Here is a 144,179-nt window from a genome sequence, read left to right as displayed (position 1 = left end):
TTGCTAGCTGTATAGAACTTCTCCATCTTTGGCTGCAAAGAATATAATCAATCTGATTTCGGTGTTGACCATCTGGTGATGTCCATGTGTAGAGTCTTCTCTTGTGTTGTTGAAAGAGGGTGTTTGCTATGACCAGTGCGTTCTCTTGGCAAAACCGTATTAGCCTTTGCCCTGCTTCGTTTCGTGCTCCAAGGCCAAATTTGCCTGTTACTCCAGGTGTTTCCTGACTTCCTACTTTTGCCTTCCAGTCCCCTATAATGAAAAGGGCATCTTTTTGGGTGCTACTTCTAAAAGGCCTTGTAGGTCTTCATAGAACCATTCAACTTTTTCTTCTCAGTGTTACTGGTTGGGGCATAGCCTTGGATTACTGGAATATTGTATGGTTTGCCTTGCAAAGGAACAGAGATCATTCTGTCGTTTTTGAGATTGCATCCAAGTACTGCATTTCAGACTCTTTTGTTGACCATGATGGCTACTCCATTTCTTCTAAGGGATTCCTGCCCACAGTAGTAGATATAATGGTCATCTGAGTTAAATTCACCCATTCCAGTCCATTTTAGTTCACTGAATCCTAGAATGTCTACGTTCACTCTTGCCATCTGCTGTTTGACCACTTCCAATTTGCCTCAATTCATGGACCTAACATTCGAGGTTCCTATGCAATATTTCTCTTTACAGCATTGGACCTTGTTTCTATCACCAGTCACATCCACAACTGGGTATTTTTTTTTTTTTTTTGCTTTGTCTCCATCCCTTCATTCTTTCTGGAGTTATTTCTCCACTGATCTCCAGTAGCATACTGGGCACCTACCAACCTGGGGAGTTCCTCATTCAGTATCCTGTTATTTTGTCTTTTCATAGAGGAATACACAAAACAACTATAGAAAAAAAAAGATCTTAATGACCCAGATAACCATGAGGGTGTGGTTACTTACCTAGAGCCTGACATCTTGGAGTGTGAAGTCATGTGGCCCTTTGGAAGCGTTACTATGAACAGTGCTATTGCAGGTGATGGCATTCCAGTTATTTGAGCTATTTCAAATCCTAAAAGATCGATGCTGTTGAAGTGCTGCACTCCTTATACCAGCAATTTTGGAAGACTCAGCAATGGCCACAGGACTGGAAAAGGTCAGTTTTCATTCCAATTCCAAAGAAAGGTAATTCCATACAATGTTCCAACTACCACACAATTGCACTCATTTCACATGAAGCAAGATAATGCTCAAATTCCTTCAAGCTAGGCTTCAGCAGTATGTGAACCAAAAACTTACATAGGTACAAGCTGAATTTAGAAAAGGCAGAGGAACCAGAGATCAAATTACCACCATCTAGTAGATCATAGAAAAATCAAGGGAATTTCATATATATATATGAAATTCACTTTACAGGTAAAGTATATATATATACACTTACGCTTTATTGACTACACTGAAGCCTTTGACTGTGTGGGTCACAAGAAACTGTGGAAAATTCTTAAAGACTTTGGGAATGCCAGACCACCTTATCTGTCCCCTGAGACGCCTGTTTGTAGGGAAAGAAGCAATAGTTAGAGCCAGACAAGGAACAAAAGGCTGGTTCAAAATTGTGAAAGAAGTACATCAAGGCTGTATATTGTGACCCTGTTTACTTAATCTATATGCAGAGTACATCATGAGATATGCCAGGCTGGATGAATAACAATCTAGAATCATGATTGCTTGGAGAAATATCAACAGACTCATATATGCAGATGATACCATTCTAATGGTAGAAAGCAAAGATGAACTAAAGAGCCTCTTGATGAGGGTGAAAGAGAAGAGTGAAAAAGCTGGCTTAAAACTCAACATTCAAAAAACTAAAATCATGGCATCCAGTCCCATCACCTCATGGCAAATAGATGGAGATAAAATAGAAACAGTGACAGATTTTATTAACTTGGACTCCAAAATCACTCTGCAGTTGCTAGCCACAAAATTAAAAGATGCTTGCTCCTTGGAAGAAAAGCTATGAGAAATCTTGACACACTTTAAAAGGCAGCAATATCACTTTGCAGATAAAGAACCACATAGTCAAAGCTATGATTTTTCCAGTAGTCATGTATGAATATGAGAGTTGGGCCAGAAAGAAGGCTGAGCACCAAAGAATTGATGCTTTGGATCTATGGTCCTGGAGAGACTCTTGAGAGTCCGTCGGACTGCAAGGAGATCAAACCAGTAAATCCTAATGGAAATAACCCTGCATACTCATTGGAAGGACTGATGCTGAAGCTGAAACTTTAATATTTTGCCACCTGATATGAAGAGCAGACTCACTGGAAAAGATCCTAATGCTGGTAGAGACTGAGGGCTAGAGGAGAAGGGGGCAAGAGAGGATGAGATGGCTGTATGGCCTCACTGGCTCCATGGATATGAGTTTGAGCAAATTCAGGGAGATAATGAAGGACAGGGAAGCCTGGCGTGCTGCAGTCCTTGGGGTCACAAAGAGTCGGACATGACTTCACAGCTGAACCCCAGCAAATCTAATCACCACCTTTGTCTCTTATGGTTTGAGAGGGACTGGAGCAAAGTTGCTCCTGTTGTAGAGACCAATAAAAATGCAGAAAGTTACAGGATGCAATATGAGATATAATAATAAATTGTATATACAAAATGCATTAAGGGTAAAATAATGAAGTAGTGATTAAATCTCATGATGGATAGGAATATAGAGAATCAAAGAAATTTTCACAGAAAAAAAGGTGATATTTGAATTAAACTTTAGAGAATGAATTGAATTCCAACAGGTAAAGAGGAAAGCGTGCTTTACAGGTAAAGTGAATAGAAATATCAAAGACTTCAGTTCAGTTCAGTTCATTTGTTCAGTCTGTCTGACTCCTTGTGACCCTATGGACTGCAGAATGCCAGGCCTCCCTGTCCATCGTCAACTCCTGGAGTTTACTCAAACTTATGTCCATTGAGTTGGTGATGCCATCCAACCATCTCATCCTCTGTCATCCCCTTCTCAACAGGGTCTTTTCAAATGAGTCAGTTCTTCACATCAGGTGGCCAAAGTATTGGAGTTTCAGCTTCAGCATCAGTTCTTTCAATGAAAATGCAGGACTGATTTCCTTTAGGATTGACTAGTTGGATCTCCTTGCAGTCCAAGGGATTCTCAAGAGTCTTCTCCAACACCACAGTTCAAAAGCATCACTTCTTCAGCGCTCAGCTTTCTTTATAGTCCAACTCTCACATCCATACATGACTATTGGAAAAACTTAAAGATGGAAAAATCCATAGTATGTGGAGGTAAGGAGACCAATTAGCAGACTATTTCAGGTATCCAAATGGGAGATAATGAAAGCCTGAGTTATCAGTGTGTTAGTGAAATATTCAGAGATGCCAGAACAGTGAAACAAGTAGTAAACCATGATAGACTTATTGAGGAAAATGAAAGAGGATTCTAGGGTGACTTGTAGTTTTCTTGTTTTGTGACTGGTCATATTTAGTTCTATTCAGTAATTAATAAATGTCAACTAAGAAGTTAGAATAGTTGTGCTATATTTTGTGGGAGGAAAGTTAGATTTGCATAGCTTTGAAAGTTAGTATCCTGACCACGAGAAATAACACTGGTTCCCCCTCTGAGTCACCAGGGGACGAACCACCAAGGAATCCCTTGTTCCTCTCATTTTGCCTCAAATAGTATCTTAAGTGGCAATTGCTTCTCCTCTGTGACTTTAGTTCTCTTTGTCCCTTTAGTTTTAGTAAAGTTACTTCATCTCCTGACCTTTGGTAATCCTACCTCTTCCCTTTGTCCTCCAGCCAATGGCTATCATCATTTCTGGCATTGCTAATTTTGGGTAACCTCTGTGGACATGAGTTTGAGTGTACTCCGGGAGTTGGTGATGGACAGGGAGGCCTGGCGTGCTGTGATTCATGGGGTCACGGAGAGTCGGACATGACTGAGCGACTGAACAAGAACAAGAACAAGAACTGTCCACTCTGACTTCTGAGTTCTTCCATTGCCTATGTAAGCAATTCCTTACATTCAAACATTTGCTTTAAATATGCATGTGTGTTTTGTTTTTCTGGGTTAGAAATGTACCCAGAACCATGGTACTGGTACCCAGTACCATTTGTACTGATACAAATGGCCTATAGTATCGAATGCTTCAGGGTGATTACAGAGGAAAATAATTGGGAAGAAACCAATGAGTTTTACAATTCCATCTTGGGTGACCTTTAGGAAGGCAGTTTGAAAGGAAAGCCAGATTACTTTGAGATGAATAATTGATGGGTTAGGAACTGAAAGTAGCAAATACAGCAGCTTTTCCAAGAAGATTAACAGTAACAAAGAGAGTCATTGTAGTAGCCTGGATGGGTAGGAAGACTCACAGGAATGTTTTATATCATATTGGGTTATGTTTCGACTTATGTTATTTAAAAAGTCAGGTGTTTAGGACATTAAATTACTCATTCAGGATTGTTCAGTCTCTGATAATCACAGATAAAGTAAGATCAAAACAGTCTCATGTGATCATTAGCTCTAGTGCATTATCTTCATACAGAACAAGATTTAGAACATCTCCAAAAAAAAAAACCTAGGTTCTAAAACTTCTACAGAATATTTGTCAAAAATTGAATATGCCTGTAAGGAAAGCAATACAATTTCAGGACGTACTAGTAGAATGGTATTTTCTATCATAGGAGGTCATAATAAAGACATACTTATACTCTGTACAGATGTGATAATATTTATGATTGTATTTTCCATTCTGAGCAGCCCATTTCTCAAGGAGGATAGTCATACTTTCGAGAGTATCTTGCTTAATGAGAGCAACTCAGATGCCTTAGCATATGAACAAGAATTAAGGAAACTAAAAGGAGGGGTTTAGATAGAAGAAAAGATTTCAGGTGGTCAGCAGAGAAAGGACATGAAATGATGTCGTTCCATAATTTATGGTTCGTTACATGGAAAATGTATAGGAAATTAACTTATGACAAGTACCTGTTAGGTAATACACTTTGCTAAACATTTTAGTTTTCACAGAAACTCCTTGAGGTAATAACTGTCTCTGCTTTACAGATGAGGAAATTTAAAGCTCAGGGTGATAAATAAACATTAAATGCCTCACAGCTGTTAAGGACACCAGATATAAACTAAGATATTTCTTCTACTATAGAATAATAGAGATTATCAGATGAGTTAAAGGGGATGAGTTGAGATGAGATGAGTATCAAACAGAACTCAGGACCTTTGGTTTCTCAGCCCAACTGCAATAATAAATTGTCTAAGAAAATGATAGGGCCAAACCTCATCTCCCTCTCCAAGTGGAAGAAAATTATAGTGGAATGGGAGAAGCAAAGATTGCGGTTAGAACTTAAACTGGACTAGGATAAAAGGTTTACTATATACCTCTCTTTTTTAAAATTTATTTTTAATTGAAGGGTAATTGCTTTATAATGTTGTGTTGGTTTCTGCTATACATCAACAAGAACCAGTCATAGGTATACATATGTCCCCTCCCTCTGGAACTCCCTCCCACTTCCCACCCCCATCCCACCTCTCTGGGTTGTCACAGAGTCCTGATATGGAATCTAGAAAGATGATACTGATGAACATACTCTTGTCTTTTTTGTTTGTTTTAAATTCCTCTCATCTGTAGGACTAGCTGGTGCAGGACAAGCCCAGCCCGCCACTGAGCCTCCCTACTCCAGAGAGCAAGAAGAGTCATATAGCCTTTGCCCTTGAGCAGAATAAGTCCTCATGACTCAATTCTGTTCAGCCACCTCCCAAAGCCTACTTGCACCCCTTCTTTCAGGCCCACACTTCCTCTCTAGACTTTCTTTTTCCTTCTATCATCTTATACCAATACCCGCATATCGAAGTTAACTGGTCTTATGTTATGCCACCTTAAGTAGCTGCTTTCTGTTTTCTAAATTTATAAATCACTAGTTATATAATCCAAATTATACTATGTTTTCTTCTAAGTCAATAGGTGAAATGCAACAATGACCTTCCCCAGAAAATAACCTATAGTACCTTGCACACAGTAAGCTCTCATATATTTTGAATTTCCATTAATAGATTGAATACATGGAATTGCAGGAAGACTGCTACGATGAGGAGTCAGATGAGCTATGAACTAGTAACCTGTCTCAGTGTTTAACAATTTGTATTAGAAAAACCCTTCCTAGTATTTTGCCTAAATCCCTCATGGTGCAATTTACACCCCATTCTCCTTGTCTTGTCCGAAGAGAAGACTGAGACCAGCTGGTGATCATTCTCTGTGTAATAGCTCTTTATACACTTAAAGACGTTTATTAAATCCTCTCTTCATCTTCTAGTTTCCAAGCTGAACAATCCCAGTCCCATTAACCTTTCTTCAGAACCCTTATTTTCCAATGATTTAATTTTCTTGGTGGAAGCCTTCTGAACCTTCCCCATGTTCCCCAAATCTTTGCATCTGTGGAACTCCAACGCAGACAAATTTTTACAAATGATCAAGAAAATTTTAAATGTCAGAACAGAATTATTTCAAAATCTTGGGTCATACAGAGAGTTGTCATTGAGGGATTTTCCAATATTTAGCTATTCATCAGCAACCCTGAGCATTTTGCTACTTTAAAGAGTCAATAGTTTATAATCACTTGCCCTGTACAGCTTCTGTTGCATAGGCTCGTAAGCAATGACCCTACAGTAGCTGCAGCTCAGCCAAGCTAGATTGTTCTTGCTTACTGTATGTAGAACAACTCTTGTGCAGCATCAAAAAAATAGAAAATTTCCATTAAATTTTTATGCTATAATAATACTAATAAAATTCAGGATTTGAAATATTATAACTTTGACTTAGATATTCAGTATTCATTTGATAGTATAAGCATATAGCAGATTCATGGCATATTTTATGATTTACTATTAGTTCTACACCATGATATTATTAATTTATTCAATCCCTCAATAAATGCATCCAGAGTCTGTTCTCTTTTCATCACCTTCACTGTCACCATTTTGGTCTAAGCCATATCCCTTATAACATGGATTATCGCAGTTGTCTTCCACTTATCCTCATCTCCTTGTTTCCACTGCTGCTCTTGTGAAGTATCTTCCCAACAGAGCAGCCAAATCTGTTCAAACCTCCCCAATGGTGCCCCATTTCTCTCTTAGTCTATCCAACAACAGGCTTCCCAGGTGGGGCAGTGGTAAATAATCTGCCTACCAATCTTGGGCTTACCCTTGTGACTCAGCTGGTAAAGAATTCGCCTACAATGTGGGAGACCTGGATTTGATCCCTGGGTTGGGATGATCCCTTGGAGAAGGGAAAGTTTACCCACTCCAGTATTCTGACCTGGAGAATTCCATGGACTATACAGAGTCAGACAAGCAATTGAGCACAGCACAGTACATGTCCAACAAGAACAATAATACTCTATTGATCTGTCCTTCTATTATGTCTTTATCTTGTATTTCACTTAAATTTACTCTTCCCTTGCTCCACTACAGCCACACTGACCTCCTTAGTTATTCAAACCTTCTAGACAAATCTCGGCCTCAAAACTTTCGTCCTTTATCCCTCTACCTGGAACTCTCTTCTCCCAGTTGTCCACATAATTCACCCCTTCATCTCATTTAAGCCTTTATTCAAATGACACCTTTCCAGTGATGAATGTTCTGATCACCTTATTTGAGATTGCAAACTACCACCAGAAAATTGAATCTCTCTTATTCTGTTTTGTGTTTTGCATGCATCTCTTATGACCTGGTAACAATATTACATATGCCGCTTTTCAAACAAAATAGAAATGTTTATTGTCCATTTTCCTTTCACTAGAATTGAAACTCTGCCATTGTATGGGGCACTTATCACATTTTCTTTTGAACGAATGAATAAGTGAACAATTATTTATTATTTCTCAGCTGTTGACAAATGACTTAAAACACACACACATACACTTTCTTGACACTAAGAGGTGATATGAATTGAGACTATAAATTTAATTATAAAATATGCATTTCATGTTTGCTCCCTTAAACCAGATGCTAGCTGTTATGCAGGTATAGGAAAGTCTGAGACCTGTCTTCTGGGAATCTAGGTCTACAAAATGTCATGAGGAAACAAATCCATAATGGCAGGTGACAGGTTTAAGGATTGCTTAAGGGACACTAATAATTTTCTGAAGTAGATACCACAAAGGATAAAATTATCTATTAAACATATGGCCTTTAATATACTTGAAAGAGAAGGCAATGGCACCCCACTCCAGTACTCTTGCCTGGAAAGTCTCATGGACAGAGGAGCCTGGAAGGCTGCAGTCCATGGGGTCACTGAGGGTCAGACATGACTGATCTACTTCACTTTCACTTTTTACTTTCATGCATTGGAGAAGGAAATAGCAACCCACTCCAGTGTTCTTGCCTGGAGAATCCCAGGGACGGGGGAGCGTGGTGGGCTGCCGTCTATGGGGTCACACAGATTTGGACACGACTGAAGTGACTTAGCAACAGCAGCATAGTTGAAAGAAAATACTCAACTTGATAACCCATCCAGGGGATTCCACAATGTATTATTATACTATTTTCCCTATAAACGAAATTAATTTCTACCTCTAACAGTCGATCAGTGTATGATTTTTCAATGAAACTTCACCTTTCATGAATCTTAGCTTTCTTTTTATTTGTTGTCTCTAATTTGACTAGTGAAAATGGTCCTCCATGCCGGGAGCCAGCGAGGGAAATCCTACCCGTGGCAAAGGTCAATTGGGGAAGAGGCCTGACGGGCAAAGGCTAATCAGGGCTCGAGGAGCCCCCTGGACTTACCTGAGCATCTACCCCAAAGAAAACCGGAATCTGACTGATTTACTATCTTACGCCTCTTACCAAGTCCTCTAATACTTACGGGGGTTTCCCCCCAACCACCTTTCTCTGAAAACATTAATTCAGAGCTGTAGTTTAAAAGTTCTCCTCGGCTTAATAGGAGTATTCCAATCCAAGCCCCTCTGATAGCTTTCTAACTTGCATGACAAGTTTGTCCGGGCTCCTAAAATGCAGGAATCTGTTGAAGAAGTTAAAATCACTAGAATAGTACTAGAAAAGATTTCATTGTTGAATCAATGCTTGCTGCAGTTTCCTCTATCTATTGTATCCTTGGAAATATATTAATCCTTTGACTTAACCACATCAGATCTTAAGTTAATAAGTTCCTTTCTTGCAGCTCACTACACCGGTGCCTTATAGGAATGTAACTTTGTTATGTGTCTACCACCTAACTTTAGGAAAGTCACCTTAAAAGAAAAGTCTTTTACTTGCTAACTAACCTATTGTCAGGAGAGAGGGCCATAAAACTGTTAGCAGGCCCCCTGGCCAGAAGATGATGTAAATCACCTAAAACTTTTATCACACAAAAATAAGCCCTGATCCTGATAAGGGTCAAGACTGCTGACCCCACGTGATTTTGGTGTGAATCTATACCTCCCTTTCTCTGTTTCTTATGCGCATAACTTAGGGTATAAAAGCAGCACTGGAAAATAAAGTTTTGGGCCTTGCTCACTGAAGCTTGGTCTCCCCGTGTCGTTCTTTCTCTTTTTCCATCCTTTTCTCTATTCTCCTTTTTCGGGTTGAGATCCTTGGAGCGCTGGGCCCTCTGAGTTTACTTATCTGCCTGGGCTTCTAAGACCCACTCGAGGGGGTGCCCTGGTGGGGTGCCTCAAGTGATTCGAGAGGGCGCCTGCGGCCTATGTAAACAGAGCAAGCCCCGTGCTGGGGTTTTATTGGTTTCCAGCGTAAACCAAGGAATCATCAGCCCCTGTCTCTCTCTCTCTTTCTCTCTCTCTCTCTCTAACGCCGACGCCGTTCATCCCGAGGATACCCTGAGTCATATCGGGGCTGGACCCCGATACCTCCGTGGTTGTTCGCATCTTTTTTTCTTTTTTATTGCAAAGATGGAATTTCGCTATATGTTTGTTCATTCTTTCTATTTTTTCCTATTTGCAGTTCTAAAAGACAAACCACCACACTGTGGAATCTCTGTCTCTTGCCTAACATAATAAACAAGGCCTGAAGGCAATTCTTCTAAGTTCCTAGAAACTTGGTATAAAAAAATCAGTCAGAGGTCCGTAACACAGACAGGCCAACTTCAACATCAACAAGTTAGGGCTATTTTTCTTTTTAATCATTTGACTTACACTAGTTCTTCTATCACATTTATGGTGCATATTACAAATCAAACTTCCTTCTCGTAGGACATGTCCAGTAGAAACCCAACCAGCCACTATCCTTTAGGACACTGCAAATGTTACTTCTGCAGCACTTTTACATGATGCTGGCATGGAAAGCAACAATCCTATCAGGATTCTGGAGCTGTATGCTTCTGGCCGTGAAGGTCAACAGTCATCAGATAATTAAGGCTGAACAGTATATCAACAGTATATCTTCCAAAGATGTGAACAGTAATGAAATCATCCTAGGAGGAACCAGTTTGCTGGCAGTTGAAAAGTGGAAGTGTTAGTTGCTCAGCCGTGTCCAACTCTTTGCGATCCCATGGACTGTAGCCACCAGGCTCCTCTGTCCATGGAATTATCCAGGCAAGAACACTGGAGTGTGTTGCCACTTTTTTCTGCGGGGATCTTCCCTACCCAGGGATCAAACTCGGGTCTCCTGCTTGGCAGGCAGATTCTTTACACCCTGAGCCACCAGGGAAGCCCCTTGCTGGCAGTTAATGACTAACTATTTTTAAATGTACAAGGAAATATTTGCCATATTACCATGTTCCTAAAATAATTCAAACAATTAATAAAATGATTGATTTGAAACCAAATGATTTAGATGGCTTTGTTTTTTTAAAGATTTATTTATTTATGCCTGAACACGAGTCTTCCTTGGTTTGCATGGGCTACTCTCTAGTTGCAGCACATAGGCTTCTCAGTGTAGTGATATCTCTTACTGTGAACACAGGCTCTAGGCATGCATGGACTTCAGTAGTTGCAGTTCATGGGCTCTAGAGTGCTGGCTCCGTAGTTGTGGAGCAGGGGCTCAGTTGTTCTGTGGCATGTGAGATCTTCCTGGACCAGGGATTGACCCCATGTCCCCTACATATTCAGGCAGATTCTTTACCACTGAGCCACCAGGGAAGTGTCTAGATGGTTTTCAAAGGGGCAAATTTTCAAGTATAATTTTTGATGAAATACATCCGCATCTTGAAGACACATTTTTTTTCATCATGATGTAATAAACATTCAAATGATCCCTTTCCAGCAACTTTATCTATGGCTACACTTAAATAAAAATCTAGCTAAAGAGAATAAATTTAAGAGAAGAAATCCCTTTCCAGCCACCACAACTGACAGAGTACTAGAAACTCAATCTGATGATGCTAAGGCCACTGTGTTAGCCAATACCTTCTAATGCCAGTGATAACGTAGTCAGGGACACAAGAGTGGTGTATCACTCTGTCTAACTCATCAACTTGCCTTAGCTAGCTTGGCTTAGTTCCTTGAGGGCTACATTTTGCCTCCTCCCATGGAGCCACTGCTCATCAAATATATATAGGAATGAATAATCACATGCCCAGGAAGTGAAATTCCATCTCAGCAACTTAGAGTGTGCCTCTGTTTTCCGCTTTGAACAAAAGTTGTATTCACTCTTATTCCTACTTCCACCTTTGAAAGTCATCCAGTAACATACAACACATTTGCCACCAACAATTCAATGTCTGACTCATTTTTCTGTCTTTGTGACACAATCCTATATATTATTAGGAAGTTCAATCTCACCCCCTCATCTCTTTCCTCGTGTACAGGCTCCAGGTGTTTCACGAACTGGGCTTTGTGCTCTGGTGTTAGATCATGACAAGGTTATTACCCACACTTGCTTATACCATGCTTCTCTCTTCCCCTAAAATAACTTCTGATAAAATATTTCCATTCTGAATCTCTGTGCCTTCCATGGTAGCAATACATACTTATAGTTATTAACTGTGCCAATAAAAGATACCCCGAAAAATTCATATTTTGGCAAAAGGTAACAAGTATGACAATGTCTCTCATACCCCACCCCCTTCTGTTTCATTCAAAGACTGAGTCTACTGCTGGTACTCCTAGGTTATTCAGGCCAGCCAGGAGCAAGGACAGCAGCAGTGAGGGATGCCTCAAGTTGTGAAGTTAGGTAAGAAGGTCTTTGCATTTCCTTAGAAAAATAACTGGGTGAAGCACAGGTATTACCTCTGCTGTAGAAAATTCCTTCATTTTATTTTACTTAGGATCAAACTAAGCACCAAATGCCTTGATAAGTGTGTTTGTTTTCTAATCATGAAATGTGATAGTCTTATATTCTCCTTCTGGTGCCCAGGCTTAAGCCTGTACTTGTGAGTCAGTAGAGTCTGCCACATTAACTTGCAATCTCCTTCACGGCTTCCTTCTGCAGAAGTCAGGATCTCTGTCCAGTCGACCTGGGAAAAGGCCTGGGTAGCTCTCCAGGCAATTTGACATTCAAAACAGGTGCTCGGTGCTCCGCTGTGCTCAAGATGGAGGATTAGAATGCTAGAAGAGGCTTTCCCTGAGAATTCATCTTTCAGTTTTGCTTAGGTGCAGGAGCCCCATGAGGGATAACATAGCCTGAAGAAGAAGGTGGATCCACCCGCAGGAACACACAGGAATTTTATCAATATCCCCAAACTCTCAAAGCAAATGAAGCTATTTCAGGCTTGATGAGAATGGGACCAAGTAAGACAAAGAAATTCATGGCATGAGGGACTGGGGCTGAGAAACAATGGGATGTCAACAAAAACCAAAATTTCCATCCCAGACTTTACCTTTTTTGTTGTTGTTGGGGGAGAGATTTAGCAAATGATGTTTTTTGCATTATATGCTTTAGTGGGACTTGGGAACAGAGTATGGGCTAGGTAATGGAAATATACTGTTCTCATTTCCATGGCTAACATTTTGCCTTGTGAATGATGCCCTGTAGTGTAATTATTAGGGTCTGGATTCCAAATATACAACATAACACCACTTCTTAAAAGTTGTTCAGTGTTGGGCAGGTAAAATTTGTTTCTTCTTTTTCTGTGCTGTGTGTGTGTGTGTGTGAGACAGACAGAGACTGATTGAGCTGACCTTTTAAAACATTTTTCTGAATTCTCAGGAAGTTTTTCAAGAGTGGGACTAAGTACTTTTATTCTGTATTGAATACTTAATCATTCTAGAGAATGAGAAATTAGATGACATTATCAAACACATAGAATGTTTCCTCAGAGCAGAGAAAACAGGGAGACTTAAAACCTGGGCCAAACATGTCACCAAGCCTCACTTCCATTAAAGTCTGACAGTGAAAGATGGACCAGAGGAAAATTTTAGACGTTTTGAATAGTTGAATCTTGGTGAGTAGGGGTAGTTATGCTTGTACACACATGTTAAATAGAAAGAACAGGATGTAAATGTATATAGTTATAATTTGAGATACATTACAAAATGGATATGACAAAAGGCTGCAGAAGGAAGGGGACTAGAGAAACACTAGAAGTGTTTGAGATAAAATCCTAAGGTATATATAAATATATTTCCTTTTTCAAATATCCAAATTCTCTAATATACACTGGAAATATAGAAATACAAAGCATAAAAGGAGAGTAAAAGAGAGCTTAGTGAGCAGTGAGGAAAGTGGCATGAGAAAGATTTTTTTAAAAAATACACAGAGATTAGGTCAACTGGAAGCTTTTTAGTGTTCATGTCCCCAGAAAACATATCACAGAAATGCTCAAGAGGTTTTATCCCTCTAAAGTTCTCCTTACTTTGTAGAGACATGGCTACTGAAGCCTGGATCTGATCCTGTATGTTGAGAGGAAGAAAGAATGTAGGTACTGGAAGACGGGGTGCTCCAAGCACAGTTGAACTTCTTTCCCAAGAGCTAGCTTATGGTAAAATAAATTATCTATATCATCTGAGAAAAACTGGGTAACTTGGCTTTACAATAAATGGCTACTAACTTAGCACTGCATTTCAGCAGTATAACAATGGATTTTTTTGGTGTACCACAATGTACACAGCAAATAGATGCACCTCTGTCTTTGTTTAGAAGAAAGATTAAGAGCTGTCCTTTTAAAAGTGATGTTTACTCCAGGTCAATTAACCTTTTTATGAGTCTCAATATTCTTTTTTTGTTTTGCCTTTGGACTCTGGTGTGCATTAGGTGAATAGCCCTACATAATTTTTCCCTTAAACTGAGGAAGAGAACTTTCTATTTATTGAAATTTCCCTAATCCTTAAACCCTACATTCTTCTATCTGAAGGAGAAAGATTATTCCAGTTTCTGGAGTCATGGACATGATTTAACTCTAAGGAGGGCAATGAACTGAACTTGATTTTTCCTTCTCTCATGCTAAAGCTGAAACTCCAATACTTTGGCCACCTCATGCGACAAGTTGACTCACTGGAAAAGAGTCTGATGCTAGGAGGGATTGGGGGTGGGAGGAGACGGGGACGACGGAGAATGAGATGGCTGGATGGCATCACCGACTCGATAAAGGTGAGTTTGAGTGAACTCCGGGAGTTGGTGATGGACAGGGAGGCCTGCTGTGCTGTGATTCATGGGGTCTCAAAGAGTCGGACACGACTGAGCAACTGAACTGAAATGAACTGAAGGTATATCCCACAGTGCAAGCAGAGACACAGCTGCAGCTGATTCAATGGATTAAACAGATCTAGCTGGTTTTAAAAAATAATAAAATTAGAGCTGCAAATTAAGTTTGAGAACTAAATCAATCTTTTGATGTCTGGATTCAAGTTAAAGGGCATGAGGAAAAGCTTTATAATCTTCTCGGCATGGTTGGCTGTTTCTAGTCAGGCATGCTGACTGCAGCATAATGTCACACTTCCTTTTATTAAAATGTCAAATTCTATTCAGCTGGAAATTTTCTTAAACACAAGAGAAGGTTTAAACTGAACACGTCTGACTGACTCTTGGGTTTATATCAATTAAATGAAAATTTTGCAGGTTGGATCACACATCCTCTGAAAGAGAAACAGAGTTCCTATTTATATTTTCCTATATTGCATCTACATGACATTAAAAATAAAAACAGCATTAATTCTGACTAGAGTGCTACTTTATCTTAAGATATTTGATTAAAATAAGGTGAGTATTTTTGATTTGATTAATTATTTAATATTTGATTTAAATAAGGAAAAAAGAAAACAGTAAACCCTAAGTAAATGAGTGGAAACCAGTAGACTTGTGTTGCTTGTTTAATTTTATGATACAAAAAAATATTCCAAAGAAGAACCAGCAATGACCTGTCTGAGAAACTTAAAGTTTATGACATGGAAGCCTTTGCTACTTTCAAATCTGCATCTTTATCAAGCACCAGAATACTAAATAAGAAGAAATAATGCATCCTGTCAACAAGAAGAAGCAAGGACATGAAGAGCTGGTTCCCACTAGTTTTATTCATGAGCTTTTCAAAAAAGAAGTTAAGAATAAGAATTTTGTCTTTTAGAAGTTAATCTAAAGATGGTGGAGTATAAAGAATCTGAATTCACATCTTCTCCTAAGCACACCAAAATTACAACTATTTACAGAACAACTCTCAATGAAAAAGACCAGAACTTACCATAAAAGATTTTCAACAACAAAAGATATAATGAAGAAACCATCAGAACACAGGTAGGAGTGGTGGAGGCATAGTATAGTCAAGATCCACATGGGAGGATAATTACAATTGCAGACACTCTTCCTAAGGAGTGTGGGGTCTAAGCCCCACATTGGGCTCCCCAGTCCAGGAGGGAGGAGGGTCTTGCACTGGAAAGATGACCCCCATAACATCTGGCTTTGAAGGCCAATAGTACTTAATTTCCAGAGAGTCAGAGGGCTGGGGAAAAGAGAGAGTCCACTCTAATAAAGTGCACACAAAATCTCATAGGCTCCGGGACCCAGGGCAGAAACAATAATTTGAAAGAGGCCTGGACTTACCTGTTGATCTTGAAAAATCTACCAGACAGGTAAGAGGCAACTGGAGCTAACTCTGGAGACACAGACATTGAGGAGTTCATTCTAACATGGAGACAGTACTGCTGTCAAGTGCCATTTTGGAATTCTACTTCTAGCTTATTTGCCTCACAACCCAGCCCTGTCCTTACCAGTCAGCTTTTAGGCACTGGAATACCTCAGATCCAACAATTAACTAGACAGGGATTTAACCCCACCCACCAGCAGGCAGGCTGCCTTAAGACACCCTGAGTCCACAGCCACCCCTGGATATGGTCCTGTCCACCAGAGGGCCAAGGACACTGCCTTGTACATCAGTACAGTAGGCGCTAGACCTGGGACCCCCAGGGCCCTGCAGCCACAGAAGTTAGTTGGTAGTAAATCATCTGCCCCCACTCCCGACATGCCTACAGATGAGACTGCATCTGGTATAAAACTTGACTGCAACTTCATGAGAGACCTTGAACAAGAGGCACTGAAATAATCCATTCCCAGATTCCTTATTCAGAGAAAGCAAGCAATAATAGCTTATTTCAACCACTAAATTTTGAAGTAATTTATTTCACAATAATAGATAATACACAATAACTGTTGCAGATCAGTCTTTTTCTGATTTTCCATGACAAGAGATTTTTCAAGAAAGTATTGAATCAAAAGCTAACCAACAAACAATTTAAAAAAAATATTTCTATATTAATTAAAGAAAGAAAAAGAAGTCATAATTTCTATATTTCTTGTCTTACCTACTACCACATTTTAATTAGGACATAACTTCAGTTTAATACATGAAATAAAATCAAGAAAATAGAGAAATCAAGCTTGAGTCCTTGGTGAATGAAGAACATTGCATACTACAAAACTGGACTGATTCTCCTGGCCAGCAGATAGCTTACTTAGGAATTGCTATTGGAGTAATTTGTGCCTTTTGAAAATTCATACTTGAAGCTTTATCCTCCAATGTGATATTATTTGGAGATGGGGCCTTTGGGATATTATTAGGCTTAGATGAGGTCATAAGAGTGAAATCAATACCTTATAAGAAGAGGGAAAAACACAAATGCCCTCTTTCTCTGCAATGTGAGACTACAGCAAAATGATGTGGTCATATGAAAGCCAAGAAACTCGAGTATTGTGAGAAATAAATGTCTTGTTAGTAAAGCCACTCCATCTATGGTACTTTGTTATAGCAGCCAGAGCAAACTAAGACAGGAAACTTCAGTAAATGAGAATGGAGTAATAAATTTCAGTTAATTTTAGACTTGCCTCTATTGCAGTCATGTATGGAGTAATCACTGGCTTTTTACTAGGAGAACCCAAGCTTTGCTATATGAGCAAATCCAGAGAAAGGCTTGTGACTCAATACTTTTCTTCAGAAATGGGGATATGAAAGCCATCTTATCGAATGAAAACCCATTTGCCCAATGCACAGTGAGGCCAAATAATACCAAAACATCGGAGTTTGGAGCAGAGAAAGGTTTATTGCATGACCATGCAAGGAAACTGATGGCTCATGACCCCCAAAACCTGAACTCCCTGAAAGCTTACAGCAAAACCCTGTTATAGGAAAGGTGGGGGAGGGCCGTGGTTATTTTTGGCAAGTCCTTGGTGTCAGATCCTTTGTTCTTGAGGTCAGCTGACTATATTCCTATAAATCTCCAGCAAACAAATATGGTTCTCTGTTCTGACAAAAATGGGCAAAGTCACAAAACTCAACTCTCCCCCTCTGAGGTCCAGTCCTGGCTAAGACGAAGTGGGAGAGTGGTCCCTGCACAGGCCAGTTACCCAACCCAAGGGTATTTGTCCAGCAGCCAGTCTGGATCCTCCCACCTGTGCCAGCCGGGCTGAGGGGGCAGAGATTACCTGGCAGCACCTTCAGGTCCCCAGACCATGCCCAGCTATCATCACTGAGGGAACCAGGCACCCAGGACCTAGCCAACCCTCAGGCTTGTCATTTAACCTGGAGAAAACCACTTGTACAGGATCAATAGAAACACCTGATGTGAAGAGCTGACTCACTGGAAAAGACCCTGATGCTGGGAAAGATTGAAGATGGGAGGAGAAGGGACGACAGAGGATGAGATGGTTGGATGGCATCAGCGACTCAATGGGCATGAGTTTGAGCAAGCTCCAGGAGTTGGTGATGGACAGGGAGGCCTGGCATGCTGCAGTCTATGGAGTCACAAACAGTTGGACACCCCTGAGTGACTGAACTGAACTGAATAGAAACACATGTTGTAGCAAATACCAATCAGATTAATCCCCAGACTTTCTTTGAGAACAGCCCCGCACACTAACCCTGACCTCTGGTCTCCTCCTAGGGGTGGACAATTGATCTAAGCTTGACCAAGTTTGGAAACTCGAAGGGAGAGGCTGAAGCTGGTTGAAGCTGTTACCTGAAGGGCAGTGGCCATATTCTCCAGTTCACCTACTCCTCCATGGACTGCCACCTGACTGGAGACTGGAAGATCCCCTGGAGGAGGGCACAGAAGCCTACTCCAGTATTCTTGCCTGGAGAATCCCATGGACAGAGAAGCCTGGCATGCTACAGTCCAGGGGGTCACAAAGAGTCTGACAGGACTGAAGCAACTTAGCACGGCATGACATCACTAATCCTCAAGGAAATGAAAATCCAAACTACAATAAGATATTCTCTCACACCTGACAAGTCTTGGTGAGGACAGGACAAAAAGGGAACCCTTGTGCACTGTTGGCAGGCTTGCAAAATGGCACAACTGCTATGGAAAATAATACAGAGATTCCTCAAATAAAAATAGAACTAAAATATGATCCAGCAATCTCACACCTCGGTACACATACAAAAGAATTTTAAATAATTATCTTGAAGAGACATTTGCATTTCTATGTTCACTGCAGCATTATTCACATTAGCCAAGATATCAAAACAAGCTAAACATCCATCAACAGATGAATGCATTTTAAGTTGCTTCAGTTGTGTCTGACTCTTTGCGACACTGTGGACGGTAGCCCCAAGGGTTCCTTTGTCCATGAGATTCCCCAGGCAAGAATACTGTAGTTGGTTGCTATGTCCTCGTCCAGGTGATCTTCTTGACCCAGGGATTGAACTGTGTCTCTTATGCGTCTCCTGCATTGACAGGCGGGTTCTTTACCACTTGCTCCACATCAACAGATGAATAGACACAAACAAATACACACACACACACACACACACACACACAAAGGAACAGGATTCAGCCTTCAAAAGAAGGCTGACATATGCAATAACGTGGGTGAAACTGAAAGATGTTAAACTGAAATAAGCAAGAGACTGAAGGAAATTGAGTAAAGAGAAATCTGCTCATGATTAAACACTGGAGGAAAATGTAGTTGTATCAGTACCCTTTCCAATAAACCTAAATAAATGAATTAGATATTTAAACCTAAAAAGGTCATAAGGAATATCTTTCTTATATTTCTATTTCTGTAGCAAGAAGGACTGAAAATTGGAAGTCATTAATCTTCACTGAAAAATATATCCATTATTATTTTGTCTAAAGTAAGATATTAAATGATTTCTCTATTTAATTTACTGTCCAACATTACTGAACGATGGTAAAAGCAATACACCATGTTGAAGAAAATTTACTGTAGTCTGTAGACAATATCCATCATAGGCTCATATGCTAATCATTATTGCCTTTTCCATTTAGTCAAAAAGAAAACAGCAAAAATCACAGTGTAATAAACTTTCTAAAAAACAAAATGCCATTATTTAATCATCCTGACTTTCACTAGAACAAGTGACTCTGGCACACATATGTGCCGATAAGTTCCTCTGGAAAGATTCTGGTGAGAATCTTCCAGGTGTTTCTGACTTCCTTCATTAGTATGCGGCTTTAGAACTGATGGCAGGGAGAGATCCAGGGAGAAAAGAAGATCACCAATCATGTGGTCCAGACCCTGCTTCCTGACCACTTCTCTTCACTCCCATTGGCCTAAGAATATTTCCCTACCCCCAGTTCAACTACCCACATTTCTGTTTAAAGATCTCATGAAATGGTTACTATAAAAATACCCAGTACACTCTAATGTCTATAATGTCTGTATACAGGCAAGAAGATGGCACTTCAATATTTCTTTGATTCTAGGTATACATATATCTTTTTTACACTTTAATATTCTGAATTGAACTATTCTATAAACTTTATGTGTATACATATTGTGTCATTGTTTTCATTTTTGCCCCCAAATCTTTGACTAAATTAGTGTTACTCGTTACAACTCATAATATTTCACAATCAAAGAAATAAATATAATCTCTTATTCTGCCCTTCAGAGAGATATGACAAAGGTCAGAAAAATGCTAACAAACTCTAAGATTATAGTTTCCAATATCCAGGGAAAGATTAGTGTTAGATGCTCTTTAAGAGAATGTATTCTTGCTGCACTTGGCCTAGTCTTAAATGATGAGAAGGGAAATTTATTAGACTACCTGAGCAATTTATATCTTACTCCCAAATTCCAGTGTGTAGAGAAAGCATAAATCAGATAGGAACGGATCTCAGAGGTGCACAGATCCAATTTTGTTTTATAGATCAGTTTTTGTTTTTCATAGGCAGTGAAAGAAGGGGCAATATGTGTTCTCTGTTAGAGACAAAGAGGTCTTACAATATTTTTACCAGCTTGCAAGTTCTTATCTATATCTAAGACATCCCCATGCTCTGGTGGTTTCAGCTGCTTCATCAGTACCACCAAACCTACTTTCAGTAGGAGTCATGAAGAGACATGATACAATCTTCAGTTTGCAACCTTTCTGGGAAATAGGGGACAAATCTCTTGCAACCATGAGCTGCTGCTGCTGCTGCTAAGTCACTTCAGTCGTGTCCGACTCTGTGTGACCCCATAGACGGAAGCCCACCAGGCTCCCCCGTCCCTGGGATTCTTCAGACAAGAACACTGGAGTGGGTTGCCATTTCCTTCTCCAATGTGTGAAAGTGGAAAGTGAAAAGTGAAAGTGAAGTCGCTCAGTCGTGTCCGACCCTTAGCGACCCCACGGACTGCAGCCTACCAGGCTCCTCCATCCATGGGATTTTCTAGGCAATAGTACTGGAGTGGCTTGCCATTGCCTTAACACTAATTTGCAAGAGCTATTCGATATTTCAACACAGATCCTTCAGTAAGCCCTGTTCCAGGTCGCTGATTAATGTATCAGTTTCCATTTGCTGGATGGTGAAAAGGCTTCTGAAAAAAGAGACATCTGGAGAAACATTTAAAGTATGCACACACATGTATCCATTTACTGCCCCAACCCAGGAATTTGGCACTATGCCTAGTTGACCCCAGTACCACTGTAACCTTTCCTGCTGAACCCTCTTGAATTCTAAGGAGTTTCACAACTCAACTCTCCAAGCAGCTGCTGATTTGAAACTTACTTCACCTGGATTAGATTCTATTTACTGTACAATGCCCAACCAGACAGATCATTAGAAACCATTGTGTATGATCAGTCCATCCAAGATGGTTGTCCTCCTGCTCTCTGTACATCCCCTGTTTGACTAGTACCTCCTTCACTCATACCTTATTTACATGACTGGCCTTCCTACATACTTGCTCCTGCTCCATCAGGTGACTGTTCTAATTTTTATATCAGAACATCTCTACCATGATAGCTTATCAAAACAGTGGTTGTGGGGTGTGATCCTCTGCTTGTTTTTCTGGTAACCGATAAGCCAACTTCATGTCAATTTCCCCTATAACTGGTAAACTACTTTTCTCCCTGCAGCAAAGACTGCCACCATGTCCTTCCCTCTAACCCTCATCTGCCACACATGGTAGGGTGTCACTCCAGGACCTAGCTTCGGACATGTAACCACCTCATCTATTAAACCACTGATGTCTCTGTCACTAACTCTGGGCTCTTTCTTCATTCTTGATGCTGGTCAAGTGCAGGGTTTGTATGCCTGAGGGGTGTAGCCCAACATATTGCTACATGTTCAAAGTGAAGTAAAGTGAAGTTTCTCAGTTGTGTCTGACTCTTGGCGACCCCGTGGACTGTAGCCCACCAGGCTCCTCTACATGTTCAAAGCCAGCTCTAATTCCTGCTACAGATGCCTGCTGCCATGGCAAATTCATCTACCGAATGGCACATATATAGAATGATAAAATACGTAATGCATGATATGTAAAATGTATGTGACAGTAAATAATGTGTGTGTAAGATATGAAAAGTGCTCAATGTAAGTAAATATTCTCAAGAGACAATGGTCCCAATCATTTCCAATAAAGGACAAGTAGCAACTGTTGACATGATTCAACTGTCAATTCCAGCTTTTGCACCATTGATTCTTGACTCTGGTTGTGTGTTTCAATATCTTGAAGAGCCTTGAAAAAATACTGATATCTGGGCCCTTGTAGCTGTTGTGCAGTCACCCAGTCATGTCCAACTCTTTGCAACCCCATGGACTGCAACATTCCAGGCCTTCCTGTTCCTCACCATCTCCCAGAGTTTGCCCAAGTTCATGTTCATTGCATTGATGATGCCATCCAGCCATCTCATCCCCTGACACCGTCTTCTCCTTCTGTCCTCAATCTTTCTCAGCATCAGGGACTTTTCCAATGCCTCTGGGCAAGTTTCCCTACCCCAGGCTAATTGAAATCTAATCTATAGGGGCTGAGCCTGAGGCATCTACATTTTTAAAAGACTGAATATTGTTCTGTTGTACCACTTTAAGCAATAAAAAGATCAAGGAACAGGTGGAATTATAAAAAAAAATATGATCAAACCATTTTGGCTGACATATCAAACACTAATTATCCTACAATCACTTTTTTAATGGCAGAGAAGTAAATGGCTAAATATATAGTTGTCATCAGGGCTGAAAGTAAGTATTTTAGATATCTTAATGAGCACAAAGTCACCAGTTTGCTTATGTTCCATCTGGAAGGGGGAAGGGCAGAAATGAAAATTTACCAATCTTTTTTAAACTATGAGTCTGGTAGCATAAACAAAAGAAAGTTCAACAAAACACATTTCTGGAACTTGGGTCTCTTTCCTGACCTTGGTTCCAGTAGAGAAAGAAATACACATCAGCTCCACAACCACTTGATGTATGCCATAACAAAGGCCTCTAAGTACTGGTGAACCAAAAGCAGATTAATTAATTCTATCATAGGAGAAGGGACATGTTAGGAGGTCTCCAATGATATGTAGAGTCATGTTGAACAAGTTTTACATGGCCGAGGGGGAGATGGCAATTCTATCACACAGGACAGCAAATTAGAAAGGAATCAAGAGCCTGACATGACAGGTGACTTCAGATAGTTCAGCAAGCTCCAGTGTAGGTTACATATGTAGAGGAGCGGGAGAGGATGCATTTGGAAAGGAAGTCAGATTGCAAAAGAGTGTTTTTGTTTTTGCCAACCTAAGAAAATTGCACCTAATCTTGCAAGCAATAGAGTAGCAAGAGGGTGCAAACAGAGGTTTGTAAGCTGGAGGAAAACTTATTAGATACTATTAGGAAGATCGCTTCAGTGGAAAACTTTGTAAGATGTGAGGAGCAGAGAAGCATCAGTCTACACAAGTCTCATTTCTGGTTAGAGCAATATCAAAGGATTTTTCTGCCTATGAGGAGGAAAGAATGTGAATATCAATATTTAAGTCAGAAACATTTGTACATTATGTTTTCATCACAGAAGGAAAACAATGATTGGAATGTCAGGTATCTTTGGTTTCTTAAGCTTGCAGGACTGGCTTTCGGGGTTCTGCAGAGAGTATACTGTCAATGTTGCTGGTGTTCCCCAGCACAGCTGCCTCTCCGCTAAGGATTCTCAGCCCCCTCCCTTGTCCTTTTTTTCTCTATGGATTGGCAAGAAGCCTAATAAGACAGGAGGTAAAGTTCAAGGACAACACATTTTGAGGGGTTAATTCTTCAGTGCCAGACAAAACAGTTCTCTCTGCGCCCCAGTCAAGCAGGTGGTAATGGCGCTTTGTTGATTTCTCTGTCAAGGGAAAGCTTTTGCAAAGCTATTTCACAAAAGGATGTGAGGGGCAATCACACAGGACATCAATAAGCCAAATGATGAATTTCCGAACATGTGCATTTTGCTGCTTTTATGGGAAGTAATTTGGATAAATGTGACAATTATATAACGAAGTATGCCATCTAAAAAGTACACTAATTTTATAATTGTCAAGCTAACCACCAGAGACTTAAAGACTAAACCACTTCTAATTATCTTTCTACAATAATGGCGGGATTGATATTCTGTAAAAGAAAGCTATCTCAGTACCAGTCTTAGCAGCTGGTTCCTTACTTAGCAGCAAGGAGTATGCAAACAATTACACCTTTCAGTTAGGATCTGTTTGAAGCCTTAAACTCAGTTTTCTTATTAATAATACGCTCTCCTGTTATGGATGCTTTGTGTATATGGGACTTTTTTGGAAGGTATGCCTTAGCAGTTATGAATAAAAACTAGTGTCTCACCACTTTGCAGTGAAAGCATGGTCTAGGATGTGTAAACAATATCAAAGTATTACACTCATGTACCATACTCTGAGGAAAAAGACAGAAATACTGCAATGAATTAGTTAAGTGAAAAGAATAGTAGCCTAAACTCCACAAAGAAGGGCAATGTCTATGACTTTTAGAAATCTTTCCCCCACTCTATTGTATCTTCCTCTGTACCAGGTGCAGGAGTTGGAGTAGGTACCTTATAAAGCAGGGTCTGGCCTCACCCCACTCACACACACCCATTTTGCATATGAGAATGAGTGAAAGGAGCTTATCCTGAGTGACAGTGGTTGTGGGAAGCCCTGGATGTAGTATACACAGTTTTGTGAGCATATGCATTTTCATGAAGAAAGCTTTTCTCTGACACTCAAATTGCCCCTTAACCCCTGAGAGATTAGGAACCACTAACTCAAGATTCTTTTAGCTCTAAGGTCTGATGCATATTTAAAAAATCCAAAAAAAATCTGTAGGTGGGTCCATGTGGAAGGCTCGTTATGCATTGGTTCTATCATCACACATATAATTATTCAAGAATGTAGTCCCATCACACACACACACACGTCCACACACATGTGAGTGCCTGCACAAACACACCCTCACCTCTTCTAAATTTTTCAGATTTCGTAAATTTTTTTCCAGGTTCACATCATGAAGAGTCACTTAATAATGAGTTCCTTCTTCCCACTGAGCTCTAATACAAGTCTACTTTATACTATGAAAGTGAATGTGTCAGTTGCTCAGTTGTGTCTCTTTGAGATATATACTATATATGTATACTATAGCTTTGAAATGACAGCCTGAGTTCCACTTTCAATTCTGCTCCTACCTAGCCCTGTGACCCTGAGCAATGCCACTTGACATCACTTAGCCTCAGCTTCCTCCTTAGTAAAATGAGAACTGTATGATGATGGCAAAATTTTCCAAATCTATTCTTACTGCAAAATTGTATGAAACAACTGTGTTGTAGCACAGGCTCACTGGTAACCCGCTCAGAACTAGAATGTTATAATATCTGACGACCTAGCCTCGGTTTTCCTACATTTCTTTACAATCATCATTGTACACCAAGGAGAGACTATAGCCAAAATATCAAATAAATATCATGGGTCAAAAATCAAGAAATCTTGACATATAGTGTGAAGAAGTGGATTTACCATATTTCTGAACTCAAAAACTAAAACCTTCAAAAATGGTCAATTTCTAGGCCAGTTATTTTACTCGTCATCAGACATTTGAATACAAGTAGTACATCAAATTCATTTATAAAAGGCATACTAAAAGTGACTTAAAGATTAATTATTTACTGTGTTAATGAAGTTGTTGATGAATTGAGGCCCTGTATAGCAATGATGCAGATGTGTATCCTATTTTCAACTAAGGAAAAGTATGCAGCACTCATGAATAGGTGTTTCCATTTGCAGATAGTCATGCTAATTTTGCACAAGTCAGATGCAATGTGAACTTGGACAGGTGGCAATTAATAATGCAAACTCTGTTAACCCTGAATTGATAATGAGTGTTTTACAGGCAATCTGGGATGATCTGGCTATTTGCAGACAGTTTTGTAACTAAAACAGTTCATTTGTCACTGAAAATGAACAGATTTATACATGTGTTATAAAATAGATAATCTTTACCCAGAAGGTTTGGCATTGGTGTGTAAATCTCTGTGACTACATTTTAGGACAGGCATACTTCCCTTCTTCCCTTCACCCACATGGCAATCTGATCTTCTAAAAGAATGATTCCTGGGCACTCTTGGTCAACATCTCCTATATGGAAGGAGTACAAATAATACTTTGGAATCAGTGAATGAACGAATCATATTCTATAAACTATTTTAATTACTCACTAGATTGTGTACTTCCTATGAGTGAAATAGTTTTTTAGTCATCAGCTCAATACTTCACAAGGTGAGATAATTTGATATCAATATGGAGTTTGTGGGGCTTCCCCAATGGCTCACCTGGTAAAGAACCTGCCTGACATTGCAGAAGATGCAAGAGATGTGGGTTTCATCCCTGGGTCAGGAAGATACCCTGGAAAAGGAAAAGACAACACACTCCAGCATTTTTGCCTGGGAAATCCCATGGGCAGAAGAGCCTGGTTGGCTATAGTCTGTGAGGTTGAAAGAGATTCAGACATGACTGAGCAACTGAACAATAACAACAATAAAGCTTATGAATCCATGCTCAGAAAAGTTGTGATGAAGGAAGGAAAGTCAAGGCTTTCCTTGAAATCCATCTATAAGATGGACTGGAATTTGAAGACGCATAAGCAATTAGGCCAGCAGTGTGCTGTTCCATTGCTCAGTCTTGTCCAACTCTATGCCATCTTATGGACTTCAACACACCAGGCTTCCCTGTCCTTCACTATCTCCTGGAGTTTGCTCAAACTCATTTCCATTGACTCGATGATGCCATCCATCCATCTCATCATCTGTCTCCCCCTCCTCTTCTTGCTCTCAATCTTTCCCAGCATTAGGGTCTTTTCCAATAAGTTGGCTCTTCGCATCAGGTGGCCAAAGTATCGGAGCTTCAGCCCTAGATTCAAGCTCAGCCCTCTGTCCTGGACCATCATGCTGTAGTATTGGATACTGAGGGGAGGGGCTAGAAGAAGTTACACTGGAACCTAAAGGCAACAAAAGTATCACAAGTCTACCCGATAGTCACTGGTCCCACATTTAAGGAAGACCTACGCTCAGCCTTAGGGCTTCCCTGGTTCAAATGGTAAAGAAACTGCCTGCAATGTGGGAGACCCAGATTCAAATGCTGAGTCATAAAAATCCACTGCAGAAGGGCATAGCAACACACTCCAGTATTCTTGGCTGGAGAATTCTATGGACAGAGAAGCCTGGCGGGCTATACAATCCACAGGATCACAAAAAATCAGACATGACTGAGTGACTAACACTTTACTTTATTCTCAGCCTTAATCCAACAAACTGAAGGAGCAAGGCTACTGCTATACATCCCATTTTAGTCATATTGACATAGAAACTTAGTTTATATTAAGTTAACAAGTGGGAAGGTTATTGTTTATCCAATTGTGAAGAACTAATGAAGGCAAGGATACAGTCCCTGGTCCAGCACCTTATAATAAAACTTTCTATTTGCATATTACCTTGCTGAGTATAAGATGTCTTAATCTCTGATCTGAGTGGTAAGCACAATGTAGATGTTACATAATTACTTGTGGAATTAAACTGCATGAAACTGCATGGAACAGCTAGAGTAATAAAAAATTGCAGATTTTAGAAACGTTCCAGTGCCATTTGATTCAGAATCCTATTATTTGATTGGGAACCATGAGTGTACCACACTAGAGGCAGAAAAACAAACATCTTGTAAACATCTGTCACTTTACATAAGCAACCTTTATTTTGTTCCTAATGTTTGCAAGTGACTGTGATTGAAAATTCAGACATGAGAATAGCCTGGTCCCTGCCCTCAGTTACCTTATGGAGCAGTGAGGGAAGAAAATAATTTTTTAAAAGATAACTGTTCTGTAACATTTTGGATTTAGAAAAGGCAAAGGAACCAGAGATCAAATTGCCAACATCCGTTGGATCATAGAAAAAGCTAGAGAATTCCAGAAAACCATCTACTTCTGCTTCATTGACTACAATAAAGCTTTTGACTATGTAGTCCACAAGAAACTTTGGAAAATTCTTAGAAATAGGAATACCAGACCACCTTACCTGCCCACTGTGAAATCTGTATGCAGGTCAAGAAGCAACAGCTAGAACTGGGCATGGAACAACAGACTGGTTCCAAATTAGGAAAGGAGTACGTCAAGGCTGTATATTGTCACCTTGCTTATTTAGCTTATATGCAGAGTACATCATGTGAAATGCCAAGCTGGATGAAGCACAAGCTGGAATCAAGATTTCCAGGAGAAATATCAATAACCTCAGATATGCAGATGACACCACTCTTATGGCAGAAAGCAAAGAGGGATTAAAGAAACTCTTGATTAAAGTGAAAGAGGAGAATGAAAAATCTGGCTTAAAACTTAACATTCATAAAAGTAAGATCATGGCATCCAATCCCATGGAAAATAGATGGGGAAACAATGGAAACAGTGACAGACTTTATTTTGTGGAGCTCCAAAATCACTGCAGATGGTGACTGCAGCCATGAAATTAAAAGACGCTTGCTCTTTGGAAAAAAAGCAATGACCAACTTACACAGCATATTAAAAAGCGGAGACATTACTTTGCCTACAAAAGTCCATCTAGTCAAAGCTATGTTTTTTTCAGTAGTCATGTACGGATGTGAGAAATGGACAATAAAAAAGGCTGAGCACCAAAGAATGATGCTTTCGAGCTGTGGTGCTGGAGAAGACTCTTGAGAGTCCCTTGGACAGCAAGGAGATCAAACCAGTCAATCCTAAAGGAAATCAACCCTGAACATTCATTGGAAGGACTGATATTGAAGCTGAAGCTCCAATACTTTGGCCACCTTATTCAAAGAACTGACTCATTTGAGAAGACCCTGATGTTGGGAAAGATTGAAGGCAGGAGGAAAAAGAGATGACAGAGGATGAACTGGTTGGATGGCATCACTGACTCAATAGACATGAGTTTGAGCAAGCTCCAGGAGTTGGTGAAGGACAGCGAAGACAGGCATGCTGCAGTTCATGGGGTAGCAAAGAGTTTGACATGACTGAGCAACTGAACAACAACAACAAATTCTATAGCATAATCTAAATATATATAATCTAAATAAATATATATAACATAACTAAAAATTAGTTAAGTATTGTTTCCAAAGTCAATTGAACTCACAGAGACATCGCCTGAAACTAGTTTACTTTGGGATACTATACTATCACAGCACCCATGCACATACTATACACAGTGGACTTTTGCAAAAAAATGTGACTACATTACCTTCCCAACAAAACTTTTCAATAAATGTTATGTCATGCCAAGGTAGCTCAGCTAGTAAAGAACCTGCTTGCAATGCAGGCGGCCCCAGTTCGACTCCTGGGTCATGAAGATCCCCTGGAGAAGGGATAGGCTACCCACTCTAATATGCTTGATCTTTCTTGGTGGCTCAAATGGTAAAGAATCCGCCTGCAATGTGGGAGACCTGGTTTCAGTCCCTCAATTGGGAAGATCTCCTGGAGAAGGGAATGGCAACCTACTTCAGTATTCTTGCTTGGAAAATCCCATGGACAGAGGAGCCTGGCGGGCTACAGGCCATGGGGTCACAAAGAGTTGTACATGACTGGGCACTCACTCCACAATTCTCATGTTAAATGGTATCTATACTATAATGATGATATATTAATAGCATAATGATTAAGCATGCAGACTGTCAAGTAAATCTGCCTGATTAAAATCTTACCTGCCACTTCTTATTGCTATGACTTTGGGCAGGATACTTAACGGCCTTGTGTAAGGAAGTAGATATAACATATTTCTGTGCTAACTTACCTCATTTGTAAAATGGTATAATAGTAGTAATTGCTATCTCATAGGGTGTTGTGAAGATTAAATTAGTCAAAACATGGAAAGTTTTGGTAAAGATCCCCAAAAATGCCAGCTATTATTTTTAAATGTCTAATATTGAATACACAAGGATTAAAAGGAGATTTGTACCAGTGAGAAATTACCACTTATTGGGGAGGTAGAACCACACATGGATTTATTCTTTGTTTGATTTCAAATCCATCAGTAGTGCTATGGTGCTTAAATAGTTTTGCAAAACTCATACAACTTTTAGCACTCTTTAGACTATGTATCTCACTTATTCTGGGACTTCACGAGTGGTGCAGTGGTAAAGAATTGGCCTGCCAATGCAGGAGACGCAGGTTCAATCCCTGGGCCAGGAAGATCCCCTGGAGAAGGAAATGACAACCCACTATAGTATTCCTGCCTTGAGAATCCCATTGTGAGAGGAGCCTGGAGGGCTACAGTCCATGGAGTTGCAAAGACACGGACATGACTGAGAGACTCAGTATGCACTCACTTGTCCTATTAGAAATAACAAAGTTGCATCAAACTTATATATTTGTACATCCATTAAGTTCCACTTCTAACCCCAACAGATAACTGTTTCAGGACAATACTCAAGGTCACTCAGTCTCTGACCTTCTGCTCTCTTAACTCTGAAATGCGTTTATGAGATTGATACAATGCATAGGAAAGTGACTATAAGAATATAGAAGTTAAGTTGCTGCCTGTATGGATGCATTTAATAATGATGTGGGCTTCCCAGGTGGCGCTAGTGGTAAAGAATCCTCCTGCCAATGCAGGAGACATGGGTTCGATCCCTGGGTTGGGAAAATACCCTGGAGGAGGGCACGGAAACCCATTCCATGATTCCTGCCTGGAGAATTCCATAGACAGAGGAGCCTGGTGGGCTACATTACATGGTATCACAGAGTGGGACACAACTGAAGTGACTTAGCATGCAACAATGATATACTTTGGAACTGTTCTAGGAGTACTGATTAAAGTTGATTTAAAATCCCTTAAAAATATATACCTTTTAATTAAAAAAATAAAAAGCATAAATAAAATATAATATATATATACACTTTTTCATCATGCCTTTGATATGCTGATATAATAGGTTTCAGTTATTTCCTCTACATTACACAAAATACAAATTTGAATTCTGGCACTGCAAACTGGGAAGCCACATTTATCCCAGGACAATGTGTTCCCTTAGAGCCCACTTTTCTGTCTATAAAGTATGACACCTGATCAGGATCATAGTGCTTTGTGAAATAAGCATGTTCTCAGTATTGTGGTAGAGCTTCATTAGCTCAAGCCTTGAAATGTACCCCTTAAGGAAAAAAACAAAAATTACCCCTTAAGGAAAAAAAGAAACAGCAAAAAAATGTACCCACATAACAAGAACAAAAATCAGCTCTCTATACATAATGCAGATACACAAATGGGTCAAAACATGATTCATAAAATAACATAATTCCTTCTTTAGGGTTATTAATAATGTATTTACTTACGATTAATTGCCCTATAGTCTATAGTCTATATTTCCTATTTCCTCTTCTACAAAAGACTATGACTTTCTGTCCCAAGCTTGGGAGCTCTTTGCATAATTCTAACTTCTGATTCTGGGACCTTAAACCCAGTTAGCTGCTGCCAATCAATCTAAAGAGAGGAGATGAAATCTTGGTGAGTTCCAGTTAATTAAGCTCCCTACTGATAACTCCAGTCTTTGTCACCTGATTCTTGAAGGGCCCTGCACCAAACATGTCATGACAATTCATCTCTGTTCCTTTACCCCTGTTTGTCCCTTTCTCTAGCAGCCGGAGAGTTTTCTAATAAGTGAACCCAAGCAGTCACAGATATTTCTGCTGCCGATAGAAAGAAAAGTAATTGCAGATATACCAGCTTCATTTGTGGACTGGCAAACACTGCTGAAGTTTAACTATTCAAGCACTTTGAAAGTGGACACTTTGCAATAAACAGCTATTAGATTTAGGCTTAGGGAAAGAACCATACTGTGAAAAACATACACCTGCTGGCAAACAATCTTATTGAAGAGCTTTCTATGTTAACAAAATATATAATTTGTGTATAGAAAATTCTGTATGTCACAATTTCATCTTCAGTTCAAGGCAAGTGTAAGTACTGCCTTAGTATGCAGACTCAGCTGCAAAATCTGTGGTATTTTGTGAGCTTTGTTCACAAAATGTTTAGATTCTATATAGCAACATGTGATTTTATTTGTGCAAACATAAAATGTAATGCAATGAATTTCTAATGTGTGTTTCAGAATGCAGGGAGAAACAGACAGGGGCAGGCAGAGGGAGAGAAAGATGCTTGGAGACAGAGACAGAAAAGAAAGTACAACACACTCTAACTATTTTGATGCACAGACAGAACTGAAATCCAACAAGAATGATTTCTGAGCTGTTATCATGGGGGAATAAATACCACATTTCATCTCTGTATTTTGTGTGTGGATGTGTGATAAGCATTATATGTAAACCATGTAAGAAAATCTCTTGGGAAAGTTTTGTAATCCAGCTTTGTAACCTACCAACATATTTTTTATAGGAAATACAGAGAAATACTTAGACTATACTATATATGCTGTATTTACTGCCATGATACTTAAATGTTATCTTTAAGAGAAATACCATTAATAATATTTGATAGGCAGTGGCTAATGTCCTTAGAAAATCTGAACACAATCAGATTTCATTAAAATTTAAATAATCCACCACCATAGATACATGTATGCATGTGCATGTGTGCTGTCACTTCAGTCATGCCAACTCTTTGCGACCCCGTGGACTGTAGCCCACCAGGCTGCTCTGTCCATGAGATTCTCCAAGCAAGAACACTGGAGTGGGTTGCCATGCCCTCCTTCAGGGGAATCTTCCTGACACAGGGATTGAACCCATGTCTCCTGCATCTTGTGCATTGCAGGCAGATTCTTTACCAGTCATGCCACTTGGGAATATAAATCTATTATGGTGGGAACTTGCCAGGGGATATGAAAGAGATTTTCCGTTTTCATTATTATCACCCTTTATTTTAATTACTGGAATGATTTCTTTTTTAAGAAAATGCCTTCCTGGTGATTCTAATGCAGACTTTTATGCAGATAATAACACATTGTGACACTTTCAAATTTCTTCCCCTTTAAGTGCTCAACTACCACTTTCCTGTCCAAAAGAAAAATGATCCATTTTTTTCCCGGTGGTTCTTCTGAAATAAAAAGAAAGCATCTTTACTTGGAAATGTTTCAAATTTGAATAGTGTAAAAATTACAACCTTCTCATTTGGGCTCTGTCTAGAATAAAGTTTCCTAGGCAACTGAGTTAAGGCAAATAAAGGCATTGCTCCATTGGTTTTTCTTTTACGAGGGTAAAAGTCAACTAGAAACGGTCATAAGAATGGTTATAATTTACTTTATGTGAGGAAAAGTATAGATCTATAGCTAAATCTGCTACTTATATACTTCTATGTCATCTGGCTTGAAACATAACCGGTCCAATTAATCTATTTACTTAATCTAAATTTACTGTTGTGAAAACAAGGGAAGCTTGTTCAAATTTTGAGTTTCAGAGGTATATACAAATCATTTTTCATCTCTACATTTGCAGATTGAAGTCAAATTGCTTAAGGTTCTTCTGAAAACCAGCAATGTGAAAATGTCATTACCAAGTTTTTAAAAACTGTTTTCTATAATTAAAATTAAAAAGATAACGTACTTCACTGAAAACCAAGGTTATTTGTCACAGACTTGTAATTATAGGCTGGTATATGACTCTAGAATGTGACAACATTGTGCTATTATAAATGTCCTTAATATCCAAATGGTGATGTTGAAGCACATTGTTAAAAGCACTCCATCATGCCTCAAGGGCTTCCTTAAAAGACTTTTTTTAAGCGAGTAGACATATCAAATCAAACTACTTCAGTTAGAAATTAATGAGTGAAAATTGACCTCGTGTGAAGTTATTTGCAAGTCATGGGAACATGAGTTTTTCTAAAATTTCAATACCACATGTATAGACATTAATTCTGATTGAATTTGGAACTGTTCAAAGTTCCTAAGACTGTTACATTTTAAGAGAATGAAATTAAGCTCGAGTACTAAGTCTATTCATGTATTTTGTATATGTCTTACTTTGCCGCATTCCTGAAACCTGGTTTCAATAAGGCAAAGACATATCACTTGCATGTTACTTTGCATTTGTTACTTTATTTTGAGCTACATAGTAACTTTTAGTAACTATATAATAACTTCTTCTGGTGGAGAAGTAAAATTACAGCCATTTACAGAAGACACTGAGGCTCAAAAAATTTAAATAATTTCTAGATACATTTAGTGAATGCTTTTGAGGCTTGAACCAAAATTTTATCCCTGAACTCAGTGATTGTTTCACTATACTATGATACCTACTGGAATAATGGTTTCATGCAATGCTAAAGTGCTCTCAGGTTTCCTTGATGCTATTACATGGCAACACTATTTTAACAAAACATTGCAATTGTGCTAAGTTGCTTCAGTAGTGTCCAACTTGTTGCGACCCTGGTGAGTGTACACCACCAGGCTCCTCTTTCCATGGGGATTCTCCTGGCAAGAATACTGGAGTTGGTTACCATACCCTCCTCCAGGGGATCTTCCTGACCCAGAGATCAAACCAGTGTCTCTCACATCTCCTGCACTGGCAGGTGGGTTCTTTAGCACTAGCACATGGGAAGCCCAAATATTGTGATTGCGTGCATGTTCTGTCCATGGGATTCTCTATGCAAGAGTACTGGAGTGGGTAGCCATTCCCTTCTCCCAGGGATCTTCCTGATACAGGGATGAAACCATCATCTTTTGCATTGGCAGGCGGGTTCTTTACCACTAGCACCACCTGGGAAGACCAATATTGCAATTAGTACTAGCCAATCCAAGGAGTAAGCGTTTTTTAATTTTATGTCTGCAATCAGCATCCGCAGTGATTTTGGAGCCCCCCAAAATAAAATCTGACACTGTTTCCACTGTTTCCCCATCTATTTCCCATGAAGTGACGGGACCAGATGCCACGATCTTTGTTTTCTGAATGCTGAGCTTCAAGCCAACCTTTTCACTCTCCTCTTTCACTTTCATCAAGAGGCTTTTGAGTTCTTCTTCACTTTCTGCCATAAGGCTGCATATCTGAGGTTATTGATATTTCTCCTGGCAATCTTGATTCCAGCTTGTGCTTCTCCAGCCCAGCATTCCTCATGATGTACTCTGCATATAAGTTAAATAAGCAAGGTGACAAGATACAGCCTTGACGTACTCCTTTTCCTATTTGGAACCAGTCTGTTGTTCCATGTACAATTCTGACTGTTGCTTCCTGACCTTTCTCAAGAGGCAGGTCAGGTGTTCTGGTATTCCCATCTCTTTCAGAATGTTCCACAGTTTATTGTGATCCCCACAGTCAAATTGCTACATTTAAGTGTAATAGATTCCTGCCACTATTAATATGAAAAAATAATCAATAATGAAAATGTTCTCATATTGCTATTATTAAGGTTGTTCTAGCATTGATTTTTTTTTCCCAGAGATTTATAACCTGTCTCTGAGCTGCATACCAAAATCTCAGAATGACATTCAAAAACAGAATATTTCACGGGAAAGAAAAAATAAAGACACATTCCACTCTTGTCAGTCTATTCTCTTTCCTTAGCAAATTATAATTAGCCATTACCTGTTTCCCTTCTCGAAAGACTTACATTTTTTTACAACAGACTTTGGAGGTCAGTTTACTGGCTATGTTTGGTAAATTTACTACAAAATCCTTTCAACAGATGTTTGAAACAGGTAGCATAGACATGGTTATTCCCTTGGTTTGTCCATGGTCATAGCATCTGCAAGTGGAAATATGGTTGAATTTGCTTCCTATTACTAGGAATGAATGATCACAAATACTGTTTTTTCTTTAATTCATTTTTAATTAAAAGAAAATTGTTTTACAGAATTTTATTGTTTTCTGTCAAACATCAACATGAATCAGCCATTGGTATACACATATCCCCTCCCTCTTGAACCTCCCTCCCATCTCCCTCCCCATCCCACCCCTCTAGGTTGTTACAGAACCCCTGCTTGAGTTCCCTGAGTCATATAGCATGGTTTTAACAATATAAATTTATCTTTACAATTCTGCAGGTCAGAAGTTCAAAATGGGTCTCACTGGACTAAAAGCAAATATTGACAGGTTATCCAAAAGGCTGTCCACATTCTTTAGCTCAAGGAGCCCTTTCTCCATCATCAAAGCCAGCAACATTGCACTTCTCTCACCATTATTCTGTAACAAATCTTCCTCTGACTACAGACAGAAAAGGTTCTCTAGTTTTAAAGGTTCAGATAATTTGACTGGATCCGCCTGGATAATCCAAGATAATCTCTCCATCTCAAGTTCTTTAATTCCATCTGCAAAGTCTTCTTTTTTCCCATGTTAGATAATATACTCCTATGTTCTAGGGATTGAGATGTAGGCAATTTGGGAAACTATTAGTTTTCTTACCACAGTGGTAAAGATAAAATTAGGAGTTAGGATGTTTAATGTTCACCAGCGTGCTTTTGTCATAGGAGACATTGAATAAATATGAGAAAAATAAATACAGTAAGCAAACTAAAGACAAGTAGTCCTAGGAATCCAATTGGTGAAATAAGTTTAGGGTGAATGTAACACTGTGCTTGGTGTCAAGGTGGGGATGGTTTTTAGTTATTTTATATTTAATTACCATTCAACTTTTTAGGGTGTTCACTTGATTTTTCTTTTTTGCAATCAAGCAATAATATATAATGTCTGACCAAAGAGTAAGCAATTAACAGAAATTTAAGCCCAAACCAGTGTGTATTTGTCCTGCAAGAAAAATCACTTTATTGACATGGAAGAATTTCTCCTTTTTAAGAGAATGAAGTCAGAGATGCAAAAACAACAGTAATTATAAAAATCTGATCAACCAAATTGAGGAGAATTTAGAAAAAGGCATTTAAAGTGTTTAAAGAACAGACTTTTGGACTCGGTGGGAGAAGGCTAGGGTTGGATGATTTGAGGGAACATCACTGAAACATGTATATTATCATATGTGAAATAGATCGCCAATCCAGGTTCTATGCATGAGACAGGGTGCTCAGGGCTGGTGCACTGGGATGACCCTGAGAGATGGGATGGGGCGGGAGGTGGGAGGGGGGTTCAGAATGGGGAACACATGTACACCCATGGCTGATTCATGTCAATATATGGCAAAAATCATCACAATATTGTAAAGTAATTATCCTCCAATTGAAATTAATTAATTAATTAAAAATAAATTTAAAGCAAGTTACAATTGAAATAAAGCTATCCTAAAAAGCTAAAAAAAATAAAGAGTTTAAAGAAAATTGCTACATTTTCTCAAATTTTTGTTTATTAATTTTCACCAACATACTGATTAGAATGATATTTTGAAAGGTCCCCAAGAGTCATTCTATATAAGGGGTGCTAATTACATTCCTTGTTGACTTTTAATAACAACTTTATTGAAGAGTAATTGACATACAATTAAATGAATATACTTGAAATGTGCAAATTGTGTTTTGATATATGAATATATCTGTGAAAGCATCACCATAATCAATAAAGTAAACATATCCACTCAAATTTTAGTCATCTTTGTAATCCCTCCAAACCCACCCATCCCAAAACCTCTGCTCCAATGCAAACACTGATCTGTTTTAGACAATATAGAATAGTTAGTATTTTCTAAGATTTTATATAAATAGAGTCATACAGTATTCACTCTTTATTGTAAAGCTTCTTTAACTCAGCATAATTATTTTGGGATTTATCCATGCTGTTGATTCTACTAATAGTCTCTAACAATAATAACAGAAAAATAAAGGAAGCTAAATAGACACTGGACAAAGGAGTAGGGATGAGAAATTTAACAGGTAGTATCCAAAAAGTGAAAGATGCTTAAGGAAAATTTGTTGGAAGGAAATGGGATGATAATGTGGCCATCTTCATGTAAAGACATCTGAAATGCTAGGTAATGGTGAACAGTGAGAGATTTCATGAATGGGATAGCCATGGGAAATGGATTTGAGGGCAACATTGTCTGCCATGTATACCACTAGAAATGAATCTGGAAAATGAGAAGAGGTGGCAGGTCAGGTGGGAAAATGTCTTTCAGTCCAGTTCAGTTCAGTCGCTCAATAGTGTCTGACTCTTTGCGACCCCATGAATCACAGCACGCCAGGCATGCCTGTCCATCACCAACTCCCGGAGTTCACTCACACTCATCTCCATCGAGTTGGTGATGCCATCCAACCATCTCATTCTCTGTCGTCCCCGTCTCCTGCCCCCAATTCCTCCAAGCATCAGACTCTTTTCCAGTGAGTCAACTCGTCGCATGAGGTGGCCAAAGTATTGGAGTTTCAGCTTCAGCATCACTTCAGTTCGGTTCAGTTCAGTCGCTCAGTCGTGTCCGAATCTTTGCGAAACCATGAATCACAGCATACCAGGTCTCCCTGTCCATCACCAACTCCCGGAGTTCACACAATCTCATGTCCATAGAGTTGGTTATGCCATCCAGCCATCTCATTCTCTGTCATCCCCTTCTCCTCCCGCCCCCAAACTTTCCCAGCATCAGAGTCTTTTCCAGTGAGTCAACTTGTCGCATGAGGTGGCCAAAGTATTGGAGTTTCAGCTTTAGCATCAGTCCTTCCAATGAACACCAAGGATTGATCTCCTTTAGAATGGACTGGTTGGATCTCCTTGAAGTACAAGGGACTCTCAAGAGTCTTCTCCAGCACCACAGTTCAAAAGCATCAATTCTTTGGGAATCAGCTTTCTTAATAGTCCAACTCTCACATCCATACATGACCACGGGAAAAACGATAGCCTTGAGTAGACAGACCTTGGTTGGCAAAGTAATGTCTCTGCTTTTTAATATACTATCTAGGTTGGTCATAACTTTCCTTTCAAGGAGTAAGCGTCTTTTAATTTCATGGCTGCAATCAGCATCTGCAGTGATTTTGGAGCCCCCAAAAATAAAGTCTGACACGGTTTCCACTGTTTTTCCATCTATTTCCCATGAAGTGATGGGACCAGATGCCATGATCTTCTTTTTCTGAATGTCGAGCTTCAAGCCAACCTTTTCACTCTCCTCTTTCACTTTCATCAAGAGGTTTTTTAGTTCCTCTTCACTTTCTGCCATAATGGGAGTGTCATCTGAATATCTGAGGTTATTGATATTTCTCCTGGCAATCTTGATTCCAGCTTGTGCTTCTTCCAGCCCAGTGTTCCTCATGATGTACTCTGCATATAAGTTAAATAAGCAAGGTGACAATATTCAGCCTTGACGTACTCCTTTTCCTATTTGGAACCAGTCTGTTGTTCCATGTACATTTCTCACCTATGCTTCCTGACCTGCATACAGGTTTCTCAAGAGGCAGGTCAGGTGGTCTGGTATTCCCATCTCGTTCAGAATTTTCCACAGTTTATTGTGATCCACACAGTCAAAGGCTTTGGCATAGTCAATGAAGCAGAAATAGATGTTTTTCTGGAACTCTCTTGCTTTCTCCATGATCCAGCGGATGTTAGCAATTTGATCTCTGGTTCCTCTGCCTTTTCTAAAACCTACTTGAACATCTGGGAGCTCACGGTTCACATATTGCTGAAGCCTGGCTTGGAGGATTTTGAGCATGACTTTACTAGCGTGTGAGATGAGTGAAATTGCGTGGTAGTTTGAGCATTCTTTGGCATTCCCTTTCTTTGGAATGGGGATGAAGACTGACCTTTTCCAGTCCTGTGGCCACTGCTGAGTTTTCCAAATTTGCTGGCATATTGAGTGCAGCACTTTCACAGTATCATCTTCCAAGATTTGAAACAGCTCAATTGGAATTCCATCACCTCCACTAGCTTTGTTCGTACTGATGCTTTCTAAGGCCCACTTGACTTCACCTCAGTTCAGTTCAGTTCAGTTCAGTCGCTCAATCGTGTCCGACTCTCCGCGACCCCATGAATCACAGCACACCAGGCCTCCCTGTCCATCACCAACTCCCGGAGTTCACTCAAACTCATGTCCACAGAGTCGGTGATGCCATCCAGCCATCTCATTCTCTGTCGTCCCCTTCTCCTCCCGCCCCCAACCTTTCCCATCAGGTGGTGCTAAATAAAATCCTCCTCTCTCCAATAAGAATATCTTGGACTCAAACACCACTTCCTCTCATGATGTTGTCAGAAGTGGTGTTTTCATATGCTTTAGCCACCTCACAGCTATCTTAGACTATGGGAGAACTCTACTGACCAAACAAAGCTGAAGCGTATGGCACCTCATTGTCTTGAGGGGAAGATGGAAAGGGAGGGCAAGTATGCCTGGGGTAGGCCACTGTTGACTTCAGTGTAGCTAAGGTAATCAGGAAACCACCAGAGTCTAGAACAGTTGAAGAACAATGAATAACAAACACCACCTGTGAACTCAGGTCCAGAGTTGGTGACAGTATGACATGATCCCACTGAAAGTCTTCCTCATTCCAATAGATCCCACTCACAACTCCTACTGTTCTTGCCTGGAACAAATCCTCTTCTCAGCTAGCACTCCTCATGGAAGCCCCTCTTCCCATTTAGTCCCCATTCTTTCTCCCTGAACCAATGCCATTCTAGGTTCACCCTGTTTTCCTACCTGGTACAGAATATGCAATGGGGAAATTACTGCCTCAAGGGACTTTAAGAAAAGAATATACTTAAACAATTACCACTCTTTCAGAAAAATATAAAACAGCAATAAGGATAATAATTTTCATCATACCTCAGGTAGAATAAAACATGGAAATAGAAATTGGAAGACCAGGAAGAGGGGACACTGTAATGCCCTATGCCTGGCAATGCTGAGTTCAGTTTCTCAGTCGTGTCTGACTCTTTGCAACCCCATGGACTGCAGCATGCCAGGCCTCCCTGTCCATCACCAACTCCCGGGGTTTACTCAAACTCATGTCTGTTGAGTCGGTGATGCCATCCAACCATTTCATCCTCTGTCACCCCCTTCTCCTCCTGCCTTCAATCTTTCCCAGCATCAGGGTCTTTTCAAATGAGTCAGTTCTTTGCATAAGGTGGAGGCTGTGAAGAAGTGGTCAATGGCATAGGGAACAGATCTTGCGCCAATAAAAGCACATTTATGTTAATGATTCAAATAAAACTAATGATGCAAAAAGAAGTGGGGCATGCATGTGCTGTTGCAGGCATCTGAAAGTTCTCTGATGAAGAGAAGGGAGAGAAGGAAGGGTAAAGGTGGTTTGTGAAAAAGGAGGAAATGGAGCCCGATTTACAGGTTCACAGACAAGCAGATATTAGGGATAAAGGTTGAGTAAGGACTGAGAACTGAAGACAAATTTCCCTGCTTGAAACTTTAACCCATAGCAAAGGGGGAAAAAAGACTTGGCATTTCCCCATGTGTGGATGGATGGACCAGATATAGAGAGCTGTGATGTGGTTGGCATGGCACTGACATCAACGAAATCAGAAAAAGAAATTGCCTCCAGGCCACAAAACTCATAGTGGTATTTATTACACATCATCCTGTATTGTAAGTAAATGAAGTCCTCAGAAAGATCCAGAATCTCTACCTCCTGAAGGTCACTGACAGGCCCTCCTGTGCTTGTCCAACTCTTTGTGACCCGTGAACTGGGGCCCACCAGGCTCCTCTGTCCATGGGGATTCTCCAAGCAGGAATACTGGAGTGAGTTGCTGTGCCCTCCTCCAGGGGATCTTCCCAACCCAGGATCGAACCCAGGTCTCCCGCATTGCAGGCAGATTCTTTACCGTCTGAGCCACTGCCCCACTGATAGCATGCCCAGGTACTAAACTAATGGTGTCTGGAGGCCACAAAGTGTGTTAGTTGCTCAGTCGTGTCCAACTCTTTGCGACCTCATGGTGTCTCTATGGAATTCTCCAGACAGGAATACTGGAGTAGATTGTCATTCTCCTCTCCAGGGAATCTTCCTGAACCAGGGATCAAATCCAGGTCTCCAGCATTGCAGGCAGATTTTTTAACCAACTAAGCTACCAGGGAAGCCCAGGGAAGCTACAAACTCAACATTAATTAGATTTATTTCTTAGATCTTAATTACTTAATTAGGTCTAAGAAACCTGAAGATGGAGCAGTGGCCTACCAAGGATGGGGCAGAGGAAATGGTTTACTTCTGGTGTAGGCAATAAAGAAGAGCATTGTTTACAGACAATTCTCATAAAAGAATAAACCTGAGTGATCAGTGAAAGTTGCTCAGTCGTCTCCAACTCTTTGCAACCTCATGGAATATACAGGACATGGAATTCTCCAGGCCAGAATACTGGAGTGGGTAGCCTTTCCCTTCTCCAGGAGATCTTCCCAACCCAGGGATCGAACCCAGGTCTCCTGCATTGCAGGTGGATTCTTTACCAGCTGAGCCACAAGGGAAGCCTAAGAATACTGAAGTGGGTAACCTGTTCCTTCTCCAGTAGATCTTCCTGACCCAGGAATTGAACCGGAGTCTCCGGCATTGCAGGTGGATTCTTTACCAACTGAGCTGTGAGGGAAGCCCAACCTGAGTGATAGCTGCTCTTATTTTTGCTATCACCTCCATACTATAGTATTTCTTAATAAAGCCACTGATAAAATACCCTCCCCCACCCCAAAAAAAGGATTGTTAATTTTTTCCAAAGTTGTTTTCGTATTGTCTGCAGAAAATATCATTAAAATTATTTTTGAAATGTCGAGGTAAAATTGACACAAAGGATAGCATTTGTTTAGTTTTGACATATGTATACAAGACCCATGAAGCCATCTGTTCAGTTCAGTTCAGTCGCTCATTTGTGTCCGACTCTTTGCGACCCCATGAATCACAGCACGCCAGGCCTCCCAACTACAAACAAAAAGCAAACGTATTCATCACATGTAGAAGTTTCCTTTTGTAACCTCTCCTTTGTGCCCCTTCCAGCATCCTCATTTTCCAAGCAGCTACCAATCTAATCTGCTTTCTGTCATTATATATTAGTTCATATATTTTAAAGTTTTACGTAAATGGTGTCATTTAGGATGTACTCCTTTTGTATTTGTCTCAACAAAGTGATTTGATGATCAATCTGTGAACAGTGTGTATCAAAAATTAATTTGTTTTTATGATACAGTAGTATTCCACTGTATGGATAGAGCTATGTTTACTCACACACATTCTGATGGATATTTGAGTTATTTCCAGTTTTTTTTTGGTATTTGTGTACAATTCTTTTTATTGACCAATGATTTATTTCTGTTTGGAAAAATAACTAGGGTTAGGATGACTGAGTCAAAAGAAAGTTGTATGTTTAGCTTTTGAAAAATAAACTGCCGAATTATTTTCCAAATTGCAAGACTTTGCATTCTCACCAGGCTTGTATGAAATTTTCAGTGTTCCACATCCTTTAAAACACTTCTTATGATCAATAATAAATGTTAGACATTTCAGTAGGTATAAAGTAGTATGTCATTGTGGCTTTGATTTGTGTGGCTCAGCTGATAAAGAATCTGCCTCTAATACGGGAGACCTGGGTACAGTCCCTGGGTTGAAAAGATCCCCTGGAGAAGGGAAAGGCTCCAGTATTCTGGCCTGGAGAATTCCATGGAGTGTATAGTCTACTGGTCGCAAAGAGTCGGACATGACTGATCATCTTTTGCTTTCACTTTCAATGACTATTTATATTGAGTAATTATTCCTGTGGTTTTCCATCTGAATGTCTTTTGTGAGCAAGTGTTTGCTCAAACGTTTTGCCCATTTTTATTTGGGTGTTTATTATATAGAAAGATTTTTATAAATGAAAAAGCAAGTGCTTTATCACATATGTCATTTTCAAATATTTTATCTCAGTCTGTGGCTTGTGTTTTCTCTCAAGTCCATTTCAAAGAGAAAATCTTAATTCAATGAACTCAAATTTATCATTTTTTTAATGAATGGATTGTACCTTTTTTGTATTGAAAAATTTGTGTTGATCAACCTCATCTAGCAAAACTTTTCTGCTATAATTTTTGCAGATAATTTACAGTTTCAAGTTTTCCATTGAGGCTTATAACACATTTTTCTTAGGTTTTTTGTTAATGAACTATATATTAAAGTTATTTTTTGCACATGGATATCCAATGGTTTTAAAAGCAAAATTTGCAAGGTGCATATATGATGTGCACCTTAGTCATGTCTGATTCTTTGTGACCCCATGGACTGTAGCCTGCCAGGCTCCTCTGTCCATGGCATTTTCCAGGCAAGAATACTGAAAAGGGTTGCCATTTCCTTCTCCAGGGGATCTTCCCAAACCACAGATCAAACCTGCGTCTCCTTCGTCTCCTGCATCAGCAGGCATATTCTTTACCACTGAGCCACTTGGGAAGCACACATATATGATAAAATGGTTAATATCCAAAATTCATAACTAACATCTACAACTCAATAGCAAAAAAAAAAAAAAAAAACCCATACAACCTGATTAAAAATGGGAAAAGAAATTTAATAAACATTTCTCCAATGAAGACATACAAATTGCCAACAGGTATATGAAAGGATTCTCAACATCACGTACCATCAGGGAAATGGAAATCAAAACCACAGTGATCACTAAATAATCAACTCACATCTGTAAAGATGGCTATTATGAACAAAAGAGAAAAATGCCGGTGAGAATATGGATAAAAGTGAACCCTTGTGCACCACTGGTGAGAATGTGAATTGGCATAACCACTGTGGAAAACAATGTAAAGGTTCCTCAAAAAATTAAAAATAGAACTGCCGTATTAGCCAGCAATCCCACTTCTAGGTATACATAATATTTCAAGGAAGAATTAGCACCAAGATCTCAAAGAGATATCTGCACTCCCATGTTCACAGAAATATATTCACAACAGTCAGGATATGGAGGCAACTTAAATGCACATTGATGAATGGTTGAATAAAGAAAATGTAGTGTTTACATACAATAGAATATATTTAGCCTTGGAAAAAGAAAAGCAGAAAATCCTGCCATTTACAACGACATGTATGAACTTAGAGGACATTATGCAAAGTGAAATAAGCCAGACAGAAGAACAAATACTACACCATACCACTTACACAATGAACGTAAAATTGTCAAAATCAGAAAAGCAAAGAGTGGAATAGTGGATGTCAGGACTTGGGAGAAGGAAGAAGAAGGAAAATATTAATCAAAACAGGGAGATATAAAACCAAAGGTACAAAGTTTTGGTTTTATCAAGGTGAAATTTGAAATCCAAATTAAAATTTAAAATTTAAAATCTTAGAGACCAACTGTGCAGAATAATAGTGTTTATAGTTAATGATATTGTTGCACACTTAAAAATTTGCTAAGAGGCTAAGAAGGTAGATCTTATATTGTGTTATTATTATTATCATCATCATTGTTGTCATTATTATAATAAATACAAGGAAACTTGTTGAGTGATGGATAGATTTATGGCATAGATTGTGATGGCTTCACAAGTGTGTGTTTCAAGCTCATCAAGTTCCACACATTAATTATCTGCAGCTTTTTGTATATCAAAAAAAGAAAAAATCTCAAAACTGTTTATTGAAAATAATATTCTCTCCTCACTGAGCTGCCTATGCAAATTTGTTAAAGATCACTTTTTAAATTATCTGTCAGTTTATTTGTGGAATCTCTTCTGTTTTATTGATCTATTTTTTCTACATTTAAGAAAAGTACATGTTGCCTTTGGTACTGATGTTTTATAATCTCATGGAATAATACAGTGTTAATTCTTCAAGTTAAAAAAAAATGGTTTGTTTCCATTTTTTTGAGGAATCTCCACACTGTTCTCCATAGTGGCTGTACTAGTTTGCATTCCCACCAACAGTGTAAGAGGGTTCCCTTCTCTCCACACCCTCTCCAGCATTTATTGCATGTAGACTTTTGGATAGCAGCCATTCTGACTGGTGTCAAATGGTATCTCATTGTGGTTTTGATTTGCATCTCTCTGATTATGAGGGATGTTGAGCATTTTTTCATGTGTTTGTTAGCCATCTTTATGTCTTCTTTGGAGAAATGTCTGTTTAGTTCTTTGGCCCATTTTTTGATTGGGTCACTTATTTTTCTGGAATTGAGCTGCAGGAGGTGCTTGTATATTTTGGAGATTAATCCTTTATCAGTTGCTTCATTTGCTATTATTTTCTCCCATTCTGAAGGCTGTCTTTTCACCTTATGATCCAGCAATCGCACTCCTGGGCATACACACAGAGGAAACCAGAATTGAAAGAGACACATGTACTCCAATGTTCATTGCAGCACTGTTTATAATAGCCAGGACATGGAAGCAACCTAGATGTCCATCTGCAGATGAATGGATAAGAAAGCTTTGGTACATATACACAATGGAGTATTATTCAGCCATTAAAAAGAATACATTTGAATCAGTTCTAATGAGGTGGATGAAACTGGAGCCTATTATACAGAGTGAAGTGAGCCAGAAAGAAAAACACCATTACAGTATACTAACGCATATATATGGAATTTAGAAAGATGCAAATGATAACCCTGTATACGAGACAGCAAAAGAGACACAGATGTATAGAACAGTCTTTGGGACTCTATGGGAGAGGGTGAGGGTGGGATGATTTGGGAGAATGGCATTGAAACACGTATGTTGTCATATGTGAAACGAATCACTAGTTCAGGGTCAATGCATGTTATAGGATGCTCGGGGCTGGGATGCGGGGATGACCCAGAGGGAGGATAAAGGGAGGAGGGAGGTGGGAGGGGGGTTCAGGAGGGGGAACTTATATAAACCCGGGGCAAATTCATGTCAATATATGGCAAAACCAACCAATATAATATTGTAAAATAATTTGCCTCCAATAAAAAATAAATTAATTACCAAAAAAAAAATGGTTTGACTCTTCCAAGTTCTCTGCACTTCTAAATACACTTCAGAATAAGTCCTTTGATTTCTTCCATAGAGCCTGCTGGAATTTTGATTGATATTGTGTTGAATTTATACATCAATTTTGGGGGTTCAATAAGGAGTCTTAAAATCCAAAACAAAGTATGTATCTTCATTTACTTAGGTCTCTTAAGATTTCTTTCATTAGTGTTTTGTAGTTTTCAGTGCAGAAACCTTGCTTATTTTTGGTCAGCTATGTCCATACTTGGACTTCCCTGATGGCTCAGCGGTAAAGAATCTGCCTGCAATGCAGGGGATGCAGGAGGCATGGGTTTGATCCCTGGGTCAGGAAGATCCCATGGAGGAGGAAATGGCAACCCACTTCAGTATTCTTGCTGGGAAAATCCCATGGACAGAGGAGCCTCGTGTACTACAGTCTTTCAGTTCAGTTCAGTTCAGTCGCTCAGTCGTGTCCGACTCTTTGCGACCCGATGAATCACAGGACGCCAGGCCTCCCTGTCCATCACCAACTCCCGGAGTTCACTCAAACTCATGTCCATCGAGTCGGTGATGCCATCCAGCCATCTCATCCTCTGTCATCCCCTTCTTCTCCTGACCTCAATCCCTCCCAGCATCAGAGTCTTTTCCAGTGAGTCAACTCGTCGCATGAGGTGGTCAAAGTATTGGAGTTTCAGATTTAGAATCAGTCCTTCCAATGAACACCCAGGACTGATCTCCTATAGAATGGACTGGTTGGATCTCCTTGCAGTATAAGGGACTCTCAAGAGTCTTCTCCAACACCACAGTTTAAAAGCATCAATTCTTCGGCGATCAGCTTTCTTCACAGTCCAATTCTCACATCCATACATGACCACTGGAAAAACCATAGCCTTGACTAGATGGACGTTTTTTGGCAAAGTCTCTGCTTTTTAATATGCTATCTAGGTTGATCATAACTTTCCTTCCAAGGAGTAAGTGTCTTTTAATTTCATGACTGCAATCAGCATCAGCAGTGATTTTGGAGCCCAAAAAAATAAAGTCTGACACTGTTTCCACTGTTTCCCCATCTATTTCCCATGAAGTGATGGGACCAGATGCCACGATCTTAGTTTTCTGAATGTTGAGCTTTAAGCCAATTTTTTCCCTCTCCTCTTTCACTTTCATCAAGAGGCTTTTTAGTTCCCCTTTACTTTCTGCCATAAGGATGTTGTCATCAGCATATCTGAGGTTATTGATATTTCTCCCTGCAACCTTGATTCCAACTTGTGCTTCTTCCAGCCCAGCGTTCCTCATGATGTACTCTGCATAAAATTTAAATAAGCAGGGTGACAATATACAGCCTTGATGTACTCCTTTTCCTATTTGGAACCAGTCAGTTGTTCCATGGCCAATTCTGACTGTTGCTTTCTGACCTGCATACACGTTTCTCAAAAGGCAGGTCAGGTGGTCTGGTATTCCCATCTCTTTCAGAATTTTCAACAGTTTGTTGTGATCCACACAGTCAAAGGTTCACAAAGAGTCAGAAAAGACTTAACATTCACTCATGCATCCATCTACTCTTACAAATGGCATTGTTTAGTTCAAATCCTGATTGCCATAGCATGTATTCAGATACGGACCTAGATATATGATTGACTTTATATTGATTATATATTCATTTTAATATATTTTAATCTGATTTAGTAAAATTTTGTGAAGAATTTTTGTGTCTATATTAACAAACAATGTTGATCCACGCTTTTCTTTTCATATAGTGTCTGTCTGGTTTTGACATCAGAATGAACTTTGAAGTATTCTTTCCTCCTCACCTAAATGGAGAGTTTTGGTAAAATTTGTATCATCAATGTTAATTTTCTTTAAATGTTTGGCATAATTTGCCCTTCAAGTCATCTGGATTTGTAGTTTTCTTTGTCAAAAATTTTAACTAAAAATTCAGTTTCCTTAATAGAAACATGACTATTTAGATTGTCTATTTGTTCTTGAGTAAACTTTAGTGGCTTGTGTCTTTTAAATAATGTTTCAATAATATATATTTATATATATTACTGAAAACAAATAATATTTTAAATAATGTTTTCATTTCATCTAAGTGGTAAAATTTATCATTCATAAAATTTCTTTATTTTCTTTTGAAATCTGTAGAATCTGCAGTGATGTCACCTCTCCCATTCGTGATATTACTAAATTATATATATATATATATATATGTCTTTTTTTTTTCTTTTTTTCTGGTCAGTCTGGCTAAAGGCATACCAATTTTATTGAGTTTCTCAAAGAACCAGTGGTTTCAATGACTTTTCTCTATTTTGCTTTCTATTTCATTGATTTGCATTTTGTTTTTTTAAATTTTTTTCTCTTAGTTTCAGTTTTGTTTACTCATTATTTTCACTTCTTGAAGTACAAGTTGATGTCATTGATTTGACACCTTTTTTCTTTACTTATATATGTATTTTGTAATATAAATTTGCCTATTATCACAACTGTAGTTACATAAATAAGTTTTGATAGATTGTATTTTCAATTTTATTCAATCAAAATGTTTTCTAATTTATCTGAGTTTTTCTTGGACCCCTGTGTTAAAAGTGCATTATTTACTTTGCAAATATTCAAAAATTTTCCAGAGACATTTTTGCTCCTGATTTTGAATTTAATTCCATTTTGGTCTAAATATCAATTTTTGTCTGATTTGAATCATTTAAAATTTACTAAGGTCTATTTTATAATTTTTTTAGTAATTGGTCTGTGCATACTTGAAAAGGATGTATATTCTGCTGTTGCTGATGGAAGTGTTCCATATATGTGCCCATTAGGTCAATTAGATGCACTTTTTTCATACCTGTGTTGATTTTAATGAGAATCTCCTGCCTTCCTTAAATTTGTTCTTCTGTATGTAACATGTGGTTTTCATTTTTCTACCTGCTTCTAAAACTTTACTTTTATGACCAGATTGACTAATTTCATTGTTATGTGCCATGTCATACTTTTCTTCTTTTTGTGTACTTCAGTTCAGTCGCTCAGTTGTGTCCGACTCTTTGCGACCCCATGAATCACAGGACGCCAGGCCTCCTTGTCCATCACCAACTCCCGGAATTCACTTAAACACACCTTCATCGAGTCAGTGATGCCATCCAGCCATCTCATTCTCTGTCATCTCATCCCCGTCTCCTCCTGCCCCCAACCCCTCCCAGTATCAGAGTCTTTTCCAGTGAGTCAACTCGTCGCATGAGGTGGCCAAAGTATTGGAGTTTCAGTTTTAGCAGCAGTCCTTCCAATGAACACCCAGGATTGATCTCCTTTAGAATGGACTGGTTGGGGTTCATTAAGTTAACTTCTTGAATCTTCAAATTTAATGTTTTCTCCAAATTTTGAAAAAAATCAGCCAGTATTTTTTCAGATATTTTTTGCCACCTCTCTCCTGCCTTAATCCTAAGGGACTCCAATTATACATAAATTAGGTTGATTCAAAATAATTGAAATGCATTTCACTGCTTTTTCATTCAGTTTTTAAATTTTTTATCTCGTGTTATTTTGAATAGTTTCTCTTGTTATGAATTCGAGTCCATTAATCTTTTCTTTTGCAACATCTAAATTTGTGTTAATCCCATGCAATGCATTTTTATCGCAAACAATGCAAATTTTATCTATAGAAGCTTGAGTAAATTTTTAATCATCTGTGTCTCTACTTAACTTTTGGAACATATGGAATACAGCATAATAAGTGTGTTAAAGTCCTTGTCTATTAATTATATTATATTCATCTTAGGCTGATTTTGATTGATGAAATTTTTTGCTCATAATGGTTTATATTATCCTGCTCTTTTGTATGTCTGGTAACTTTATATTAGATGCCAGATGTTGTGAATTCTATCTTGTTGGGTGCTGCTATTTTTATATTTCTATAAATATTAAACTTTGCTCTGGGATGCAGTGAAGTACTTGGAAACAGCTAAACATTTTGTATCTTGCTTGCAAGATTTTTTAGGTGGCACTAACACTGTGTTGTCTATGGTTAATTATTCCCCACCACTGAGGCAAACACCATCTGTGTAATTAATGAAAATCTCTCTAAGTTTTGAAATTTTGAAGTTTGACTTATTAGAGCAGGCACTATTTCTAACTCCATGGTAGCATCCTTCAAAGAGGATTCCTTTTATCCTTTATTATATTTTTTCCCCCCTGAAACTGGACTAGTTTCCTCACATGCATGCTCTGATTCATAATCTCCTAAATACTTGAAGGAGATTGTCTGCAGATCTCTTGAGTGTTTTCTCTCTCTCCACTCTGGTATTCTGTTCTATGATCACTAGCTTCCTTGATTTTGCCAGATTCTCAAAACAATCCACTCAACTTTATGTTTAAAATCTGACTTGGCCTGAGTTCTCCCTCTGTGCACTGTTGGCTGGGAATTCTTACTAAGTAGACAGTTGGGATAACTGCAGGGCTCACCTTGCTTATTTCACATCTCTCAGGGATCTTGGCCCTTCATTACCTAAAAGTCCAGTGTCTTTAGAAACATTGTTTCATATATGTTTCTAACTTCTTTATCCTTTGTGGAAAGAAGGTAAATTCTGCCCCCGATACTCATGTGTAAGCAGAATTCTCAAATCACATTAAGAACAACTTTTGTGGTAGGTGCTAATTTTTGTTTACAGATAATATATAGAGGTCATTATAAGTCAGGCATTTCACATACATGATCTCACTGAATCCTGTATCTTCATACCAGCTCCATGTAGCAGGCATTATTTTTAATTCCCACTGATCTGATAAGGTAACTGAAGTTCAGTGAGATCAAGTACCTTGGTCAAAATCACACATACAATAAGCAGGCGAAGTTGACCTAAGACTTAATCCAGACTTATCTGAAACCAACCTTTTTGATCTTAACAACATTGCTATCCTTTCATGAATATCAACCTACCCATCGTTTTTTGTGTTATTATCAGAATCATAATCAGTTTTAAGGCATTTAGAAGTAAGAGTAATTTTTGTCTAGTGCAGAGTTTAAAAGTGCTTATTAAACCAAGAATAATAATCATACCAGAAATATTCTATGCTTTGGGTTTAGATAAATAAATCTAAGTGTCATCTTGTCAAACCCAAATACCAACAGTTCTGTGTGCAGCTTCTAACAACACAGTCTTTGGAAACTTATTTTTCTATAATTGCAAAAGATAACATGATCTGTGGGAGTAACAGAATGCTTACTGTTGACTGGTGCCAAATGCAGGTAAACAGCTTCAGAAAAACAAGAACCATTTGAAAGCAGTTAGCAAGAGGAGTGTCATTTTATTCACAAACAAGTTATCCAGAATCACTGTGAAACTTTATTCCTCCAAATAAAGTGCTTTGGATGGAGTTGGCAAGTATCACTAAACAGACTCACCCCAGGGTTCCAGGAACCATGGATGAAATGACAGATGGGGCCAAGACTTTGGAGAAGTAGGTTGTCCAAGGGCTAAACAGAGACTGGAGAGTCAGCATTGGAAAAGAAAGATCCAGCAGGCAAGTCTGAGGGGCTTAAGCCCAATGCCCTGTTGTACCTATCCTTTATCCCTGAACAGCCTACTAACCATATGAAAAAGAAAAAAAAAGAAACTTCTTCAGTTCAGTTCAGTTGCTCAGTCATGTCCTACTCTTTTTGACCCTATGGACAGCAGGACGCCAGGCTTCCTGTCCATTACCAACTCCCAGAACTTGCTCAAACTCATGTCCACTGAGTTGGTGATGTCATCCAACCATTTTTTTCTCATCCTCTGTCATCCCCTTCTCCTCCTGCCTTCAATCTTTCAAAGCATCAGGGTCTTTTCCAATAAATCGGTTCTTTGCATCAGGTGGCCAAAATATTGGAGTTTCAGCTTCAGCATCAGTTCTTCCAAAGAATGTTCAGGACTGATTTCCTTTAGGATTGGCTGGTTAGATCTCCTTTCAGTCCAAGGGACTCTCAAGAGTCTTCTCCAACACCATAGTTCAAAAGCATCAGTTCTTCTGTGGTCAGATTTCTTCACAATCCAACTCTTACATCCATCCATGACTACTGGAAAACCCATAGCTTTGACTAGACGGACCATTGTTGGCAAAGTAATGTCTCTGCTTAACATGCTACCTAGGTTGGTTATAGCTTTTATTTCAAGAAACAAGGGTCTTTTAATTCATGGCTGCAGTCACCATCTGCAGTGATTTTGGAGCCCAAGAAAATAAAGTCTGTCACTGTTTCCATTGTTTCCCCATCTATTTGCCATAAAGTGATAGGACTGGATGCCATGATCTTCGTTTTTTGAATATTGAGTTTTAAGCCAACTTAAACTTCACTTTCCTCTTTCACTTTCATCAAGAGGCTCTTCTGTTCCTCTTCACTTTCTATCATAATGGTGGTGTCATCTGTGTATCTGAGGTTACTGATATTTCTCCTAGTAATCTTGATTCCAACTTGTGCTTTATTCAGCCCGACATTCTATATGGTGTACTCTGCTTATAAGTTAAATAAGCAGGGTGACACTATACAGCCTTGACATACTACTTTCTTGATCTGGTAAGGAGTCTGTTGTTCCATGTTGTTGTTGTTGCTCCAGTTGACTGTTGTTGACTGTTGTTCCAGTCTGTTGTTCTATGCCTGGTGCCAACTGTTGCTTCTTGACCTGCATACACATTTCTCAGGAGGCAGGTAACGTGGTCTGGTATTCCCTTCACTTTAAGAATTTTCAACAGTTTGTTGGAAACTACACAGTCAAAGACTTTGCTGTAACCAATAAAGCAGAAGTAGATGTTTTTCTGGAATTGTCTTGCTTTTTCTATGATCCAACGGATATCGACAATTTGATCTCTGGTTCCTCTGCCTTTTCTAAATCCAGCTTGAACATCTGGAAGTTCACAGTTCATGTACTGTTGAAGCCTGGCTTGGAGAATTTTGAGCATTACGTTGCTAGCATGTGAGATGAGTGCAATTGTGTAGTAGTTTGAACATTCTTTGACATTGCCCTTCTGTGGGATTGGAGTGAAAACTGACTTTTCCAGTCCTGTGACCACTGCTGAGTTTTCCAAATTTGCTGGAATATTGAGTGCAGCACTTTAATAGCATCATCCTTTAGGATTTGAAATAGCTCAACTGAAATTCCATCACCTCCACTAGCTTACTTCATAGTGAAGCTTCTTAGGTGCACCTCGTTTCATCATTTTGTGACTGAAAGTGGAAAGAAGAGGGAGAAGAGATTAAGCCTTTCACCTTCCAGGTTATTCTAACATTGCCTCCAACAAGTTGTTTCTAAAACATGAATGTGACTATGTAGTTTCCCTGACTACAAACATACACAGTTGCTTTAACAAGAGCCTCTATGGTCTGGCATCTAGTCTTAACTAACCTCTTATCATGAACCCATGCCTCAGATATATTCCACTTCCTGCTGTTCTGTGACTATGCCAGCCCATTGACTGTCAATATGCTTTATGTATCTGCTCTATCTCTGCTTTGAATGGCCTGCCTCCACTTACCTTCCTAGGATAATCTTTCTTGCCCTACAAATGACAGCTTAAAAGTCTTCCATTTGATAAAAAAAAAAAAAAAAGTCTTTGACTTGCTCATGTAGTTGCTGTCATTTTTTCCTTATTCCAACCCTGCACCTAGTCCTTACCTCAATGATTGCCATAATCATATACTATCACAGATATGCATGTTCATGACCATCTCATCTATTATACTGTTAGCTCCTGCAAGAAATATATACTCCACCATATTAAATAGGACTAATGGTAGATAGGGCTTCCCTGGTGGCTCAGAGGTTAAAACATCTGCCTCCAATACAGGAGACCCGGGTTCGATCCCTGGGTTGGGAAGATCCCCTGGAGAAGGAAATGATAACCCACACCAGTATTCTTGACTGGAGAATCCCATGGATGGAGAAGCAATGGAGAAGCCTGGTAGGCTACAGTGCACGGGGTTGCAAAGAGTTGGACACAACTGAGCGACTTCACTTTTTTTCACTTAATGATAGATAAGTAGGTAACTTGATTCGGAGAAGGCAATGGCACCCCACTCCAGTACTCTTGCCTGGAAAATCCCATGGACGGAGGAGCCTGGTAGGCTGCAGTCCATGGGGTCGCTAAGAGTTGAACAAGACTGAAGCGGTTTCACTTTCGCTTTTCACTTTCATGCATTGGAGAAGGAAATGGCAACCCACTCCAGTGTTCTTGCCTGGAGAATCCCAGGGACGGGGGAGCCTGGTGGGCTGCCGTCTATGGGGCCGCACAGAGTCAGACACGACTGAATTGACTTAGCAGCAGCAGCAGCAGGTAACCTGATTAGAAGGAAAAAAGAAGGAAGATAGAAAGAATGGATAGATTGAAAAAGGCTATTCTAAAAAAAGAGTATTTTTAATATTACATATATTTCAAAACACAAGGATTTTAAGTTAACCATCAAGGAAAAATGCCAGGAGTTATAGCCTGATGGGAAGACTGCAAAAATTATTTTAACTTACTCATCAATGACTTGGATTACATTTCTTCATTTGATTTTTCTTTGTTGGTAAGCACATTTTTACCTGTATTGGTGGTATGGAGTAAGAAATTGCAGAGCACATTTCATTAAATAATAACAAATATAGAGTCACTCTTAAATAAAGCCCCGATGTGTTTGTATTCTAATGTAATACAGTTAAATAAGAGATTTCTTATTTGATATATCATTTGTTAAAGTTTTTATGAAGTTGAAACCACTGTTGTCTTGACTTCCAAGAGGACAAAATAGTCATTTTGAGCTTCAGACAGTGTGTATTTACTAACAGGCAGTGCTAAGTAAAACATAAGAGTACATGTGCTGTGATTCTAGAGTGATTATCAAATCAAAAGAATATAACACATTTTTGGAAGGACTGTTAAAAAACCACTAGGCTAGGGATGGGGGAGCCTGGTGGGCTGCCATCTATGGGGTCGCACAGAGTCGGAAACGACTGAAGTGACTTAGCAGCAGCAGCAGTCACCAGCCAAACCTTTCAGTTAATACATGGGAAAACTATATCTTAGGGATGTTAAATAACCTGTCCCAAATCATACAGTGGATTGACGGGGAAGTGGAAATAACTTAGGCCTTCTGATTCCTAGTAAAGTATACCCTTTACCAAACAATGGTTTGTATACTTTTCACTATACACAGGATGATATATTTGGTATACACCAAAGTATCTTTCCACCAATTATCTTAAAATGCTATTAAAATACTCTTCACTTTTTCAACTCCATAGCTATTAGGCACCAGAATATCTTTTTTTTAAAATTATTTTATTGGAGGCAAATTACCTTACATTAATATATTGGTTAGTTTTGTCACACATTGACATGAATCCGCCCCGGGTGTACATGTGCTCTCCCTCCCGAACCCCCCTCCCACCTCCCTCCTCCCCATATCCTCCCTCTATGTCATTCCCGTGCACCAGCCCCAAGCATCCTGCATCATGCGTCGAACCTGGACTGGTCACTTATGATAATATACATGCTACAATGCCGTTCTCCCCAATCATCCCACCTTCACCCTCTCCCACAGAGTCCCAAAGACTGTTCTATATGCCTATGTCTCTTTTGCAGTCTCGTATACAGGGTTCAGGTTAACATCTTTCTAAATTCCACATATATGCGTTAGTATACTGTATTGATGTTTTTCTTTCTGGCTTACTTCACTCTGTATAATTGGCTCCAATTTCATCCACCTCATTAGAACTGACTCAAATGCATTCTTTTTGATGGCTGAAAAATACTCCATTGTGTATATGTACCAAAGCTTTCTTATCCATTCGTCTGCAGATGGACATCTAGGATGCTTCCATGTCCTGGCTATTATAAACAGTGCTGCAGTGAACATTGGAGTACATGTGTCTCTTTCAATTCTGGTTTCCTCGGTGTGTATGCCCAGGAGTGCAATTGCTGGATCATATGGCAGTTCTATTTCCAGTTTTTTGAGGAATCTCCACACTGTTCTCCATAGTGGCTGTACTACTTTGCATTCCCACCAACAGTGTAAGAGGGTTCCCTTCTCTCCACACCCTCTCCAGCATTTATTGCATGTAGACTTTTGGATAGCAGCCATTCTGACTGGTGTGAAATGGTATCTCATTGTGGTTTTGATTTGCATTTCTCTGATTATGAGGGACGTTGAGCATTTTTTCATGTGTTTGTTAGCCATCTTTATGTCTTCTTTGGAGAAATGTCTGTTTAGTTCTTTGGCCCATTTTTTGATTGGGTCACTTAGTTTTTTGGAATTGAGCTGCAGGAGGTGCTTGTATATTTTGGAGATTAATCCTTTATCAGTTGCTTCATTTGCTATTATTTTCTCCCATTCTGCAGGCTGTCTTTTCACCTTGCTTAGAGTTTCTTTTGCTGTGCAGAAGCTTTTGGTTTTAATTAGGTCCCATTTGTTTATTTTTGCTTTTATTTCCAATATTCTGGGAGGTGGGTCTTGGAGAATCCTGCTGTGATTTATGTCAGAGAGTGTTTTGCCTACGTTCTCCTCTAGGAGTTTTATAGTATCTGGTCTTACATTTAGCTCTCTAATCCATTTTGAGTTTATTTTGGTGTATGGTGTTAGGAAGTGTTCTAATTTCATTGTTTTACAAGTGGCTGACCAGTTTTCCCAGCACCATTTGTTAAAGAGACTGTCTTTTGTCCATTTTATATTCTTGCCTCCTTTGTCGAAGATAAGGTGTCCATAGGTGCGTGGGTTTATCTCTGGGCTTTCTATTTTGTTCCATTGATCTATATTTCTGTCTTTATGCCAGTACCATACTGTCTTGATGACTGTGGCTTTGTAGTAGAGCCTGAAGTCTGGCAGGTTAATTCCTCCAGTTCCATTTTCTTCTTCAAGATTGCTTTGGCTATAGAAAAAACTACAGGCCAATATCACTGATAAACATAGATGCAAAAATCCTTAACAAAATTCTAGCAATCAGAATCCAACAACACATTAAGAAGGTCATACATCATGACCAAGTGGGCTTTATCCCAGGAATGCAAGGATTCTTCAATATCTGCAAATCAATCAATGTAATACACCACATTAACAAACTGAAAAATAAAAATCATATGATTATCTCAATAGATGCAGAGAAAGCCTTTGACAAAATACAACATCCATTTATGATAAAAACTCTCCAGAAAGTGGGAATAGAAGGGACATATCTCAACATAATAAAAACTGTATACGACAAACCCACAGCAAACATTATCCTCAACGGTGAAAAACTGAAAGCATTTCCCCTAAAGTCAGGAACAAGACAAGGGTGCCCACTCTCACCACTACTATTCAACATAGTTCTGGAAGTTTTGGCTACAGCAATCAGAGCAGAAAAAGACATAAAAGGAATACAAATTGGAAAAGAAGAAGTAAAACTTTCACTGTTCGCTGATGACGTGATCCTCTACACAGAAAACCCTAAAGACTCTACCAGAAAACTACTAGAGCTAATCAATGAATACAGTAAAGTTGCAGGATATAAAATCAACACACAGAAATCCCTTGCATTCCTATACACTAATAATGAGAAAATAGAAAGAGAAATTAAGGAAACTATTCCATTCACTGTTGCAACGAAAAGAATTAAATTTCCATGGAATTTCAATAATTAAAAAAATACATAAAGGGGTCTTGAGATCATTTTAGAACCATTGCTATATATGAACTCATTCAATAAATAATCATTGAAAGTCTAATTCTATTGCAAAAGCTATAGGACAAGGTGGTGAGTGAGACAGACATAGCCCAGAGCATCATGGAAATGATGAGTTGATGGGAAAATGGACAATAAACAAGCAACATAGTCAATAATAAACTGATCACAGGTTTTAGGAAGTGTTATTTGAGAAATAAACAGTGTATAGAGTTTGTAACTGAAAAAGATCTTATCCTATCGTGCCTTATTTTCATCCCTCCATTCTCTCACTTCTTTCTCTACAACAATTTCTTAATTTTACAGCTATTATTTTTACCTGCCAAGACCCTCTTTACTATTCTGCTGGTTGTTGTTCAGTTGCTCAGCTGTGTCCGACTCTTTGAGACTTCATGGACTGCAGCAGGCCAGGTTTCCCTTCAGTGTCTCCCAGAGTTTGCTCAGACTCATGTCCATTGAGTCCATGATGCCATTCAACCATCTCATCCTCTGCCACCCCTTTCTGCTCCTGCCCTCAATCTTTCCCATCAGGGTCTTTTCCAATGAGTTAACTCTTTACATCACATGGCCAAAGTATTGGAGCTTCAGCATCAGTCCTTCCAATGAATATTCAGAGTTGATTTTCTTTAGGATGGACTGGTTTGATCTGCTTGTCATTTGCTGGTAATATTATTCTAATTGTTTTTGGAAGAATTCTTTTCAGAAGTGGAAAAATGACCCAATTCTAACAAGAAGAGTGTCTCATCTTCCTTTCCAGAGTACACAGAGAGGAGGATATGACACAAATTCAACTGAGAGTTCTGGTGAACTCAGATTAAGAGTGATACTTTTGTGTGTGCTCAGCCATGTCCAACTCTTTTGTAAGCCCAATGAACTGTAGCTCACCTGGCTCCTCTGTCCATGGAATCTTCCAGGCAGGAATACTAGAGTAGGTTCCCAATTCCTCCTCCTGGGGATCTTCCCCACCCAGGCATCAAACATGTGTCTCTTTCATCTCTTGCATTAACAGGTGGATTCTTCACCACTTAGCCACCTGGGAAGCCCCCCAAGAGTGATATAGGACCATGGAAAACTAGAGGCATCTAGACCACAAAGTAGAGAGAATGTGTTTATTGCTTAGTAACTAAGTTATGTCTGACTATTTTTGCGACTCCATTAACCATAGCCGGCCAGGCTTTTCTGTCCATGGGATTTCCCAGGCAAGAATATTGGAGTGGTTTGCTATTTCCTACTCCAGGTGATCTTCCTGACCCAGGGATTGAACCCTCATCTCTTGCAGTTGGCAGGTGGATTCTTTACCACTGAGCCACCAGGGAAGCCCAGAGAGAATTACCTGAGAATGAAGCCTACAGTATGAACATCAGAGGCAATAAATGGAGAAAGAAATGAGGAAAGAAATGAAGGTATGTATAGGTGAAAATAAAATTAGAAAAAGAGGTATTGGACAGGGAGAGGGAGAAGGATATTATTATACTTTGAAATCCAATATATTACATAATTGTTTTCTTTCCTTTTTTGTGCAAGCTACCTTACCTCATATTCAATCCATTTTCTTTATGAATCACATTTAGCATGAAGAAGATACCAGAATAATTGTAGCAAACACTTATGTTTCCATGATCCAGAATTCATTTCCCTAATCCCCCATGGAATCACTATCTTCAAGTCATTGTTTATACTTATTGTCTACTGCTGGGTTTTTACATCACAAGGTACATACCAATGATTAACACATAATATTATTTTTGTGTTTAAAAATTTATATAAGTAGAGCTACACTGCATACCCATTTGTACTTTACATTTTCCACTTATCATTATCCCTGTATAAGAGACTGCAAAAGAGACATAGGCATTTAGAACAGTCTTTGGGACTCTGTGGGAGAGGGTGAAGGTGGAATGATTGGGGAGAATGGAATTGTAGCATGTATATTATCATAAGTGACCAGTCCAGGTTCGACGCATAAATTTTCCTCTGTTAAAAAAATAAATAAATAAATAAATATTTTCATTTGAAAGGTTTTTTTTTCTGCTCTTTGAATTTCAATATATGAATTGACCACAATTTGTTCATATAGTCCCCTATTAATTTCTATATAGAGGTGAAATGGTAGATCATAGTCTGGGTATGAGTATCTTTAACTTGACAGGATATTGTCAAATCTCTCTCTAATATCCTTGTGACAATCTTGATGCCAACTTACAATAGATGAGAAACTATGTTTCATTAGTCTCTTATCAATAATTAGTATAATCAGACATTTTGATTTTTGCTAATCTAATGGAATGAAACTGTTCAACATTGCATGTTTGTTTTAATGAGTATTTTCTTGATAAGTAATGAGTTCATGCATCTTTACATATGTTTATTCACTAAAGATTCCTTCTCTGTGAATCAGCTGTTGTTGCGTTTTTCTCTTTCTGTTGTTGTATAGGAATTTATTCATTCAATCAATATTTATTGAGTGTCTATTCTTTTCCAAGCTCTGTTCTGTGTACTAGAGATCTAGTAGTAAACAAAACAGACAAAAATTTCTGCCTTCATGGAGCTTATATTCTAGTATAAGAGCTACGTAAATATTCCACATACAAATATTAGTTCTTATATTCCAAACATCTTTTCCAAATATCTGGCTTGTATTTATCTTTGGAGGAGTTTTTGATATACAAAAGTTTTAAGTGTTAATGTAGTCGTAGTTATCAATATGTATATTATGATTTATGGTTTTGGGATTTTATTGAAGGAATTTTTCCTTAATCCTCAATTTTGAGGTATTTGCTTATAGTTATTACAATGTTTTTTAAAAAATTTTACATTTCACATTTTGTGATAGGGTATAAAGTAAGGCTTTAATTGTATCTTTTTATGTATGTAAATAATTGTTTACATAATATGTTTGAATAATCAATTCCATCACCACTTGTTTGTAATATCCTTTTTGCAATATATAAAATTTCTGCATATAAATAAATGGGTTTTTTTCCCTGGGTCCTCCATTCTGCCTTCTCAGTGCCTAGCATCATGTCAGGTAGTAGAGAATTCCTCAATTCATAATTCTTAAAACCAAACATATATTAATAATAAATGATTATTATTTAAATCCTAAAGAAACAGAAATGCACAAGAGATGAATATACTAGGATGCTTATCACACCATTTTGAACAATAGAAAAATAATGCTTTCACATAATGAATACATCCAACTTTAAAAGACTGGTTAACAATGAATACCATATTCAGACCATGAAGTAATGTGCCCTTTTTGAAAACTTATGAGACAAACACAAAATTAATGACATAGTGATAGGTTCACAACTAACTAATAGGATGGTAAAATCCTCAAGTTATAATCATAAAATGTCATTTTATTAAAAATCTTATTATACACATCTGAAATGACAAGACATTAACTTGTCAAAAGATGGCTATTTCAATAAAGTAGGATATTTCTTTTCTTTTTTATCTCATTGGTATTTTTTCATTATTCAAAATATTTTCCTAAGCAATTGTTTAAATAATTTCATTAAACTCAGCATCTTTTTCATAAGCCTAAAGGGTGGATGGTTCAGGTCAGTTCAGTTCAGTTCAGTCGCTCAGTCGTGTCCGACTCTCCACAACCCCATGAATCACAGCACACCAGGCCTCCCTGTCCATCACCAACTCCCGGAGTTCACGCAAACTCATGTCCACAGAGTCGGTGATGCCATCCAGCCATCTCATTCTCTGTCGTCCCCTTCTCCTCCCGCCCCCAACCTTTCCCAGCATCAGAGTCTTTTCCAGTGAGTCAACTCGTCGCATGAGGTGGCCAAAGTATTGCAGCTTCAGCTTTAGCATCAGTCCTTCCAATGAAAGCCCAGGATCGATCTCCCTTAGAATGGACTGGTTGGATCTCCTGGCGGTACAAGTGACTCTCAAGAGTCTTCTCCAACACCACAGTTCAAAAGCATCAATTCTTCGAAGATCAGCTTTCTTCACACTCCAACTCTCACATCCATACATGACCACAGGAAAAACCATAGCCTTGACTAGACGGACTTTGGTTGGCAAAGTAATGTCTCTGCTTTTCAATATATTATCAAGATTGCTCATAACTTTCCTTCCAAGGAGTAAGCGTCTTTTAATTTCATGGCTGCAATCAGCATCCGCAGTGATTTTGGAGCCCCCAAAAATAAAGTCTGACACTGTTTCCACTGTATCCCCATCTATTTCCCATGAAGTGATGGGACCAGATGCCATGATCTTTGTTTTCTGAATGTTGAACTTCAAGCCAACCTTTTCACTCTCCTCTTTCACTTTCATCAAGAGGCTTTTGAGTTCCTCTTCACTTTCTGCCATAAGGGTAGTGTCATCTGCATATCTGAGATTATTGATATTTCTCCCAGCAATCTTGATTCCAGCTTGTGCTTCTTCCAGCCCAGCGTTCCTCATGATGTACTCTGCATATAAGTTAAATAAGCACGGTGAGAATATACAACCTTGATGCACTCCTTTTCCTATTTGGAACCAGTCTGTTGTTCCATGTACAGTTCTTACTGTTGCTTCCTGACCTGCATACAGGTTTCTCAAGAGGCAGGTCAGGTGGTCTGGTATTCCCATCTCTTTCAGAATGTTCCACAGTTTATTGTGATCCACACAGTCAAAGGCTTTGGCATATAAACTTGATGAACTAGGGGAGACCATGTAGTAGAAAATATATTTGTTTTGAGGCCATAGAGATTCTAGTGTAAATTTTGATTCTATATTTTCTGGTCATGTGTTCATGTGCTCTGTCTGAGTCTTAGTTTCTGCATCTATAAAATCAGAATAATTCATAAAACTGTTGGGTGGGATACATTAAACAGTGTCTGTAAAGCAGACAGCACAGTGCCTAGCATATTAAAAGTACTGAAACATGGTAGCTATTGTTAATAATATTCAGTACTCAAATCATACTTCAGAATCCACCAGGTGGAGGACACGATGCTGTGAAAGATGAAGAATCTCACAGAATTAAAATGGCAATATTGCATAGAAGTCTCCTGTCAGAATGGGTAAGATAGAGCTATTGTCTTACATCACATTTCCATCAAAATCATTCCCCAAAACAGTGATGCTGAATGACAGTTCTGACTGAGATTTTCTTCTCAAAAATATGTCTACAGAATATGCATGTGTGCATGTTAGTTGCTCTGTCATGTCAGATTCTTTGCAACCCCACGGACTGTAGCCCACCAGTCTCCTCTGTCCATAGACTTCTCCAGGCAAGAATACTGGAGTGAGTTGACATTCCCTTCTCTAGGGAATCTTCCTGACCCAGGGATTGAACCAAGTCTCCTGCATTGCAAACAGATTTCTTGCTATCTGAGCCACTAGGGAAATTCCCCGACCGCCACCAGAACATGTGCTGTGCAAATATACCTTTGTGTGTGTTTGTATACATGGCTGTGCTTATATTCAATACTGTTTTCATATTGTGCCACAATAAAAAGTGGTGCTTAATACATTATGATTTGAAGAGAATGGTAACAATTTATGATATTGAATCTCTGTGTGAAGTCAAATAACTTTGGGCTAGATTTCAGAAAATAGGACACTAAAAAGGTCATGTTTTACAGCTAAAATTTACTCTGCTATAATTTTGAATAATAAATCATTGTGAAACTTAAAAGTTCAAAGCCAGCTCTTTCTAAGGTTACCATCATGAATAGCAAAGAACTTGAAGATTAATTGTAATCCATTTTAAAATAAAGTTATGTTTTAAGGTATATAATTATACCTATATATAACACTTTGAATTTTTATCAGTATCCAAGGAATGTGGTGTCTTAATGCATATACATATGTATATAAATAATAGATCACAAATTCCTCTTGTGTGAGTCAATGTATAGAGACTTGGAAAGTTGTGTTCATCCTGTGGTTTACAATTACTCTATATCCCCACCCTCTTGTTTAGACATTCTCTCTTGTTTTTACTGTTACTGGATATTTGTTACTTTCCTTATAGCCCTCTCAAAATAGATGGTCATATATTCCATTCTCTACCTACTTCTAGGTCAAAAAACAATCATTGTCCTATTTCTAGATCATTACTCCACCATGCTCATGCAAAATTCTTCGCTTTTTGGAGGCTTATGGCATTTAACTGTAACACTTTTTATATTTTTTGTTATCCTACCTACTTATTGGTTAATCCCTTAATTCAGGAGTCAGCAAGCTATAGATCATGTGGTAAATTTATTCTGTAGTATTTTGGAGTTAAAGATGTTTTGGAAAAGTCATGCTTGTTCACTTTATATAGTGTCTCTAACTGCTCTTGCGCTAGAACAACAGAATTAAGTAATTGCAGAAGAGTCTATATGACCTTCAAATTCTACAATATTTACTATCTGCCCTCTTATCGAAGAAGTTTGTTGATATTGAAGTATTTGGCACAGTCTCACAATTCTCCCCTTCTCAAGTCCTGTCTTCCCTTTTCATGGTTTTAGAATGATGCAAACACCATTTCTCAGTGCCCTGATGTTTTCCTTGTCAAAGTCAATCATCTGTACTCTCCTCCAGTGTCCTTTTCTCATGATCAACCTCCAGATCTTGTCAACAACTCAAACTACCTCATTTCTTTAATCTTAAACTCAAAATCCCACTTTTGGGCTACACTACACCATCACCTCATGGGAAATAGATGGAAAAACAGTGGAAACAGTGTCAGACTTTATTTTTTGGGGCTCCAAAATCACTGTGGATGCTGATTGCAGCCATGAAATTAAAAGACGCTTACTCCTTGGAAGGAAAATTATGACCAGCCTAGATAGCATATTAAAAAGCAGAGACATTACTTTGCCAACAAAGGTCCGTCTAGTCAAGGCTATGGTTTTTCCAGTGGTCATGTATGGATGTGAGAGTTGGACTGTGAAGAAAGCTGATCGCCGAAGAATCGATGCTTTTGAACTGTGGTGCTGGAGAAGACTCTTGAGAGTCTCTTGGCCTGCAAGGAGATCCAACCAGTCCATTCTAAAGGAGTTCAATCCTGGGTGTTCATTGGAAGGACTGATGCTAAAGCTGAAACTGCAATACTTTGGCCACCTCATATGACGAGTTGACTCACTGGAAAAGACTCTGATGCTGGGAAAGGTTGGGGTCGGGAGGAGAAGGGGACGACAGAGAATGAGATGGCTGGATGGCATCACCGACTCTGTGGACATGAGTTTGTGTGAACTCTGGGAGTTGGTGATGGACAGGGAGGCCTGGCGTGCTGTGATTCATGGGGTTGCGGAAAGCCGGACACGACTGAGCGACTGAACTGAACTGAACTGAACAGCTATACTTACTTTTTTGTTGTTGTTATGGAAAACACTAGGGAGGAGAATGTGAGGGATAGTGACAAAAAAGCTATACTTGCCTGCATCTGATAAAAAAGTACAAGCCAGGACTTCTCTGGTGGTCTACTGATTAGTATTCTGCTCTTCCTCAGGGAGCACAGATTTGATCCCTGTGCTTCCCTGGTGGCTCAGAGTGTAAAACGTCTGCCTGCAGTGCAGGAGACCCGGGTTCGATCCCTGGGTCGGGAAGATCCCCTGGAGAAAGAAATGGCAACCCACTCCAGTACTCTTGTCTGGAGAATCCCATGGATGAAGGAGCCTGGTAGGCTGCAGTCCTACCAGAGGCTGGTAGGCTGGGATTGCAAAGAGTCAGACACGACTGAGCAACTTCCCTTTTCCTTTCAGGGAACTAAGATTCTGCATTGTCACACAGAGTGGCCAAAAATAAGTAAATAAAGAGAAGGAAAAAAAAAAGAAAAATTACATGCCAATCGGGACTAAGGTTGTTTAGTTGTTCGGTCATGTCCAACATTGCAATCCCATGGAATGTAGCCTGCCAGTCCCCTATGTCCATGAGATTTCCCAGGCAAGAATACTGGAGTGGGTTGACATATCCTTCTTCAGGGGATCTTCCCGACCCAGGGACTGAACTTACATCTTCTGCATTGCAGGAGGAGTCTTTACCACTGAGCCACCTGGGAAGCCAGGGACTAAAGAGGAGAATACAAAGAAAATACTTTGGGTTATAATCAATTTTACAACTAGAGAAGCCATGGATGGATTCTGATAAGAAACTCTAAGAGAGGTAGGGGGAATTCTAGGGCAGTATTGTGGAATCCGTGAGAAGTTTGCTGACCAGGAAAGATTGTCAATGATGTCAAATGTGGCAGAGAAGTCCAAATATATCAGGATTGAAATGTTGAAAAGGTTAAATTTTTCCATAACCTCCTTCTCTGTCTGCCTCTGTAACTCATCTTGCCCCTTGCAAAGTCTAGATCACGTAGGTCACATAGTCTCAGAAAGTGAGGATTTGCAATACTGAGAACTGGAGTTTATCTCACTCACCCTTGTCCTGCTCTTTGGAATAGCCCAGCCCCTGCAAACCTGCTTAATCATGCCTGTCCAGGTCAGGCATCCCCCTTCCCATCTTGACCACTGTTCCCGTGCCCGCAAAATTCCTTAGTTTAAACCAGCCTATTAACAGCTAGTGTTGCCCACTACAGTCCGTCTATAAAAACTCTGTAATCCCTTTGTTCCGGAGAAGGCAATGGCAAGCCACTCCAGTACTCTTGCCTAGAAAATCGCATGGACAGAGGAGCCTGGTGGGCTGCAGTCCATGGGGTTGCTACTAGTCGGACACGACTGAGCAACTTCACTTTCACTTTTCACTTATTGGAGAAGGAAATGGCAACCCACTCCAGTGTTCTTGCCTGGAGAATCCCAGGGATGGCGGAGCCTGTTTGGCTGCCGTCTATGGGGTCGCACAGAGTCGGACACGACTGAAGCGACTTAGCAGCAGCAACAATCCCTTTGTTCAACGCTCAGATCTTGGAGTGTTAACTCCTCTGGGCCTGCCTGCGTAATATACCTGAGTTCTCCAACTCTCTGAGTGTGGTGCTTGGTTTCTTGAGTACTGGTTTCTGCAACAGTGTCAGAGAGAAAGAAATATTCCTCTTCTTTATTCGGTTTTCCTGTCTGGTCTAAGAATTAAATTGACATGAGACAGATTAACAGGACAAAATCAAACAAAAATGTAATAACATATATACATGGGAGAAACCCAGGAGAACTAGACAAAATGGTTGAAACCCTCCACTTAAAATGCCATCTTCAGCTAAAGACAAAAAGGGATTTTGATATAGTTAGTGGTTTGGATTTCAAAGGGGGAAAAGGCAATCGACATGCAGATAGAAAAGCATGTGTTTGGTAAATAAATGTTTGCTGGGCCAGGCAGAGACATTGGGACCCAGAGAGAAATTTTCTTAGCTAGGTTCCTCCCTGTTCAAATTATTGCTATCTGTGGGGTTGACTCCCTTCTTGGAACAGGTCCTCCATCTATATTCTTTAGGCAGTTAGGGGAAAGGTCAAAAGTTCTTCCTGAGTCTTTTGGGCCTTTATTGTCCTCAACCTGAAATAATCTGCATGCCAAAGAGATATTTTGAGGCTGAAAGTTTTGCTCCCCCACAGAAGCAAAGTAGTGCATGTGTTATACAACACTGGAAGAAATGCTGCCTGAATACAAGGATCTCAGCTTATGTACTTCTTTTCAAAAAACCCTTATCTATCACAAGTTGCATTAGATTGTACAAAGCTATTTTTCTGGGGATATTACAATTTGAAATCTAGCAATGGTTCTGAAGTCACATACTTACATAAAGATACTTTATGATTTTTCTTTTTGTAATGCAAATGCCTGACTTAAACTGTGATTGCAAAGGCACCCCTTTCAAAGGTAGTTATCTCAATAAACACATTGCTAGCCACAGGACTATATAAAGGGCCTGGATGCTACTCCCCCAAAACCTTAGAAACAATTTTGTTTTAGAGATCTTGGTTGATTTAAATAACTGACCATTCGTGCCACTTGTGGGATTTTTTTGTTTGTTTGGTTTTTATTTTTCATTTTCTTCCCCTCTCTTCCCATGCTTTAAAATCTTACTCTTATGTTTTAAATTCAGTCATAAAGAGTGAGTTGGTAAAACCCTAGACCCTCACTTTCGACCCCCTCAAAAAAAAAAAAAATCCCCAGGAGAGAGCTAGCTCTCTCTTCCCACATGCTTGCTGGGTGTCCCCTGGCATGCCTTGTGTGCTCCAGGGTTTGTAACTTATACACTTTTTTTCCTTCATAGCTTCCTGATATAACTATGCTGAAAGGTGTCTTGTAGTCAATCATAATAAGAACCACAAGGGTCAGACTAGCCACAGCATTGGTTTGGAAAGGGGAGATGTCTATAGGAAGTTCACCAGGGCTAAGTGAGAGCCTCCAGGCATTGCTAGCCAATACCATCACTACTGATTGGCTGAGACTGGCACCTAACACTTTCCCTTAGCTCCAGTCCTTTCCCCACGTATCTACAAAAATAACATTATATTATTCTCAAAATATCGGCTCACAGACCACTTCTCAGCATATTGATAAATTTGCTTAGTTTTTCTACTCCGTAGGGCCCTTTGGAATAAAAAAAAAAAGAATAGAGGTAGAGAAATGTAGTAGAAACAGCATTCACTCTCTTAATAGGCATTTGTTGAAAGCCTATCTTGTGTCAGTCACTATGCTTTGGAGGGAAGGACAAATTGCCTCAAGGCAAAGTACAAACTAGAAAAACAGACCATGCAAGTTTTGCAAAATGCCAGGTGAGCTTGGGTTTTGCTTTTATTTGTACAGCTGATTTAAGGATGATTTGATACCAAAGTTTAATATAAACTGAGAATTATTTATAAAAATAATAATAAAAGAAAATATTCATAAGATCATTTCATCATGAAATATTCAGCTACTTGTAAATAATCAAACCTCACTTATGAAATAATTGATCTCTCAAAAATAGGAGAGTAAGGAGAGTTACAGGGAGTGCTTCAAGGAGGTTAGATCTATGTAAACTGATCTATGTAAATTCATATCGAATCTGTCTCATAACTTTAAGTTACAATAGAGGGTAGACACAACAGTACAGCTCACTAGTATGAGATGAGTCACAGGAAAATGGCTGTGCTTTGATGGCATGTCAGGATGTCTGGAAGATCTGAAAATAAAGACCTTGCTTTCAATGAAGGATCAAGTAGAGGGGACAAGATGGAGTCAGAGAAAGGTGTTGATAACTTGGAAAAGGAAATTTCCCCAACTCTTTGGAAAAGTTGGCTAAAATATGAAAACAATTTTGTGAGGTGTAAGGGTGTCCATACAGAGCAGAGACAAACCATCATTATTAGTGTCAAACAACATGAAGGTATATAATTCATCTAAATCTTCTCAAGAGCATACCAAGGAATCAACTAAATGCGAGTATCAGGTTCCTCAAGGATTTGGCAGAATGGAAACAAAGGGTTGACTATTATTTATAGCAACCATTGAGGTAAGGCTTATTTAAATACTTATACTTTTCTTTTTACTCTTATTAATTAACTCTCCATTCAAAACTTTTTGTTGAAATATAATTTATATACATAAAAATTTACATACAAGTGGGTAACTCAATGACTTTTCACAAAATAAACATATCTATGTGTAAGGTGAGCATGGAGGAAAAGAGAGCGAGCTCCACATTCAGGCAGGAAAGGTTTATTATAGGAAGAGAGAAAGTGACTGGCTTTAGAGAGAAACCAGTGCTCTCTCTTTATAGCCAACCCTTCTTATACTCTATCCATAGGAAATTGTGCCCCGAAGGGAGGGGGCCTTAGTTTATCTTTAGCCTGCCGCTGCGGTCTTGTGATCACACAGTCTAAGGGGTCTCACACTTGGGTGGTCACGTAGTCTTGGGAAACTGGCACCAGCATGGAAAACCAGGATACCACCTTAAGGAAAAAACAGGATGCCCACCAGGGTAACGTGGCCACTGTGACTTCATCCCTTGTTTGGCAGGTCACCACAATTGGCCATTTTTAAACTATACCCTATGAGCCCCTTATGGACTCTAACACTATGAAACCAATACACAGATCAGAACACAGAATATTTCCAGCTCCCTAGAAGCCCTCTCATTGTCCCAACCAAGTATAAAGTAAATTGTTTTAACTCTATTTTGAGAAACTTTCTTCTATTTCAGAAGTCCACAAGAAGTCTAAAAAGAAGAGAAAAAAAAAAAAAAAATTCAACCCGGTAGTATCGCTAGTACAGAATTACCTGGGAAGAGCTCCTGTGTCATTTATTTATAACTGCTAGAACAGAAACCACATGTACTTGGGAGTTTTATAGTTAAGTAGGCTCAGATCTTTGCATCGAAGAGGGCAAACAGTAGTCTCAAAGCTAGTCAAGTTGCTTTCTGACCTGCATACAGGTTTCTCAAGAGGCAGGTCAGGTGGTCTGGTATTCCCATCTCTTTCAGAATTTTCCACAGTTTATTGTGATTCACACAGTCAAAGGCTTTGGCATAGTCAATGAAGCAGAAATAGATGTTTTTCTGGAACTCTCTTGCTTTCTCCATGATCCAGCGGATGTTGGCAATTTGATCTCTGGTGCCTCGGCTCAAGGCTCAACATTCAGAAAACAAAGATCATGGCATCTGGTCCCATCCCTTCATGGGGAATAGATGGGAAAACAGTGGAAACAGTGTCAGACTTTATTTTTTTGGGCTCCAAAATCACTGCAGATGCTGATTGCAGCCATGAAATTAAAAGACGCTTACTCCTTGGAAGGAAATTTATGACCAACCTTGATAGTATATTAAAAAGCAGAGACATTACTTTGCCAACCAAGGTCCGTCTAGTCAAGGCTGTGGTTTTTCCCGTGGTCATGTATGGATGTGAAAGTTGGACTGTGAGGAAAGCTGATCGCCGAAGAATTGATGCTTTTGAACTGTGGTGTTGGAGAAGACTTTTGAGAGTCCCTTGGACTGCAAGGAGATTCAACCAGTCCATTCTAAAGGAGATCAATCCTGGATGTTCATTGGAAGGACTGATGCTAAAACTGAAACTGCAATACTTTGGCCACCTCATGTGACGAGTTGACTCACTGGAAAAGACTCTGATGCTGGGAAGGATTGGGGGCAGGAGGAGAAGGGGACGACAGAGAATGAGATGGCTGGATGGCATCACCGACTCGATGGACATGAGTTTGAGTGAACTTCGGCAGTTGGTGATAGACAGGGAGGCCTGGCGTGCTGTGATTCATGGGGTCGTGAAGAGTCGGACACGACTGAGCGACTGAACTGAACTGAACTGAACCTTAATCAACATTTTTACAGAAAACTAGGAGAAGGGTAAAGGGCAATTTCTGACATCAAATTGTTAGAAGAAAAGAAGATTCCAAAGAGAAAAAATATAAGTGTTCCTGTAGTAGAGCATCTGGCCCTGATGGGCCACACCTTGTACCTCCACTTTTACCTTATCATACATTTTACTCTGCTACTTCTACCTTAGTCATCTTTGTATTTGTCTTGCCTTCTGTATAAGAGGGTAGGGGATGTGAAGGCAGGCATAATATTTAAATTATATTTCTTTCTGCTCCCTTTGGTGCCTAGATTAGTGACCCTGTTCCACCACTCCACAATTATCTACAAAAGTGTAAACCCATGGGGAGCTACTACAAGCATTAAGTAGTCTTAATTAATAATCTCAATAGCAATTATGAACTTTGCTAAATTCATAACATTTCAGTTTGGCAAATGTGTTTTATAACGCATTTGTCAGCATCCAAAATTATTTGTTATTTCTCATTTCCAACCAATTTCTTAGAATGCAAATGCTTTTGTATAAATTTCTATAGGGACACAACATCCAGAACCATATAGACTATGAATCCACACAAGCAATACAGTAAAACTAAACTTAGGGAAAATTTTTCTTAAGGCAAAAAAACAAAGAAACTCAGACTAGCTTTTCCTCTGTCTCGTCAGAGTGCAAAATTCCTATTTTACGTTACAAAATGAATTAATGGTATAAGATAATATTTTTTTAAAAAATACTGCACACATTCAATGTGACATAGCTAAGAGACATGGGAACATTATTTGTGTACTCAAGTGTCTTAATATTACATTTTATTCATCATCTTTCCCATATTTTAAGACAATTATCCATTGGGTAAACCATTGAAATTTTAACTAATTTTGACACACTTAAGTTTTAACTGCTAATGAAGGGATATTTAAAGATATCAAATAAACTTAAAATGATGAATAATTCAATGGCTATTAAAATGAAAGGAATTACAGTAAAGCATTATTTGGTCCTCCTTCCATTTCTGCTCCTTCTAAATTTGGAATCTCCTTTCTTTCTGTCTTCCTCTCTTTCCTTCTCTGTCTCACCGCAAACAAACCAGTTTAGTTTTATTCTGAAATTAGGTTGTTAATTATGTTTTTTCCTATGTGATGTACATATTTCCATTGCTTTGCATCAAATATTAAATCTGAATTTTACAATTTTTTTTTAAATAAGAGCAAGAAGGAACAGTAATTACCAAATAACTTTCAACTGACTCTCATTTTGAAGAGACAGTTGAAGAAACTTTTGTCATTAGCATGTCAAAGTCATAGTCATACCTTTCATAAATCTATTCTTTAAAATGACCAATCAATAAAAGAGTAATTTAACAATCATTTATTGAGTTCATTCTATATGAGAGACATTGCCCTAGGCATTAGAAGCAAACACAATCACAGCCCTAAAAAATTTTACAATGCAGCAGGGGACACTGAAAACTAAATGGATAATTTTTCAATGATGGTAAGTGGTACAGAATATAACCAGGTACAAGGCAAGCATGGGTTGGAGAAGTGTCAGTGAGTAAAGGGTTGAAAGATTTAGAGAGCCTCTCATATGAAGTAGCTACAACTCATTCAAACTCTAGGAGCACATCTGCCTCCAACTCTCATATAAACAAAAGTATCACTAAAGCAACAGAAGAAGTATGAATATTTTGAGTCTGTCAAAGGTTTAGTCTTAGATCTCACAGAACAAAGACCTTCAAATTAAGGAGAAAAGAACTTAAAGAGCTATGAAAGGTGGTTAATCTGCTAATTACCATTTCAAAGGAAAGTGATAGAGGGGATAGCAATGCAGCAATACTGCTTAGCTGGGTCTTCCTCAGCATATTAAAAAGCAGAGACATTACTTTGCCAACAAAGGTCCCTCTAGTCAAGGCTATGGTTTTTCCAGTGGTCATGTAGGGATGTGACAGTTGGACTGTGAAGAAAGCTGAGCGCCGAATAATTGATGCTTTTGAACTGTGGTGTTGGAGAAGACTCTTGAGAGTCCCTTGGACTGCAAGGAGATCCTAAAGGAGATCGGTCCTGGGTGTTCATTGGAAGGACTGATGCTGAAGCTGAAACTCCAATATTTTGGCCACCTCATGTGAAGTGTTGACTCACTGGAAAAGATCCTGATGCTGGGAGGGATTAGGGGCAGGAGGAGAAGGGGACGACAGAGAACGAGATGGCTGAATGGTATCACCAACTCAATGGACATGAGTTTGAGTGAACTCCGGCAGTTGGTGATGGACAGGGAGACTTGGTGTGCTGTGATTCATGGGGTTGCAAAGAGTGGGACACAACTGAGTGACTGAACTGAACTGAACTGAATTGGGTCTTCCTCTAGTCTCTTTGTGGCTCCTCAGAGGGGCAAAAAATTATACTCATTCTTCTCTTTCCATCTTTCCTGCTCTTACTTTCTATCCATTTAAAATATTTTTGTCTTTGCTGCTGTTCTCTTTATGCAGGCTCTAAGAGATAATTTATGCTTAGTTTTAGGTATTGGTTGAATTTCTGATTTTGTTTGCTATGCCTAAAAATCAGTTGAGATGAAATTTCATTTTTTCCAGTGATGAAAACCTTCCCTGAGAGAAATTTCAACACCAGAGGAACTCTGAATTTTGGAGGTATCAGCTAAGAATTTTTTTTTTAAGAGTTTCATTTATGTTTGCCAAAATATAATTTACTATATAATTGTGAGTTATAGATAGCCAAAGAGAAAAAAGAAAAAGTTCCTTGAATTGGAGAAATAAAGCTTTAAATAAGTAGCAATATCCCCCCCAAAACCCCATAATCATCCTTTATCAATTCACTCAGTCTCATGTAATGGGCTTTCCTGGTAAAGAATCCACCTACAATGCAGGAGACCCCGGTTCAATTCCTGGGTCGTGAATCCTGGAGAAGGGATACGCTACCCACTCCAGTATTCTTGGCCTTCACATTTGGCTCAGCTGGTAAAGAATCTGCCTGCAATGCAGGAGACCTGGGTTCAATCCCTGATGTAGGAAGTTACACTGGAGAAGGGAATGGCTACCCACTCCAGTATTCTGGCCTGGAGAATTCCATGTAGTGTATAGTCCATGGGGTCACAAAGAGTCATACACTACCATCACTTCACTTCATGTAATTATTATTATTATTATTTATCTTGGATTAGCAGTTTATTTCTCCAATTCAAGGAACTTTTTCTTTTTTCTCTAGAATTCCAGAAATTTTTGCTCAGTCCAGTGATATGAGGCAAGCCTCTTGCACCAGACAGGTAGCCAAGTTGTGAATGCAAAAAAAAAAGTTCCTGAAGGAAAATGAAAGTACTATTCCAATGAACATACAAAGGATAAGAAAGCAAAGCAGCCTTATTGCTGATATAAAGGTTTTACTGGTCTGGAAGGAAGATTAAACCCAGTCACAATGCTTTCTTAAGCCAATAATCAATGCAAGATCCTAAATCTCTTCAATTCTATGAAGGCTGAGTGAGGTGAGAAATCTGCAGAAGAAAAGTGTGAAGCTAGCAAAGGTTGGTTCATGAGGTTTTAGAAAAGAAACTGTCTCCGTAAGTAAAAGTGCAAGGTGAAACACAAGTACTGATGTTTAAGGTACAGCAAGTTATCCAGATGAGCTAGCTAAAATCATTAATGAAGGTGGCTACACTAAGCAATAATATAGGTCAGCCAGCCTTCTATTGGAAGAAGATACCACCTAGGACTTTCATAACTAGACAGGAGAAGTCAATGTCAGGTTCAAAATTTTAAAAACATGGCTGACTCTCTTGTTAGGAGAGAATGAAGCTGGTGCCTTTAAGTTGAAGCCAATGCTCATTTACCATCCAAAAATCTTAAGGTGCTTAAGAATTATGATAAATGTACTTTGCCTGTTCTCTGTAAAAGCAACAACAAAGCCAGGATGAAAGCCCATCTATTTAAACATAGTTTACTGATTATTTTAAGCCCAGTGTTGAGACTTACTGCTTAGGAAAAAAAAAAAAAAAAGATGCCTTTCAAAATATCACTGCTCATTGACAATGCACCCAGTCACCCAAGCTCTCTGATAGAGATGTATGACATTAATGATGTTTTCATACCTACTAACAAAACATCAATTCTGCAGCCCATGGATCAAGGAGTAATTTCAACAATCAAACCTTACTATTTAAGGAATACATTTCATAAACTATAACTGCCATAGATCCTCTGATGAATAAGTACAAAGTAAGTTGAAAACCTTTTGGAAAGAATTCACCATTCTAGGTGCCTTAAGAACATTCATGGTTCATGGGAAGAGGTCAAAATATAAACATTCAAGGGAGTTTGAAAGAAATCCATTCCAACCCTCATGGATGACTTTGAAGGGTTCAAGACTTCAGTGGAAAAAGTAACTATAGATGTGGTAGAAATAGCAATATAACTAGAATTAGAAACTTGACGAATTGACTGAATTGCTGCAATTTCATGAAAAAACTTTAATGGATGAGGAGTTGCTTCTTATGAATGAGCAAGGAAAGTGATTTCCTGAGATGAGACCTACTCCTGGGTGAAGACTGTTGAAATGATGATAGGAAATTTCCAATATGCATCAATTTAGTTGATAAAGCCAGATTTGAGAGGATTGACTTCAATTTTGAAAGAATTTCTACTGTGGGTCAATATTAGACAGCATTGCATGCTACAGAGAAATCGTCCATGAAAGGAAGTCAATTGATACAGCAAACTTCATTGTTGTCTTATTTTAAGAAATTGTCACAGACACCCCAACCTTCAGCAACCACCACACTGATCAGTCAGCAGCCATAAACATTGAGGCAAGACTTTCTTACAGCAAAAAGATCATGACTCATTGAAGTCTCAGATGATGGTTAGCATTTTATAATAATGAGGTATTTAAAAAATTCAGGTATATACATTTTTTTAGATATAATTCTATTGCATACCCAATAGACAGCATTATAGTGTAAAAATAACTTTTATGTGCATTGGGAAAGAAGTTTTATTGCAAATTTTGCTTTATTGCAGTGGTCTGGAATTGAAACTGCAATACACATGAGGTATGCTTGTATAAACTTTGTCACTTGGTCATGTCTGACTCTGCGACCCCATGAACTGTAGCCCACCAGGCTCCTCTGTGCATGAAACTTTCCAGGCAAGAATACTGGAGTGAGTTGCCATTCCCTTCTCCAGGGGATCTTCCTTACCCAGGGATCGAAACTGGTCCTGAATTCCAGGCAAATTCGTTATTGTCTGAGTCACCAGGGAAGCACCAAGATATGCTTATACTTGTACTTAATTTATGTAGTGAAGTGAAGTGAAGTGAAAGTCACTCAGTTGTGTCCGACTCTTTGCCACCCCATGGACTGTCCATGGAATTCTCTCATTAATTTCTTTTTATTATTATTATTTTTTTTATTGGATGCTAATTATTTTACAATATTATATTGGTTGGTTTTGCCATACATTGAGATGAATCCGCCCCGGGAGTACATGAGTTCCCCTTCCTGAAACCCCCTCCCACCTCCCTCCTCCCCTTATCCTCCCTCTGGGTCATCCCCGCACACCAGCCCCGAGCATTCTGAAACATGCATCGACCCTGAACTGGCAATTGGTTTCACATATGATAATATACATGTTTCAATGCCATTCTCCCAAATCATCCCACCCTCACCCTCTCCCACAGAGTCCCAAAGACCGTTCTATATATCTGTGTCTCTTTTGCTGTCTCGTATACAGGGTTAAGGTTACCATCTTTCTAAATTCCATATATATGCGTTAGTATACTATATTGGTGTTTTTCTTTCTGGCTTACTTCACTCTGTATAATAGGCTCTAGTTTCATCCACCTCACTAGAACTGGTTCAAATGCATTCTTTTTAATGGCTGACTAATACTCCATTGTGTATATGTACCAAAGCTTTTTTATCCATTCGTCTGCAGATGGACATCTAGGTTGCTTCCATGTCCTGGCTATTGTAAACAGTGCTGCAATGAACATTGGAGTACATGTGTCTCTTTCAATTCTGGTTTCCTCGGTGTGTATGCCCAGGAGTGCAATTGCTGGATCATATGGCAGTTCTATTTTCAGTTTTTTGAGGAATCTCCACACTGTTTTCCATAGTGGTTATACTAGTTTGCATTCCCAACGACAGTGTAAAAGGGTTCCCTTTTCTCCACACCCTCTCCATCATTAATTTCTAAATCATTTTAGCAGACTGATTTTATAAATTTTAAGTGATTTTTATTTTATTTTATTATTTTTGGCTGCTCTGAGTCTCCATTGCTTTTGTGGAGGCATTCTCTTGTTTTGGCCAATGAGGGCTACTCTTCTTTGCAGTGCACAGGCTTCTCCTTGCTCTGGCTTCTGTTGTTGCAGAACACAGGCCCTAGACACGTGGGATTAGTAGTTGTAGCCCACTGGCTTAGTTGCTTCGCAGCATGTGGAATCTTACCTGACAAGGGATCAAACCCATGTTCCTTGCATTGGTAGGTGGATTTCTATCCAGTGCACTACAAGGGAAACACTTTAAATGATTTAATAAATTAATTTGTTAGTACTCTCCAGAGGTAAGAAAATAGCACATATGTGTAACATACCTAATGTATGTGTATGTGTGTGCACATTGACATACATAATCATATAAACAGAAACAACTAGAACCCATACAACTTTCCATTCTAAAATTTTAGTACACTTTTGTTTTTGATTTTTAGTTGAAAAGAAACTTCAAGATGGTAAAAGAATGAAAGAAGGACAGAGGAGATGGGAAGAGAAAGGATAGAACGGCAAATTTGAGAAGATCTCAAGTTTCCCAAAGAGATCATTGAGTAATCATATATTATTCTTAGTAAAATAATGCCAATGAGAAGGAAGTGAACAAAGTTTGTGTGTTGTATAGTCAACATAAGTTGAAAAAAAGGATCTCTGTGAACTGAGAAGTTTTCATGTGAGTAGCAGGGATCAAATAGAATAGAGAGTTCTCTAAAAGAGCCAGGAAATTTTTTTCCAGCACAGAAGTAGGGAAGTGAAACTTCACTTGAGACAAAGAAGCAAGAAAAATTTCCAAACCCAAAGAGTTAAAGAGTAATGCCTACTCAAGATAGACACTCAGAAAGAATTCCAACCCAGTAGTTACCTTAAAACAAAGAAGCTTCAGCCTCTAACCCAGCTTCTGTTTTCCTAGGCCTTCATTCAGTTGCCTTAATTATAAAATATTTTTCAATGAAATTAATCCTCAAAGTACAAACATTTTATTCTATTAGAAATATTATCATGATTGTGATATGAGATTTGAATGGAATCCCAAATGCAGAGCTCAAAATAAAATTCTACATCCCATTTTGTAATACAAGATCATTTTGTAATATGAATCTCCCTAGTTCATTTCCCCTTTCAAGGGTCTCTGTTGGCTTCCTATCACCATGGGAATATCATGCAAACTCCTTCCTGCTCCACAAGCCCCTATTAGTTCTGGTTCTTGCTCACCTCCTGAAACCACTCCTTCCTCTCCCTTCCTAATGCTTGTTTCTCTAGTCATACAAGATTTTTGCAGCTCCTTGAACCTCTCAAGCCTGCTTCTGCCTCAGGCTTTCCTCCTTGCTGTTCCCTCTGCCTGGAATGCTCTTCCCAGACTTCAGATGCTCTTTCCCCATTTATTCATCTCTCTGCTCAGGTCACCCCACCTAAAACAGGCCTCACCCTCACTCCATCAGCCTCTATTTACTCACCTTGATTTTCCTCACTATACTTACAACTGTCTGAATTTATGTGGCTCCTGTCAATGGTATGATGGAGTCCAAAAAGAGAGCGGATTCTTTACTGCTGTGTCCTGGACACCTAGAACAGAATCTGGCACATATTGGATTCTGAGCATATGTATCATGAAAAAAAGTATGATAAATGAACGAATGCATTCTTAGTGACTACTGTTGCTGGTGTTCAGTTGCTAAGTAGTATCTGACTCTTTGCAACGCCATGGATTACAGCATGCCATGCTTCCCTGTCCTCCACTATCTCCCAGAATTTGCTCAAATTTATATCCATTGAGTTGGTGATGTTATCTAACCATCTCATCCTCTGCCGCCCCCTTCTCCATTTGCCTTCAATCTTTCCCAGCATCAGAGTCTTTTCCAGTGAGTTGGATCTTCACATCAGGTGGCCAGAGCATTGGAGCTTCAGCTTTAGCATCAGTCCTTCAATGAATATTCAAGTTTGATTTCCTTTAGGACTGACTGGTTTGATCTTGCTGTCCAAGGGATTCTCAAGAGACTTCTCCAGCACCATAATCCAAAAGCATCAATTCTTTGGTGCTCAGCCTTCTTTATGGTCCAACTCTCACATCATACATGACTACTGGAGAAAAACATAGCTTTGACTAATGTCAAAGTGATGTCTCTGCTTTTTCATATGCAGTCTAGTCTTGTCATAGCTTTTCATTAAAAGCAAGCATCTTTTAATTTCATGCTGCAGTCACCATCTGAAGTGACTTTGGAGCCCAAGAAAATAAAATCTGTCACTGATTCCACTTTTTTCCCTTCTATTTGTCATGAAGTGATAAAACCAGATGCCATGATTTTAGTTTTTTGAATGTTGAGTTTTAAGCCAGGTTTTCACACTCCTTTTTCACTTTCATCAAGAGGCTCTTTAGTTCCTCTTCACTCTCTGCCATAGAGGGCATATTAATTTAGAAGAATTCATTCTAGTGAGAGTATAAATTATCCATGTTGAGTGATAGTTATACTTCATGCATTTAAATATTTAAGTTTTCTCAGAGGAGCACATATGCTAGTCCGGATATTTCCTGATGCTATTATGTAAGAGAGAAAAATTAGCAATAGCATTAAAGTCTATTAACATCAGCTTCAGATATGTATTTGAAAATACATTAAGTTTCATTATCTATAAAATTAAAGAATATATATTCACAGCTTAGATGAATTATTTGCTATTTCTTAAGCAAAGGAAGGCTCAAACTTGTCTTAGGCTAGAAAGCATTAGTTTATGGAATTTCAGAGATAATTTGCTCAAATTCACACAGGATTATGACTAAAGGTCACAGAAAGCTTATTTTGTTTTACTTCTTATTGAAATAAGAGAAATGTCTTATGTAGGTGGCCTTCTTGTGTAATGGGCTTCCCTGTTGGCTAAGATGGTAAAGAATTCACCTGCAATGCAGGAGACCTGGATTTGATCTCTGGGTTGGGAAGATCCCCCGGAGAAGGAAATGGCAACCCACTCCAGTATTCTTGCCTGGAGAATCCCATGGAGAGAGGAGCCTGGTGGGCTACAGTCCATGGGGTCACAAAGTGTCAGACACGACTGAGTGACTTTCAGTTATACTTTCTTTCTTGTATAACACATAATTTCTAAAACCTCATTTTTTACAAACAATCCATTGATATTTCCTTTTTAATAAACTTATCTTTAGGATGTATTTACATGTGTAATTTTGTATACATACATTATCTGAGGTCATACTCACATGTCCTGTGTACAGTCATTTTCTTCTTTTTTTATAATGTTTGGCTTCTCTTTTCCCCCATTCAAACAGCCCCTCTCTTACAACTCATGCTAACAAATGTAGTTGTGCATGCATTTATTTTATACACAAATACACATGCACACACATACACACAGACACATATACGCACCTATGTATATCATATTAAGATAACAAAAAACAAAAACAATTGAAGAACTTTAGAAGAAGCCTGAAGAAGAAAATTTACCAATAAAGAAACAAGGGAAAAATTTACAGTAAACTTCTGTCAATAATCATTCAAGCAAGAGAGTAGAATGAAATATTTAAATTTTTAAAAAGGAAAAAAAAAACAAAAAAACACTCTCTTAGAAGTCTATATCCAGCAAAATTCTCCAGTTCCAGATCTCGCTCTTTGAAACAAAAGCCCATAAGACCATCGAGGTCATCTACATTCAGGCAAGGGAGTAGAAGGAGCTGCCATTTCCTTTCATCCTCGTCCAATGGTACCCCCTCTAGCCCTTCTGTTACTGAGTTCACCTCATTCCAGAGTCTTTCAGTCCTTACCCCTCCAAATTTACCTTTCCCTCAATTGACCTATACCCGATGTCTCTCTAAATGATAGACTGTATGGAGATTCATTTTTTTATCTGTATACTTTTATATATGCTTGACATTTTTATAATAAACTTTTAAAAGCAGGTCTTTAGTCTCCCTGTAGTTGCTTTTTGCATTTAGCATGAAGGAGGGTTCCAGTTTCTTTTGGTGTTTTAGATGGACACTAACTTATTTTAATATAACTTATTACAATTAAAAGTCTATTAAAATGGGTACTTCCCTAGTGATCCAGTGACTAAGACTCTGTGCTCCCAATGCAAGAGGCCTGGGTTCAGTTCCTCGTCAAGGAAATAGATTCCACTTGCAGCAACTAAGAATTTGCATGCCACAACCAAAGATCTTGCATGCCACAGTTAAAAAAGATCCCACATGCCACAACTAAGACCCAGTACGGCCAAATAAATAAAATTAAATGTGTTTTTTAAAAGTCTGTTAAAAAGACTGTCCTCCTGCTTTGAAGTTGCAACGTTTTAAAAATATAAAATAGCAAAAGCAATCTTGGAAATGGAAAGTAAAGTTGATAGACTCATTCTATGTGTTATTAAGGCCTATTATATAGTTACAGTAATCAATACAATGGGCTATTGATAGAGGAATAGATGCATAGATCAAAAGAACAGAATAGCGAATCCATAGATAAACTCACACTAATATTCTTGACTGATTTTGCAAAGGTGTAGAAGTGATTCAACGGAGGAAGAAGAGTCTTTCCAAAAGATGTTGCTGGAGAAATTGGATATTCACAGGCAAAAAGATAAACCTCAACTTACTTTAAATTTTATACAAAATGTAGCTCAAAATTAGTCATAGATTTGAAGACAAAATGTAAAATTGAGGGGGCGACACTGGGATGATTTGGGAGAATGGCATGGAAAAAAGTGTATTATCATGTGTGAAATGAATCGCCAGTCCAGGTTCAATGCATAACACAGGATGCTCAGGGCTGGTGCACTGGGATGACCCAGGGGATGATATCGGGAGGGAAGTGGGTGGGGGGTTCAAGATGGGGAACACATGTACACCCATGGTGGATTCATGTCAATGTATGGCAAAACCAATACAATATTGTAAAGTAATTAGCCTCCAATTAAAATTTTCAAAAAATATTTTTAAAAAAAGAAAGCATTTAGAAAAAAACATAGAAGAAAGCCTTCACAAATCTAGACAGATTTCATAGACTCGAAACCAAGAGCATGATCTTTAAAAAGAAAAATTGATAAATGGACCTTACAAAAAGTAAAAATCAAAGTAAAATTAAAAATCTTTGCTCTCCAAGTGACATTATTAAAATATTGAAGATACAAAATACAGACTGGGATAATATATTTACAAACCATGTATATGACAAAGAACTAGTATCCAGAATGCATAAGGAACTCTCAAAAACACAACAGTTTAACCACAACAAAAACAACTTAACAGTAAAAAAAAATTCAATTCTAAAATTGGCAAAAGATATGAACAGACATTTTACATAGAAAGATATACAGATGTCAAGTAAACACATGAAAAGATGTTCAACATCATTTGCCATCATGGAAATGCAAATTAAAACCATATCTATCACTAGACACTGATCAAAATGGCTATCAAAAAAATTGGCAATACCAAGTGTTGGTGAGGATGTGGAGAAATTGGATTAGTCATACATTGCTAAAAAGGTGTTCAGTTCAGTTCAGTCGCTCAGTTGTGTCCGACTCTTTGCGACCCCATGAATCACAGCACGCCAGGCCTCCCTGTCCATCACCAACTCCCGGAGTTCACTCAAACTCATGTCCATTGAGTCGGTGATGCCATCCTGCCATCTCATTCTCTGTCGTCCCCTTCTCCTCCCGTCCCCAACCTTTCCCAGCATCAGACTCTTTTCCAGTGAGTCAACTCGTCGCATGAAGTGGCCAAAGTATTGCAGTTTCAGCTTTAGCATCAGTCCCTCCAATGAACACTCAGGATTGATCTTTAGAATGGACTGGTTGGATCTCCTTGCAGTCCAAGGGACTCTCAAGCGTCTTCTCCAGCACCAGAGTTCAAAAGCATCAATTCTTTGGCCATGGAGTTTCATAAATAACTTAGTATGAAACTGCCAAATGATCCAGAAATTGTACTCCTGGTCATTTTTCCCAGATAGATGGTGATTTATGTTCATACCATACAAAATTCATGTGAATGTCCATAACAGCCTTATTTATAATAACCAAAACCAGTAAATAACAGATTCCCTTCTTTGGGTGAACAGTGTAACAAACTGTAATACATCAATACCATAGAATACTATTAGCCAATATAAATGAACAAACTATGTGTGTGTGTGTATATATATATATATACACGTGCATATATATATATTATATATATATACATACATACAAACTCTGTATATATATACAGACACAAAACAACTTGGATAATCTCCAGATAATTATCCTGAGTTGAAAAAGCCAATATCAAAACCTTGCATATGATATAATTTTATTTACATAGCATACTGAAATGACAAAATTTCAGAAATGGATTCCAGGTCTTTAAGAGGAAGGAGAGTTAGGGAAGAATTGGGTGTGGTTATAAAAGTGTAGGGGCTTTCCTGGTGGCTCATATCATAAAGAATTTGCAAACAAGAGGGATTTTTGGAACTATTCTTTATCTTTGTATCAATGTTAATATCCTAGTTGTGACATTGTATTATAGTTTTACAGCATATTCAGTTCAGTTCAGTTCAGTCACTCAATCGTGTCTGACTCTTTGCGACCCCATGAATCACAGCAGACCAGGCCTCCCTATCCATCACCAACTCCCAGAGTTCACTCAAACTCATGTCCATCGAGTCAGTGATGCCATCCTGCCATCTCATTCTCTGTCGTCCCCTTCTCCTCCTGCCCCCAACCTTTCCCAGCATCAGAGTATTTTCCAGTGAGTCAACTCTTCTCATGAGGTGGCCAGAGTATTGGAGTTTCAGCTTTAGCATCAGTCCTTGCAATGAACACCCAGGACTGATCTCCTTTAGAATGGACCGGTTGGATCTCCTTGCAGTCCAAGGGACTCTCAAGAGTCTTCTCTAGCACCACAGTTCAAAAGCATCAATTCTTCGGCAATCAGCTTAGTAAATTGAATATGTTCCATAATTTATTTATAAATGTTATGGTATTTATTAGATTTTATGTCACATTAAAATAGTCACCTGTATCTGTACATTCATTATTATGGCTTTGCAGTCTTCTTAATTAGAGATCATTCTCCCTTCGATTGTATTCACAGTTTCCTAGAGTTTCTTCTAAGTCATTAGTGAAATTGGGTTACCCATTTGGGTGATTGATTTAATACAAAGATCTGTTTTGTTTTTCCCAGGTGCTTATCAAGTCATCCTTCTACCCCTAATAATCCTCTTAAACTTTGTTGGACTGATCTTGAGCATTTCTCTCTTTTAAAATAAATCTTTAAACAATAACTTCTAATTTAAAAGTTCTTTTGACTTATAATTGAAAATGTGTGACAGTCATGGGAGAACCTAAATCTTTAGGATACTTAGATATTTCCTTCCATATGTGTAGTCGTAAGGGCAGGACCTTTGACTCATATACCAAAAAGGAATAGAAAACAAAAAAGCAGAAGAGTGCAACAGGGTCAAATTTTGTTCTGTTTGCTAATATGAAAGACTTAGTTGAGAATCTATTTCTCATACAGTACAAAATTAGATTTACATTTAACATGCTTCCCAAGTCACTGGGGTAAGTGTAAGTTTTGTTTATTCCTTTTATCTGTGATTTGGAGCAGGGTAAGGCGGGAGGCCTAAACACTGTATAATGATGCTACAGTTCCTAGGGCTCTGATATCTGCTGATTGAAACCCTGCCTCTCCAGGGCTTACAACAAGCTTTTTCTTCAATACGGGTAAAAATCATGTCTATATGTCATAGGAAGAGCTTATAAAAAAGTAGAAAAAAAATTCATCTGTCACCACATAAGCAAAAACCCTTTCATTTCAGTTCAGTTGCTCAGTCGTGTCTGACTCTCTGCCACCCTGTGGACTGCAGCACGCCAGGCCTCCCTATCCATCACCAACTCCCTGAGCTTGCTCAAACTCATATCCATCGAGTTGATGAGGCCATCCAACCATCTCATCCTCTGTCATTCCCTTCTACTCCTGCCCTCAGTCTTTCCCAGCATCAGGTTCCTTTCCAACCAGTCTGTTATTTACATTAGGTGGCCAAAGTATTGGAGCTTCAGCATCAGTCCTTCCAATGAATACGCAGGACTGATTTCCTTTAGGATTTACCCTTTAGATGTTTAAACTACAAACCATTTAGGTGTTCAAATTCATTTCAGTTCAGTCACTCACTCGTGTCAGACACTTTGCAACCCCATGGACTGTAGCATGCCAGGATTCCCTGTCCATCACTAACTCCCGGACCCTACACAAACTCATGTCCATCGCATCAGCAATGCTATCCAACCATCTCACCCTCTGTCATCCCCTTCTCCTCCCATCTTCAATCTTTCCCAGCATCAGGGTCTTTGCAAATAAGTTGGTTCTTTGCATCAGGTGGCCAAAGTATTCGAGTTTCAGCATCAGTCCTTCCAATGATTATCCAGGACTGATTTCCTTTAGGATGGACAGGTTGGATCTCCTTGCAATCCAAGGGACTCTCAGAGTCTTCTCCAACACCACAGTTCAAAAGTATCGCTTTCTTTATAGTCTAACTCTCACATTCACACATGACTACTGGAAAAACCATAGCTTTGACTTGATGGACATTTGTTGGTATAGTAATGTCTCTGTTTTTTAATATGATGTCGAGGCTGGTCATAGCTTTTCTTCCAAGGTGCAAGGGTCTTTTAAATCCATGGCTGCAGTCACCATCTGCAGTGATTTTGGAGCCCCCAAAAATAAATTCTCTCACTGTTTCCATGTTTAAATTCAGTTCAGTTCAGTTCAGTCGCTCAGTCGTGTCCGACTCTCTGCGACCCCATGAATCACAGCACGCCAGGCCTCCCTATCCATCACCAACTCCCTGAGTTCACTCAAACTCATGCCCACAGAGTTGGTGATACCATCCAGTCATCTCATTCTCTGTCTTCCCCTTCTCCTCCCGCCCCCAACCTTTCCCAGCATCAGAGTCTTTTCCAGTGAGTCAACTCGTCGCATGAGGTGGCCAAAGTATTGCAGTTTCAGCTTTAGCATCAGTCCTTCCAATGAATACCCAGGATCGATCTCGCTTAGAATGGACAGGTTGGATCTGCTTGCAGTACAAGGGACTCTCAAGAGTCTTCTCCAGCACCACAGTTCAAAAGCATCAATTCTTCGGCGATCACCTATCTTCACAGTCCAACTCTCATATCCATACATGACCACAGGAAAAACCATAGCCTTGACTAGACGGACCTTTGTTGGCAAAGTAATATCTCTGTTTTTTAACATATTATCAAGGTTGGTCATAACTTTCCTTCCAAGGAGTAAGCGTCCTTTAATTTCATGGCTGCAATCAGCATCTGCAGTGATTTTGGAGCCCCCAAAAATAAAGTCTGACACTGTTTCCACTGTTTTTCCGTCTATTTCCCATGAAGTGATGGGACCAGATGCCATAATCTTGGTTTTCTGAATGTTGAGCTTCAAGCCAACCTTTTCACTCTCCTCTTTCACTTTCATCAAGAGGCTTTTGAGGAAATGTTTACAAATACAAACTAGAAGAAGAGAAACTCAGCAAAGCCTCTAATTGTAGAAGATAGAGGGTAGAAGAAAGTTTTAAAAATAGTTTTTTTAATTTGTATACTTTCTATTCTTTGTGGGTTTCTCCCAATGCCACATCATTTTATTAATCATTTTTGTTTGATAATGGAGCAACTGGTGCTTGGATGATTCCTTCAAAAACCTTTCCAATTTTTTCTTTAAAACATTCTGTATTTTTTTTAATGTTTTTGATTGCTATACTTCTTAATTATGAAAAACCATCTCCTGGGAGCAGTTTACTCAAAAGTAAATGCACTGTAATCAATACTTGAAATTTTTTAGGCTCCTATAAACTGTGGCTCCTAAAACCTGAGCCAGGGTTGGAGAAATTAAATTGCTCAACTAATTGATTTTCTTACAATGCCATCTAAACAACCTAAGCTTTAAAAATTTGTTTCAGGAAGTCTTCTTTTCCCCAGTCAATTATAATTAGGGTTGACTGACTGCCAGAGACTAAAGGAGCAATGAGGTTTCTACAATTCTCCAAAGCATTGTCAGTATTAAAAGGCCAAAGCAGCCCCACTTGGCAGCAACATGCTTGCAGAGCACTCATAAGAAATGAATATATGAGCTTGTTTGAATTAAATAAAAATACCTCAACCCCTGTGTGGTTACCATCAATACAAATGTGGTGTTTTGACCCAGCTGTATGAACCATGAGTTTTCATAAGTGAAAAAGGAGATCATTGGTGACCTGAGTATATACGTTTCTTAGTGTACCATATTTTACATCCATAGATAAGTTTTCCACAATTAGAAAAGATTGGTCTGCTGTGGGTGTGTTTTCACATATGAATGTTAATTCTGGCTTCTGAATATGAAGCTTTTTGACAGCAGCCTGTTGAGAAATGTTCGCTGCAACAATAAGATTTATTGGAAACAACTTTAGAATATATAGGACAGTCCCACAAAGTCTATTGCTATACGCCTTTTATGCAAACTTCTCAATGATAGTTTGGGATATCAATGGTCATCACTGTCTTATGAAGAAACACAACATTTTGAACACAGAGTGTGATTTCTATGTAGTCTTTTGAGAATTCTTTTGGATTGCATTATAGCATATTATTTTCATGCTCTTTTTTAACTTTCTTTTTCATGAATGAAATTATGCAAAATGTATTATATCAGATCAACCACATTGCAGAAAATTTAATAAATCAAGTTATGTGGATACTAGACATCTTTTAGTGGAACGAAAAAGATTGAAAGACTTCTTTCAGTTCGTCATCTACGAGCTTCATTTGTACCAATTCATCACTATAGCAAACTTGTCAGTTATTACCTTGGTAAATAATTATTTCCACATCCAGTTTTCTAAGGGGCTTGGCAGGGTATCTTGCCAGCTGGTTCACATTAATGAAAAAACAAACTGCTTGTGATCTATGGCTGAGGCTCATTCTCAGCTGAGTGATATCATACTTATATGCACATTAATCATACCAGTTGAAGCAGCATATTCATATGAAAGAATTTTCTACACACTTTGTAGAAAACTGTTTTTACTTGGTTAGGAATGGCTAGCCAATTGCCAAATTAACAACTGAGGAAAAGATAGGTTATTTATGTCTGTAGCCACATTAATATAGGTGAAAGTCGCTCAGTCGTGTCTGACTCTTTGCTACATGGACTGTACAGTCCATGGAATTCTCCAGGTCAGAATACTGGAGTGAATAGCTTTTCCCTTCTCCAGGGGATCTTCCCAACTCAGGGATCTAACCCAGTCTCCCACACTTCAGGCGGATTCTTTATCAGCTGAGCCACAAAGGGAGCCAAATAGAAATAAATGGTTTGTCAAAATCATCATCTCCGGGTCAATTTATGCCTTGGGACTAATATTCACATGCATACTAGAATCAGAATATCATGGCCAGACTTCAAGAAAGAAACAAGTATATTCTTTGGCTGAGCAAAATGTCCTCTATATACACATCCAGTAAGGTCATGTCAACAAAAAATCAGGATTATTTTTCTCTACACATTCATATATCCTTTAAGTACAGCTTCTTTTGATATTAATAGAAAATTATCTAAGAATACACAAACATGTGACTACGTAACATTGTGATGCTTTTATCTTCACACACACTAGCTCCCCTCCCCTCCACCTGCACACACACAATCATACAATGTTGTTTATTTTCAGAGGAAAAAATAGACTTGCATCAGAAACTTTTCTTTTGAAAATTTTGAATATAATCACTTGTTTCCCTGCATGAAGACCATATATAAGACCATGAAGATCTAAGAAGCCCCAAAGATGTTACCTTTTGTGAATATAACCTTTTTGTTCAGTCGCTAAGTCGTGTTCAACTCTTTGTGACCCCATGACTGCAGCACGCCAAGCTTCCTGGTCCTTCACTATCTCCCAGAGTTTGCTCAAACCCACTGAGTCAGTGATTCCATCCAACCATCTCATCCTAGGTCAACCCCTTCTCCTCCTGCCCTCCATCTTTCCCAAAATCAGGATCTTTTCTAATGAGTCCGCTCTTCGTATCAGGTGGCCAAAGTATTGGAGCTTCAGTTTCAGCATCAGTTTTTCCAATGAAAACCCAGGATCGATCTCCCTTAGAATGGACTGGTTGGATCTCCTTGCAGTCCAAGGGACTCTCAAGAGTCTTCTCCAGCTTCACAGTTTGAAAGCATTAATTCTTTGGTGCTCAGCCTTCTTTATGGTTCAACTCTCACACCCTATATAACTTAACCATGAGATTTGTTATCGCCTAGAAAATGTCATTACACCTCATTGTAGTACAAATTTTATGTAGACAGGACATACAGACAAACTAAAATGATTGCCTCTACTAGATGCTTTTGGCACTTCATCCATGTCATCTTGGCTGACATTGATATCTCCTGCAGACCTTTCCAATAGACGGCAATGACTTCCTACCTATCTCTCAGAGTGTTTTCTGACCACCACTGCCCCCACCGAAACAGGGAAAGGCGATAAGTGTTGGGGAATTAACATTCCAGGAGTACTCTCAACATTTAACAGACAGGATTTACTGAATCTCGACTTCCTTACTTTGTGTGTGTGTGCGTGTGTGTGTTAAGTCATTTCAGTTGTGTCTGCCTCTTTGCAATCATACGGACTGTAGCCCACCAGGGTCCTCTGTCCTTGGGATACTCCAGGCAAGAATACTGGTGTGGATTGCAATATCCTCCTCCAGGGGATCATTCCCACCCAGTGATCGAACCCACATGTTTTGTGTCTTCTGCATTGGCAAGCTTTAGCATCAGTCCTTCCAATGAACACCCAGGATCGATCTCCTTTAGAATGGACTGATTGGATCTCCTTGCAGTCCAAGGGACTCTCAAGAGTCTTCTCCAGCACCACAGTTCAAAAGCATCAATTCTTTGGCAATCAGCTTTCTTCACAGTCCAGCTCTCACATCCATACATGACCACGGGAAAAAACCATTGCCTTGACTAGACAGACCTTTGTTGGCAAAGTAATGTCTCTGCTTGGAGACCACCTCATGTGAAGAGTTGACTCACTGGAAAAGACTCTGATGCTGGGAAGGATTGGGGGAGGGAGGAGAAGGGGATGACAGAGAATGAGATGGCTGGATGGCATCACCGACTCGATGGGCATGAGTTTGAGTGAACTCCGGGAGTTGGTGATGGACAGGGAGGCCTGGCGTGCTGTGATTCATGGGGTCACAAAGAGTCAGTCAAGACTGAGTGACTGAACTGAACTGAACTGATTGGCAGGCTGGTTCTTCACCACTAGCACCACCAGGGAAGCCCAACATGTTCCATGCCATCTTTAAGAGGATCACCAATAAGGTTGAGTTCCAGTTGCTCACAGTGGTATCTTCCTCTTCAATGTACTGTTTACTGACTTTCTTCTCTTTTTCTTACTTCACAACTCAGTGTTTCCTGTGATGACCTCTCAAGTAAACTGCTGGCAGGCAGATCCTTGACTTAGAGTAGGCTTTTGGATGAACCCAAAATAAGACACTGATTTCAATAAATAAAATAAGGAATGCAAACACTAATGGAAACATTCTTATGCTATATCCTCAAAGTCAAATATTTTCATCTTACTACATTCACGAGGGTTAGTTATCCCATGTTGCCTTCATTTGAAACATTAAAATATAAACTAAAGCTGATGACAGGGTGTGTGCTGCTGCTGCTGCTAAATCGTTTCAGTCGTGTCCGACTCTGTGCGACCCCATAGACGGCAGCCCACCAGGCTCCCCTGTCCCTGGGATTCTCCAGGCAAGAACATTGGAGTAGGTTGCCATTTCCTTCTGCAATGCGTGAAAGTGGAAATTGAAAGTGAAGTTGTTCAGTCATGTCCGACTCTTAGCAACCCCAAGGACTGCAGCCTACCTGGCTCCTCCACCCATGGGATTTTCCAGGCAAGAGTACTGGAGTGGGGTGCCATTGCCTTCTCTGACATGGTGTGTACATAACTGCTAATCTCATTTTGAGATTTCACCTATTAATTTATTACAGCTCTCACCTCTATGCAGATAACTCTCAAGTTTATAGTTCCATCATACTTTCTCTTTTTTCCCATTCTCTATTTGTCTTTTGGATATGCCTACCTAAATTAAATTTTTGATGACACAAATGAAACATTTTTAAGTCTTAATCTTCAATCCCCCCTGCTTATGCCAAAATAGCTCTCCTCTAACTCACTAGCAGTTTCCTGGCCTCTAACCTTTAATCATCTGCTGCCAGATTTGCTTTGTCTGACCTATCCAATCAACAATCAGTTGCAATTCACTTTCTAATACCTTGCTCTCTGTTACTCCTTTAGTTCTAGTCAAGGCTTAAACTGTGATAACAGATTCATAACCAGACTCTCTGCCTATCCCCTGCCCCAAATCCTTTATATTTACCAGAACAGATTAATCTTTTTAGAACTTTGCCTACTGCACGTAAAATAAAGACCAACTTCTGAGGGCGGCATTCATGTTTCTCTAGAAATTGCATTCATCCTACCCCTATTGTTTCCCCACTTGAACAGTGTGCACCAGCCACGTAGCTATTCATACTTGCCTTGATATATCTGGTACTTTCCATGTTTAATATGTTTCTTTTCTGTAGTCTGATAATTGTTTATTCAAATCTGAATCCTTCTCTAACTCCAACAAAGACTTCTAGAATATTATTTTTAGAAAAATCCAACCACTTCACTGTACAGATGTGGACCATGAGTTCTGGAGAAGCAGAGTGTTTTGCTTAAAGTACTGCTTCAGCTGCACTATTTAGCTATTTGAGATGTCGCCTAAAAACTATTGTTTCACTTAAACGTGTTTTTCTCCCAAGGTAGCTTGCAAAACTCTCTAAGAACAGGGCCCATAACCTGTACTTCGTTATAGAATCCAAATAATGGCAATGATTATAGAACACTACCAATAATATTTTTGTAAACATAGTATGTGTCAGCCACTGTGATAAGCATGTTGCATACATAATCTCATTTAAGTATCATAACAACAGTGTGCTCAGTACAGTTAACATTAGCTTTATACATGACACAATGAAATTTAGAGAAGTTAAATAATTGCCCAAGGTCACAAAGCTAGTGCAGAAGGAAATGGCAACCGACTCCAGGGTTCTTGCCTGGAGAATTCCAGGGACAGAGGAGCCTGGTGGGCTGTCGTCTATGGGGTCGCACAGAGTTGGACATGACTGAAGCAACTTAGCAGTAGCAGCAGCACAAAGTCAGTAATTACCATAAACAACCTTTAAAGTTAGGTTTATATAACTAAAATTACTGAAATAAGACTTTTTATTTGCAAAATCTATTTAATAAGTTGGAATTTTAGGGTATGGATAGATGATAATCTGTTCACCATTTCCAATTGAGACAGTCAAATGTGAAATGTAATGTGTGGGCTAAATCTGTTGCTTTACTTTGACATTTCTTTAACCTTTGGTTAGTGGGAAATCACAATTTCCCAACAAAAACAGGGTGAGAGCATTCCTCCCATGGATGATTTATTGAGGTCAAGTCTACTGAAGTCATTACTTTTGAAGATGAAGAGAACCTGGTGCTGTGAGAACAATGAGGTCTTTTGAATTCACTGTGAAAGCAATGCAACATGTTGGATGACAGCTATGAATCTGGTATGTCTCTCTCAGGGCGCTGAAATGTAGTATTATAGATTCAATAGCTTCATGAGACCTATGTTGAAATGTTGAATGATTTATTCCACAATCAAAGTTATATCATACTTCCTAGATTTTCATAAGCCTTACTATATTATAAAATATAAATTCTAGATCAAAAGCCTCTACCATCAATGACTTACTCATGAGTAATTTTCAAAAGAGTTGTGTACAACAGAGAAATGTATACTTGCAGTTTGCTAAGAGGACAGATTTTAAATTAAATCTCCTATATTTATAGCTCATACTGCTGTATTCTTAGCTCATGTTCTAGATTTCATAATCAATGTATAAGTATGGTGATGAATATGCTGTTTTGAAAATGCAGTATCTTACATAGCCACTAGGGAAAAAAGCGACTATGCTAACTTATGACTTTCCTAAGTGAAAGCCTGGAAAGTTTTCACAACTTTTTATAAACAGAGTGTACTAACAATGAGTTAATTAGAATGTATTCACTGCAATAATGATTTTGCTTTGATTATAAAATGCAAAGGTTCTGGCTTGGCTGGAGGATTTCCCTATTCTGATTAGTGAAGTCTAATAAATCCTGGTAATTTTGAAAGGAAAATATTCTTCTCCTGGAGTTTGAGTCTATCTAGCTGTTCTCCTATAGGCACTCATCTCTAAATGGGAAGTGTTCTCTATAATGTCATAGCATTTCATATCATATATTAAATTTGAGGATAAGAATTGAGTCTCATACTTTTATACTCCCATAGTACATAACACATAGTAGATGTTTAATGAATATACATTGACAGTTGATTGTGTTTCCGCAAAAATTACAGCAAATATAGGGAATACAGGAGTCAATGAAGGAGAAAGATTTTCAATTTATATTCTACATTAAAGTAGTTTTTTTTTTCTGTATTTCCAAACAATACTTTATATCCTATACTTTAATCAGTTTTCAGTTACCTGCATGTATCTAGAAATAAGTATCTTACTTTATGTGTATGGCATTTTTGGTAGAGAAGGATCACTCTTAATATAATAAAGATGGTACAAGATTAGATATAGAATCAGTTCCTCTGTCAAATTTACATATTGAATGGAAGAACGAAATTAGATGTAATGAATATAGGGCTGTATGTTGCTAAATTCTTTGGAGTTGTCATCTACAAACAGTGAGAGTTTCACTTCTTTTCCAATTTAGATTCCTTTTATGTCTTTTTCTCCTCTGATTGCTGTGGCCAGAACTTCCAAAACTATGTTGAATATTAGTGGTGAGAGTGGGCAACCTTGTCTTGTTCCTGACTTTAGGGGAAATGCTTTCAATTTTTCACCATTGAGGATAATGTTTGCTGTGGGTTTGTCACATATAGCTTTTATTATGGTGATGTATGTTCCTTCTATTCCCATATACTGGAGGGGTTTTATCATAAATGAATGTTGAATTTTGTCAAAGGGTTTCTCTGCATCTATTGAGATAATCATACGTTTTTTTTTTTTTCACTTCGTTAATGTGGTGTATTATATTGATTTGAAAATTACTATAGCTAATCAATGAATATAGTAAAGTTGCAGGATATAAAATCAACGCACAGAAATGCCTTGCATTCCTATACACTAATAATGAGAAAATAGAAAGAGAAATTAAGGAAACTATTCTATTCACTGTTGCAACGAAAAGAATAAATACTTAGTAATATATCTACCTAAAGAAACAAAAGACCTATATATAGAAAACTATAAAACACTGGTGAAAGAAATCAAAGAGGACACTAATAGATGGAGAAATATGCCATGTTCATGGATTGGAAGAATTAATATTGTGGAAATGAGTATACTACCCAAAGTAATTAATAGATTCAATGCAATACCTATCAAGCAACCAACGGTATTTTTCAGAGCTAGAACAAATAATTTCACAATTTGTATGGAAATACGAAAAAGCTCGAATAGTCAAAGCAATCTTGAGAAAGAAGAATGGAACTCCAGGAATCAACCTGCCAGACTTCAGGCTCTACTACAAAGCCACAGTCATCAAGACAGTATGGTACTGGCATAAAGACAGAAATATAAATCAATGGAACAAAATAGAAAGCCCATAGATAAGTCCACACACCTGTGGACACCTTATCTTTGATAAGGAGGCAAGCATATTCAATGGAGAAAAGACAATCTCTTTAACAAGTAGTACTGGGAAAATTGGTTAACCACTTGTAAAACAACGAAATTAGAACACTCCCTAACACCATACACAAAAATAAACTCAAAATGGATTAAAGATCTAAATGTAAGACCAGAAACTATAAAACTCCTAGCGGAGAACATAGGCAAAACACTCTCCGACATAAATCACAGCAGGATCCTCCATGACATTCCTCCCAGAATATTGGAAATAAAAGCAAAAATAAACAAGTGGGACCTAATTAAAATTAAAAGCTTCTGCACAGCAAAAGAAACTATAAGCAAGGTGAAAAGACAGCCTTCAGAATGGGAGAAAGTAATAGCAAATGAAGCAACTGACAAAGAGTTAATCTAAAAAATATACAAGCAGCTCCTGCAGCTAAATTCCATAAAAATAAATGACCCAATCAAAAAATAGGTCAAAGAACTAAACAGACATTTATACAAAGAAGACATACAGATGGCTAAAAAACACATGAAAAGATGTTCAACATCACTCATAATCAGAGAAATGCAAAACAAAATGACAATGATGTGCCATTTCATGCCAGTCAGAATGGCTGCTATCCAGAAGTCTACAAGCAGTAAATGCTGGAGAGGGTGTGGAAAAACGGGAACCCTCTTACACCGTTGGTGGAAATGCAAACTAGTACAGCTACTATGGAGAACAGTGCCACTCCTGGGCATACACACCAAGGAAGCCAGAATTGAAAGAGACATATGTACTCCAATGTTCATCACAGCACTGTTTATAATAGCCAGCACATGGAAGCAACTAGATGTCCATCTGCAGACAAATGGATAAGAAAGCTGTGGTACATATACACAATGGAGTATTACTAAGCAATTAAAAAGAATACATTTGAATCAGTTCTAATGAGGTAGATGAAACTGAAGCTTATTATACAGACTGAAGTAAGCCAGAAAGGAAAACACCGATACAGTATACTAATGTATATATATGGAATTTAGAAAGATGGTAACAATAACCCAGTATATGTGATAGCAAAAGAGACACAGATGTATTCAGCAGTCTTTTGGTCTCTGTGGGAGAGGGCGAGGGTGGGATGATTTGGGAGAATGGCATTGAAGCATGTATATTATCATATGTGAAACGAATCGCGAGTCCAGGTTCGATGCTTCATACAGGATGCTTGAGGCTGATACACTGGAATGACCCAGAGAGATGATATGGGGAGGGAGGTGGGAGGGGGCTTCAAGATGGGGAACACATGTACACCCGGGGCGGATTCATACCAATGTATTGCAAAACCAATACAATATTGTAAAGTAATTAGCCTTCAATTAAAATAAATAAAAATAACTAAATAAATTCTTTGGTGTTTATTTAGATTATATTTAGACAATATTAATAAGATCATCATCAGAACACAAGTTTTCAGAAACTACAGTGAAGACTATTCTATTCAGAGCTAATAGTCCTAGGTAATTAAGGCGATTTTCCTGCACATCATTAAACGTACTCCTTAGGAATGGATATGCAGGGGCACCCAGATGATGGCTAAGTTTTATAGAGTGATGTGTTAAAGACTGCATATTTACCTGGCTTATGAGCCAGAAGCAATCTAAATCAGAATCAATGAAGAGCAACAATAAAAAAGGAAAAGTAATTTGGGACACTATTTCTAGATGTTAATAAAATATCTTGACTTCATTATCAGTGGGTCTATTATGTGTTTCATTGTCATTTTAAATTTTGAGCCTTTCTTTGTTTATGTGTCTTGACTCTTTCCTAGAATCTGAAATGAGGAGATTTGGGAAAGGGGATTTGAAATAATTTGCGATTACCTCAGTTCTTTGATTCACTTGACCTGAAGAAAATCAGAGGATAAAAATGGTGGGCCCTAGTCTTGTCTGCTCTGCTGTGTCACTACTGAAGAACTGTACAAAAAAAGATCTTCACGACCAAGATAATCACGATGGCGTGATCACTCACCTGGAGACAGACATCTTGGAATGTGAAGTCAAGTGGGCCTTAGAGAGCATCACTACGAACAAATCTGGTGGAGGTGATGGAATTCCAATTGAGCTATTTCAAATCCTGAAAGATGATGCTGTGAAAGTGCTGTACTCAATATGCCAGCAAATTTGGAAAACTCAGCAGTGGCCACAGGACTGGAAAAGGGCAGTCTTCATTCCAATCCCAAAGAAAGGCAATGCCAAAGAATGCTCAAACTACCGCACAATTGCACTCATCTCACACGCTAGTAAAGTCATGCTCAAAATTCTCCAAGCCAGGCTTCAGCAATATGTGAATCGTGAATTCCCAGATGTTCAATCAGGTTTTAGAAAAGGCAGAGGCACCAGAGATCAAATTGCCAACATCTGCTGGACCACGCAGAAAGCAAGAGACTTCCAGAAAACATCTATTTTTGCTTCATCGACTATGCCAAAGCCTTTGACTGTGTGGATCACAATAAACTGTGGAACATTCTGAAAGAGATGGGAATACCAGACCACCTGACCTGCCTCTTGAGAAACCTGTATGCAGGTCAGGAAGCAACAGTTAGAACTAGACATGGAACAAAAGACTGGTTGCAAATAGGAAAAGGAGTGTGTCAAGGTTGTATATTGTCACCCTGTTTATTTAACTTATATGCAGAGTACATCATGAGGAACGCTGGGCTGGAAGAAGCACAAGCTGGAATCAAGATTGCTTGGAGAAATATCAATAACCTCAGATATGCAGATGACACCACCCTTATGGCAGAAATTGAAGAGGAACTCAAAAGCCTCTTGATGAAAGTGAAAGAGAAGAGTGAATAGGTTGGCTTGAAGCTCAACATTCAGAAAACCAAGATCATGGCATCTGGTCCCATCACTTCATGGGAAATAGATGGGGAAACAGTGGAAACAGTGTCAGACTTTATTTTTTGGGGCTCCAAAATCACTGCCGATGCTGATTGCAGCCAGGAAATTGAAAGATGCTTACTCCTTGGAAGGAAAGTTATGACCAGCCTAGATAGCATATTAAAAAGCAGAGACATTACTTTGCCAACCAAGGTCCGTCTAGTCAAGGCTATGGTTTTTCCCGTGGTCATGTATGGATGTGAGAGTTGGACTGTGAAGAAAGCTGATCGCCGAAGAATTGATGCTTTTGAACTGTGGTGCTGGAGAAGACTCTTGAGAGTCCCTTGGATTGCAAGGAGATCCAACCAGTACATTCTAGAGGAGATCAATCTGGGTGTTCATTGGAAGGACTGATGCTAAAACTGAAACTCCAATACTTTGGCCACCTCATGCGACGAGGTGATTCACTGGAAAAGACTCTGATGCTGGGAGGGATTGTGGCCTGGAGGAGAAGGGGACGACAGAGAATGAGATGGCTGGATGGCATGACCAGTTCTATGGACATGAGTTTGAGTGAACTCCAGGTGTTGGTGATGGACAGGGAGGCCTGGTGTGCTGTGATTCATGGGGTCACGACGAGTCGGACATGACTTAGCGACTGAAGTGAACTGAACTGAACTGAGGAGAAAGTGACTCTTGGGGTCTGGAATCAACTTCTAGTGTCTTCTGCATACTAAGAATGCTTTGCTCATTACTGATGAATATGTATTTTTATTATTTTTTCTAGTGGAGCATACCTATTCTTTTTTTTTTTCTCAGCTCTTGTTGGACAGGGGCATGCAATGTAAGATGATTGTCTGGGAACTTGTTAGAGTGGCTTAAGAGCATGGTCTAGGATTCAGGCAGTCTCGTGCCAAATCTTGCGTAATTTTGGTCCTCTATATGCATCCATTTCCTCCTTCATAAAATGGCTACAGATACCTGTTTTCATCTTACAGGGTGGCAGGAAAGATTAAATGACTGAATAAATAAAGAATTACTTAGAGCTGCCTACACCCTGATAAATAGTATACAAGCACATTATTTTTATGATAATAATGCAGGAACACAACATGTCACGTTCCCTTCCTCATCTCTGTCTTCCAACCATCACCAAACCTTAAAAAAGTATTTTTCAAACTCTAGATGGAAACTCACGAGTGTTTTGTGAAATAAATTTTGTGAGGTATGATCAGTATTGGCTTTCAGTTGAAATAGAAAATACTAAAATGCATCACACAAAGGGCTAGTATTGCTCCATGAAGTGTTTGATTCAAATGAGTGCATGTGTGTGTTTGTATATGTGTGTGTATATGTGTGTGTACGTGTGTGTGTGTGTGTGCACGTAAGCATATATATGTGTGAGTGTTAGCCCACCATTTGAAATATTCAGTGCATACATTTTTTCTTTCCTGCTAAACCAGAGGGAAGAGGAAAGGCTTCATGGAGTGGACAACCATTTATCCATTCCCAAAATAACCAGGATGTGTGTCACTCTGGTAGATAACTGTGACTTTCTACAGAAATGATTCCATGCTCTTTTTTATTTCAAGTCCCGTGGCTTGCAGGATCTTAGTTCCCCAACCAGGGATCGAATCTGTGCCCTCGGCAGTGAGGGAAGAGTCTTAACCTATGAGCTAACAGGCAATGCCCCAGAAGTAATTCTAAAACATTCATCTTTGCAGAGGGATACATTTGAAACCCTCCCCACCATGACGTGAGATACGTATCCCTGCTGCGGTTCAGAGCTACAGAGAAAGAGGAGACTGGCATAAATTCCTTGCCCTTTTGAGAATCACTGCGATAGACTGTGAGTTCCTGAAGATACAGCATTCTTTGTGTGTTTTTTCTACTACTCTGCACATTGCAGTTGCCTAATACATATTCATCTAATGAATTGGCAAGATTTATGTAGATGTAAACTGTGCTTACAGCATTGGACTTTGCTTCTATCACCAGTCACATCCACAACTGGGTATTGGTTTTGCTTTGGCTCCATCCCTTCATTTTTCTGGAGTTATTTCTCTACTGATCTCCAGTAGCATATTGGGAACCTAACAACCTGGGGAGTTCCTCTTTCAGTATCCTATCATTTTGCCTTTTCATACTGTTCATGGGGTTCTCAAGGCAAGTATATTGAAGTGGTTTGCCATTCCCTTCTCCAGTGGATCACATTCTGTCAGAACTCTCCTCCATGACCCGCCCATCTTGGGTGGCCTCACACGGCATGGCTTAGTTTTATTGAGTTACACAAGGCTGTGGTCCGTGTGATCAGATCGACTAGTTTTCTGATTCACAATAAACTGTGGAAAATTCTGAAAAAGATGGGAATACCAGACCACCTGATCTGCCTCTTGAGAAACCTATATGCAGGTCAGGAAGCAACAGTTAGAACTGGACATGGAACAACAGACTGGTTCGAAATAGGAAAAGTAGTACATCAAGGTTGTATATTGTCACCCTGCTTATTCAACTTCTATGCAGAGTACATCATGAGGAACGCTGGACTGGAAGAAGAACAAGCTGGAATCAAGATTGCTGGGAGAAATATCAATAACTTCAGATATGCAGATGACACCATCCTTATGGCAGAAAATGAAGAGGAACTAAAATGCCTCTTGATGAAAGTGAAAGAGGAGAGTGAAAAAGTTGGCTTGAAGCTCAATATTCAGAAAACAAAGATCATGGCATCTGGTCCCATCACTTCATGGGAAATGGAGAAACAGTGGAAACATGTCAGAATTTATATTTTTTGGGTTTCAAAATCACTGTGGATTCTGATTGCAGCCATGAAATTAAAAGACGCTTACTCCTTGGAAGGAATGTTTGACCAACCTAGATAGTATATTAAAAAGCAGAGATGTTACTTTGCCAACCAAGGTCCGTCTAGTCAAGGTTATGATTTTTCCAGTCGTCACGTATGGATGTGAGAGTTGGACTGTGAAGAAAGTTGAGCATTGAAGAATTGATGCTTTTGAACTGTGGTGCTGGAGAAGACTCTTGAGAGTACCTTGGACTGCAAAGAGATACAACCAGTGCATTCTAAAGGAGATCAGTCCTGGGTGTTCATTGGAAGGACTGATGCTAAAGCAGAAACTCCAATCCTTTGGCCACCTCATGCGACGAGTTGACTCACTGGAAAAGACTCTGATGCTGGGAGGTATTGGGGGCAGGAGGAGAAGGGGACGACTGAGAATGAGATGGCTGGATGTCATCACCGATTCGATCGAGGTGAGTTTGAGTGAACTCCAGGAGTTGGTGATGGACAGGGAGGCCTGGCGTGCTGTGATTCATGGGGTCGCAAAGAGTCGGACACGACTGAGCGACTGAACTGAACTGAAAGTAGTGCTTAAAGAATACTGATAATACTTACAGAGCAAATCCATTCATTAAGTCAACCTTACCTACACAACCACTTTTGAGGGCAAAATATGTTTTACAAACATCATCTGAAAAAAAAGAATTGTCAGATTTAGACACCAGTGAGTATTTGACCGGTGAGTAGTCTGTTTCTTTTTAAGGATGTTATTCTTCATGATGGATGTTAACAACTCTCCTTTGCCAGAAAGTCTCCAGATATGACATTGCTCATGTCAGCAATTCATCTTCCTGCTACCTTGGTTGGATGCAAATACAAGTTTATCTTACTTTCTACAGAGAATACTTATTATTTATCAGAGGATTTACCCCCAAAAAAGCACTTTAGTTTCACTTTGCAAATTGTGAATAACTTTTGGTGAGTTTCTCAAAAATTACCCCTCTCCTCACCATAAAATTTCCCCCAATTTTCATCACTGTTTGATCTTTAAAAATTTATATTTGCAACCATCATCTATTACTAGCTGACTTGCTTTTGCCTGAATAATGCTGAGATTCAAAGTCCCTCCAAATTATGTCTTGGACTTCCCCAAAAGATGCCTTATATTTCCTTACAGATGATCCTCTGAGGATCTTGATAACTTGATAATGGTAACTTGATAGTTGCTCTGATTGATATTTAATATTCAAAAAGCCACAAGAAAGCAGCGTCTCAATCTTGCTTCTGCTACAACCATAAGACTGTGGTTATTTGTGTGTAGAATAAATCCCTGGGTGCTCCCAGATTTGTAAACCCTGAATTGCCAAGCGCTGTTAAATTCCTAAAGTTTCTACTCCACTGGACTCATGCTGTCTTCTATAAGAAATGGAAAGGTTGTCCCTTTCCCCAAACTAGACCTCACCCTCAGATGTAAGGTTTCATGTGGAGCTATTTGGTGCTTGTGTACCTGAATCCTTTGCCAAAACATCTTCTTGAGCTTGTGTCTGATGTTTCCCTCTCTTCAGGCATCAGGCAGGAATTCATGGGGCTGGTAAGATTCATCATTTTTGAAAAGTACCACAGGAATGATGTCTAGCCCTCAAGAGCTTTGCAAGGGTCTACAAAATTGTTTGAGGTCTGATGATTTGAGAGAATAGCATTGAAACATGTACAATATCATATGCAAAATAGACGGCCAGTGCAATTTCAATGCATGAAGCAGGGCACTCAAAACCAGTGCTGTGGGACAACCCAGAGGGATAGGGTGGGGAGGGAGGTAGGTAGGGTGTTCAGGATGTGGGGGACATGTGTATACCTGTGCCCAATTCATGTTGAAGCATGGCAAAAACCATCACAATATTGTAATTATCCTCCAATTAAAATAAATAATTTTTTTTAAATCTTAAAAAAATGAAGATTTAAAAAAGTTTCTGAAATATAAAAAAGCTTACTGAAAAGTCAAAATTAACATCTACAAAATATAACCTTATAAGACTATGAATTCTGGGGTCAGACTGCTATGTGCTATGACACTAAAAGCTGATTTTCACACAGTGAAGAAGCCATCAATACAATGAAAAGACAACCTACTGAATGGAAGAAGATATTTGCAAATGATATATCTGATAAGGGATTGATATACTAAATACAAGAGTAACTCAAAAACTCAATATCAAAACAACTTGATTTAGAAGGGTAGAGGTCCTGAACAGATATGTTTTCAAACAAGATAAACAAATAGACAAGAGGTACGTGTAAAGGTGCTCAGCACCCCTAACATCAGGGAAATGCAAATCAAAATCACTATGAGATACGACTTCATACCTGTGAGAATGACTGTGACCAAAAGGAAAAGAAACAACAAGTGTTGGTGAGGGTGTGGAGAACCCACAAGCCTTGTTGGTGTAAATGTAAATTAATGCAGCCACTACAGCAAATAGTATGAATTTCCCTTAAAAGAATAGAGTTGCCATATGGGTATTAAACCAAAGAAAACAAAAACATTGTTTTGAAAAAAAATATGTACCCCTATTGGCCACCTCATGCGACGAGTTGACTCACTGGAAAAGACTCTGATGTTAGGAAAGGTTGGGGGTGGGAGGAGAAGGGGACGACAGAGAATGAGATGGCTGGATGGCATCACCGACTTTTTGGACATGAGTTTGAGTGAACTCCAGGAGGTGGTGATGGACAGGGAGGCCTGGAGTGCTGTGATTCATGGGGTTGTGGAGAGTCGGACACGACTAAGCGACTGAACTGAATTGAACTGATATTCACTGCAGCATTATTTATAATAGCCAAGATGTGGACACAACCTAAGTAACTATTGATAGAGGAATGGATAAAGATGTGGAACATTACTCAGTCATAAAAAATGGAATCTTGCCTTTGTGAAAACAGGTATGGATCTAGAGGGTATTATGTTAAGTGAGAAGTCAGAGAAAGACAAATACTATATGTTTTCACTTATATGTGGAATCTGAAATACAAACAAAGCAAAATAGACTCATAGACACAGAGATAAACTGGTAGTTGCTAGAAGAAATGGGATAGGGAAAGGGGCAGATAAAATGGAAGATAAGGATTAAGAGTTACAAATATTCATTTATAAAATAAGTCATGTGGATATAATACACAGCATAGGGAATGTAGTCAGTAATATTGTAATAACTTTGTATGCTGACACATGGTACCTAGACTTGGTGATCATTTTGTAATATATTAAAATATCAGTTTGCTATGTTGTACACATAAGGCTATTTTAATACAGTCTGTCAATTATAATTCAATTTTTTAAAGAGCTGATTTTCTTCATCTATAAAATGGGGATAATAGAAGTAGCTAGCTCATTAAATTGTTTTGAAAATAAAATTCGTTAATATAAAGTGCTGAGAATTATGCATGGCACACAGTGTTTGCTCAATAAATGTGGCCTCTTATTTCCATGTTAAATTTTCATCATTGGAAAACAATTTTAAAAGTTTTTGTAAGCTTATAAGAATTCTCAATAAAGAATTATGAGTGTAGCATTATCACACTGTTGCTTAGTTGCTCAGTAATGTCCAACTCTCTGTGGCCCCATGGACTGTAGCCCACCAGGCTCCTCTGTCTGTGGAATTTTCCAGGCAAGTATACTGGAGTGGGTGCCATTTCCTACTCCAGAGGATCTTGCCAACCCAGAGATCAAACTCACATCTTCTGTGCATCTCCTGCACTGCTGGTGGATTCTTTTACAACTAGCACAACCAGGGAAGCCCTAGAATTATCATGCTTCTGCTGCTGCTAAGTCACTTCAGTCATGTCCGACTCTGTGCAACCCAAAGATGGCAGCCCACCAGGCTCCCCCGTCCCTGGGATTCTCCAGGCAAGAACACTGGAGTGGGTTGCCATTTCCTTCTCATAGCCACTCTTAAATAAATCATTTCTGTTAAAATAATATACAAGGCAATATAACAAAAATAGGTTTAATGCAGAATATCAGGATCTTTAATATATTTGATAGGGTGTAGGATAAGACCTCCATATGTGAAAGCATATGTTTGTTACCCACTGAGGCCTTGAAAAACCTTAATGCTGTAGATGAGGGGGTGGTATCCAGGAAGATGTATTTTTCAGTTTTCAAATTCCCCTAACACTGAGAAATGCACTCTTGGTTCAGATCATACTTTCTAAGGAAATAAGCAAAATGTTGCATACTTTCACTTGAAAACTATCCATTTAAAACTTCTATTTAAGTGGCTAGAGTTCCAAATTTCAAGATATTGAGGAAGCTTTAAAAATAATTGGTTTTCCATGGTGGCTTATTCGGTAAAGAGTCTGACTGCAATGCAGGAGACCCGGGTTCGATCCCTGGGTCAGGAAGATCCCCTGGAGTAGGAAACGGCAACCCACTCCAATATTCTTGCCTGGAGAATTCCATGGACAGAGGAGCCTGGAGGATTACAGTCTATGGGATCGCAAAGAGCTGGACATGACTGAGCGACTAACACTTTTAAAAATAATTGGCGATTTCTTCGGTTGATATTCTTAAAAGAGTTTTGAAAGGCAAAAAGGTAAATTTCTAATTGAATACTCCTGAAACTCTATGAGTAAATTAATAGGATAGAGAACAGTTAGAAAAGAAAGTGAAAATGAGGAACAAATTGGGAGAACCATCTATGCTTTTACATACTTTGCATGATATGCCTTTAACGATAATATTTGGTGTGTCCATTGTGGTTTACAAAGCAAGTTCACACTTGTAGTCACTGAAGTGAGAATAAAACAAGGATCAAACATTCTTGAGTGTTTAAATGAAGCTGGCACTATTGTAAGCACAACAAACTCATGGATCTCCTTATGAGGCAGTTCCCATTATTAACCAGACTTTGCAGATGAGAGAACCTGGAGGGAACTGCATCCAGATCTCAGTTGTCCTGACTATATGGTTAGTGTTCTTTTCTCTAGAACAAACCAATCTGAAATCTTTAAAAAGCAACATAGATATCCACCAACAGATGAATGGATAAGGAAGCTGTGGTACAAATACAATGGAATATTACTCAAACATAAACAGGAATGCACTTGAGTCAGTGCTAATGAGGTGGATGAACCTAGAGCCAATTACACAGAATGAAGTAAGTCAAAAAAGATAAAAATAAATATAATGTATTAATGCATATATATGGAAACTAGAAAGAGGGTACTGATGAAACTATTTGCAAGGCAGGCTGGATGGCATCACCGACTCTGTGGACATGAGTTTGAGTGTACTTCGGGAGTTGGTGATGGACAGGGAGGCCTGGCATGCTGTGATTCATGGGGTCGTGGAGAGTCGGACACGACTGAGCGACTGAACTGAACTGAACTGAACTGAACTGAATGGAAATGCAGACATAGAGAACAGACTTATGGGCACAAGCAGTAGGGATGAAACAAACGGTGGGATGAATAGAGAGAATAGCATGGAGGCATAAACACTGCCATATGTAAAATACATAGCCAGTGGGAATTTGCTATATGACTCAGGGAGCTCATACTGGTGCTCGTTGACAATGTAGAGGGGTGAGATTTGGTTAGAAGGTGTGGGAGATGAGAGGGAGGGGACATATATATACTTATGGTTGATTTATTTTGATGTATGGCAGAACCAACACAATATTGTAAAGCAATTATCCTTCTATTAAAAATTAATAAATTTTTAAGAAAGTAATCCGACCGTGATATGCTTTTGCTGTAATGATGCTAAATTGATCCTTTCATCACATAATCTCAGGATTAGGGAAACTATTGGGTCCATCCTCTACCTCCATGCAAAACAGACTACTAATTATTCCTGATGCATGCAAATCCATTTTGTTTTTAGAGACATCAAGAGGAACAAAGTTTATGACTTCCTTCAGTAATATCCAGTATACAAAGAAGAACTTCTTGTATAGCTCTAGCCTTATTTCACGTTCTTAGGAAAAGAGGAACATTTCATTAAAATTCAATTTTATACCATTGAGAACTGCAAAGAGGACTCTCAGTGAAGTTGCTCAGTCGTGTCCGACTCCTTGCAACCCTATGGACTGTAGCCTACCAGGCTCCTTGGTCCATGGGATTTTCCAGGCCCCAACCCAGGGATCTAACCCCAGTCTCCCACATTGTAGGCAGACGCTTTACCATCTGAGACTCTAATCCAATACAAATGTGTTACTAAATGTCAAGACTTTTGAGAGGGCTGAAGGTTGGTAAAGCTTGCATAATTCTGTTTTGAGATCAGCAAAGATGAGAAAAATTGTGGTCTTTCATCAGAAGCATCCCAGTCAAATTCATAAGGAATAAAATGAATTCTTCATTTAACACCACAGAAGGTGTTTTTGCCTTAGGGCAATGGTCAGCACATTGTAGGCCATTGGTCAAATAGAATCCACTACCTGTTTTTCTGTGCTCTGCCAGCACAGAATATTTTTAAACATATTTTAAATGGTTGAAAAATATTTTGTGGCATGTGAAAATTACATGAAATTCAAACATCATTATTCCTTGAGTTGTGTTGAAATACAGCTATCCTCATTGTTTTATGTGTTGTCCATGTCATGCTAGAATGACAGAGTTGTGTTATAGAGACATAGACTATACGACTTCTAAAATGTATATTATCTGCCATTTGGGGGGAGGAAAATTGATGATCCCTAGTAGAGAAGAAAATGAAAACTAATACCGGTTTTTCTCACCCCCTTCCATTTACTTAAGTGAAGGAAGGCATGAAACATTTGGAAGCAAAAAGGTTCAAAACATCTGTGAAATGTCACTGGACTTTGAGTGTGGGTCCTATTATAGTTTTATTTATACTCGGTCGGCCATGGTTCCAAACCAGTTCTTGCCCATAAAACAGTCATGCTCCCTAGAGCTGGGGACTTTTGGTACTGCTTCATAGAAATTAGAGGAAACAAATATAACCTCTAGTGCACTCAGTGCTTATGGCAAATTAAGATATGTAAATGCTACATAATGGTGCATTTCTTTTTTCCCCACTTTTCAACTGCATATAGAAAGTCTTCTCTAGTTAGTGATGTTAACTGTATATCCATTCATTTTTAGGCAACACCACTAACAGAGGATAGTAAATGGATTTGTAATTAAACCAAATTAATTTAAAAATTGTGAGTGGCAGTATTTCCTGGATCATTTTGTTTCCCAAGCCAGTGTGGCTACAAGCATACCCGTCATCTTATCTATTAATTGTTGAGCTCAGTGTGGTCTTAAGAATATGAGGATGAACAAAGATACTCTACCTGTTCTCCAGGAGCTCAGTCTAGAAGGAAAGAGAGCTATTTATCTTCTGTGTGCTAATCACATCCAAATGCAGTTTCCTGAGGCCAGAGAAGATGTAACATCTACATTCACCTGGAGATGTCACTGGAAGTGGACCTTAGAGAATCACTGCAATTTTCCCAGGGAAGGAAAGAGTGAGGGGAGATGGAATTATCTGAGGAATTTGGAACAGCATTTAAATTTTTACAGAAATGTGAAAAGACTTAAAAATGACCAGAGGTGCCGAGTGACTATAGTGTTACGTGTGTGGTATTGGAGGGGTTGGTAAAAGGAGGGGAAAATGGCCAAAGTAAAAGGGAGGAGAAAATGTGAAAAGCGGAAGGTAGATGAGACTCAAAAGAGGAAAATTAAAGCCTTAAATGCTGAGAGAAGGTGTTTAGACTTTATTACATTGATTTATTTTTCAAGTCAAAAAGCACTTTGAGGCCAGGCATGAGACAATTCAGTTTTAGAATCTAGCGTAACCATTCAGAAAAATGGCATTACCAAATTGAACACATTATAATAGAGTAGGCATATCAGCTACTTTGCTTGTTTTCACTAGTTTTTAATGGTGCTGTCACAAACAACCCCAAAATCTTAGTGGGTTATAGGACATTTCTCATTAATAGCACCTATCTTTCATAGATCATCTATACTCTCCTCTACACCTTCTTTGTTTTGAAGGAGCCAGGCTAAATGGCCTGATCTGGGACATTCTGGATTCATGCCAGAGGGAAAAGCTGATGATCGAACCAAGGTGTAGTTCTTAGTTTTTCTTTGGAAATTGTATGTGTCACCTCTACTAGCTATTTTATTGGCCAAAGAGTGTCACATGCCTTAGTTAAACAGTGAGGGATGTAGTTGGCTCATCTCCTAGCAAGGGGAGTGAATATTAGAAACAAACATACAATTCACCAAAGTGTGAAGTGTCCAAATGCCTGAGCACATAGGTTCAGATCCTAGCTTTACTACTTACTAGCTATGTCAACTTTGGAAATCTACTTAGATTCTTCACACTATTCATTGTTAGAATGATTTTATTAATACAAATGTCAATGAATATTTACATCTATGCACAAAGCATTTGTCTTTTCAAATTGAACCCTAACCTTTTGCTCCCTAAAAAGTCTTTCCAAGTCCAGGAACTGTCATGCCACCATTGTGCTTGGTAAATGTTGAATACACTAGGCCATGATCACCTAAGTTTCAAATTGTCAAGAAACAACTTGGATTTGTCTTTGTAGGCCCCACCGTGCCTTTCAGAGTACTTTGCTTTCAGTAGGTGCTCAACAATGTCTGCTCTGCCAAATAGAACTTGACTTGCTGAGGCTTTATGGGAAGCTGCCAAGAGCAGTGATGTAGGCCTTGCACTCAGTATTGAGTCTGACAAAGTGAGTAACTAAAGTGTGTTAGCACTATGAGGGGCAAAAGAACTCTTTTAGGCAACTGATATCAACAACTGACATTTATATGGCACTTCTTAGGGACAGGTGTGCCACAGACATGAAACTCACTTAATATTCACAACATTCCTCCAGGGCAGATGTTCCATCATCCTTAACTACAGGCAAGGAAACTAAGACACAGAGATGTTAAGCATTTTTTTCTACTTCCATATAACTGGGGAGTAGCAAAAGCAGGAACCTATTCAAATCCAAATAGGCTTTTTCTAAATACCATGATCTGGACAGCTACACAATCTTTTTCCTATAGCAGCAGTCATTACAAATGCAATGTTAAAACCAGAGGGACTCTTTGGAAGGTAAATCTAGTCTGGGGATTTTCTAACTGTGCCCCACACAACCTTAGTTCTGTAAAGATGACTTCAATTACAATCTTCAAGATACTTAGGACTATAGCTATAATCTGTAATCTGTGACTTCAACTTTTGTATGAATAAAAGATCCATACTGCCCTCTGGCTCATGATATGATATAAAATTAGGACCCTATATTTCAACTTATAAATTAATATGGACAAATGTATTCCAGTATTTTTTTAGTATCAAAAAGTCCTATAAGAGCATATTAGGAAAGAGTTCTTCTGCAAAAAAAAAAAAAAAAAAAAAACAAAACAAGCAAATAGTTGAAATTACTGATCATTTCTAACTTCTTTCCTTGATAGTTAAAGAAATTGAAAGCTCAGAGACCAGGGCAGAGCCATGATGAGTCCTGAAAACCAGGTTTTCAGATGAGTTCTCTTGATGCTCAATTCCAGTTGTTTCTGTGGTGTCTCGCTGCTTCAGATAGTAAAATGTTGCCTTGAATCATATTTAACACATTTCTTACTACTGCAACAGATTACCAAGGGACTCTCCTGATGGTTCAGTGGTAAAGAATCCATCTGCCAAAGGAGGAGACATGGATTCAATCCCTGATCTGGGAGGATCCTACATGCTGCAGGGCAGCCAAGTCCGTACCCACAACTATTGAGCAGTGCACCCTAGAGGCCAGGTTCTGCAACAACAGAAGCCACTGTAATGAGAAGCCTGCATCCTGCAACTAGAGCGTAGCCCCTGTTCACTGCATCTAGAGAAAAGCCCATGTAGCAACAAAGGTCCAGCACAACCATAAATGAATAATAAAATTATTTTAAAAAAGAGATGACCAAGCCAACTCAAAGACAACCAAGGTAGCTCAAAGACTACCAAACCAACTCAAGGATGACCAAGCCAACTCAGTCTTTTGTGTGGAGTCCCATGCCCTGGGAGAGAGATCTATTTCATAAAAAACAAATTGATCTGTTTGGATTTCCGTTCTCTTACTCTAGGATGCTTTTTCCCTTCTCTATTCCCATTATTAATAATACTTTAGTAGATACCCTGTCATGTACGGATGTGACACTTGGACCATACAGAAGGCTGAGCATTGAAGAATTGATGCTTTCAAATTGTGGTGTTGGAGAAGACTCTTGAGAGTCCCCTGGATTGTAAGGAGATCAAACCAATCAATCCTAAAGAAAATCAGTCTTGAATATTCATTGAAAGGACTGATGCTGAAGCTGAAATTCCAATATTTTGGCCACCTGAGGCAAAGAACCAATGCACTGGAGAAGACCCTCATGCTAGGAAAGAATGAGGGCAGGATAAGATAGGGGTGACCGAGGATGAGATGGTTGGATGGTATCACTGACTCAAAGGACACAAGTTTGAACAAATTCTGGGAGATAGTGAAGGACAGGGAAGCCTGATGTGCTGCAGTCCATGGAGTCTCAAAGAGTCAGACACAACTTTGCAACTGAGCAATAACAACAACAAGTTACCCTGCAGGCTGCATTGTATTCTCAGGCTTTATATTATCCAATACAGATGGTTTTTCAATAATTTATACTGTAATGTTTATAATAAGAGCATAGGTGTTAAAAATTAATGAAGAATAAATAATTTCTTAACAATGATACTTGGTTAGATAGAATTATCCACCAAGGAATGTAACTATCGAAATGTGTATTAAATATCTTGATTAGAGCAACATTTTAAATAGTTTTGTCTGACAAATTTTTAAAAGAAGTAGTTTATAAGTTCCAAAAAATTCTAGATCACTTCTCCTCCATTGTGTCAGCATACTGCCTAATAAATAAAAGACATTTTAAACTATAGGAACAAAATGTCAGTTTCTATCACTTTGTACAACTTAGCTTCTTTACCACCTAAAAGTCAGAAATTCACATTTTTTTCTGTTTCAAGCCTGCATTATCAAAGCATCTTCTCCTAATCATCTGTTTTACTTTTTCTCATTTCAAATTTCCAATCTCCTTTTCCCCCTAATTATTAATAACAAATAGACTTATGTACAAATTCCCTTATCTCCCAGGAAAATTCATACTCATTCATTAAGGCACAATTCCATTGTCATTTTTAATATAAAGCTTTTCCTCTGTTTGGCACAGGTAGATTTTTTTCTTTTATTTACATTCACTTATAAATTTGAGTGTGTTTTAATTAAAGCAACTGTTTATATATAGTTATGTCCACGCCTCCCATGTCAGACTACAAGACCTTGAGAGTAGAGATTGTCTTACTCTGCTTTGACTATTTAATGTGCAGCACAGGGCTTCCCTGGTGGCTCAGATGGTAAAGAATCTGTCTGCAATGCAGGAGACCTGGATTCAATCCCTGGATCAGGAAAATCACCTGCAGAAGGGAATGGCAAACCCCTCCAGTATCCTTGTCTGGAGAATTCCATGGACAGAGGAACCTGGTGGGCTACAGTCCATGGGGTTGCAAAGAGTCAGACACAACTAAGTGACTAACACTCATTTTTCACTTTCACAGTGCTCAGTACATTTTCTTTGAATGATAATGGCTTTTATCTATCAAGATCCTCCTAAGAAGCAAGAGCTTAAAATTATGAACCTCCTTCAAAAGGATTTCTATCAGTTCTATGAGGAAGAACATGAAGTTTCCAATTTCAAAGAGTTGTAGCTTTACTTTAATTTCATAGGAAGGAAAAAGAGAATCTCTCTGAATTTCTGCCAGATTGGAGACAATCTAACCTTAGGGTTAAGGAAACTTTTGTTTAAGTGCTGAATTCTAATTGATGGCCCAAAAACGATCCCTTCTAGGATACCACATTGCATTTTAGTTATCCTGTCTCTTTAGGCTCCCCTGCCCATGACAATTTCTCAGATATTCTCTGTTTCTCATAATCTTGACAGTTTTGAAAAAATCTAGTCAGGTATTCTGTAGGCTTTCCTTCAGTTGGGATTTGTCTGATGTATCCCCATGATTAAACTAGGGTTAGAAGCTCTTGAAGAAAGTGAAAGAGGAGAGTGAAAACATTTGCTTAAAACTCAACATTCAGAAAACTAAGATCATGGCATCTCTTCCCATCACTTCATGGCAAATAGATGGGGAAACAATGGAAAAAGTGAGAGATTTTATTTTTGGGTGCTTCCAAATCACTGCAGATGGTGACTACAGCCATGATATTAAAAGATGCTTGCTCATTGGAAGAAAAGCTATGAACAAACTAGACAACATATTAAAAAGCAGAGATGTTACTTTGCCAACAAAAGTCTGTCTAGTCAAGGCTCTGGTTTTTCGAGTAGTCATGTATAGATGTGAGAGCAGAAAGCTGAGCCCCAAATAATTGATGCTTTTGAACTGTGGTGTTGGAGAAGACTTTTGAGAGTCCCTTGGACTGCAAGGAGATCAAACCAGTCCATCCTAAAGGAGATCAGTCCTGAATATTCGTTGGAAGGACTGATGCTGAAACTGAAACACCAATACTTTGCCCACCTGAGGCAAAGAGTCAAGTCATTGGAAAAGACCCTGATTCTGGGAAAGATTGAAGGTGGGATGAGAAGGGGATGACAGAGGGTGAGATGGTTGGATGGCATCACCGACTTGATGGACATGAGTTTGAGTAAGCTCTGGTAGTTGGTGATGGACAGGGAAGCCTGGCATGATTCAGTCCATGGGATCACAAAGAGTCTGACATGACTGAGTGACTGAACTGAACTGATGGGTTTTGGAGAGGAATGGCTAGAGGTAAAGCACCATTTTTATTACATCATATCAACATAACATCACTGTTAGTTTTGAACTTTCCCACCTGGATGAGACAGTGCTTGACAGGTTTTCCCCATGAAAAGTCACTCTTCTATTCCCCCTTCCCATATTACACTCCTTGGAAGGAAGTCACTATGGGCAGTCCAAACTTAAAGAGCTATAAACTGTGTTCCACCATCTTAAGGGTGTCATGTCTGCATGAATGTTTTGGAGTTCTTCTACAAATGAGATATGTCTGTTCTCTTTCATTTACTAATTCAATCAATGATTTCTATCAGTATGGATTCATGGGTATTTATTTCATATGCTGGGTTATATCCCAATACTACTTTATTTATTTTCTTGCTGAAATTATTTTAAATTTGGCCATTGGGGGCTCTTTCAGTTGACTTCAGGGTCGCTTGGTCATCCTTCCTTCATGGTGCGTATTTTATCATTTTAGTAGCTTCTCATTTTCTCTCACTACCAAACAATCCAGCCTCATCTTGTATATTTCCTGGACCACTTGTGGAAATGGCTATTCCCCAAGAATCTCTGGTTCCTTTGGTTGGAGAGTGATACTGTACTGTTTTGTTTTGTTCTTTTCTTTTTGAAGCAACACAATGATGTAGTGGAGAGCTATTGTGATACAATTTGTTCTGAGATGATTTCTGACAAGCTGTGCCACACATTGTCTCACTGGAAAAGAACTGTGTTTGTCCAGGCAGGGACTCATACTACTCAACCACAACTCAAACAGCTCAAAGAGACCCTCCAGTGAATTCTAAAAGACCTTCTAACTTCCCAACTTTTCATTCTTGTTTTGAAACCTTCACACATTCACAGAGAAAACACAATTATGCTTTGTGACAAAATATGATAGAAAAGGGAAGTAATCTATTAAACAGACTATTTGGCAAAACAATCTCCCAAATAATTGTAATTATATAGTTTGCCAGTTGCATGGTGAATGTAATTAAGGTGACTAAATAACTCTGTAACAGTTATGATGCCAATTTTGTTTTTTACATTTTGTAGCATTGTGCAAATTCTGGCTGAAAGGCAAAACTGATTATGTGGGTAATCTACTGCTCCATATGGTATTTATAGCACAATTAAAATGCTAACTGCTTCACTTATCAGAAGTTGGGTAAATCTTATAGAACATTAATATATGCTTTAAATAAATATTACTGCTAATTATTGGAATATGACCTTTTATTAATATAAAGGTGTATGTTGGGACATAAAACAGATGAAAGCCAAAATATACCAAGTCATTTTAGGAACAGTTTTTTTTTTTTTAAGTATTTTCCCTGATTGATAAAATTTTCCCTCCAGCCATATTATAAAGCAATATGATTAACAACAAATGAAGGTTAAGTATTCTTCCCACTTTCTTATGCTTGAAATAAAATTAGCCAGATGACCTTTTCACAGTTACATAAAATTACTGTATTTTTATTTGTAGTCTAGAAATATACAGCCAAAAGTAAAGCAAATAATCTGTTTAATCAGATGTTGAACCAGTCCCCCATTGCTATTTATTTTCCATCGTTGATTTCAGCCTTTGTCATTTCTCATTAGTACAGTTGCAGAGAAATCTTGACTGCTTTTTTGACCTCACATAAGCTTTGTTTTCCAATAAGGAAAGCCAATGGGCCTTCTGTCTGGAACCTTTATCATAATGTCTGAAGCATTTCCTAAAATAAATATGTCAACCAAGGAACCAAATAAATGCCAGTGATGTTCAGTCTCTCCTATAAAATTACCATACAGCCAGTGCTGCCAATGCTTTGCAGTAAGTGGAGTGAGAGAAGAACAGCACTCTACTTTCAAGAAATATTCTATGTGAGAACAATGGCATTAGCATCACTAACAACAAAGTATGGTGACCATTTTCTAATAATTAAAATCAGCAATTTGGACCATGTGATAATAGACCAGGCAAGTAGAAATGATCTTGCAAGCAGAGGCAGGATGCCAGGGTATTGGAAATGGAATTGCAGCTCATGTATGGAAGGTGGACTGGGTAAACTCTGAGGCTGCTTTCAATTCTCATATGTGTTTTTTATTTTGAAACTTCTAGTAAATTAAAAAACTGGAAATAGAACTGTCATATGATCCAGCAATCGCATTCCTGGGCATACACACCGAGGAACCCAGAATTGAAAGAGACACATGTACTCCAATGTTCATTGAAGCACTGTTTATAATAGCCAGGATATGGAAGCAACCTAGATGTCCATCTGCAGGCGAATGGATAAGAAAGCTTTGGTACATATACACAATGGAGTATTAGTCAGCCATTAAAAAGAATACATTTGAATCAGTTCTAATGAGGTGGATGAAACTGGAGCCTATTATACAGAGTGAAGTAAGCCAGAAAGAAAAACACCAATAGAGTATACTAATGCATATATATGAAATTTAGAAAGATGGTAACCTTAACCCTGTATACGAGACAGCAAAAGAGACACACATGTATAGAACAGTCTCTGGGACTCTATGGGAGAGAGTGGGGATGGGATGATTTTGGAGAATGGCATTGAAATATGTATAATATCATATGTGAAACAAATCACCAGTCCAGGTTTGACACATGATACAGGATGCTCGGGGCTTGTGCATGGGGATGACCCAGAGGGAGGATAAGGGGAGGAGGGAAGTGGGAGGGGTGTTCAGGAAGGGGAACACATGTACACCCGGGGCAAATTCATGTCAATGTATGGCAAAACCAACAAATATAATATTGCAAACTAATTAGCCTCCAATAAAACAAATAAAATAAAAATTAAAAAAAGAGAAAAAAATTATAGATATTTGAACCCTGTCTCAAATGAGTGCTTGGCAGATCTAAATTTTAAAATATATTTTTTATAGTAACTTGGGAGGCATTTTTATATTGAATAAACTTCATCAGATCATTCTAATCTATATTTTTATACATATATAGAGTCTTTATGACTCTAGCAGTGGAGTTTAGCAGTGGAGTTCAACTGCTTTATTAAGTCCTTATTTTTCATTTTGATCAGTTTAAGTAAGTGAATACTCACTGAATACATAGTGTAATGCATATTATGTGGACATTTTCTGGTGGTTCAGATGGTAAAGAAACTGAGGGTAGCTGCATGTTTAAAAAAAGTGAAGACATCATGGTGGAATGGAATAGCTCAGTAAACAGTCAGGTAATAAGCGAACTTTGCAGTAAGGGCAATAGCTGAACAGACAAAGAAAATGGCTTTTTATTGAGCAGAATTTTTTAAAACTATGTGCAGATGAGTGTGGTGGGGGAAATTGGATCAATGGGGTTCTTCGGAAAGAAGTTGAGCATTTAGATCAGACCAGAGCAGTTGGGCCTGTTGAAAGAGGTCACAGAGAAGATGTGACTGGTAGTTTGGCCCTGGGTCAATTGGAGGTTCCTTATTCCACCTTTGCCCTTAGAATGTACATTCTGCCCACTGTCCCACAGTGGTAGCTGTTCCAAGGATGAAGCTTTGAGAGAACAGTGTGTTGTTGCTGAGACAATCTGGACAGAATATGTGACTGAACCCAGTTAAAGCCTCTACATAAACTTTTAAAATTCTGGTGGACTGAGTCAAAGATCTACTCATCTTGAGGCTGTCCATGACAAGCTTTTCATGTAACTTTTCTTTCTTATTACACCTGCCACCTATCAATCTGGAGTAATCTGTCTTTTTCTTCTATTTCTCTTGCTCTCCATGTACAGGGGTCTGTTTATGATTTTACCCAAGGAGCTCCTGAGGTTTCAAACCAATGGGTCATGGAGAGTTCAGTTTCAATGTTGTAGGCAATGGAGAGATATTGAAATGCTTGGGAAGATAGAATAGTAAATACAGTTTGCATCATCTCCTCCTTAGTCACAGAACCAGGCCACAAATCCCAGCTCTGCCTGTCACTAGCTTTGTGACTCTGCGAGTTGTTTAATTCCTCTAAACTTCAGTTTTGTCTTTAGGATTGGAATATAATCATTCTTACTTTATAGGACTGTGTGAGGATGAACATAGATAATGCACATATATCTCTTAGTATGATATCTGGTGTGGAATAAATGCTCAAAAATCACTAAGCTGTTGTTATTATTAATAACATGAGGCTAGAATTTAGAAGAATAATTTCAGAGAAGTGTAACTAAAGGAGGCAAAATTGCTTCAAAGATTAGTATAGCAATCCAAACTGTTTTAATGTACAATAAAATTTTATAAATATTAAATCAGTTAAGCTTATTGATTCTCAGAAGCTCTGGTAAATGTGCTTTAGTAGAGAGAATAGAAGCAAAGCTTTGCTTCAGCACAATTTGTAGATTTTTGGATTTAAATAATTTTTGTACAACTTTGTGGATTACTATAATGGAAGTTGCAAGCTGTTTTCTGGAGTAAGAAATACCTTCTGAATGTGAGGCCATAAAATATTTGTTCACATATTATCTTATGAAACTGAGTTTTTAGAGCCAGGGACTTCAACAGTACCGAGGACAGGACCACTCGGTGGAATGTAAAACACCATGTACTCAGAGAACTTGCCATGCTGACAACGGCCCCAGGCCTTAGCATGGTTTCCATTCATATTTGCTTATGGAGTTGTTTTTGCTTTTATTTTCTAAATGAATCCATGCACATTGCCAAAAATAATGAACTAGTACTAAAAGATTTACAACAAAATAGAGCAGTCCCTTGTCACATCCGTCTCCAATTCCTGACCCACACTTCAGAGGCAGCAGCTTTTGACTCTTCCTTCTAATATTTACCTCCACGTTTTTAAAGAATAAGCTAGTTTGGCTCCTTATCAAATTATTGATTATTAACACAATCTCTGCATTTCTTCCTATGTGACAATTTCCACTTCCTGACATTTATTTTTGTGATATACTTACAGTGTAATTTTTGGTGAAAAGAGTTGCTACTGCTTGCATTATTACTAAGTAGATATCATTCATTGCTGAATTATATGTAATGTGCATTTGACTCCTTTTCTTGCACCATTTTTTTGTCATCTGGCATGGAGCACACCTGATTTTTTCAAACAGCATACTGTCCACTTATCTTTAACTAATTTTCCAATGTTCAAACAGGCACTCTATTAGTTCTTTTAATTTTTAGACATCCTCCCTGATATTGTAAAGCTCTCCTGTCTCTTGTGCTTCAGTTTGTTCTCACTGCTCTCTAGATATGCAACCCAACTGCCATCCTGAGACTTTTCGCTTTGCCTGAGACTTCACGAGGGACTTCCCTTATCTCACACTTGAATTGGATCATCTCTCCCTCAGGGCACATCTCTGCCTCATTCTTGCTTTACATCCCTGTTTGGGTGAAACCAGATGTTCAGTGAAAGTAGGGGAGGTGCAGATCTTGAGACTTTGGGCATCCAGTTCTAGTTCAACCTTTCCCCCTCTTTTCTATTCATATTTTTCAGTATGGCAGTTGCAAACTCTGATCCTAGTCATATTACATTGCTTGACCATCTTTCCCATTTCCAGAAGCTTTTTAAAATATATTCTTAAATTATGGTACTGTGGTAAGCTAAATAATGCCTCCCAAAAGATTTTCCCTCAAGGAGATTAAAATTCAATTTAGAGGACAAAAAGCCCACATATGAGATCAAACTGATCAATCCTAAAGGAAATCAACCCTGAATATTCATTGGAAGGACTGAGGCTGAAGCTGAAGCTCCAATACTTTGGCCACCTGATGCAAAGAGCCGACTCATTGCAAAAGACCCTGATGCTGGGAAAGATTGAATGCAGGAGGAGAAGGGGATGAGAGAGGATGAGATAGTTGGATAGCATCACTGACTCAACGGACATGAATTTGAGCAAACTCTTAGAGATAGTAGAGGACAGAGGAGCCTGGCATGCTGCAGTCCATGAGGTCACAGACTCAGACACGACTTGGCAACTGAACAACAACACCATGAGACCATCACGAAATAGCATTAAGCAAAGGTAAGCCAAGGCCAAAATGAAGAATGCAATGACAGTTATATGAATATTTAATGAATATACATCAGTACAAATCAGAGAGCTAAAGGATAGCTTCATGTAATAGGTGGGATTTGAATGGTCTCTTAAGATTGAATAGAAGTTACAAGACACTTAATACAAGACAAATAGGCTAAAAATGACCAATGAGAAGCTAACCAGTAAAGAGAGGTGATGGGAAACAGGTAGTTTCATTTGGATGAAGAGTATGTGTGTGTTAGTCACAGTCATGTCTGACTCTTTGAGACCCCCTTGGACTATAGCCCACCAGGTTCCTATCTCCATGGAATTCTCCAAGCAAGAATACTGGAGTGGGTTGCCATTTCCTTCTCTGGGATATCTTCCTGACCAAGGGATCAAACCCAGGTCTCCTGCATTGTAGGCAAATACTTTACCATCTGAGCTAGAGGGAAATCCCAAGATGAGTAGTATAGAAGAAGGCTACAGCAAGACTTGAGAACTAGACCTATTACGTAGAATAGGTCTTGATCTGACTGTTAACATTTGATTCAACATGAATTGGGAGCTCTGTGGGCACAAACAAGGCTTGTCAAATGATGTGTTTCATTCTAGGGTGATTGTGTGAGAACTTTGAGGTTTCTTTTTAAGTTATCCCCTGAAATAAATATCTACATTTAGTGACACTGTCCCAGATAAGGGTGTGTGGAGTTGAAGTGGGAAACGAGATGTGTGAATGCAAATCTAACTCCTCTGTGTGTAGAATTTCAAGCTGTTTGACTTTCAAGTCTATTCCCTAAGACCTTCTTCTGTAGCTAGTGCCTCCAAATCTAAGATTTTCCAGGATCTTCAGGGCAAATTATTAGCTTCTTGCTAGGCTCTTGTCTGTGGGCCTTTAAAGTTCAGCTTCCTTGTCTTTGCTAAGTTACTTAACACTTTGTTATCCATCTTTAAAAAATGTGTTGATATCTTTAGCTGTTTTCTCTTCTGCCATCTCTTTGTCCTTCTGGCTTTATACCATTTCCATGCATACTCAGTAGCGTCTGACTGTTTGCAACCCCATGGACTGTAGCCCAACAGACTCCTCTGTCCGTGAAATTTTCCAGTCAAGATTACTGGAGTGGGTTGCCATTTCCTTCTCCAGGAGATCTTCCCAACCCAGGGATTGAACCCACGTCTCTTGTGGCTCCTGCATTGACAAGCAGATTCTTTACCACTCTGCCGCCTAGGAATCCCTATACCAGTTCCAGTCCTGTGTAATTTTAGTGAAATTTAAAGGAGTAGAAATAAGCGAGTTGTCTGTTATGATTTTTTTAATTATTTATTTAAATATTTCATGAGTTAATGAAAAGAAAACCAAAAAATGGTGAAATGGTTAAATATTATGAAGACATACAGCTGTTAGCTGACCATGGTTCATATTGTACTTCATGTATTTCAAATTTCTAGTCTTTAAACAGTAAATGATTGACTGAGAGATACTAAAATAGGCATGACATCAGGGGAACCACCATGAGCAGTTGAGGCTCGATCCCTGTATCAGGAAGATCCCCTGGAGAAGGGCATGGCAACTCAGTCCAGTATTCTTGCCTGGAAAATCACATGAACAGAGGAGCCTGGTGGGTTACAGGCCATAGGGTTGCCAACAGTTGGAAATGACTGAAGCAACTCCGCACACATGCACATGTGTAGTTGAATTGTAAGCTCTTCCTACACATGAACTTTCAGTCACACACATTTGCCCCTTAACTAAGATTAATGAAAGATATCTATTACTACTAAGTTTTATACAAATATAGATCTTATGAAGGAAAGATGGCAGATATTAGTAAATGCTTTTTATAAATAAATAGAAAACAGAATCCAAGAGACAGAACAATCTGCTAAATGTTGCATGTCAAACCAATGGTATGCCTAAAAACTGAAACCCAGTATTTTGACTCAGATAAATTTTATTTTTTCTCAATATACCCTACGATTTCTCAGAATAACACATGTGGCTGCAATAATTTCATTTGAATGATGATTAGCATTTCCCAAAAGGAATGAGCAATGAATTAAAAAGTCAAAGTGGTTGAAAAAATGGAGATAGCTTTATTAATTTGAAAATGATTTAAATGATTTTTTAATGTCATTGAACACAAGTTGACTATTATTTATTAAAATATTAATATCTTTGCATTTGAATTGGCTACATTGCTGAATCTATTCCTATTAAAATTACTGTTAAACGGCATCCCCTTTCAAAAAGATGGTATAAATATACTAGAACCGAATGGCCAAACCATTTTGTGATATGCATGATTTGTATCATACAGATACATTACATGTATGATTTGTAACCAAAATCATACAATTTTTAGTGTTTCTAGTGAGAGCTGTTGTTGTTCAGTCCCTAAGTCCTGTCTGACTCTTTGTGACCCCTTGTGCTGTAGCACTAAGGGCTCCTCTGTCTTCCACTACCTCTTAGCGTTTACTCAAATTAATGTTCATTGAGTCAGTGATGCTATGCAACCATCTCATGCTCTGCTGTCCCCTTCTCACTTTGATTTCAGTCTTTCCCAGCATCAAGGTCTTTTCCAATGAGTTGACTCTCACAACAGGTGGCCTAAGTATTGGAACTTCAGCTTCAGCATCAATCCTTCCAATGAATATTCAGGGTTGACTTCCTTTAGATCCGACTGGCTTGATCTACGTGCAGTCCAGGGGACTCTCAAGAGTCTTCTCCAGCACCACAGTTCTAAACCACTCAGTATGGCACTCAGCCTTCTTTATGGTCCAACTCTCACATCCATACATGACTATTGGAAAAATCACAGGTTTGACTATACAGACCTTTGTTGGCAAAGTAGTGTCTCTGTTTTTTAAGTACACTCTCTAGGTTTGTCCTAGCTTTCCTTCAAGGAGCAAGCGTCTTTTTAATTCATGGCTTCATTCACTGTCCTCATTGATTTTGGAATCCAAGAAAATAAAATCTATCACTGCTTCCACTGTTCCCCGCTTCTATTTGTCATGAAGTGATGGGACCAGAAGCGATCTTAGTTTTAGAATGTGGAGGGTTTTTTTTTGGGGGGGGCAGGCTTTTTTATCTTTATTTTTTTAAATTAATTTATTTGTTTTATTTGGAGGCTAATTACTTTACAATATTGTAGTGGTTTTTGGCATACATTGACATGAATCAGCCATGGGTGTACATGTGTTCCCCATTCTGAACCCCCCTCCCACATCCCTCCAATCACATCCCTCAGGGTCATCCTAGTGCACCAGCGCTGAGCACCCTGTCACATAAATCGAACCTGGACTGGCTATCTGTATCACATATGATAATATATATGTTTCAATGCTGTTCTCTCAAATCATCCCACCCTCGCCTTCTCCCACAGAGTCCAAAAGTCTGTTCTATACATCTGTGTCTTTTGCTGTCTCACATATAGGGTCATCGTTACCATCTGTCTAAATTCCACATATATGAGTTAATATACTTTATTGGTGTTTCTCATTTGGACTTACTTCACTCTGTATAACAGGTTCCAGTTTCATCCAGCTCATTAGAACTGATTCAAATGCATTCTTTTTAATAGCTGAGTAATATTCCATTCTGAATATGGAATATTACACGCAGCTTCCCATCCATTCATCTGCCGATGGACATCTAGGTTGCTTCCATGTCCTGGCTATTGTAAACAGTGCTGCAATGAACATTGGAGTACATGTGTCTCTTTCAATTCAGGTTCCCTTGGTGTGTATGCCCAGCAGTGGGATTGCTCGGTCATATGGCAGTTCTATTCCAATTTTTTAAGGAATCTCCACACTATTCTCCATAGTGGCTGTGCTAGTTTGCATTCCCACCAACAGTGTAAGAGAGTTCCCTTTTCTCCACAACCTTGCCAGCATTTATTGCTTGTAGACTTTTGGATAGCAGCCATTCTGACCAGCGTGAGATGGTACCTCACTGTGGTTTTGATTTGCATTTCTCTGATTATGAGTGATGTTGAGTATCTTTTCATGTGCTAGCAATCTGTATGTTTTCTTTGGAGAAATGTCTGTTTAGTTCTTTGGCCCATTTTTTTATTGGGTCATTTATTTTCCTGGAATTGAGCTGCAGGTGTTGCTTGTATATTTTTGAGATTAATTCTTTGTCAGTTGCTTCGTTTGCTATTATTTTCTCCCATTCTGAAGGCTGCCTTTTCACCTGACTTATAGTTTCCTTCATTGTACAAAAGTTTTTAAGTTTAATTAGGTCTCATTTATTTATTTTTGCTTTTATTTCTATTATTATAGGAAGTGAGTCATAGAGGATCCTGCTGTAATTTATGTCAGAGAGTGTTTGGCCTATGTTTTCCTCTAGGAGTTTTATAATTTCTGGTCTTACGTTTAGATCTTTAATCCATTTTGAGTTTATTTTTGTGTATGGTGTTAGAAAGTGTTTTAGTTTCATTCTTTTACAAGTGGTTGACCTGTTTTCCCAGCACCACTTGTTAAAAGGATTGTCTTTTCTCCACTGTATATTTTTTGCCTCCTATGTCAAAGATAAGGTGTCCATAGGTTCATGGATTTATCTCTGCTTTCTATTTTGTTCCTTTGATCTATATTTCTGTCTTTGTGCCAGTACCATACTGTTTAGATGACTGTAGCTTTGTAGTACAGTCTGAATTCAGGCAGGTTGTGAATACGGAGTTTTAAGCCAGCTTTTTCACTCTTTTCTTTCACCCTCATCAGCATCACCGACTCTGTGGACATGAGTTTGAGTGACCTCCGGGAGTTGGTGATGAACAGGGAGGCCTGGTGTGCTGTGATTCATGGGGTCGTAGAGAGTCGGACACGACTGAGCGACTGAACTGAACTGAACTGAACAGGCTCTCTAATTCCTCTTTGATTTCTGCCATTAGAGTGGTATTATCTGCATATCTGAGGTTGTTGAAATTTCTTCTGGAAATTCTTGATTCCAGTTTGTGCTTCATCCTGTCTGCATATTGTACTCTGCATATAAGTTAAATAAGCAGGGTGACAATATGCACCCTTGACATACTCTTCCCATTTTTGAACCAGTCAGTTGTTCTTGTCTGGTTCTAATTGTTACAAGGAGAGATATTTGCATCAAATTAATAGTATGCCATTTAAGCATTTTTCTTTCTATTTTTCCCATAGATTTTCTTCTGGTTATTCATATTATTTGAACACAGTTATTTAAGTGCATTTATTTTTGGCTCTAAAATACAGTAAAAAGTGATGTTCATATGCTCTGAATATTAGACTACACTTCACTTATATAATGAGCTGACTGAGTCTCCTAAGGCTGCTAACTGTAGTTATTTACTCATCTTGCTACTCAGAACTTTCTAAGCAGAAATAATCAAGATGCAGAAGTGAGGAAACTTTATGACCTTGGAAACAAAGTAGAGCATATTGTTTTACATCTGTGCAATGTTTTCAGTTATTAAAAGATGTTGTCCAGAGTGGTGGAACCAAAGGTAAAATTTATTTTCAAAATGTAAAGGAGAGGATGAATAGAAATTAATATAATTGTTATTTAATAAAGTCATCACTTTATATACTGCATTATTTCTGTTGTATGAATATTATTCGTCATTAATTATTTTATTTATTCATTTATTTAACAAATATTTATTGAACAACTGCTATGGACCATAATAAGAATTGGGGATGGAATGTTGAATGAAACCATACATAGATATGCTCTCTGTCCTTATACATATTACATTGTAGCAGGGAGAATAATAACAAACAAGATCTACTTAGTGGATAAGTTTTATGAAAACAATAAATCAGAGTAAGAAAATATAGAGCTACTGTCAGGAAAGGGACTATAATTTTTAATAGAATGATCTTGGAGAATCTATGAGAAGATGACATGGGAGCAGATCTGAATGATTCAAAGTTGTTAGCTACACAAAGATCTTGACATTTGAAAGAAGTACAGAATACTTTATCTGTACTTCATCATGTCATTTCAATACATCTCTCATAGTCTCACAGCTAAGATGGAGATAAGCAAACTAGCTACTTGGGTAGAATAAATATTGGTGAACAACAGTGCCCAGGTTGTTCTGATGAAAGAAACAATGGCACCATACATCAAGCCATGTCCTTGTGGCATGGTGTAAGACATTGGTCTTACCCTGGTCCTGGTTACTGATGTGACAAATTACATGAATGAAGATATAGAAATAATAACAATATTTCAATGGAGAACAAGGAAGTGAGATTATATTAGATAATGAAATCTATGTTTTTATAATGAGTTTTATCATCCTGAATCTATAAAACTACATGTATCTATATACTTTCTTTTATGGATTTTTGGTATTCTGTGTCCTGTTTGAAAGCCCAGCAAGATTATTTTAAGACATACACATTGTTTTCTAACACTTTATTAGTTATATTTTAGTGTAAGCACTGAGGTAGTGATTAATTTTAGTTTTTTTTTTTTCCCAAAATGACTAATCTCTTCTATCAATGCCACTTAAGAAACTATTTTTCCTCTCTGATTTGAAATGCCACTTACGTCATAATCATACAAATTCATACATGTATAATTAGTAATTACATATATGTCTGGATGATTTATTCTGTTCCATTTATCTATCTCTTCTTGTGTGTGGGCTCATGATTTAAAAGTTTAGACAGTTTCATGAGATTAAAGTTTTTTTATGTAGAGGGAGCCTGAACAAAAAAAAAATAATAATAAAAACACAAATTGGTTCAATTATGTAGTGAGGCAGACAATCTAGCCTTACAACAGAGGTACTGAAAACCGAGTCACTATAATAGGTAGTTGACAATAGTCATAGTCCATGTCATAACAGCTGCTGGGTGAAAAATAGCAGAGAGTTGAAGGAGAAAGGCCTAACAAAGGGTAAAAATTGAAGACAGTTCATGAAGGAGCTTATACATGCTAAGGAGTTTGCTCTTTGCTTTGTTGACAGTAGGAAACCTTCGACAAATTTAAAAGTAGGGAGTAACACCGTCAGGACTCTTTTAGAAGATTATTCTGCTGGCAGAGTAGAGGACTGAGACTGACTGAATAATGAAAACATTTCAGGTTAAAAATCCTTGTGTAGATTTTTATTTGCTTTTTAATGAATCTTACTAGGAAACTGAAATGTTCTATCTAGTCACTAAATCACTTTGGGTATTTTTCTTCTGTCTTTGCCCATAAAATTATAGATCTCTCTTCTGAGAATGGTACTTTTATGACTTTAGAAAAAAAAAAAATTAATGTGAGCTAATCTAGTGACCCTTAAAGGTAAGGTTCTTTAGCAAGGGAGAACACTATTTTTTTCTGGCCAGAGTTGCCTTTGGTTCTGTTGTCTGATTCAGAAATCAAACAAACTCAGGGAACTCCTTACGGGATTTTTATAGCATGGTGGGTTTTCACCCCAGTAGTGCCCTAAAGGAAACCTGTTTGAACAGGAAATTTGAAATGTCTCTCAAAAGAGGAATGCTTTTTCAATGCTAAATGTCAAGTCAAAAACTGTTTTTTTATCTTCATATTCCAAAGGCAGCAATATTGGAAAGATTTTCTTTTCAAGGTCTCTATCTAGAAAGCAAAGAGCACAAGTATAAGTTAGGGTAGGAGCTATAAATTACATATTGGAAAAATTCTCAAAATATCAGTTTTATTTCAGATAAAGTTCGTGACTTTATTGACACTTCAACAATGCTTACTTTAATTTCAAGGCTGTAATATATAACTAAATTATTTGAGTCTAGTCCCTCAAGAAACATCAAGAAAACTTTAATTTCAAATACAAATTTGAAGAAATAATTTATTAAACATTTTGCTTTTGAAAATCATTGTGATATATAGCCTTTAAAATGGGTTAAAAATGATCCTACTCTCCTAGCATTCACTTTCATGTGTAATACTATTCTCCTGAGTGTGGCCTGGACCTATTGATTTACTTCTAACAAAGAAAATATGACAGAAGTGATAGTATGTCACTTCTAAGTTTAGGTTGTTAAAAGACTGACTTCTGACTTAGGTGATTAATCTCACCCACTCTTGGATCAGTCACTCTGGAGGAAGACAGCTGCTATGTTGTGAGGTAACCCACCAGAGAGGCTCATTGTCCCAAGCAACCAAGGTCTACCAAGAACCGTGTGAATGAGCTTGGAAATGAATCCCTTCCTTCCCCAGGTAAACCTTCAGTTGCAACCCTAGCTGATCACTTCACTATAACCTCATGAAAGACCTTGAGCCAGAGATAGAAGATAAATCGTGGCCAGATTCTTAGACCAGAGGCAGTCTGAGATATTTGATTTCTCAAGTCATTAAGTGACTGTTATGTTTTGAATTAATACTTGGACAACAGGAGATAGCTAATACTCTTACCTCTATCCCTAAGATGGGTGTCAATTATAGTAAAATAGTAAAATCTATTCATTTTCTCAAACTGCTATTTTTCTCTGAATCACAGATAGAAGACAGTGGGCCCAATGGTTTATACTCAGATATTATTATTAAAGAGACCCAATAGTACTTAAGACTGTTTGCTGTCAGTGTGTTTTTAAAATCATATTTTAATGATAATAATAACAAAATATATTGATGGAAACAAAAAATCAATTCCTCTCTATTTCCATGACAGGGGCAAACCCATTTATTAATTATATACTGGGTCTCTCCTCTTCCCCATATAGAAGAGACTATTAATGCTCACTCAAGATTGCTGGGAGAAATACCAATAACCTCAGATATGCAGATGACACCACCCTTATGACAGAAAGTGAAGAAGAACTAAACAGCCTCTCAATGAACGTGAAAGAGGAGAGTGAAAAAGTTGGCTTAAAACTCAACATTCAGAAAACTAAAATCATGGCATCGGTCCCATCACTTCATGGCAAATAGATGGGGAAACAGTGGAAACAGTGGCTGACTATTTTTATGGGCTCCAAAATCACAGCAGATGGTGATTGCAGCCATGAAAGTGAAAGACGCTTAGTCCTTGGAAGGAAAGTTATGACCAACCTAGACAGCATATTAAAAAGCAGAGACATTACTTTGCCAACAAAGGTCCATCTAGTCAAGGCTATGGTTTTTCGAGTAGTCATGTATGGATGTGAGAGTTTGACTGTGAAGAAAGCAGAGCACCAAAGAACTGACGTTTTTGAACTGTGGTGTTGGAGAAGACTCTTGAGAGTCCCTTGGACTGCAAGGAGATCCAACCAGTCCATCCTAAAAGAAATCAGTCTTGAGTGTTCATTGGAAGGACTAACGTTGAAGTTGAAACTCCAATACTTTGGCCACCTGATAGGAAGAGCTGACTCATTTGAAAAGACCCTGATGCTGGGAAAGATTGAGGGCAGGAGGAGAAGGGGATGACAGAGGATGAGACGGTTCGATGGCATCACCGACTTGATGGACATGGGTTTGGGTAGATTCCGTGGGTTGGTGATGTTCAAGGAGGCCTGGTGTGCTGTAGTTCATGGGGTCACAAAGAGTCTGACATGACTGAGTGACTGAACTGAACTGATAACTATCTTCCCCTTTACATTTCCCAGCCTTTTTTGCAATTAGATTTTCATTGTGACTAGTTTTGACCATAATGATGTATGCAAGTCTTGAGTGTCACAGTCAGGCCAAAGTGAAGATTTGATATGTCTTCCCTACAAACTGCCCCTAAATTCCTGCTGGCTATTCAATGCTGGGGCAAAAAATAAGCCTCTGATTGGCAGCAGCCTGAGGCCCCAAGTAATTGTTTACTAGAAAACTTCATAGCTTGTAACTGACTAGCTTGGACTGACTGACCCAAGAGCAGGTCACATCTGTTTTCCAGTATTTCCCATCCTTTCTTGATTAACCCTTCCCAACCCCTAAAGTCCACATTGAGAGTGGAGATTGTCTTACTCTGCTTTGACTATTTTGTGTGCAGCATAGGGCTTCCCTGGTGACTCAGATGGAAAAGAATCTGCCTGCAATGTGGGAGGCCCAGGTTCGATCCCCAGGTCAGGAAGATCCCCTGAAAAAGGGGATGGCTACCCACTCCAGTATTCTTCCCGGGAAATCTCATGGACAGAGAAGCCTCGCAGGTTACAGGCCAAGAGTCAGATACGACTGAGCAACTAACACTGAATCCTTAAACTCACTCCAGTTTTGTAAGGAAGAAGTATATATATATATATATATATATTAATTTTAACATTAACATTGTCTAAGCATTTGTTGTAAGTGATTAGGGTAATATGTTTGAGCTGTTAAATTGTGCCTAGAAATAGAAGCTGAAATGACTTACATTAATTATTCTCTTAAGAGGAAAAAGTCCCCATAGGAAAGGAAGCAGAGAAAGCAGGAACAAAAAATGGGCTGGAGTTTATTTGGATTTGGTTTATTTAGAATTATTTGCTTTTCCTGGGCAAAATTAAAAGGGAATAGTGAATGCTGAGTGGTGATTACTGATACTTAGGGAAACTAGCTGTGTGAAGAAGGCTTTTAGAACATAGTTCTGGGTGATATGCAATATAATTCACTGTGTTACTTCTTTTAGGTCTTAAGTGAATATTTTCATTGTTTTTTTAGTGCTCTTCTAGATGGTAAAATAATATGATTTTTGAATCGGTAAAGGGTTTGGCTACACTAACAATGTTTTATTGAAGACATACTTTGATCCAAGTATTGTGCTAGAAGCTGCAGATTAAAAATTGAATGAGATAGATATCATTCTTGTTTACAGGACAAAAAAAGGCTTCTCAGGGTTTCCCTGCTGGCTCGGTGGTAAAGAATCAGCCTGCCAACGCAGAAGGCATGGGTTCAATCTTTGGTCCATGTAGATCCCACATGCCGCAGAGCAACTAAACCCGTGTGCCACAATTACTGAGCCTTTTCTAGAAGCCAGGAGCTGAAACTACTGAAGCCCATGCACCCAAGAACCTGTGCTCTGCAACAAGAGAAGCCACCACAATGAGAAGTCCATGCACCATAATGAAGAGTAGCCCCCACTTAGCACAATTAGAGAAAGCCCATGCAGTAACGAAGACCCAGCACAGATATAAATAAATTTTTAATAAATAAATAAAAGAGAAAAGATTTGTCTTTACCCGCTAGGAATGTACAGTGTAGAGTAATATACAGAAATTAAATGATGACAGTAATGTGTGATAAGTGCTATCATAAGGGAAGAAGAGGATAGTAAGGAAACACAGAGGAAGGTCTCCTAATCTAGATAGGCAGGCAGTCAAGACTTCTGAGGGGAGGTGACAGGTAAGCTAGAACCAAAAATGTGTGTAAGAGCTACTAGGTAAATGTCAAGGGGAGGTGGTTAGACATCTCAATGAAAATGTCTGTGCCTGCTAGATGGGAGATCTTCTTGGAACGGTTATTTTAGTTTCTTTCTGCAGTTCCTCACAGACTTTATACCTGAGTTCATGAAGCCAAGCTAAGGGAGCAGTGTTGGTTATCATGCAACCCTCCTGGAGAAATGGTCCCTCTTTCAAACGCCCATGGAAACACACCTCAGTACCTATGCAAACTAAAAAAAAAAAAAAATATCTTTTTTCTTTTGAATGTACACAATTCAGCTGACTCATTCCACTAGTTTTCAAATAGCACATCCCCTGTATCACCTCCTTGGATCTTTTCCCTGGTGATTGGGCATGTAAAGAATCTTATTGCAATGCAGGAGACCCATGTTCAATTCCTAGGTTGGGAAGATCACCTGGAGAAGGGAATGCCTATCCACTCCAGTAATCTTGCCTAGAAAATTCCGTGAACAAAGGAGCCTGGTGGGATACACTCCATGGGGTCACAAAGAGTTGGACACAACTGAGCAACTTACACTATAACCTCCTTAGACACTTCTGAATTCCTCCAGTGGGAAAACTGTGGCTTCAAACCTTTACTATTCCACAAACACACATCAAGTATTTGTCAATAATACTCTGTATTAACTCTGTTGATAATACACAGGTTTAGTGAGAGCTTAATATTTTATTATACTAATATAGCCTGATTTACTTAATGATTCATCAGTTCATTATTCATTCATCAGGAGACCTTTACATTGTTAATAGCATTTCCCAATTATAGTTAAAATTTTAATTAATGCCTTTAGACATCTATTTTCTGTTCCTTTATTTTCTTACATAAAGCCTTAGGAATCAATTACAGGATTGCTAAAGCATTAAGGCACCATGGAAAGAGCATGACTAAGATTATTTTAATTCATTCTTGCTCAAGTTGGTTCACTTCTTAAAGCATAGTTTTGTGGGTTTTTTTAACCTGTTAAATGGGAAGAATGATAAGACCTATACTGTAGGCATGTTGTCAAAATTAATTAAGTGAGCTCATGTAGGGAAGCCCTAGAAGACAGTGTCCGGTGCTTAGAAAACACTGCTACAGAGAATGCTGTTTAGGTGGCCAGAATAGAAACTGGGAAACCAGTTGTAAAACTAATTGCAGTTGTCCAGATAAGCGATGACAGTAGCTTGGACTCATAGCATGATAGTGAAATTAGTGAAAAAAGAACTATCTCGTATAGAACTGAGAAGATTTGCCTATGGGTCAAAATTCATGAGGGTGGTGAAGGAGGAGTCACGATAACTGTAAGGTTTTTGTGCTGAGTAATGGAAAAGATAATATTGCTATATTCTGAAATGAGAAAGATTGGGGGAAGTTCTGATGGGAGGGAAAAATTAAGAACTTGGCTTGAATATAATAAATTTGAGATACTTATCAGGCATCCAAGGAAGACATCAAGTAGGCAGTTAGACGTACCAGCCTGGAAACTAGGAGGAGAGAAAAAGGCTAGATTACAGTAGTGACAGTCTATCGCCTCTAGGTAGTAGTTAAAAACAAGCATCTGGACAAGATCACCAAGGAAGCAAGTGTAGGTAGAAAAGGAAAGAGGTCCAGGAACTGAGATCTGGGACTCTCCACACTTTATTGTGCAAAAAGATGAGGCAAACTGCAAAGGAGATTGAGGAGGGACTGCTGAACCAGGACGAGAGCCAGGTAAGTGTCAGTTCAGTTCAGTTCAGTCGCTCATTCGTGTTTGATTCTCCGCGACCCCATGAATCACAGCACACCAGGCCTCCCTGTCCATCATCAACTCCCGGAGTTCACTCAAACTCATGTCCACAGAGTCGGTGATGCCATCCAGCCATCTCATTCTCTGTCGTCCCCTTCTCCTCCCGCCCCCAACCTTTCCCAGCATTAGAGTCTTTTCCAGTGAGTCAACCCTTCGCATGAGGTGGCCAAAGTATTGCAGTTTCAACTTTACCATCAGTCCTTCCAATGAACACCCAGGATCGATCTCCATTAGAATGGACTGGTTGGATCTCCTTGAAGTACAAGGGACTCTAAAGAGTCTTCTCCAGCACCACAGTTCAAAAGCATCACTTCTTCGGCGATCAGGTTTCTTCACAGTCCAACTCTCACATCCATACATGACCACGGGAAAAACCATAGCGTTGACTAGACAGACCGTGGTTGGCAAAGTAATGTCTCTGCTTTTTAATATGCTATCTAGGTTGGTCATAACTTTCCTTCCAAGGAGTATGCGTCTTTTAATTTCATGGCTGCAATCAACATCTGCAGTGATTTTGGAGCCCAAAAAAATAAAGTCTGACACTGTTTCAACTGTTTTTCCATCTATTTCCCATGAAGTGATGGGACCAGATGCCATGATCTTCATTTTCTGAATGTTGAGCTTCAAGCCAACCTTTTCACTCTCCTCTTTCACTTTCATCAAGAGGCTTTTGAGTTCCTCTTCACTTTCTGCCATAAGGGTAGTGTCATCTGCGTATCTGAGGTTACTGATATTTCTCCGGGCAATCTTGATTCCAGCTTGTGCTTCTTCCAGTCCAGCGTTCCTCATGATGTACTCTGCATATAAGTTAAATAAGCAAGGTGACAATATACAGCCTTGACTCACTCCTTTTCCTATTTGGAACCAGTCTGTTGTTCCATGTACAATTCTGACTGTTGCTTCCTTACCTGCATACAGGTTTCTCAAGAGACAGGTCAGGTGGTCTGGTATTCCCATCTCTTTCAGAATGTTCCACAGTTTATTGTGATCCACACAGTCAAAGGCTTTGGCATAGTCAATGAAGCAGAAAATGATATTATTCTGGAACTCTCTTGCTTTCTCCATGATCCAATGGATGTTGGCAATTTGATCTCTGATGCCTCTGCCTTTTCTAAAACCTGCTTGAACATCTGGGAGTTCACGGTTCACATATTGCTGAAGCCTGGCTTGGAGAATTTTGAGCATGACTTTACTAGCGTGTGAGATGAGTGCAATTGTGCGGTAGTTTGAGCATTCTTGGGCATTGCCTTTCTTTGGGATTGGAATGAAGACTGACCTTTTCCAGTCCCGTGGCCACTGCTGAGTTTTCCAAATTTGCTGGCATATTGAGTGCAGCACTTTCACAGCGTCATCTTTCCAGAGTTGAAATAGCTCAACTGGAACTCCATCACCTCCACTAGCTTTGTTCGTAGTGATGCTCTCTAAGGCCCACTTGACTTCACATTCTAAGTTGTCTGGCTCTAGGTCAGTGATCACGTTATCGTGACTATCTTGGTCGTGAAGATCTTTTTTGTACAGTTCTTCTGTGTATTCTTGCCACCTCTTCTTAATCTCTTCTGCTTCTGTTAGGTCCATACCATTTCTGTCCTTTATCGAGCCCATGTTTGCATGAAATGTTCCCTTGGAATCTCTAATTTTCTTGAAGAGATCTCTTGTTTTTCCTATTCTGTTGTTTTCCTCTATTTCTTTGCATCGATCGCTGAGGAAGGCTTTCTTATCTCTCCTTGCTATTCTTTGGAACTCTGAATTCAGATGCTTATATCTTTCCTTTTCTCCTTTGCTTTTCGCTTCTCTTGTTTTCTCAGCTATTTGTAAGGCCTCCTTAGACAGCCATTTCGCTTTTTTGCATTTCTATTCCATGGAGATGGTCTTGGTCCCTGTCTCCTCTACAATGTCACGAACCTCCGTCCAGAGTTCATCAGGCACTCTATTCTTCAGATCTAGTCCCTTAAATCTATTTCTCACTTCCACTGTATAATCATAACGGATTTGATTTAGGTCATATCTGAATCGTCTAGTGGTTTTCCCTACTTTCTTCAATTTAAGTCTGAATTTGGCATTAAGGAATTCATGATCTGAGCCACAGTCAGCTCCTTGTCTTGTTTTCGCTAACTGTATACAGCTTCCCCATCTTTGGCTGCAAAGAATATAATCAATCTGATTTCGGTGTTGACCATCTGGTGATGTCCATGTGTAGAGTCTTCTCTTGTGTTGTTGGAAGAAGGTGTTTGCTATGACCAGTGCGTTCTCTTGACAAAACTCTATTAGCCTTGACCTACTTCATTTCATTCTCCAAGGCCAAATTTGCCTGTTACTCCAGGTGTTTCTTGACTTCCTACTTTTGCATTCCAGTCCCCTATAATGAAAAGGACATCTTTTTTTGTGTTAGTTCTAAAAGTTCTTGTAGGTCTTCATAGAACCTTTCAACTTCGCCTTCTTCAGCATTACTGGTTGGGGCATAAGCCTGGATTACTCTAATATTGAATGGTTTGCCTCGGAAACCAACAGAAATCATTCTGTCATTTTTAAGATTGCATCCAAGTATTGCATTTCGGACTCTTTTGTTGACCATGATGGCTACTCCATTTCTTCTAAGGGATTCCTGCCCACAGTAGTAGATATAATGGTCATCTGAGTTAAATTCACCCATTCCAGTCCATTTTAATTCACTGATTCCTAGAATATCTATGTTCACTCTTGCCATCTCCTTTTTGACCACTTTCAATTTGCCTTGATCCATGGACCTAACATTCCAGGTTCCTATGCAATATTGCTCTTACAGCACCGTACCTTGCTACTATCACCAGTCACATCCACAGCTGGGTATTGGTTTTGCTTTTGCTCCATCCCTTTATTCCTTCTAGAGTTATTTCTCCACTGATCTCCAGTAGCATACCGGGCACCTACCTACCTGAAGAATTCCTCATTCAGTATCCTATCATTTTGCCCTTTGATACTGTTCATGGGGTTCTCAAGGCAAGTATACTGAAGTGGTTTGCCATTCCCTTCTCTAGTGGACCACATTCGGCTGTGTCCATGTGATCAGATCGACTAGTTTCCTGTGATTATGATTTCAGTGTGTCTGCCCTCTGATGCCCCCTTGCAATACCTACCGTCTTCATTGGGTTTCTCTTACCTTGGGCGTGGGATATCTCTTCACAGCTGCTCCAAGAAAGTGCAGCCGCTGCACCTTACCTTGAATGAGGGGTATCTCCTCAAGGCCGCCCCTCCTGACCTTGAACATGGCGTAGCTCCTCTCGGCCCTTCTGCGCCAGTGCTGCCACCGCCTATTAGATGTGGAGTAGCTCCTCTCGGCCGCCGGCCCTGGCCTCAGGTGTGGGGTAACTCCTCACGGCCGTGCCTCGTCTCAAGATGCTCGGGGGTCTGGAGCCCGGGCTGCTGCTGCTGCTGCTGGCCATCCTGTCCCTGGGGACAGCGGTACCCTCCGCGGGAACCTCGAAGAGCAGGAGACAGGCACAGCAGATCGTTCAGCCCCAGTCCCCGCTTACTATCAGTCAGAGCAAACATGATTACAGGTAACTGCAGTGTCACACAAATTTGGGGAAGCAAATATTTCACTCTGGAGTTGACTGTGAATGACTTGGGAGAACTTCTAGGCTCTCAGATGGGGGACCAGGCTGCAGCAAAGGTTGTTGCTGGAAAAACAGACAAGAGATTCTGAAGTTAGAGAGATTTCTCTTTGAATACAGGTTATAGGACTTCCCTGGTGGCTCAGATGGTAAAGACTCTGCCTGCCATGTGGGAGACCCAGGTTCCATCCCTGGATTAGGAAGATCTGCTGGAGAAGGGAATGACTACTCACTCCAATATTCTTGCCTGGATAATCCCATGGGCAGAGGAGCCTGGCGGGCTACAGTCCATGGGATTGCTAAGAGTAGGACACGAATGAGCAACCAACACTTTCATTTTCACTTTTTGTACTACTACCAGACATGGTACATTGAGCAAGTCAATAAACCTCTGTCTCCTACAGTTTCCTTATGCAGTAAGAGGATATAAACAATACATAACACACTGTGTTGTTGTGAAGATTAATGAGATAATTCACAGAGTAGAGCATACAGAGAAGCCTGGGTATACAGTAAGAATTAAAAAAAAAAAAGGGGGGGGACACATTATTTTACTAACAGTCATTGTTATTACCAATGCAGTCCATGTTATTATATAATTGTGAATAAGGAATAAAATGGACACACTCAGCATGGTGTGACACACTCAACATGTCACACTCATGCCTGACGCATGACAGGTTATCAAGAAAAAATGTGTGTATATGTGTATGTACATAGTCACAAATGGAAGCACTTTTATAAAACTCTTGGGGCAATGTCTAAGTAAGTACTAGCTGTGCAAAATTATGGTAATAGATGCCAATTTAATCATGGGCTAACACAATTATAAGCAACTTACATGGAAAAACTGGATTCATCACTTTAACCACTCTTTGATGATGTCACTGTTGCCCCTTCTCAGATAACAAATAAAGAAATTTAGGCAAAGAGAGGGTTAATACCTGATCCAATTTCATCTGGCAAGCACAACTTGAAGCCCAGGGTTTGGCTGTAGCACCAGGCTCTTATCCCTGCACTTTAGCTCTCCTCTGTAGTAAGTACCAAGCTGTGAGTAGCAGATCAATAATGGGTAAACATTCAAAGTTGAGAAGCAGCTGTGATGAAGGCAGCTGGTTTGCTCATCATTGTAATGTTTGTCTTTGGGGAACATCTTTGTGCCTTCGGTCTCAGTAAGGGCTCTCTTCCTGAAAGGGTTGTCCAATGACACAAAATGCTGCTGAGTTTCCAGACCGTGAAAGCAATGATTCCACATCTTAATGTAAAAGTTAGCCTTCTCATTGCTTCTGTTCCTCTCTTTATTTGTCACTGAGAGCTCTTTGATGACTTACTATGAATTTATAACTCTGTACACGTCAAGTAATCTGTACATTTCACAGTAATTAATCATCTAATGGTCTCCAGAAATGAGAGGAGTGAGTGCTGTTGGAAGTCTTCAGAATGAGTGATAGTTTGTTTTGATTGTTTCATAGTTTGAATGTCTTCTAATTATATTATTGTGGTTTGTCGTGTCCTGATTTATGGAATTAGGATTATTTCATAATGTTGTAATGTGTGCTCTGTGGTTACCTTGTGATCAGGAAAGAAGGATATTCTTTCTATTCTAATAATATTTTTACAATGTAAATATAGATATTTTGAAATCTTTCCAGTATATTTTTCAAAAAAAAAAAAAAAAAAACCAAACCCTCAAAACAATTTTAACAGGTTTAATGTGTGTGCAACTTTGGAGTAAGAGCTTATGATAAAGAATCCAAAAACAGTTGCCAATTATGTGCTTTAATTCTCTAAATATTATACTGTGGTGCTAATGAGGTCATGGCAAATTAAAAGGAAGTGAACGAATATTAAAAGATTTATTGAGGAAGGAATTATATTTAACATACACTATATATTCCTTTATGTCCTTGAGAATATTGAATAATTCAGGCTACTTTTCTACCCCACGTATTAAAACTATGCCTTTGTCTTTCCATTTCCTAAACAAAACCAAAATAGCATAGAAACAAAACTATTTCACGGAGGACTTGCACTGTCTTCATTTATTCCAGATTTATTGATATATAATTAACAAAATTATATCTATTTCAGGTGCATAACATGATGGTTTGGTATACATATACATTGAAAGTGAAAAGTGAAAGTGTTAGTAGTTCAGTTATGTTCAACTCTTTGCAGTCCTATTGACTGTAGACTGCCAGGCTCTTCTGTCCATGGGATTCTCCAGGCAAGAGTACTGGAGCGGGTTGCCATTTCCTTCTCCAGGGGATCTTTCTGATCTAAGGATCGAACCTAAGTCTTCTGTATTGCAGGCAGATTCTTTACTATCTGAGCCACCAGGGAAGCCCCACATATATATTATAAAATGATTATTACAATTGAGATATCACATCTATCACCTCACATAGTTACCTTTTTTGTTGCAGTTGTGGCTGTGAACACAAGATCTACTCTCTAGCAAATTTAAAGTACACAAGATCATGTTATCTTAGATCATCAGAATGCATTCATCTTATAACTGAAAGTTTGTATGCTTTAACCAGCATCTTATTTTCCTCACATCCCAGTGTCTATCAACAACCATTCTGTTTTATTTCTATGAGTTTTTTTCCCCAAAGATTCCACGTAAGATACCATGCAGTATTTGTCTTCTTTGACATATTTCACTTAGTATAATGCCTCCAGGTTCATCCATGCTGTTCCAAACGGCAGGATTTCCTTCTTTTCATCTCTGAATAAAAACATATCCTTTATCCTTTATCTGTTGGTAAGCATCAGTTATTTCCATGTCTTGGCTATGTAATAATGCTACTATGAACATGCTAGTGAAAATATCTCTTTAAGATACAGATTTCATTTCCTTTTATATAAATCTAGTAATGAAATTTCAGGATTATATGATAGTTTTAATTTTAATGTTTTGAGGAATCTCCTTATTTTTTTCCAAAGTGGCTGTGAGAGGGTGATAGGCAGGAAGGCCAGGGGTCTCCAAACGGAGGAAATAGCCTACTAGTGTCAGACATTTTTATCTCAAGCAGCAGGAGGAAACAAACCAGCGATATTTTTTTTCTTCTCTAAACAAATTTAAAAGGAAGTTTTTCTTAAAATACTGTGTTGCCATAATGACACCTGGTTTCACCTGAAGTTAACTATTCTCAAATCTTGAGTTAACCAATGCATTTTTCTTATGGAAATGTTGGTCTTAAGCTATGTTAATGTACTACGCATTTACCCCAAACTCTGTCTTCAAGTTGGTTCCTCCAAATGGCTCAGAACCTACTTGACAAACCAGTATGTCATACTCAGATATTGTTCCCCTAATCTATGTAAACAAAACTATTTGTATGGTAATCTGCCCTTCTATAAGATTCAAGTTAATCATTTTATGGCCGGGGATGAATCGTCTGGTGTCAAGATTATCCCAAACTGCATCTTATGTGTGAGGGGCCTGGTGACATTCTGAGTTTTAAAACATTCCTTTCTTTCATTAACATACTGCTGGTGACTATATAACATCCAGCTGAAGACAAGCAGGTGGGTACTCTTTCTGCTCCCTTCTGATGCCTATGTCACAAGCTTTCTCTATCTCTTTTATACTTTAATAAAACTTTATTACACAAAAGCTCTGAGCGATCAAGCTTCGTCTCTGGCCCTGGATTGAATTCTTCTCCTCCAGAGGCCAAGAATCCTGGTGTCATTGTGTCGTTCCACAACAACGTTTCATCTGCCCAATGTACATTTCACCGATAGCTCACATGGGTCGTGATGTCTTCATAGTTACAGCTAGTGAAAGTTGGGTACAACAGATTCTTTGGGGCATACTGCACTGAGGGCTGTGGAAACAACTCAAGATTAGAAAGATGGACAGACTTTTCATCAGTCAAGTGAGTAAATTGAAGCAAACTCCTTCATTTCTTGTTACAGTATCAATTCACCAGGAGGATATACCAATGGTTAATATATATGCATCCAACACTGGAACACACCTAAATATATTAAGAAAATGCTAACGGGTCTGAAGGCAGAAGTAGACCTCAGTGCCACACTTTCAACAATGAATAGATCATCCAGATAGAAAACCGTTAGTAAAATATCAGATTTGAGGTAAACATTAGATCAAATCGACCTACCATTTACAGCACATTCCACCCAACAGCAGTAGAATTAACATTCTTCTCAAGCACACACACAAAACATTCTCCAGATATGTTAAGTGACAAAACAGACCTTGGCAGATTTAAGAAGATTAAAATCATACTGAGTATCATTTATGACCACAGCAGTATGAAATTAGAAGACAATAACAGGAGAAAAACTAGAAAACTCACTAATATGTGAAAACTAAATGACATGTTCTTACATAATTAATGGGTCAAAACGGAAATTAAAAAAAAAATCTTTACACAAATGAAAATGGAAATAGAATTTTAAAAACTTATGGGATTCTGCAAAAGATTTAAAAGAACTTTATAAACATCTTCATCAAGGAAAAAGAAATTTCTCAGATAAATAACTTTATACCTCAAGGAACTACAAAAACAAGAAACTATGCCAAAAGTTAGCAGAGGGAAGGAAATAACAAAGATCAGAGCAGAAATAAATAAAATAGAGACTAAAACAATAACAGAAAGATCAAAGAAGCTAAGAACTGTATTTTTTGAAAAAATAAAACAGGATCTTATAGGGTTTATATTCAATGTATACTTATTAGTCATTGGAGGGTTTTAGACATGGAAGTATCATGAATTAATTATTTTTTTTAAAAGGTCACCCTGTTTGCCACTTGGAGAATAGACTGTATGAGAGTGGGGGCAGTGGCCAAGAAAACAAGCATGGAGATCAGTGAGGAGGCTACTGCTGTGATCCAAGCAGTAAGGTGATGATGTGGCTGCTCTCAGTCCCTCTGTACTTAACTTCTTACAGGCTGGAGGATGCAGTGAGCCCTGTAATAAAATGGGAGTTACTCGCTGTATATCTCTGGAGTTATTACAAATCTCATTACTGATAAGCGACACTTTTGAGACTTGAGGCCCTCGAGGAAGCTATTTCTTAAGCCAACCACCTTGCATCCTAGTTTCAATCATCATAAGTTCAGTTGAGTTCAGTCACTCAGTCATGTCCCACTCTTTGTAACTCCACGGACTGCAGCAAGCCAGGCTTCCCTGTCCATCACCAACTCCCAGAGTTTACCCAAACTCATGTCCATTGAGTCGGTGATGCCATCCAACCATCTCATCCTCTGTTGTCCCCTTCTCCCACCTTCAATCTTTCCTAGCATCAGGGTCTTTACAAATGAGTCAGTTCTTTCCATCAGGTGGCCAAAGTATTGACTTTTCAGCTTCAGCATCAGTCCTTCCAATGAATAGTCAGAACTGAGTTTCTTTAGGATGGACTGGTTGGATCTCCTTGCAGTCCAAGGGACTCTCAAGAGTCTTCTCCAACACCACAGTTCAAAAGCATCAATTCTTTGGCACTCAGCTTTGTTCATAGTCCAACGCTCACATCCATACATGACTACTCGAAAAAACATAGCTTTGACTAGACAGACCTTTGTTGACAAAGTAATGTCTCTGCTTTTTAATATGCTGTTTAGATTGGACATAACTTTCTTTCCAAGGAGTAAGCGTCTTTTAATTTCATGGCTGCAATCACCATCTGCAGTGATTTGGGAACCCAAAAAAATAAAGTCTGACACTTTCCACTGTTTCCACATCTATTTGCCATGAAGTGATGGGATAGGATGCCATGATCTTAGTTTTCTGAATTTTGAGCTTAAAGCCGACTTTTTCACTCTCTTCTTTCACTTTTATCAAGAGGCTCTTTAGTTCCTCTTTGCTTTCTGCCATAAGGGTGGTGTCATCTGCATATCTGCGGTTTTTAATATTTCTCCCGGCAATCTTGATTCCAGCTTGTGCTTCATCCAGCCGAGCGTTTCTCATGATGTAATCTACATATAAGTTAAATAAGCAGGGTGACAATATACAGTCAATCATCATATTAACACCCAATTGAAATAAGTGACAATAAAATGAAAGAAAAAAATAAGAAGAGCTAAAAAGAAATCTGTGCCAGGGTAAAAGCACTCCAACCATCTGACCATTCCCTACCCCAATCCCTTGCTATCTCATCATGCATTATCCTTATTATTTGTATTCAAAGGCCACCCAGGGACATACTTGCTCTTTTGGTTTCACTTTAGTCTTTCTATGAACATGCTCTAATTTTCTGTCAGGATTACTCATTCCACAATTGTATTCTCCCTTGAAAATGGTTCCACCCAGACTTGATCAAGCCTTGGAACTTTTACAGTACCACAGCCAGGCAGACTTCAGTAAATACTACACAGCACTCCTCAAGAAATGGAGCTATAATCAGTTGTTTCTTGGCCACAGGACAAAGGTCCTCATAGATTCTAAAGCTGGGAATCAGAGTCCACCCAGGCAGAGTCGGGCAGTGGTAGACTAAGCTAACAGTTTTCTAGGCACTTAACTTTTTAAGCGCCAAGACTATGTTTGCCTTTCCTATATCAACTTTCAACACACAACCATGACAAACTACGTAGTACTCTCAGAGATGCATGCTAGATTGATTCATTGGTTACTCTATGAACATTCATGGCCACAACATAAGGATAAGCAGAACAGACTCTTCTTTAAAATTTTAGAATTCTAGACTATCAGAAGCCACATAGTTCAATGTTTCTACAGGTTGCATCATGTATAGAGCCTTTATAAAGCAAAAACCAATCATCTCTTATCTCTAATGTTGACCAAAATCATGTTTCTTTTAATGTATGCTCCTCAAAGAGTTGGTCATGACTGAGAGACTTGACTTCATTTAATGTATGCTGCTTAAATGTATGCCAACATAGCACTAGGTTTAGATTCTTAAGCTCATACTTCTTATATGGCTTTAACATGAAAACATTGAGAAATTAAGCACAAAACCAAATTAAAAGAACAATAATAATTAAAGTAGCTACATGATTTAATGTGATGGAACACATCTCGTTGAAACTAAACTGCAGCTTACCATGTGAGCATAGTGCTGGTAGCTAAGGTATAGGCTACAGGGAGTTCTGTATATTTAAGTTAGGGCAGGTAGAGTGATGACCCAATTCTTCTACCAATTTCTGTGTTCATAGTATGAAATCTTTGCTCAGATGACATACAATGACATCATTTGGCTTTCACATGTCAAGATGATATCAACACAGGCCAATTATACCTTGCACTTCTGCTGTTCAAATTAGCCATGGTGTCCATGATATCATGGTCATAAACACACAGGGACCCTGAATCACGTGTAGCATTTAGATTTAAGGTGATCATGCAGGTGATAAGGGAGAGACTTACATAGATTAGTTCAGTTCAGTCACTCAGTCGTGTCCGACTCTTTGTGACCCCATGAATCACAGCACGCCTGGCCTCCCTGTCCATCACCAACTCCAAGAGTTCACTCAAACTCATGTCCTTCGAGTCAGTGATGCCATCCAGCCAT

This window comes from Moschus berezovskii, chromosome X (genome assembly GCF_049115385.1).
Source record: "Moschus berezovskii isolate FMDL1 chromosome X, NW_MosBer_1.0, whole genome shotgun sequence".
NCBI lineage: Eukaryota > Metazoa > Chordata > Mammalia > Artiodactyla > Moschidae > Moschus > Moschus berezovskii.
Note: the sequence above shows the minus strand (reverse complement) of the source record.